General features: G+C 33.0%; 10 protein-coding genes and 9 pseudogenes across 10 annotated transcripts; 7 read left to right on the top strand and 12 right to left on the bottom strand.

Moving 5' to 3' along the window:
- The first annotated feature begins 11,501 nt into the window (after nt 1-11,501).
- Nucleotides 11,502-12,337, top strand: LOC120131374 (annotated as a pseudogene).
- Nucleotides 12,338-14,443: 2,106 nt separating this feature from the next.
- On the bottom strand, nt 14,444-26,866 carry LOC120131375 (heavy metal-associated isoprenylated plant protein 28-like). The gene is made up of 3 exons (XM_039148384.1): nt 26,772-26,866; nt 26,291-26,673; nt 14,444-14,456 (listed from the first exon to the last, which is right to left on the bottom strand). Exons 1-2 carry the CDS (start codon nt 26,836-26,838, stop codon nt 26,312-26,314), a joined length of 429 nt encoding a protein of 142 aa, XP_039004315.1. The 5' UTR covers nt 26,839-26,866; the 3' UTR covers nt 14,444-14,456; nt 26,291-26,311.
- Nucleotides 16,818-20,950, bottom strand: LOC120131373 (14-3-3-like protein D). Its single transcript, XM_039148383.1, has 6 exons — nt 20,829-20,950; nt 17,868-18,174; nt 17,703-17,790; nt 17,408-17,517; nt 17,169-17,317; nt 16,818-17,066 (listed from the first exon to the last, which is right to left on the bottom strand). The coding sequence occupies exons 1-5, from the start codon at nt 20,899-20,901 to the stop codon at nt 17,248-17,250; spliced, it is 648 nt and encodes a 215-aa protein (XP_039004314.1). The 5' UTR covers nt 20,902-20,950; the 3' UTR covers nt 16,818-17,066; nt 17,169-17,247.
- LOC120131376 lies at nt 19,605-20,875 on the bottom strand (annotated as a pseudogene).
- Nucleotides 26,867-30,981: 4,115 nt separating the features above from the next.
- On the bottom strand, nt 30,982-33,983 carry LOC120131566 (annotated as a pseudogene).
- On the bottom strand, nt 31,121-31,573 carry LOC120131810 (senescence-specific cysteine protease SAG12-like). Its single transcript, XM_039148714.1, has one exon. The coding sequence runs from the start codon at nt 31,571-31,573 to the stop codon at nt 31,121-31,123; it is 453 nt and encodes a 150-aa protein (XP_039004645.1).
- Nucleotides 33,984-35,258: 1,275 nt separating the features above from the next.
- LOC120131585 (putative transcription factor bHLH107) lies at nt 35,259-37,276 on the top strand. The gene is made up of 2 exons (XM_039148541.1): nt 35,259-35,585; nt 36,672-37,276. The coding sequence occupies exons 1-2, from the start codon at nt 35,268-35,270 to the stop codon at nt 37,188-37,190; spliced, it is 837 nt and encodes a 278-aa protein (XP_039004472.1). The 5' UTR covers nt 35,259-35,267; the 3' UTR covers nt 37,191-37,276.
- Nucleotides 37,277-38,248: 972 nt separating this feature from the next.
- On the top strand, nt 38,249-44,146 carry LOC120131809 (annotated as a pseudogene).
- A 4,497-nt stretch (nt 44,147-48,643) lies between these two features.
- Nucleotides 48,644-51,628, top strand: LOC120131649 (annotated as a pseudogene).
- An 878-nt stretch (nt 51,629-52,506) lies between these two features.
- LOC120131650 lies at nt 52,507-53,786 on the top strand (annotated as a pseudogene).
- A 4,624-nt stretch (nt 53,787-58,410) lies between these two features.
- Nucleotides 58,411-61,344, bottom strand: LOC120131654 (pyruvate decarboxylase 1). Its single transcript, XM_039148601.1, has 7 exons — nt 60,853-61,344; nt 60,573-60,736; nt 59,839-60,400; nt 59,413-59,501; nt 59,194-59,311; nt 58,883-59,071; nt 58,411-58,723 (listed from the first exon to the last, which is right to left on the bottom strand). The coding sequence occupies exons 1-7, from the start codon at nt 61,327-61,329 to the stop codon at nt 58,553-58,555; spliced, it is 1,770 nt and encodes a 589-aa protein (XP_039004532.1). The 5' UTR covers nt 61,330-61,344; the 3' UTR covers nt 58,411-58,552.
- An 11,168-nt stretch (nt 61,345-72,512) lies between these two features.
- On the bottom strand, nt 72,513-72,973 carry LOC120131653 (signaling peptide TAXIMIN 1-like). Its single transcript, XM_039148600.1, has 2 exons — nt 72,811-72,973; nt 72,513-72,693 (listed from the first exon to the last, which is right to left on the bottom strand). Exons 1-2 carry the CDS (start codon nt 72,927-72,929, stop codon nt 72,570-72,572), a joined length of 243 nt encoding a protein of 80 aa, XP_039004531.1. The 5' UTR covers nt 72,930-72,973; the 3' UTR covers nt 72,513-72,569.
- Nucleotides 72,974-73,888: 915 nt separating this feature from the next.
- On the bottom strand, nt 73,889-75,567 carry LOC120131648 (annotated as a pseudogene).
- Nucleotides 75,568-75,623: 56 nt separating this feature from the next.
- On the bottom strand, nt 75,624-77,788 carry LOC120131652 (annotated as a pseudogene).
- Nucleotides 77,789-80,519: 2,731 nt separating this feature from the next.
- LOC120131651 (GDSL esterase/lipase At5g45960-like) lies at nt 80,520-82,824 on the bottom strand. Its single transcript, XM_039148598.1, has 5 exons — nt 82,512-82,824; nt 82,278-82,408; nt 81,591-81,824; nt 80,866-81,136; nt 80,520-80,763 (listed from the first exon to the last, which is right to left on the bottom strand). Exons 1-5 carry the CDS (start codon nt 82,789-82,791, stop codon nt 80,570-80,572), a joined length of 1,110 nt encoding a protein of 369 aa, XP_039004529.1. The 5' UTR covers nt 82,792-82,824; the 3' UTR covers nt 80,520-80,569.
- A 479-nt stretch (nt 82,825-83,303) lies between these two features.
- LOC120131808 (ethylene-response factor C3-like) lies at nt 83,304-86,865 on the top strand. The gene is made up of 3 exons (XM_039148712.1): nt 83,304-83,365; nt 85,725-85,740; nt 85,984-86,865. Exons 1-3 carry the CDS (start codon nt 83,304-83,306, stop codon nt 86,800-86,802), a joined length of 897 nt encoding a protein of 298 aa, XP_039004643.1. The 3' UTR covers nt 86,803-86,865.
- Nucleotides 86,866-105,469: 18,604 nt separating this feature from the next.
- LOC120131807 lies at nt 105,470-106,500 on the bottom strand (annotated as a pseudogene).
- An 8,021-nt stretch (nt 106,501-114,521) lies between these two features.
- Nucleotides 114,522-115,349, bottom strand: LOC120131806 (LOB domain-containing protein 12-like). The gene has a single exon (XM_039148711.1). The coding sequence runs from the start codon at nt 115,347-115,349 to the stop codon at nt 114,522-114,524; it is 828 nt and encodes a 275-aa protein (XP_039004642.1).
- Nucleotides 115,350-140,675: 25,326 nt separating this feature from the next.
- On the top strand, nt 140,676-142,391 carry LOC120131490 (WUSCHEL-related homeobox 9-like). The gene is made up of 3 exons (XM_039148476.1): nt 140,676-140,902; nt 141,164-141,925; nt 142,140-142,391. The coding sequence occupies exons 1-3, from the start codon at nt 140,773-140,775 to the stop codon at nt 142,382-142,384; spliced, it is 1,137 nt and encodes a 378-aa protein (XP_039004407.1). The 5' UTR covers nt 140,676-140,772; the 3' UTR covers nt 142,385-142,391.
- The last annotated feature ends 1,788 nt before the right edge of the window (nt 142,392-144,179 follow it).

Raw genomic sequence — 144,179 nt, 5'->3', positions numbered from 1 at the left:
GAACTGGTAAGTACTCCTCAATAGCATGCCAAATGTACCTACGACTCTCAATGCAACATACAATGGACTTATATTTATCATCGTAAAATCATTTATTAATCTGTATCTGATAACTGAACATTGATACACAAATGTACCAAAGATGAACTGGTAAGTACTCCTCAATAGCATGCCAAATGTACATACGACTCTCAATGCAACATACAATGGGCTTATATTTATCATCGTAAAATCATTTATTAATTTGTATCTGATAACTGTAAAATATATGATATTTGTAATTATCTAATAACTGTAAATCATATGATAACTGAAAATCATCTGATAACTGTAAATGTTTAGAATTCATCATCATAAATATCATATTTGGGCAGTTCATACCCAAAATCATTCATAAAACTTGATGAAAAATTTTATAGAAATATTTTATACTAAAATTTATAAATCATACTCGAAAATAAAATGAGTTTGACTTATCGCAAGTCGTCATCGACTATAATAATCAAACAAGTAAACTGCACTCACTTTAACACTTTATTATTATTATTATTATTATTATATCAAAATATAAGTCTCACTAAGTTTTAGATTTAAATCCTTTACCTTCCACTACTTTCAATATATAATTTATCAAAATTATATATTCACGCAGTTTGCACTACCTTTAAACAAATATTATTATGTATTAATTAATATTCTAAAAAATTATTTTGTTTATACTAATGGAAACTAGACTCGAATACAAACCTAACCATAAAAAGCACTTCTTCTAGTTCCACTTCTACAATTTATAACGAATTTTCAAAGTTGACTGACTGATATACGAATCTAACGGTATGGAGATATTCCTCTAATAAATTTTGTATAATTTATGGTGAATTTCTTAACTCGCTATTCGAATTCTAATTTCTAGACAACTTCCATAATTAGCATTCTTAGCTTAATTTCGTAATTTTGTAAGCTTAATAAATGAACCTTTAGGCTAGAATCACAATTCACATAACATTAGGAGTCACTTTTTATCGTAGTAACTCCGTCACTGGTTCTTCGCAAGCCAATGTTGTACGATAACACAAACACGAATTAAATGCATTCACCTTTACCTTCCTGTCGAATCTCCTCCTCGATAATCTTATCAATTTTTTGTAGTTTTTCCTTCTTTTCGAGTTACTTGAATCACTAGATTTATTGAGGTCTTGAAGGGGTTCACGGCAGCCGTTGATGGAGGAAGAAGAGTTTTAAAATTTTCTAGACATTTTCTAATACACATGGCAATTTAACCAATTTAATTTAATTTAAAATTCAATTCTTGAGAATTTCTATTTTTGTCATTAATGAATCTTAAAATTTACCAAATACCACTTCCATATTCTCCATTAAAATAATTTTTGGTAAAAGATGAATCAACTTGGCTTTGACTTTCTAATTTGGCCATGCAATTTTCAAAAATTATATTTTACTCACTAAAATTCCACTGTTCGATCAAATCTGAAAAATTACATTGTTATGAGCTAAATTTCGGTGATCTAAAATATGAAAATAATATTTCCAACCATTTTCTAGCATCCTTCGAATTTTCATAAAATTCAGGTTTTATCCGATTATCCGATTTCAATACCGAATTGTATCTCTTTATAGCTTTTAACACAAATCCCGTACAAAAAATATGATTTCCGCAAAATCCTCGTTTTAATTCAAATTATTTATTTACGAGCTAAAATCTACAAGTTTATAAAATTACATTTCCGATCTCTAAACTTTTCAAACTTTATACTTTAACCATTAAACTTTTAAAATTTTTATTTTAGTCACTAGTCAAATTTTGAGGTATTACAAGAACATCGATAATGAATCAAAGTGGTTATGACCTCAACCCCTATCCGTTGAATCCCAGGAAACTGGGGGTATAATTTCAATCTCACGTGCTTAAAATATGTTGAACAACATGGAAATAGATATGATGAAGAATGTGGTAGAAAACCCAATTTATTTGGTCATTTATTTGTAAAGGTGGTCAGGTCAGACAGTGTCCATCCCAACCCTTGTTTTTTCACAAAAGTGATTCGGAGTGTAGGCCATAGTCGTAGTAGAATGATAAAAGCAGCCAAAAGAAGAACATGGCCAATTGAGAGAATTTGGGCAACTATTTTCCATGGCACTTCAACTTTTAGAACAGTGTGGATGACTCGTTTCAGGGTGCATCTGGCGCCTTTGTAAGGTTTAAGGAAAGATACTTGGCCAATTGGGCAAAGGCAATCAATTTCTCAGATGATGAGACCCACTCACTCCCCTTGCCCATTTGCCATTCATCTTACTCATAAATAACCAAAAGCTACCACTCCCTGTTCAAACATCTCCAAATTTAAAGGGATATTCACTAGTAAACATGACAATTAAATTGGGAAAAAAATTATGCTTCAGATTAATTTTTCCCATAACTTTCTACACAATAATCAACAACTGACCCTCCTTAATGAATAGCTGTATATATATAAGTTTTAATTTGACTTTGTTGTATTATGGTAAGTTATCTAGATATATTTTAATTTATAGGTTTGAGTTTAATTAATATAAGTATTATTGATTTTTTATTTTTTATTTTAAATATAAAATTATAATATTTAAATCACCTATAATGCTCTATAAAAAGTACATATAACTTGGAATTTTTTAAATAAAAACAATTACATTTATCACATTCAAACTTATAATCTTATAAATGTTACAATAATAATATCAATTGAGCTAATATTCAATCGATTAAAAAAACAATTAAAATAATGTAACAGGATGAAGTTTATAAATATTGCCTAATGAAAACAACCTTTTTTTCTTCTGTAAAGGAAACATTGAATCTGTTGCTGGAATCATTAGTGCCCTGGATCAATTCTACGAAATGTCTGGTCTAAAACTTAATGTTGCCAAATGTGAATTATATACTGCTGCAATCCCTTTTAGAAATCTTGAGCATATTTTACAATCCACGGGATTCACACATGGTTGCTTGCCAGTGAGATACTTAGGGGTTCCTTTAGTCACAAGGAAACTCACTGAAAAGGACTGTGTAGTTCTTATTGAAAAGATCAAATTAAAGCTTCATCACTGGTCGGGAAAACACCTGAGTTATGTAGGCAGATTAGAACTTATCATAGTTGTCCTCTTCAGTATAGCAAACTATTGGTACATACAGTTAATTCTGCCTCAGACTATTATTAACAGGATTGAACAACTTTGTTATAGATTTTTCTGGAAAGGAACTGATAAAGCCGCCACTGGAGCAAGAGTTAGCTAGAAAAAAATTTTCCATCCCAAATCTGAAGGAGGACTTGGATTAAAAGATATTAAAACATGGAAAAAAACATGTATGATACAACTTATCAGGAATATCCTTGCGGGAGAGGGGTCATTGTGGGTAGCTTGGGTCAAAAGCTGCATTATTAAAGATCAAGACTTTCTGCTCATGGAGCAAATTCTAGTTAGTGTTTCAGGCGATTATTGAAACTCAGGTCAGTTGCTACTACTGTTTTATCTACATGAGCTTCTAAGACAAAAGATTTCTAGAAAGAACTTCGGGTTAAAGGAGATAAAGTCTCATGGCACAAATTGATATGGTTTCCTCTACACATTCCCAAACATAGCATGATTACATGGATGGTGTTTATAGATAGACTCATGTTGAAAATATTTTGATATTTCGATATAACAAATTAAGTTAAATGAATTTTAAGATTTTCCAAAAAGATTTTCTAAGTATATTCGATATAATTATTCGAATATCAAAATATTACTCCAAATCTTTCAAATGTCATTTTTAATCCTTACTCAAGTGTAAAATTAAGTTTTAATCTTAAAATAATTTAAAAAAAAAATTACAAAATATTTCGAACCATTTCAAAGCCAAAAATTCCAGATTGCTCATAGGGAACTGATTCCCCCCCCAAGGGGGTACCGATTCCCCTCTGAATGGTTTGGCTCCGAGAAAAACAGAATGCTCGGAGGGAACCGATTCCCCCTAAGGGGGTACCGATTCCCCCTGTTTAACGGTTGAAATATTTGAATTAAACACTTAGGGAACCGATTCCCCATGAGGGGGTACCGATTCCCCCCACGCTCCAAGTTGTTGTATTAATTGTTTTCACACTTAAACGGCTCCAATAACTTCATTAATGATCCCCAACGTTCATAATCAATTGAGGGAGTATTTAAACAAGTTCTGAAGCCTTTGATCAACAAAAAATTATAGAGAAACAAGAGAGAAAGCATCAAACACCAAGTTTGTGCAAATCAAGCAAATTTTCCTTTCAATATCCATTTTGCTTTCAAGAAAACCATTTGTGCTCATTTGTAATTATTTTTGAGTGTTCTTTTCTTGTTCTAGAATTGTGCAAACATCTTACCTTGTGAGATTTCCTTGTAAGTTTGCAAATTTGTGTATTTCTCTTTGAAAAAGAGTGTGCTCAAGAATTTGAGGTATAATTCTTGAGGGGTTGTAAGGTTACTCTTTGTCCTCAAAAGAAAGAACAAATTAGTGAATTTGTTGGAAAATCCTTAGTGTGGATAGCTAAGGTATTGGACGTAGACTTTGGTTGAGAAAGTCGAACCACTCTAAATCGTTGTGCAAATATTTTCAATTTTCTGCAAAAGCTTCCACCAAAATTTTAATTGCCAATTCACCCTCTTCTTGGCCATTTCCATCAATCGATTAACTCAACAACTCCCAACCAAAGAGAGCCTACTTAGAATGAGAATTGTTACTGATGGCTCATGTATAATCTGCAAGGAGGCTACAGAGACAAGAAACCACCTGTTCAGTGACTATACTCTGGCAATTTCCATATGAAAAAATATTCTTAATCTCTCCGGCTTTGACACTCCATCTTTACCATGGGTGAGCATGTTAGACTGGGTCTGTAGTGCTTGGAAAGGTAAGTCCATTCTCACTAATATCTTGAAACTTGCTTGCGCTTTAATTTATTCCTGGTGGGAGGAAAGAAATAGAAGATTATACTGAGGAAGCACAAGAAGTGAGAAAGAAATTGTAAACTCTATTAAGGAGATTGTAGGTAACTAGGTATTCAATTAAGAGAAATGAATATAAATAGATTAGATAATATTAATATTTATCTTTGTAATCGTTGGGGTGTTTGACCATCCATTTAGTTGTAATTAGACTGTAATTTATCCCAATTACGGGATATTTTTTGTAGTAGAAATATGCATCTTGGGTAATAAAAATTATCCAAAAAAAGCACATAAATGGTAAAAGGAAAATATAAACTTCTATTTTTATATTATGGCTTATATTTAAAGTTTATAATTGCCTCTTAATAATATTTCTAATTTTAAATTTAAATTCTCTTATAAAAAATATAAACTTCTATTTTTATATTATGGCTTATATATATTTTTTTCTTTAAAAATATAACCACAAATAATTTTGATCATAAATAATAAAATTCTAATGGTAATACATTATTTAAAATCTGAAAAAGTTGAAAACAGTATACCATAATGGGGCCTACTTTTGTATGATAATGAATAAAATCCCACATGTGGGCAGTGGGGACATGTGTTTCAAAGATGGCAAGTGGGGAAGTTCTGCTTGGTGGTTAAAAAAGATTAAAAAATGGTGTGATTGTATAAATTAGAGATCGGTTAAAAAAATATCGAATTTTTTGAATGTTGGTAATAATATAAACGGTAAAAAAAATAGACGGTATATATTACATTAAAGTACCTACCGATTTTTTTGAATGTTGCTAATAATGTAAACAGTAAAAAAAAAAAACAGGCGCTACCTATTACATTAAAATACCTACCGATTTTTTTGAAGGTTGTTAATAATGTAAACAAAAAAAATGTGCTACCTATTACAATAAACTACCTACCGATTTTTTGAAGGTTGTTAATAATGTAAACGGTAAAAAAAAATAGCCGCTACTTATTACATTAAAATACGTATCGATTTCATTATTATAATAGTAATAACGCCTATAAAGTATCGATACTTTATAAAAATGTATCGATACATAACAATATAACATGTAAAAATATGACAAAATTGGTTTCATTATGACAAAACCTGTAAAGTTCTACCGGATATGTTGAAAGTATCGATTTCATTTAAATAAATATCGACACTTTTAGAATTTAAAAGAAAAACAGTAATAATTCCTATAAAGTATCGATACTTTAAAAAAAATATATAGATAAATAACAATATAACAGGTAAAAATATGACAAAACCGGTTTCATTATAACAAAACCGGTAAAGCGCTACTGAATATGTTGAAAGTATCGATTCTATTCAAATAAGTATCAATACTTTTGGAATTTAAAAGAAAAGTAGTAATAGCGCTTATAAAATATCGATACTTTATAAAAATGTATCGATATATAACAATATAACATGACAATATTTCTATAAATATCCATATTTTTATAGTAAGTATGAATACATAAGTTATGCAATTTATGTTTATTTTTTTAATTTAATAATAATATATTTTTTGAGTGTTTAAATATTTTATAAAATATTATTTAAAATTTAAATTTAACAATTTTAATCAAGATAATAATAAATATGTAATATCTATGTTTATTTTTTTAATTTAATAATAATATATACCGTAACATAAAAATAAATTATTAAACACGTATAATTACTAAATTAATATCTTAAAACTCACTCAAAAGATAATCATAAATTAATATTTTATACAGTAAAGTAAGTATGAACATTTATATATATGTATCGATACCTATGAGTAACTAAAGTTTACCAATTATCAAAATTTTTAATAATTTTTTATGTTTTATACTTACAACATTATATGTTTGACAACATAATAGATAACGTTTTATCAAATTTATTAATTATCTTATTAAATTTATAATCATACCATTTTTTAACCGTAAACAACCCCTGACAAGTGACTTTGAAGGGCCGCCAATAAAAGGGGAAATGGTTAGCCTGCCGAGGAATCCTACCACCCGTCCTTGTTCACGTTAATACTTTCCTTAATTATTTTATTGAAATATAAATGTGATTAGCATAGCTTGATAAAATTTAAAATTTTCATATATTTTAAATTTTTTATATTTTTTATTAAAAAATTTATTTTTGACTCAGAATTTAAATTTATCCCCCAAACATAAAATTCTATATCCTTATTTGGATGTGATGATATTTGTATTCACTCGTAGATATGAGGTAGCTTAGTGAGTGAAAAGACGAGATTATTTTCCACCTTCATTAGTTTCGCTTTCATCCAAAAGTTGTAGCCTAGATGTCTGTGGAGGGGTAAATCTTAGCTTTCTGGCTTGCAAACATACGGAGATTCTTTTATAAGTGGGCATCAATGGTCCATTCTCTATTTCATGTGAATCTTATATATATATATATATAGTCGAAACTTGTAACATGCTCCTCCACTTTCCAAAATCAAAGTATAAAATTTACAAGATATATTATTGGAGAGAAATATGTGAGGTGATGATGGCAAATGTTCTAAAACAATCTAGAATTTCACAAGTTAATATCATATTAAGCTGGTACACTATTTGAAATCATGCTTAGGATAAACTATTGCATTGGGGTTTTGCAAGAATATCATGTTAACCCTTTTCTTTGTAGGTTAAAAGAAGAAATTTATTCAAACCTAACCGCATTTCACTTTAGCTAAACCTTGTCTGTTTTGATGAATTTATTACCCCATGTAACGAGAGACACGGATTGACATTTGACATGATATTAGCAACTGTTATAAGTTGCACATATTCGACAATGGATGCAATAATGTCCCCGACAAACCTTTTAATTGCCTTAACCTACATTGTGATAAAATTTTCCATTTTCTTTTTTAATTTTGGGAGAGGGTTTTAATTATCTAACGGAAAGAGCAGCCGATCCACGTGATTGGGGTCCATCTCCTTCACCAATCGTCTTTGAGTGGTCGATCGTGGGACCCTGATTACATGCAATCCAAAAGTATTTTACAAGACAACCTTAGAATGACTACTACTTTTTAATATCTCTCATGCTTTCGCCATCAAGTTTTGAGCTCGGGAGTGAAGGTAAAAACTAAAAATGGTGGCAGCTTCACTGGGTTTGCATATGTTATTCCTCCCAATAAGTAGACCCAATTTAATGTTTCAGGCTACCGGCTAACCACCTTGTTTGAATAGTCTGACCATGGGGCTTGGCCAACCAAAAATGTGTCCATTTAGAGTTTTAGAATACCCATCAGGCCCCGTGCTTTATCATTTCCTTGCTAAAAAATTAGTCTTAACCTCGTTTCTGGTCGCTGATTTTGCAGCAGCATCCATGAAGCACTGCAGAAGTTCTTCATATACCTGGATAGATTCTTCAGTAATATTTTCATCAGTTTCTCCTATAAGATTCTTACAAAAACCTATAACCTCCTCAGAACATTCTTAAAAGAGTCCAATCTCACACCATTTGCATCATAAAGACGATTAATTGCTCAAATTTTATTCCTAACGGCATGAAAAATAAAACATGTGTTAATATCCCTTGAGATTTGGCTCCTATAGTATCAAAATAACCTACTCATGTTGTGCCCATCTTGAAACGAATCCTGCAAAATTCATTCACGCAAGTATTAGATCCACGATATCTGAAACTGGGCGTCCCGATTTTTAAACCATATCAAGTCCAAAAACCTTCACACCTCTCAATTCCATTTCCAAATCCCATGTGGTTTGGAGAAATATAAAACTCGCGGGACGAAGTTGCAGTACAAATATTATTTATGAAAGCGATGAGGCTGCATTAAAAAATGTGCACCTTGGACCGCATCTCTGCAGACAAGATAGCTGCATGTTCACTTCCCAACTTAATTGCTAATCCTTCCCTCCTCTATCGCTTCAATACTGTAGGCCCAATCTTCCCCCCCCCCCCCTAAAAGAAACTACACACTCCTAACATTTTGTTTAAAGAATATAATTTTTATTTATTTTTTTTAAATAATAACTAAGGTGAAAATGACATATTGGCAGAATTGGAGAGCTTCTTTGTCTTAATTATGAGGGGAAGAATGTGAGATGCAACGCTACATGCTAAGTAAGATGGGCCATGTTTGTTAGTTTTGCAGGATATTGGCTCCATCCAGGCTACGGCTCCATCATGATGCTTGTAGATCCTTTCATATTCTTTGTTTACAAAATAAATTCACTTGAAATAAAATTAAAATGAAAGTAAAAAGGTATTTTTATTTGAATGTAGTAAAAATATAACTATTTACTTAAAATAATAAATTATTTTTTAATAATCTGATTAAACTATTGAAAAATGTTGAAATGGTCCAAACTTAAAACGTATGTAGTATCATGATATTAATTGGATCGTCCTAGGTTGCATTGATGGAACTCATTTAATTTATGGGCCCGTCTCTATTTGTTGCTCTTTCAAATATAGATGCATTTTTTTAATTATTTCATTAAAATAGGTTTGGATCGAATCTCGATGGACGTGGTATACCGAATTATTTTATTTTGTACGCAAATACTTTTAAGTTTTAATAGTGAATGACTATAGAAGTAACTACATTTGAACAATTCGTCAAATCAGTGTTTTTAAAATTGGACCTTAAACCAGTAAAGGTACCGTAGTTCAACTGGTTTGAATCAGATTATATAAAATAATATTTTCATAAACTTTTACATAATATTCAAAGCAATATTAATATATACAGCACTACAAAAAAGTGTAAAGAGCATAGAAGAGCAAAAATAGGAGAACAAAAAATCCACATGGCTAAGAAACATAGAAGAGCATCCCAAAAGTCTAAGGAGTAAAAATAGGAGAACAAAACAATCCCACATGGCTAAGAAACATAGAAGAGCATCCCAAAAGTCTAAAGAGTAAAAATATGAAAACAAAACAATCACACATGACTAAGAAACAAAGAAGAGCATCCCAATTGACTTCTATAAATAATAGAGGTAATTTGACATTCAAAATTATGGAGCCTTTTGGTGAGCACAAAGCGAACTATTCTTTTGCTTCAATCGAGCTCGAGTTTCAAGCTTTAATTGAGCTTCTATTTTTTTTGAGTTCGAGCCTTTTCGAGTTTGAGTTTCAATATTATATTTCGAGTTCGAGTTGAGCTTGATAATTTGGCATTCAAAATCTCATGATAGATTTGGTATGCTATAAATATTTTTTTTTATTTATATTTTCTTTGATCATAAATTCTAAATCTACTAAAATCACTCCACCTCCTTCCTCTAAAGCCTTTCATTTCATTTCCATTTAAATAGAATTACGATTATATTTAGAATCTAGACTTTAGAGTTAGAGTACACACCTCAACCTAAAACAAGGGGTGGAAATAAAATACAATAGGGTTAATTACACTAGTTGTCATCTTTATTTTTTTTTATTTTAATCACTTATATTATTAATTTACCACATAATCAGTATTTAAAGGTTAACTTTTATTCAAAATATTGATAGTTATCTTTGAACATAAATTATCATGTTCTTATCCCAGATTATTAAAAAAATGATTTAACTTTTATTACATTAATGATGTGATATGTTAATAAAATTTTTAATTTTAGATTCAATTTATAAATTCTAGATAAAATATTAATTTAATATATCTATAATATTTTAATTAAAATTTTATAAAAACTCTAATCACCATCTTTTGGAGTTGCCCTTCCGGATATGGTTATTAATAAAAACTCTAATCACCATCTTTTGGAGTTGCCCTTCCGGATATGGTTATTAATTGCATTAATCAATTTTGTTCTAGGTTTTTTTGGAAGGGGAGGATAAAGCGGCCAAAGGAGCTAGGGTGGGATGGAGTTCGATTTACTATCCCAAGTCTGAAGGGGGTATTGGCTTGAAGAGTTTGAAGTGCTGGAATCTAGCGTGCTTGTATTGCTTATTAGGAAGGAGTTGCTCAAAGAGGGTTTTATTTGGGCGGCTTGGATTCACTCTTACATCATTAAGGATAACTCTTTTTGGAGTATCACTTGTCCCCAGCAGTGTAGCTGGACTTGGCGTACGCTGTTGCATTAGAATTAAAATAATATATATTACAATCGTGGCAAATAATTGTCCAAAAAATTATAAAATAAGAAAATAAACACCCACATTTGCATTGCCAATTTGCCATTAGAACGAAAACTTTTGTCCTTTATTTAATCTCCAATCCTCCATTACTTCGGTTGGACCCACTTTATGGATATTTTCTTCAAAAGTTAGGAATAATGAGTGTATGCAGACACTGGTTGGAATTAATTTGAAATTATTTTATAACTTAAAAAATCAAATTGTGATACAATAAAATATTGATGAGTTTGGAGAAATGATTTGGAGAAAAAGCTCATCATCTTTTCCACGCCACTTGGTAATTGTATGGAGTTGGCGGCTACTTGCATTCCATCACATGCCTTGTTGTTCATTCCTCTCTCGCTCCTACTCATCGTCCTCCTCCACCCCATATATATAATCTTATTTCTCAAACACCCTTTAGCTCCAAACCAAACAGACTCTCAGCTCTTCAGTCGTCTCCTATTTCTGTCTCTCTGTCTCCGTCTGTAAATGGTGATGGCTAGCCAACAGGGACTGGGGATCAAGCTATTTGGGGCAACGATTACGTTGCATGGCAGACAAGTAAAAGAACTCAACCAAGCTGACAATCCAACTGTCCACAAGAGGCCTGACAAGATCATACCTTGCCCTAGATGCAAGAGCATGGAGACCAAATTTTGTTACTTCAATAACTACAACGTCAATCAGCCTAGACATTTCTGTAAAGGTTGCCAGAGGTACTGGACGGCAGGTGGTGCTCTACGGAACGTTCCGATGGGTGCTGGTCGTCGAAAAGCCAAGCCGGTACCCGGTCGTGGTCTTGTTGGGTTTCCTGAGGGGTGCTTGTATGACGGGTCCGGTGTGCACTAGTTTGAGTGGGAAGGGATGGTGTTGGACGAGTGGCACACGACGTCCGAAAATGATGGTTTCCGGCAAGTTTTCCCGATGAAGCGGAGGCGAATAAGTTGCTCAGGTGTCCAACCTTATTGATCTATTCTCTCTTTCTCTTTTATTTTATTTTTATCTTTTGCGTAAAGAAGTTTCAACAAAAGATTAGAAAATTGTATATTATGCTTATAGACTAATATTGTAGATACAGGCTGGACTTCAAAGAATTTTCAAGTCTTCTACCGTTACTAAAGATTATTTTAAAAAGTTTATTAACAAAAGAATCAATAAGAAGATTAAATTAAATGGATGGTAGCGTAGGAAGAATCAATGATTAATAAAATCTTGGACTGAAATATAATTAGAAGAAATGTGGTATTGGGAGATGATGGGGATGCGAGTAGGATACAATCAACCCACCTATGAGGTGTCCATCATCCAATTTCATTAATCCACCCATATGGATGCGAAACCGAAACAGTCACCAGCATCAGCATCTGAATCATAATTGATTAACGCAAAATTGTTCTTGTGTCTTTAAGCTTAAACAAGTGCATTGACTGAGCATGTAACTCGAGAAAGAACAAGAATAATATTCCATAATAGTAAGGCTTTCTACACACTTGTTTTCATTTAAATTTGTTTTCTCAAATGAAGTTCCATCGCGAAAAGATTCCTGCCAAGTAATTGAGAATTTAGATTAGAGTGACCAATGAACTTGTTTTGGAAAAGGCAGAGGAAGAACATATGAAATGTTTCAAGTGTGAATGATCATTCGATAAACTTTATAATTCACATAAAAGAGAACATGAAATGTTAGAAGTGTTAATAGACACTCCATAAACTTTATAATTCAAGAGAGAGATTTTTCCATTCCATAACTTTTTTTTGCTTTTTGTCATATTTAACAACTTTTTAATTCATAATCATTATCTTTTATGGTATTTTTCTTTCCCTTGTAGATCTTTAAATTTTCGTGAGAGGTATTTTAGTATTTTCTGTTTTGTTGCTATCACTGCTGTTGTTGCTTGATGATGTTGATGCGATTGGATTTTATTGAGGACATTAATCCTCATCCTGTTCATCTTGATCGATAAGATTGTTATCATCTTTACCTTTATAAAAAAATAATCCTTTAACTTTCTTTTCTTCTTTGCTCTATCTCTAGTATTTTGTTTCATCGAATATGATATATCTTAAAATTATTGGTAAAAAGATTATATAATCAATAAACTTTGCCTCTTTCATCATAGTCGATAAAAATATAATTTTTTTTAGTGTAGACTAACATCTAAACTAATCAAAATTGGACCCAGCTTCTTCTCTCATGTTTGATTCGTTGCCATAGTTTGCAATCTGACCCCATTGAGTTGATGTGTAATAGATGTCGAAGGCTCCCCTTAATTCATTATTGCATATCGTTATCGGATATTGGTGAGAAAAACTTGATTCGAATTTTTTTTTCAGGTTTGAGTTATTTGAGTCAACTCGGATTATTAATTTGGTTTTTTATTTCGAGTCCAATTTAAAATTTAAAATTTCTTTACACAAAAATCAAAAATTTGAATATGTATTTTGATAGTTTTACGATTTAGTCACTAATTTCAATATTCTTTTAATTCTTTTTTTATTTTAAGTCTATTTTTAACCAAATGTTCCTAAACCATAGAAGAATCCATATGTACTTTAAATTCCTCTTTTCAATAAAATTTTTTCTATTTTTCAGTTTAGTCCCTTAATTTTTCATAATTTCCTTATTTCTTCAATTCATCCTTTATCAAAATTAAACCACATATTCATATACCACTATAGAATACATACGTAACTTCAATTTTTTTTACTAAAAATGTACTATCTTTTTTATTTAGACTCTTAACATTGCATTTTACTCAATTTGATATTTTGACTGCAATTGTTTGCAAATTCTTTCTTCTCATCAATTTATTGACTCTTTGATACTCTCATCAATATTTACTCACAAAATAAAAATATATATAATATTGTGAATATATTTTGTAATTTTAGATTGTATTTGATATATTAAATAACATTATAATGTGAGAAGTATATGAAAAGGTCTATAGCACATATTAGTAATAACACAAAGACATTTAAATTCACCTAGAGTCAACATTCAAATTCACCTAGACTGTACAATGAAATTAACGTTGTAATAATTAAGCATATCTAAACATTTCAAAATTTACTAATAATCAACAAATTTTTATAAGTAAATGGTAATGCCATTATTGACTAATATTGTCATTCATGTGATGTACTTTAGTCTATATATAGACGGGTTTCGTCTTTATTTAACAAATCACATGTCCAAAAATTAAATATGGTTTACAGTTAAAATATGGACATCCCTCATATTATACATCTGAACTCGACACTTAGCTCAAATGATTTAATTAATTCTAGAGGTATACGTGTTAGGGCATATTGATTTTATCATTTAATTAGGAGATTTCATAAGAAATAATTTGTTTACATTTGACTAAATTTGAGAGCAGTAACCCTTCAAACATGCAAACGAAAGTAAAAAGGATCCACACGGTTTAAGCCCCCATTGTAACTTACATCAAGAAAATGAAGTTATAGAATATTCAATCCAATTTTTTTTTTGTCATGTGAGGTCCAGAAATTGTATAAACAATCTTTGACTACAGCACATGCATGAGGATTAAAAGGGATAAAGGTGGGGATATGAGAGTATGGGATAATTATTACATAAGCCTACCGCCTGCTCCACCTTCCCCTTTAAACTCCTTTTCGAATTATGAACACAAACTGACATACAAGAACTAACCCAAATGAAAAAGAAACTGGGAATATGGTAAGAGTTTTCATTTGCATGTTGCCATAATATATGATTTTATAAGATTCAGTTTAAAATATTGTCGGACATATTCTTAATGTTTTTTTTTTTCGCTCGGCAGAAATAAATTTTATTAAGGAAGAAATGAACTACATCCAATTGTAGGAAAAGAGTACATACAATTGATCAAACAAAACAAACACCCAACAGAGCGATATCGATACGAACCACAAAAAACGCAGTAAGATAAACCATGAATCAGCTACTTTCTACAACGACTGACAATCCGACAGACTCAACTCAGAGAGATTCAAGACCCACAACCAGAAACAAAACTTTCAACGAATCAACACAGCGGCAGATCTTGCAAGGCTGAATTTCGATAGCCACTTTCCATCATGACATACCAGTAGGCTAAACAGACTCAACTAGCTCTTCACTGCTAACCGAGAAAACGAATTGCTACAGCTTCCTTAACTCAAATAGATTACATATCCCTTCTCCAACACACGCACAGAACAACAAATGCAACTCCACAAGCTCTATTATGGACAATTAGAATAACTACTCTATCTGAAACTCCACCAAGAAAAGCTCCAACCTTACCTATTCTTCCAAAGAAAGAAGTGTTTAACAATATTCCAAGTTAGAGGCCACAACAAATTATGTTGACCCATATGCATGTGATTAATGTTATACAAATATCATGTTTTCAAGTTTCAACCCATCAATGTGAAAAATCAAAACTGGCTTATTTGGTAAACAAGCGGCAATGGATAGAGCAGAAAGGGTTGAAGAAGATGGAATTTTGCCATTAACTTTTCTATTAACAATTAAAAACCCTCAAAATAAAAAAATAAAATCGACTAAATTTAACAAAGAAACTAGTTTCACAAAACCCCCCAAGATTCACAATTAAAAACATAACCCATGCAAAACAACATGGCCGATTGAAAGTAGGGTGCTATGGACAAGAAAACATATCTGCAGGTGGTTGACAGTTGACGACCGGAAGAGTACGACGGCGGCGAGATGCTACGCTGATGATGGTGGCTGGGCTATGGTGGTTGTGCGGGGTTAGGGCTTGGAGATTTGGGTGAAATAATTGAGAGCTGAATGAACGAGAGAGGCTTGCGTTTTGGGTAATTATATTAAAGTTTGTAAATAAAAAATGCCACTAAAGTATCAAACTATTGCTTTTATTGTGGCGTTTTAAAACAAAACGTACGAATGCGCCTTTCAACAAACGTCACCTTTTAACATTCTATCGCAGCGTTTATTCAAAAACCACACTAAAGTTACATTATTCGTGGCGTTTTTTTAAAGAAACACCGCTACAAAAGCCGTTATATATCAAACTTAGTTTAGTGTTATAAAAAATCAAAAAAAATTGAATCAATCCTTACCAAATACTATAAATAATTATAATAAATTCCCATAGAAACTTCCTGTCCTGAATTTGATAGCCATTATAATGCGGGTTTGAAGAAATAGATAAAGAAATGCGGTTTCTGAAAACCTTTGTATTGTATGCCCAACTTCTTTTTATATGAAAAATTAATGGTCTTATGCATTTAACTCTTCTTGAGGACTTGTATCAGCCGTTGGATTTAACTTCTCATCCAGTACCATATCAACGGCTTCTAAGAAACGATAATATTAAAAGAACTGTTTTAAATATATATTTTAGTATCTAAACTTTATTTTTATTTAATTAGGTAGCTGAACGTGACTTCTTTCTTGATTTAAATTGTTGTTTAGACTTTATTTTTTGATTCAATTTGATACTGAAGGTATTTTTGGTCCAATTAAGTATTTAAACTTTCTTATTAGATCAATTCACTGCATATAATTTTTTAGTCAATTTAATTATTATATTTAAAAAAGACATTTATATTTTATAAAAATCTAAAATTATTTGTATTCGTTTAAAATCGTCACATTCGAATGGATCTAAATTTAATATAATTCAAATTAAACCATGAAATTAAATTTAAGAACTTAATTGGACAACAAACATAAGCTATACAAACGAAGACATTCTGAAAATGGTTCTTATTTGATCAAAGAGGGAAGAAGGTAGAGGAAAAAAAGGACATTGACACTGCACAATCCAAACTAGAAAAAGGTGAAAGCAGCTGAATGTCTTTTCAAAACTGGTTTAACTTCAACTTTTTCAGACGTACGACTTGGTTTCAAGATACAGATCCCAAGCAACTGTAACATAACAACTAAAATACATAAACACACAGCTTCATTCATCTCCGGTACCAAGCTTTGCAACCTCTCCTGTGATGAAACAAACAGGCGACACTGTTAATGAAGACCATACCAGAGACAAGGTGAAACAAATGCATAATGTAATCATAAGTGCATAATCTAGGAAGTTACCTCCGTCCTCTGGGATGTCAGAAGTCCATAAAGTAAGGTTGTCCCTTAAAAGCTGCATAATCAATGTGCTATCTTTGTATCACTCCTCGCTTAAAGTATCCAACTCCGATATAGCTTCATCAAAAGCTTGCTTAGCAAGGTGACACGCCCTGCTTCACAAGTTTCACAATGTAACATGGCTGGCTTTCCAATATTATCCAGCAGCAGCTCAACCAGAACGTTATGACATAGCAGATTACCTTTCAGGAGAGTTCATAATTTCATAATAGAACACAGAGAAGTTCAAGGCCAAACCCAACCGGATTGGATGTGTAGGAGGCAACTCAGCTTCTGATGTATTTGTTGCAGACTGCAAGCAACTAATACCCATAAGCTCCAAAAAAATGTTTGGCATGATGAGCAAAATGACATTCGAAAAGTCTTCAAATTATTGGAATACCATCGCAATTGTCATAATTAAATAATAGCAAACGATGTACATGCTCAACATTTCATAGATCAAATTTAAACCAATTTCAATATAGTTGAACTTGCCTGATATGCTTTCAGGGACTGATCGGCGGCCTCTTTCCTCTCATCATCCGTCTTGAATTCCGCCATATACCTGTAATAATCCCCTTTCCTGCAACCAAATAAACCCCAAAAAAAACAAAAACCAATTACAATCAATCAACAGAAAAAACCCCAAAGAGTACTCACATTTTATAGTAGAACACAGTAGACTCTCCACCGGAGCAAGAAGGGATGAGATGCTCGTTGATCACGCCCATAATATCTTTACAGATATCGGACAACTCCAATTCCACTATCTGTCTGTACCCTTTGATTTTCTTAACATTTTGCTCACTCCCTTTGCTCTCTTCCTTTTGCTCGATCGAAGACAAGATCCTCCACGAGGCCCTTCGAGCACCGATCACGTTTTTGTACCCGACAGAGAGCAGGTTCCGTTCTTCTACGGTCAGTTCCACATCAAGCTCCGCTAGTTTTTTCATAGCAGTCACCATATCTGGAACACAAAAAAAAATCCAATAGTTTAAAATGTTGAAAGAAGAGAAGAACCAAAGTTTGTGACCTTGTTGGTTAGATCGAACCATCAAATCGTTCGGCTTGTTCAGCGAGCTTGGCAACGTAAACGAAGTTTTCACGTTCTTTGGAGAAATCCATTGCCGATTACAAGCTCTCTCTCTCTCTTGTTAGGACAAGACGAAGAGACTCGGATAGCAAGAAGGTAGCCTCTCTTTTAGGTTTTCTTTTGTTTTCTGGGTGTTGGTTGGGGAGGACCAGTCAGGGAGAACTTAGATGGAAAAAGGTTGAGGAAGCGGGGACATGACATCACTGCCCGGCCTCAATTTGGAATGTCTTGACCCACGCGATATTGGTGCTGTGGTACACACGTACACCTCGTTACTATTTTTACGAGGTCGTTTTAAGTAGTTTGGGTCGTAATAGTTTTATTTTTAGAGTGTTGCTACTCAAAACTTTAATATTTGTTACAACTCAAACTTTTCCCAGTGAACGATTTGGGCTTCACTAATCTGAATTAAAGAATTGTGCTTTTATGATTAAATAATAATTATTATTTTTAGAGTTCGTGGATTCGAATACTAATAATTATTAAACCATGAAATTAAATTTAAGAACTTAATCGGACAACAAACATAAGTATTAATTTGTACCAAGAGACTAAGTATTAAACAGAACTTTTAAGCCAAATTCAGACCTCAATTATATTTATCTAGAAAAATTACTTAATGCACTGCTTTCACCCACCGCCTTTGAATTAAATGTAATAACTTGTTAAAAATATATAATAGTTATGTCCGTTTTATATAAAATTTACAAATTATTTATTAATTATTTTTCAAGGTATTTCATAAATTCCATATAAAAAGTTTCTATAGAAAGAAATGAATTTTGAAATATTTCCAAGACTTGGTGGATTCTGAAGTTGTTATTCAGGAATTTGGCATATATTTTCCCTTTGTTTTAGGGTAACTATTGAAGAATTTGCCTTTAAAATGCTTCAAGAAAACATTAACTTAGAAACCGATGCACTTGCTAATCATGCAGAAAAATCGTAGAGTCAAAGGTTACAGCAAGATGCAAAGGAAGAAGATGGCTTTGACGATTGTTTCCATGGTACCTCTTTTCTCTATAGGTTTACTAGTGACTATTTCGATTTGGGAAATATCTTTTTCACGGATTGTTCGAATATAGTTATGTGAATGTGTTGGGAATTTCAATGAACAAAGCTACAACGAAGACATTCTGAAAATGGTTCTTATTTGATCAAAGAGGGAAGAAGGTAGAGGAAAAAAAGGACATTGACACTGCACAATCCAAACTAGAAAAAGGTGAAAGCAGCTGAATGTCTTTTCAAAACTGGTTTAACTTCAACTTTTTCAGACGTACGACTTGGTTTAGCTTCATTCATCTCCTGCACCAAGCTTTGCGACCTCTCCTGTGATGAAACAAACAGGCGACACTGTTAATGAAGACCATACCAGAGACGGGGTGAAACAAATGCATAATGTAAATCATAAGTGCATAATCTAGGAAGTTACCTCCGTCCTCTGGGATGTCAGAAGTCCATAAAGTAAGGTTGTCCCTTAAAAGCTGCATAATCAATGTGCTATCTTTGTATGACTCCTCGCTTAAAGTATCCAACTCCGATATAGCTTCATCAAAAGCCTGCTTAGCAAGGTGACACGCCCTGCTTCACAAGCTTCGCAATGTGACATGGCTGGTTTTCCAATATTATCCAGCAGCAGCTCAACCAGAACGTTGACATAGCAGATTACCTTTCAGGAGAGTTCATAATTTCATAATAGAACACAGAGAAGTTCAAGGCCAAAACCAACCGGATTGGATGTGTAGGAGGCAACTCAGCTTCTGATGTGCTTGTCGCAGACTGCAAGCAACTAATACCCATAAGCTCCAAAAAAATGTTTGGCATGATGAGCAAACTGACATTCGAAAAGTCATCAAATTATTGGGATCAAGCAATACCATCGCAATTGTCATAATTAAATAATAGCAAATGATGTACATGCTCAACATTTCATAGATCAAATTTAAACCAATTTCAATATAGTTGAACTTGCCTGATATGCTTTCAGGGACTGATCGGCGGCCTCTTTCCTCTCATCATCCGTCTTGAATTCCGCCATGTACCTGTAATAACCCCCTTTCCTGCAACCAAATAAACCCCAAAAAAACCAAAAACTAATTACAATCAATCAACAGAGAAAACCCCAAAGAGTACTCACATTTTAATAGTAGAACACAGTAGACTCTCCACCGGAGCAAGAAGGGATGAGATGATCGTTGATCACGCCCATAATATCTTTACAGATATCGGACAACTCCAATTCCACTATCTGTCTGTACCCTTTGATTTTCTTAACATTCTGCTCACTCCCTTTGCTCTCTTCCTTTGCTCGATCGAAGACAAGATCCTCCACGAGGCCCTTCGAGCACCGATCACGTTTTTGTACCCGACAGAGAGCAGGTTCCGTTCTTCTACGGTCAGTTCCACATCAAGCTCCGCTAGTTTTTTCATAGAAGTCACCATATCTAGAACACAAAAAAAATCCAAGATTTTAAAATGTTGAAAGAAGAGAAGAACCAAAGGTTGTGACCTTGTTGGTTAGATCGGACCATCAAATCGTTCGGCTTGTTCAGCGAGCTTGGCAACGTAAACGAAGTTTTCACATTCTTCGGAGAAATCCATGGCCGATTACAAGCTCTCTCTCTCTCTCTTGTTAGGACAAGACGAAGAGACTCGGAGAGGAAGAAGGTAGCCTCTCTTGTAGGTGTTCTTTTGTTTTCTGGGTGTTGGTTGGGGAGGACCAATCAAATCGTTCGGCTTGTTCAGCGAGCTTGGCAACGTAAACGAAGTTTTCACATTCTTCGGAGAAATCCATGGCCGATTACAAGCTCTCTCTCTCTCTCTTGTTAGGACAAGACGAAGAGACTCGGAGAGGAAGAAGGTAGCCTCTCTTGTAGGTGTTCTTTTGTTTTCTGGGTGTTGGTTGGGGAGGACCAATCAGGGAGAACTTACATGGGAAAAAGTGGAGGAAGCGGGGACATGACATCACTGCCCGGCCTCAATTTGGAATGTTTATGACCCACGCGATACTGGTGCTCTGGCATACACGTACACCTCGTTACTGAATTAGGCATCTTTACGAGGTCGTTTTAAGGAGTTTGGGTCGTAATAGTTTTATTTCGACAGTGTTGCTACTCAAAACTTTAATTTTTGTTACAACTCAAACTTTTCCCGGTGAACGATTTGGGCTTCACTAATCTGAATTAAAGAAATGTGCTTTTATCGTTAAAAAAATAATTATTATTTTTAGAGTTAATAGATTCGAACAATTATAAGGTATTTGATTGATTATTGTTAAATAGGTGAAAATCTTTAGAATAAATACTACTACTTAAAATCACTCTAGATTATTAAAAAAATAATTTCATCGTGTAAATTGTTTAATGGGTTCACACATGATATTTATATTAATTTTTATGTAAATAGAATCAGATAATTTTATCGAAAAAAGAAAATATTTAATATTATAATAAAGATTTGTAACCACAAATGTAAATTAAATATATAATTAGGATATATTATTATAATTATTGACACAATAAACTAGTTATTTAAGATTATATAAATATCATACAAGAAAATTTTCAAAAAAAAATCTAAAAAACTCGAACAAAAGATAGATTCGAATAGATTTGATTGTATTGACAAATAAATCTATGTAGAGGATTAAATTATTGAAAGACTATCATCATTCGTAAATCAAAATCGAGCATCGCGAGAAAAGTATCTCTAAATGTAAATCGTGTATCCAAATTCAATCTGAGGGTCTAAAACAAGGGAGATAGATAAGATAACAAATAAACATTATCTTGATCAATCGAAACGATGTCAAATCTAACACTGAGAAAATTAAATGAAAAGAACGATCAAATGATCGATAAAAAAGACTGAGAATGTGACATAAATACAAAAGAAAATGTGTCATAAAAAAATCATAAAAGTAAAGTTATTAGAAACTAAAAAAATAAAAAAAATACGATATAAAAGATAAAAATAAAATAAAAATACTACCAATACCAAAATATATGTCACCGCCAATAAACAAAGAAGAAAAAGAGAGCAAGCGGCACTTGATATTTATAATATAAACTCGCAGTTATATTTTAAAATGATTAATTTTATATTTATTGATAATGCAAAAATTACATTATCAATACATCAAATATAAACTTACCTGTACATACTAGTACAGTATATTATACATGCAACTCAAGGCAAGTTGATAGCCTAAATAATGATAAAAGGAATGTTGCTGCTACAATTGCATTTGATCAACTAAAAATTCAAAATCACATTGTCAGTTTTATTTTAAAAAGTAATACAAAACAAAGTTCTCTATTATTCTTGGGCTCTCCATCCAGAGTTTTTGAACCATGTCCGAGAGTCTTGGACCAGTGTGATACTAATCTGCTCAGGGACATCATTGATTATTCCTCGCCTGATGGAGCTACTGAGGATATTAAGGCTGCAATTTTCCAGCAGGGTGATGTAAAGGCTTGGGGGACTGTTGGGAATGATTTTGTCTCGGCTATTCGTTTTTTTCTTTGAGTCCTCGTCCCTCCTTGCTTTCAATGTCACGATGATGGTTATTGTCCCTAAGACTATTAATGCGAGTAGTATGGAGAAGTTTAGATTAATTTCTTGTTGTAATTTGGTATATCGAGTTATTACAAGAATATTGGTTAATCGACTAGCTGGCTTCTCCTCTGATATGATCGCTCCAAATCAATCGGCTTTTGCTAAGGGATGGAGTATTGTCGATAATACTTTGCTTATCGAAGAATTGGTGAAAGGGTATGCCAGAAAATCTGTGTAACACCCCAAATTTTGGTTAGTGACTAAATTGTAAGTTTTGAAAATTTGGTGGTTAAAGTATAAATTTTGTAAAAGTTTAGGGACTAAAATTATAATTTTATAAAAATATATATTTTAGCATGTAAATGAACAGATTTGCCTAAAACAAAAACTTTCGTGGTAATCAGATTTTTGATACGAGATTTGTATTAAAAGTTATAAAGCGATAAAGTTTGATATAGAAAGCGGGTAATCGGATCGAATCAGAATTTTAAAAAAAATTGAATAATAATAGATAAGGTTTGGAAATATTATTTCCATATTTTAGATAAGATAAAATTAACAGAGATCAATGTAATTTTTTAGATTTGGCCGAACAGTGAAATTTTAGTGACTAAAATATAATTTTTAAAAGTTTTATGGGAAAAGTAAAAAAGTCAAAGCCAAATTTTTTCATCTTTGACTAAAGAATATTTAAATGGAGAATATGACAATGACATTTGGTAATTTTTAATATTCATTAATGGAAAAAAAAAAGAAATTTCTCATTAATTGAATTTTAAGTTCAATTAAATTAGTTTAAATTACCATGTGTATTAGGAAAATTACTAGAAAAATCAAGAGTTCTTCTTCTCCATCAGCTTGCTGCCGTGAAACCCCTACAAGGTGAGAAACAAATTTCATTGTCATTTTTGAACTATTTTAGTAGGATTTTGGATTATGTTATGAAATAGAAAAATGTTCTCCATTAAATTATCTATCATTTGGTATAAGAAATTCATGCTAAACATGCTTGAATGTTGAGATTTGGTGATTAGGGTTTATGGATTTTGAGGATTTGATGAAAGATTTTTTATGTTCTTGATGTTGGAGATTAATTCTAAGGCTTATGTGATGATTAAAATCATGTGTAAAGTCTTATATTAGATTTGGCCAAGTTGAAGTTTATTGAGGTTAGATTAATTTTGATTTCATTTGATGTTGTAAAGGTTAGAATGGCATGAATTTGGTATAAGGAAGTTGAATTCGTGCTTGAAATTGAATGGAAATAAAGTTTTATGGTTCTTGGAATATTCGACCATTCAACGAAAATTAGGGAAAATATTGAAAATTTTCCTATAATCTAGAATTGATATTAGATGTGTTCTATGTGACTTGGAGATCAATTTGGAAGCTTGAATTAGAAAAAGTGCTATTTTACAAGTTGAGAATTGTGGCATATTATTGCATAAATTGGAGGGTTCAATGTTGAATTTTAACATTTGAAATGCTGGAATTTTTAAGTTGGGAAGTTGGTTGGAACCAAATTTTAAGTTTGGTAAATTTTAGTGGTAGAATTCGAAAAGTCCTAAAGTTTAGGTACTTGATTGCAAGTTATTAAATGTGAAAGTATCATTTGATAGCCTTGATTGGCGATTTTTGTTGGATGTTTTGAAAGTTATAGAACTTGATAAATTTTATGGTTGGATTCGGGCTTGCCTCACTTCCCCACGCTTTTCGGTTGCTTTTAATGGTTCTTTGGTGGGCTTTTTTGAAGGTGTCAGAGGAGTTAGGTAGGGGATCCTCTGTCCTTGTATCTCTTTGTACTTGATTTGAACGTTCCCTCCAAGATCTTAGATTTGACAACAAAGAATGATAACTTTTGGTTTCACCTGAAATACAAGAATGTTGCTTTGACTCACCTATGTTTTGCATATGATCTCCTTATTTTCTCTAAGGGATTTGCAAACTCGATGATGGGAATCCAAAGTGTGTCATAGTGCTTTTATACTTGGTAGGGTTTAAGGCTTAATCCAGCCAAGTGTGAGATTTATACTTCGAGGGTGCCTAACGAGGCTCTTGATAACATTGTGGGGAGGTTGGGGCTTAAGAAATGATGTCTTCTGATTCGATATCTTGGAGTCCCCTTGTTACAAGGATGTTCTCGGAGAAAGATTGTCGAAGTCTGATTGTGAATGTGAAGGCTAGATTGGAGCATTAGGCTAATAAAAGACTTTTGGTGTCAACTTTTCTCCCAAAAGATGTGGTGAATTAGGTTAATCAACTTTACATGATATTCTTTGGAGAGAAATGACGAGGCTGGAATGAGGGATAAGGTTGAAGGAATCATATTTGCACCCTTAAGTGAGAAAGAGGCTTGGGGTTGAAAGATTTGGCTTGCTGGAACAAAACGTGCTTTATTCAGTGTTATAGGATCCTTGTGGGTTGCTTGGGTTAGAGCCTATATTATGAAGGATGATGATGCATGGAGTTTCAAGCCCAGAGGAGTGGTCAACTGGAGCTTAAGGAAAATCTTTTCCTTCAAGGGGAGGCTGTCACTGCTTTTAGTGATTTGGATAATCGCCTAGACGATTGTGGTATGCGGTAGATTTGGATTAAGCTCAGGGTTAAGAGGGTGAAGGTCATGGCATCGATTAGTTTTGTTCCCAATGCACATTCTGAGGCATGCTATCATCATGTGAATGGCATAGCTAGACAGATTGCCTACTCACGACAAGCTCCTCTGTATGGGGATGCATGTGGCTGGTGGGTGTGTCCTTTGCAATAATATTGACGAGTCTCGTGCTCATATTTCTTTGGCTACCCCTTTTCGATTTATGTTGGGGACATTATCTTGGCTATGTGTGGTGTTTATCGTCGGGAGTTAGACTGGACGGATGAGGTGAACTGGGTGTGTACTCATCCGCGAGGTAAGTTGGCTCGCCACTCTTTTAGGTTTGTTTAGAAGCTTTTATTTACTTTGTGTGGGCTAAAAGGAATAGAGGATGTTTTGGAAATGTGAAATTTATAGATGTGAGGTTGTGCAAGCTAAATTTTATAGAGGATTTAAGGATAGATTGAGTCCCCAACTGTATATTGATTAGGGCATTGGGAGGTGAATGTCTTGATTTTAATTAGATACTCTAGGGATTGTGATATTCTTTGCTTTGGATATAATATATACATTTTATTAAAAAAAATTCTCAATCATTCACTAAATAAGATATATATACACTCTTTTGTAGTTAAAATGATTGGCTTAGTTAGATACATGATAACATGATGTTCATCGTCATCCATCTCCTAAACCTAAGTTTTCACGTAGCAATGTAGCATCAACTTTGGACATTTCGTTATGTATTTTTATTTTAGATAAAACTAAATGGGTTTATACCGTACAATACATATATATTGAAGCGCAAATTAACCTAACCAAAACAAAATCTAGTTTACAAACAAAAGCACCTATATATGTATATTATATACGTATATCACATAATAGAGCAAGCATGGGGGTTTTCATCGCTGAAGATAGAGCTGGCTGTTCATCAACTAGAGTAGAATAAGGCGGTGGCTGATAGTAACCATGATCATGTCCATCATACCCATGCTTGTAGTAGTTGTAGGACGACGAACGTCCAGTTGCATGGTAAGTGATCACGGGTTGTCTTTCATAATATTCGTAGTAAAACTGGTTCTCAGGTTTGTACGGGTACGGCCACAGCTCAGCTCTCCTTCCAGTTTTTCTCACTTTTTTCAACATCTTCTTCTGGTCTGCCGCAGCCCAACCCATGACCGTTACCTTTTGCATGCCCATATCTACGTCTACACTATCCACTCCTGAAACATATTAAAAACATCCAAATTAAGTCATCAAAATCTACCAAACCATAATCATTATGGACGTGAAGATGATCGAGAAAGAAACACCGATATACCCTTGAGTTTTCCAAGCTCCTTCTTTATCTTGGTGGCGCAGCCATCGCAATCCATACGTACTCTCATCTCTGTAATCTGCAGACAAAGAAGAGCAAATTATACAGTCTTGTTAAGTAATTACGCAATTGTTTGCTGCTAATATGATTTTTTGTTGATAATATGTTATATGAAAACGAAATAAACTGAACTGACCGTCATGTTTAGTATCTATAAGCTTCATGAGTGCGATGAGGACGTACTTATATATAGGGAAGGTCAACACTCAACAGGGATAAGAGATAATATATTAATAGAAAAAATGACAATTAAATGAATATATTATTCCCACTAGGAGCATTTTTATTCTCTCTTTTTCTGCAAGTTGCTTCTTGGGGACAGGCTTTGTATACATAAAGATTCTAGGGAAAAAGCCTCGCAGCTGCTTCGAAATTAAGGAGGCAATCATTTTCCAAACCAAAACGCGTAATTTAACATTATATTTAATAATAGTTATATAGCCTTATATAGCCGACCGACTTTATAAACATTAGTCAACACAGTATCTGGAAAATTCTCAGTTGTAACCTTGCCTCGTGATTTTAAATATCACAAGTAGACATTATACCCAGTTAAGAAATGATTGATTTGTTGGCAAATACAGTAACTCAAACTGTAATACTTTCGTGACTCTCCTGACTTACGCTAATTGTTGCTTAATAATATTTGCATGGAAGTTTTGTTAAATTAACCATTGTTATACGTTAAAAATTAAATGGTTAGACATTAACTATTGTTGCTTAATAATCTTAAGATTATTCGAAATGGCTGCTGGTCTTAGTCTCAATTTGAAGAAATCAAGGCTTGTCGGAATTAATGTAGCGCCGGATATATCAGTAGAATGGGCTTCTCTCATCCATGTTCGCATTATAGATTACCTATGTCCTACCTTGGTCTTCCGTAGGTAATCGAAGGAATTCGAAGGATTTATGGAATCCTATAATTGATAAAGTTCAATCTCGGTTAGCAGGTTGGAAAGGTAAGTTACTTTCGTTTGGGGGGAGGATTACACTTATCCGCTCGGTATTAGTCAGCCTTCCGGTTTACTATCTATCTCTGTTAAAATGTCCTCGTCGGTGGAAGTGAAGTTGAGATCTTTGATTTCAAGTTTCTTATGGGGTTCGCAGGGCGGAAGACCAATTCATTGGGTGAGTTGGGAGCAAGTTTGTAACCTAAGTGCTTAGGGGGCTTGTCTTGGTCAATCTAAGCTTGAAAAATCGATCCCTTCTAAACAATGAGTATGGAGGTACAGGAAAGAACCAAATAATTTGTGAAGAAGGGTTGTGAGTGCTAAAAATGATTATCAACAGAATGCAGTGCTTCCTCTGTAGATCTCGGCAAGGAAGATGTCTTGGGTGTGAAGGAGAATGTTAGATCGGAGGGCGACCTTAACACTCCGTCTGTAAGCAGTTCGGATTACAAGTGGGGGACGGATCAGGGTAGACTTCTGGAATGATTACTGGTAATCCGAATTATTTTATGAATCTGGTTTACCATGTATTCAGCAAATCACATCCTTGATTTTTAGAATAAATTTTAAATAACCGTTCACTGCTTATTTATATGTAGAAAATATATGAAAATTTACCTTAATAACTGAAAATGTGGAGTAATTCACATGACAACGACAATGTCTGTGATTCACCAAATGTCAGCGCCCGCTATATTAGTACTAGGAATTTCCAAGTAGGTGTTGCCTATTTATTTGGAGTAGGTAAGGTCAATATCATCTCCCCCACGTAGTCGGCATGGTTCTAAAAGAATAGGTAACTGATAACTTTTGGGGTTGTTAAAAGAAAAGTGATAAGTAATCATTTTTAACTTTTGATCAAAATTAACATATTTAAATATGCTGATTTTTAACATAACTTATTGTTAATTTAAATTTAATTAATTTGACTTATTGATATTTTATAAATCAATTTAAACTTTTAGCTTTTCATCAAATTAATATTTAAATGTCTTTGACTCAATACATTTATCTTGGATTAAGATTGAGTCTATTGTTTTTCTGTTGTTTTAATATATTAACTATCATCATATATATGAGTTGTATAAATTATTTTTAATAGATCTTTATTATTTTAATCATTTTAACTCTTATATTTTTATTATATATATTTTTATCTTTGATCCTTTATTTTTTTTATTTTATCAAAGTAACCTAAATGTAACAAAACAGTAATAGTATTTTTAAATTGATGTAAATTATTTTATTATTTTACCATATTATAAAAAAATCAGTTAATTTATCTTTTATAAAATATTGATATCATCATCTTCTTCTTCTTCTTTACAAATTTTAATATTCATTTTATATTTTGATGACATGAAAAAAAAGTCATTATACATATTTTTTTTACTTATATAGTATATATCAAACTTTAACCAATGAAGTTATGGTACAGTTAGTGAAAGTTGGATATAGGGTTAGTTTGAAATAAATTAATTGTTAAGTTAATTACAAGGTTGTTGCAATAATTTCTTTTAAATCTATTGTCAATTAATGATAAAATTTAGTTTAAAAAATTCACAGTTATTATCTAAATTAAAACTAAATTTTTCAATATAAAAAATTCAAAGACAATAACTAAAATAAAATATACGGACTAAATCCATAATCTATATATGTATAGTTTCAGTACAAGTACTAATTATAAAATTTAACATTTTTCATCAAATTGTAGCCCTGTTTCCGGGAATTTGCAATGTTCATGAATCTGATATTTGGAGCCTAACGATACTGCTATGTATATTAATAAACAAATTAGTTATGACGCATAAGATATCAATAAAAGGCATCACTCACGAAAATGACATGTAAACTTTAGTCATATTTAGATAAGTATATTTTGTGATGAGTTTTAGGTGGTGTATGCTGACAAATTGTGATGAGTTTCATATATGCAATTGGTTACTGATATTTGGCTTAGAAAAAAATGGTGTATACATCTTGAAGTTGTACCAGACATACATGTGAAGCTCACCACTCAACGTAGTATCCGTTGAAAGACTTTCAACTTTTTAATGATGGCTGCTCGAACACTTCTATAAATGATGTGACTGAACCAAGAACCTCTAGGAATAACAACCATCGTTTTAACTACTAAGGTAGTTTGGTTGGTTATAAGTTGTTGGACGGTTTAAGCAGCGGTGGCTATAGAAGGAATAACACCAATTAATAAAGGGAAGCTGATTTCATTGTCAGAGCAGACTGTGATATCAATGGTGAAGACAAAGGATGTGAAGGTGGACGCCGCTTTTCAGCAATTAAGTGTTTGCATTTATGATCTGTTTACTATTAAAGCTCCACTTGATTATTTTGGTTATAAAACAACTGTTTGTCTGTCATCACCCTGGATGTTACTGTAAGATATAGGAGAGATGAGCTCTAAGTTGTTAAAACCCATGCCATATCAAATAATGAACACTAAGAGTATAAGATTTTGATATTGTGGCCTTTAACAACCTTGATTTAGCATCACAACATAAATAGTCTAATGATTAATCAAATCCCCTTAAACAGGTCGGGAACTAGACAGCAGAGTTGATCAAGAAACAGTTTATGTGGAGATTTTCGTTTCTGCATCATCTTTCAGAGTATGTTTCTTTCGCTGTGCTCTTCTTTGGGGACTAAACTAGTTTATTTCTTTATTTTATCAATTTTTTTTTTTTGCGATTTTTGCATTTCAAATCCTTGAATTGACCCTTTGTTGGAAGAACAGGAAGTATTAACCGACTCCATAGACAGAATTATCCAAATTAAAACTTCATAGCAATAAAATCTCAGTGCTTAACATATAGCATAGACCAAAACAGAGACATTCTGTTTTGGAAACCGCTGCTGACTGCTGAGGGATTTCTAGACCTGCAAACAAAAACTCCCCTGATCTTGCAGTTGTTTTAGTAGAAGTGTTAAACTTATTATGAGGGAATGAAAAATGAGATGGTCTGCAACAATGGCTTACTTTTCTGATACCATTAATGAATCTATATGTCTAATGAACTCTTTCCCCATTAGGAAAGCAACTGTGACCGTTTCTCATTCAGAATGCTGGTAATATATGTACGAGTATAAATTGAAGGAAAGTAAAGGTTTTTCGTTCTGTTTTCAATTTTCAATCTGCTTGTAATAGGCACAGAACACATTTATTAGAGCTATACATAATTACATATGCAACGCTGTTTAATATAATTTAGTATGAATAAGCTGATAAGCACATAAACATTCCCCCCTAAGGGTGGGTAATTAGTCCTCTGAAATACTGAAAGAGGACTATATCTACTGAATAGACAGTATCGTATTTTATCTTCAAGCAGTTGGATAAGAGGCTTCCATTGCAATACCGCAGAGACCTTCTTTGGCATCAATACCCCTTTCCATTCTGATGTATCCATCCTCACCCCAGCTAGTGCCCCATGAATTCTTCACCAGCCAATATTTGGTCCCATCATCATCTTGTCCATAGCCAACTGCTGTAACCCCATGGTCTAGGTAGGTGGTGCATTCGCCGGTGAAGACACCACTTTTGTAGTGTTGGAAGTCAGCCCCACCGGCATCAATGGCAACTGAAACTGGCTGATTGGCCACGGCTTTTAATAGTGCTGACTCACTGTTTGAAGGTACATCCTCGTAACCGGTGATCTTGGCTGCATGGTTGGCTGATTCTTTCTTGTTGCAGCTTCCATCAACTCCTTCGTAGGGATAATTGGTTTCGGTGGTAAGTCCTTTGTTTGAAATGATAAATTCAAATGCATCGTCCATGAGACCACCGTTGCAACCTTGGTCTTCGCCGTTGACATCACAATCAACCAACTCCTGCTCTGATAGTGAGATCAACTCCCGCTAATGATTTCTTTATGAGTTCCCGTTCTATTTTCATAATAGTTTTAAAGATCACCAAACTACATAAATGAGTTGAGTTGGATCATAATTTTTGTAGTCTGGAAATACTACGTAACACCGTTATGTAGAATTCTCTCTTCAAAAAAAATCAGTACTTCAATTTAATTCCTATTTGGCTCTAAATTAAATTAAATATTACATTTTAGTCCCTCTAAAGAATTTATAATTTAAAACATTTTTAATACAGATAATTTTAACTTTCGTGTCTCCAAATTTTTAGTTTATATCAGCCCCAAGCAAAAGCTCCCAGTTTTTTTTTTTTGGGGATAACCAAAGCTCCCAGTTTTCACCCTTGCATAAAATGAGATAAAATTTGCATTATCCAAAAGGAAAAGTAGTAATTACTTTGTTTATCCTTTATTCTCGTATATTAAGATTTAATTAACAAATTGATCCCTGAATTATATTCAAATTCTCGTTTTGATCCTTCAAATTATTTTCTTCAAAAGTGTATAATAAAAACAAATGAGTAGCTTGTTAAAATGTATAATTTAATCTCATGGTCTCTTCAAAGTTGAACTTGGCACTGGACCTTGTATTTCCTTTTTACAATGCCTTGCCCATTTTATTGACCCGCGGGTGTGGGTGATGCTACTTCAATTTACCAGAATTTATCACACTAATAATGATAGCAAGCGTAGTAGTCAAAGTCTAATGCATAATTCTAACTAAACAAGATTTTTTTTTTCACTTAACAAGAATTTGAAACGTGGTTTTGAATTATTTTATATGAATATCATATATTTAATCTTTGGAACTGATTCACGTTATAATTATGCAAAATTTCAGTACGTTATATATTTGTATATTTAGGGTAATTGCTTGGTCATAATTACGTAACTATCATGGCACCAAAACAGAGACATCCCCTGTTTCGGTTTAAAATACTGGTAATATATATACGACTAGAAAAATCCAAGGTAAGTGAAGATTTTTCTGTGTTTCAACTTTCAAGGCGTTTACAATAAGTATAGAACAATAATATCGGAGCTATACGTATGTAGCATTGTTTCATATAGTTTTTCATGAAAAGCTGATGAACACATGCATTTTTCTGAAGGAGGCTAATTAGTCCTCTGAAATACTGAAAGAGGACCATATATGCTGCAATAGTATACAGTGTGTTTATCTTCAAGCAGTTGGATAAGAGGCTTCCATTGCAATACCGCAGAGACCTTCTTTGGCATCAATACCCCTTTCCATTCTGATGTATCCATCCTCACCCCAACTAGTGCCCCATGAATTCTTCACCAGCCAATATTTGGTCCCATCATCATCTTGTCCATAGCCAACTGCTGTAACCCCATGGTCTAGGTAGGTGGTGCATTCGCCGGTGAAGACACCACTTTGTAGTGTTGGAAGTCAGCCCCACCGGCATCAATGGCAACTGAAACTGGCTGATTGGCCACGGCTTTTAATAGTGCTGACTCACTGTTTGAAGGTACATCCTCGTAACCGGTGATCTTGGCTGCATGGTTGGCTGATTCTTTCTTGTTGCAGCTTCCATCAACTCCTTCGTAGGGATAATTGGTTTCGGTGGTAAGTCCTTTGTTTGAAATGATAAATTCAAATGCATCGTCCATGAGACCACCGTTGCAACCTTGGTCTTCGCCGTTGACATCACAATCAACCAGCTCCTGCTCTGATAGTGAGATCAATGTACCGGTTTTGAGCTTGGTAATCCCTTCCATGGCTGCCACGGCTGAGAATGCCCAGCAACATCCTTTATGATCCGAACCACAAGGAAAAATTAGCATTGTGGAATCATAATTATTTCAATTTCTTTACAAATTCCTATGCTCACCACATTGGCCTTGGTCCTTGATGCCGGTCACAGCTCCTTTCTTTCTCCAATCCATGCTAGATGGAACCGCAGTGATATTTTCATACCCGAAAGAAGATGTTTTGGAAGATGGAACAGCTTTGGAAGGTCGCATTTTATAACCATTTCGCATGGTTTTAAACTCTTCATTGGTCAAGTCTGTGAATTCATTAACACCTAACTTGTACTTCTTGCTGGTATCAGCATTGTGGGATTCGATGTACTCCACGTTTTCCATGAATATTTGGACACGTTTATTCTTCTCTGTTTCATCCTGATAAACTCGACTATAGCTAGACAACCATTGTTCAAACCTATCAGACATAGATGCCTCGGGAACAGACCGGGACGAGGCCTGAGAATCCCAGATTCCCAAAACAAAGAGTAAAGCCAGACATTGAGTTGGCGAATCCATTACAAGTAAGAATCAAGAAATGCTATACTGAAGGAATGCCAAACCATGAGATGGTTTGTGGTTTATATAAAGAGGGTTTCCAAAGGCACCACCTCTCCAATATTTGTAACAGACAAAAAACCAGACACCCTCGTTCTACGTGCCCTGAAAATTGTTCCGACAAAGACTCCATGCTAATTTGATTGCTTAATAAGATTCTATTTCGTGTTAAAGTGAAATTCTTTGATTATATAAGTTGTGGCAATAAGATTTCAACCATCTACAGGTTGCATACATAGCACCGAAGAATATGTCGAGAAACAAGTATTGGAATATTATACTGTCAGCAATAGCGCCTGTTAAAGCCGTATTTTCAAAAGAGTTTTGGCGTAGTTTACATAATTCTTCTATAATTTGTATTTTGATGTAACTATTAGTATTTATGTATGTGACAAAACAAGGGTGGGAAACATACATTCGTCGGTATGCATTCAAATATTAAACAGAAGAACCGATGGGGCAAGTTAGCGTGCTGAGGCTGGCTAATTGTGATTGTGTAAACTCTCCAACCTGGGACAACCAGTCTCATTCAAACTCCCATTTTCGCGTGCTAAGCAAAGAGTAGTCTTTTGTCCTCTTCCACTCTATAATTTAACGTGGGATGCGCATGGCGGGCTTTGGTTTATGAGATTGATTTTTTTTTCAGTGAATATTTTTATACTTTAAAAAAAATAAACGAGAGTAGGTTGATGATTTGATATGATTTTTTTTTTTTTAAAAATTAAAAAAGAAAAACACTTTTTTAATTTTTTTATAGTGTGAAAAGTGTTTTAGGGTAAATATAGTTGCTTGTATCCTATTTATATAACCCCAATTAGATGTTGAAGAAATCTCATTCTGTTTCTACTTTCTTAACAAATAGAGTTTCTCTCTTCATCCCTGCTACATAGATAATATATTTGTAACCCCGATTCCTTTGACTTGTTTGTCCTCTCCCTTTTGAATATTCACTGACAGCTTTGTTTTCCGTTTTCCAACGTCTCAAAACGTATCGTACGTACCCCGAGGAAATTCTGGAATTCAAGACGATCAAGAAGAAAATGTGGATGTTTTCTTGTTAGTCATTTCATCAGCTTAATTATCTCCCTAGAACTTGCGTAATGGAAGCTATCATCATAACAGCCATGGCACTGATCAACAGAAACAACAAGAAAGTCGTTAGCTCTCCTTCTGGTTCGCTCCCACCACACAACCTGGTCTTCTCTCTTTCACTTCTGGCTCGTAAAATATAGGCAATAAAAATAAGTTTTCATCCCCCCACCTTTTCGTGCTTTTGTATGGCTGCTTACTCTTTCAACAACTTTTCATCTGGGAATTGTTACTCTAGTATCTTTGATCCATTTTCGCTTGATTTGGGACCATACAATGGAAGCTCCCGTGGTGGGTCTTTGTCAGTGTCGGTGTCACAGTCCTTGGTTTTGGATAGTGAGAAAGAAGAGCTGGTGAAGGATCCGTTGAAAGTAGGGAAGAAAACGGTTCCGGAAGAAAAGATTACAGCGGCTTTGAAGAGTCACAGCGACGCAGAGAGGAGGAGAAGAGAAAGAATCAATGCTCATCTCGATACGCTCCGCACCCTCTTGCCCTGCAAACAAAAGGTACTAATTGATTTGACAACTCTCAGTACAATTTCATGTTAAATTTTGGTTTATCATCGTCATACGATAAATATAATCAGCTCATGAAAATTTTGTTGGGATGAAAGGGATCTGAGTTAGCCTGTTAGCTTGCTGACTGTATCTTGTTTTGATTATCAAGTTTCCTGAAACTGCAACATTTTGAGAACCTAGAGAGGTTGCTTATGAAGTTATGATAACATCATAATTACAGAGTCGTTATAATATTGGCCAGCTTGAATGCCATTTTTGCATTTATAGGAAAACAAAATGAAGTTGTGAAGCCATGAAACGGAGTATTGATATTTAAATGTGAAATCTCTTATTGCAAATCATGTAATGCTTTTATTTGCTTGCATTAGGAAGGCCAACCCTAAAATTTCAGAATCCTAGAGTCAACTAAGGGATGCTTCAGCTGTAAGGTTTATTTATGTATATCCTAGAGTATCGTTCTGGTTCCAATTTCAGACCTTCTGTTACATTTTCTTATAAATTGTTTCAAACAAAATCAATAACTTGGCTGATAAAATTAATCACAGTAAAGTTGCAATGTAGATAAGAGAGTGATTAATTATCATCCGATAAAAACCCTGGTCTCGTTTAATTTTCAATCTCAATAACTTGGCTGATATATTCGTTAATTTACAATTAATATACTCATTAGATAATCTGTTGACATAGCTTTATACAATATTATTTTTGCTGTCAAAGCTTAGAGTTGGTCGGTTGGACAGTATATATAGATTCAAAAGTGATGATGATGATAATAATCGGATATAGGTGGCACAATGCAACAGCTATTCTTCAATATATCAGCACTGTTTATTTATTTGATATAATATATAATAACTACTGTATGTGACATAAGTACTAGCATATTATATTATTTTTTGAACGTAAGCAAGAATTTGACATCTACATTGCATGTGTATTTTGGCTCCTCTTATTTCTCATATTTATTTCAGTAATTAACTGAAGTAATTAAAATGTACATCGAATTAACTTTCTGGATCAAACGAAGTCTATATTTTTTTAGCTGACAGCAATGTTCCGATTCCTCAATTGTAGATGGATAAAGCGACATTACTTGGTGAAGTGATTAAGCAGTTGAAAGAACTGAAGAATAATGAGACTGAAGCCAGCAAAGGGTTATTTGTTCCGATGGACGACGACGAGGTGAGCGTTGAACCATGTAGTATGGACGAAGCCGATGGGATGGTTTGTTTTAAAGCATCGATCTGTTGTGATTATAGACATCAACTTCTGACTGACCTACGACGAGCTCTCGATGCACTTCCCTTTCAAATTAAATTTGTGAAATCAGAAATATCGACGTTGGGAAGTCGATTGAAGAATGATTTTGTTTTCACGACCGGCTGCAGAAGTAGTAGCATTGTTGATGACGATGGTTATAATACCGATGCATGGCGTTTTATTGCATGTTCAATTCGGCAGGCATTGGATTCTGTCCTGGAGAAGGCTTCTACTTCACTGGAGTTCGCCCCATTGTTGGCATTCCCGAACAAGAGGCGAAGTATCTCTTACATTGATTCCTCAAACTCATCTTCATGTTCCAAAAAGGATTAGCCTTCTTTCGTTTTGTGTTAACGGGTGTCAAAACTGTTATTTCTGCTACATATGTTTGTATGATATGTGCAAATGTTGGTTTGAAATAAATATTAGAACTTTAATAAAACATGTAATTTGATCCTAAAGACTAACATTTTTGATGGATTGTAATAAATAGTATTATTCTATGTATGTAAACCCCTTTCATAATAGTAATTTATGAAAGCTTGAATAAACTAAAATTCAAGTGATTTTTTACACCATATATATATATATTCTATATAAAATTTAACTGAATTGGAAAGTGGAGTCAATTGAAGAATAATTAGTATTTTTTTGTTAACCAGTGTTTTAATTATATATATAGGTGCTTAAATATCGTAGGTTAGTTGTATGGACACATGCAATTATAAAATTTTTAGTTCATATTTTTATTTTTTATGTCATATTTTAGAGATAGATTGAATATACATTTTTTTGAAAATTTTAAATTTCAATATAATTTAGGTATTTTATTTGTATTTTATATTATGTTATAATTTTATAATTATGAGATTTTATAATTTCTCACCTACAAAATTTTAATATAACTTTTAAAAATTTAAGCTTTTAACATAAAATTATACTTCAATCCTTACAGGGCTGATAATAAACTTTTTAATTAAAAACCTATATCATAAGAAATGTTTGTTTTATGGCTTAAGGGCTACTTTTGCTCATGTATTAGACCCAATTTATTAATTTTATCCTTGTGGCTTCTTCACATTAATTTATTACTCAAAGTTGTTTAGGGATATCATCCTAGCCATCGAAGTCCGTTTTGACTAATAGAATAGTTAGTCTTTTGCGTTTGTCAACGTCATCAATTTTCATGTCAGCCAATATTACTGAGGTAGCTTGATGATGACGTGATATTTATTAAAAAATAAATAATAAAATATTTACTATATAAAACGATTAGAAACATCTCCAAAATTTTGACATAATCCCCATTGAAATAAATAATAAAATTTTGGGAATTTTTTTTCTTAGCGTTGTGTTTAGCAAATATTTTAACCTAATCCTTTAATCCACAGATGCAGAAGACTCACAGTTCTGTTAGTCAAAATGGTTAACGAATTTTGAGGGCTAAGATGATTTCCTTAAACAACTTCGAAGATTAAATTGATGAAAAAAATCATAAGAACGAAAATGATAAATTGAATCTATTGCAAGAATAAAAGTATGTCCTTAAATCTTGTTTTATTAAGGGAAAAAATCCTTTAACATGTTAAAGGAATACTGGTATATAGTGTTTTAAGTCTAAAATATATGTTGAGTATATATTTTTATTAAAATTTAAACTTAACCTAATATAGCACGAATCAAGTGGTCTTTGTCGTACTGGTAAAGTAACTATTGTTATTCCTTGAGTACATCCGGTTCGAGCACTAAGAATACCAGAGGTATGAACATTCAATGTCAACAGGTTGAGAGTTATCTTCGAACATATACTATCTTGTACTTACCATAGATTAATAATAATAATAACAAACTTAACCTTATATATTTTTAGCAATGGTGAACTAATTTGGCGTGTTTATTTGACTCGTCCATTTTGAAATTAATAATGTAACATGTTTATGTATATTTTATATACTCAATATGTATAATGATTAGTTCAGTTTCATGCATTAATGAAAATCATGATAAGTATCAGTAATTATGACCCTGATATTAGTTTAGTCTCAATTCGAGTTCTTATGTACATAGAAAATTTTTGTTGAGAGATTCACTCACCAATATCAGGTGTGCGGCCCATCTCGTATCAGATTAGTCTAGGTGAAACCTTGGAACTAGAGGGCAACAAAAAAATAATAAACATTAAGTTTTTTTTTATCTCTGTTAAAAATTTACAAATACATTTAAATATTTAGGTATATTTAAAAATTGAAAGCTTATGTTTACTTTCAAAAAAAATTAAATATATTTTCAAAATTAACATTAAATTTTTAAATATATTTTTAAAATTATATCTAATGTTAATTTTTTTTCAAAAGTTCAGTACCTGTTCAAAATTTAATATTAAGTTTTAAAATTTTTTGAAAGTTTAGGACTAAAACGGACTGTGACTGATAGTTTAGATACTAAATGTGTTAAGTTTATCACGACGTATACTAAAATGAAACAAAAACTAAACGTTAGATATACTTTTTTAAAAAAATAAAAGTTTAAGTAGTAAAACAGACTAAAATTGATAGCTTAAGTAATAAATATGTAGTTTACCCTTACATTTAATTCAACATATTTATAAATTATAGGGTAAACTACGTATTTAATACCTAAACAATTAATTTTGGTCTATTTAAGTACCTAACCTTTTAATTTTTTCAAAACCATACCTAACGTTTAGTTTTCATTTCATTTTAGTACTCACCATTAAAAACTTAATGTGTTTAGTATATAAACTACCAATTTTGGTTCATTTTAGTACCTAAACTTTTAATTTTTTTAAAAAACTTAACATTAAATTTTGAACAGGGTACTAAAATAAAACAAAAACTAAAGTTTAGATTTGGTTTTGAAAAAGTGAAAGTTTAAGTACGAAACGTATTAAAACTGATAGTTTAAGTACTAAAGGAATAGTTTACCCTAAATTATAATAATTAAAAAAGCATACCACGCATGTGCAATTGTACACAATTACACCATAATCTATTTCTCAACAAAAGAAGAAGACGAAGAAGAAAGGAAGTATAAGAAAAAAAAATCTTAGGAAGAACAAGCAGAAATAGAGATTGCAAACCGATCTTAGGAAATCATAGGAAAGTAGTACCGGAGAAAAAAAATCGCAGGCACAAATTGGAATATGAAAAGGAGAAGTGAAAGCATGGCAAAAAGAAGGGAGTGAATCCATACTTCAATTCACGCCACTTCAGAGTTCTGTCGACGAAGGAGTTTGGCACCGTTTATCTTTTTTGAAGCTCAACAAGTTTGGCATCGACGATTCACCTATTCCTATCTCCGGTACTACTCCCTCTCAATCCCTACTCATTTTCATTCTTTAAGAAAGAAATAAACTTCTCACTCTTAATTCTCTAAAAAATATGATTTATTTGGCTAAATTTTTGTTTTTGTCTTCTTAAATTCATTACATTGGACTGGGTTTGATCCAAGATTCTGTTGTTAAAGTTAGCAATTAATGCAAAAAGTTTTCAATTTGGAACCCTTGAGTGTAAATTTGGCGTTTTATGGTCCGAATTCGTTATCGTTTTTCCCTTCAGGTTTCTATGCACCGTGCTCCCACCCTCAAGTATCCAATCATTTAACTCTTCTTGCTGAATCCCTGCCGTCTGATGAATCAGTAGTGCCGCCTATTATTAGGAGTAATCGGAATAGGTTCTCCGTTCCGGGTATTCTTTACAATACAAATACAATGGAAAGTTTCCAGGCTTTGGATAAACAAGGCCTTCTCAAGGCAGAAGCGATGAAGGTAAAACAGTTTGAATTGTCTACTAAGGACGGACGGTAGAGTGTGTTATGCAGCTGGTTTAATTCAATTGAAATCTTGGTTGAGAAGTAATTGTTGTATGTCAATTACTCTTAGATTTGGGAGGATATTCATAGTGGGAAAGCTGTGGAGGATTGTGCGGCATTGTCAAGGTTCCTTCTTATCTCATTTGCAGACCTGAAAAAATGGAACTTTCATTATTGGTTTGCTTTCCCTGCTCTCGCACTTGATCCTCCTGCTACCTTGGTTGATTTGAGGTCAGCTTCTCAGTGGTTCACCTTGGAAGAGGTGCTTAGAATGTGGTTAACACTTGCAAATTGTTGGATTATCGCATCTTTTTGAGTGCTCAAAAGGTTTCTATTTGTTACTTCTGTACATGCAGGCAGAATCCGTGTCAGCAGCATGTAATGAATGGAGGAATTCAAGTGCAACAGCTGGTAGCCTTTCTGCTGTTGCAAGTTTTCTACTTCTTTTTATCTTACTGCATTGAAATTCAAATGTTATTATGTTCCTTTTTTTTTTCTTTATCCATAATTTTATTCCCGTCCCAGCCTGACTTACGAGTCTACTGCAGATGTTCCATTCTTTTTGGTTAGTATTGGTTCTGATTCAAGTGCTGCCGCCAGGCATCTTAAGAATTTGGAAGCTTGTCAGCATGATGGTCAAAAGGTATGTCTACCTTGCGCTTCATGAGTTTTTGGAATATGTTTTTGTTTATGATTCCAGAGGAGAGTTTTAATAAAAATTCTATATGATATATGATGTCAATAGGCTAAAAGTGCAAAATCTTGGACATCTTTTTCTCAAAGTTTTCACATGTGTTATTGGCAGTTACTATTTGCACTTTATGACCCATGTCATCTACCGAACAATCCTGGCTGGCCTCTCCGCAACTTCCTTGCACTTATTTCTTCCTGATGGAATCTGAAAACTGTTCGCTTTTTGTGCTATAGAGAGAATCGAGGTTTTGCTGATTTGAATTTGTCACTTGTTGGTGAAGCCTTGGTTTCGGTTCAACCAGGTAGAGTGGCACAAATTTTGGGTAACAGCTTATTTTTGGGATCATTTTTAGCTGTTCTAATAATACGAATTCATTCTACACTATCTTTCTTGACCTACAATGTCTCTTTAGGAGGGAGAGAAAGACAATGTGTGTCGAATGCTGTAGGATGGGAATTCAACAAGGGGAGAAAAATACTGAGGTGTATTAACCTTGCTAAATCTATGGATCCAACTAGGTAATTTGTTTTCTGTTTCTTTTTTGATATTGTCACCTTTTAGGCTTTTTAGTAAATTATCTGCCATTGAGGCATTGGCTTAATGGGAAGGTTGAGTATCTGGAAACCTTGACATCCTAGGTTCAAGTCCTACCATGCTTAAATACTATGGGTTCAGTTCCAAATTTATTATAGAGTTTAAGTCCCACCATCTGTGGGCATTGTCCAGATTTATTCTGGTTTAGGTATGAATATATGTTCCTATCATCAATCCAATTGTACATTTTCATGATTGATTCCTGTTGTAGTTATTACTTGTAATTCAAAAGGAAAAACAGTACTTGTTTTACCAAAAGCATTTTGAGATATTTCCCACTGTTTTCCCAAAGGCTAGCCATATCTGCTGCAGACTTAAACTTGAAACTAATGGGATGGTATGCTTTGCCATCCCTTAACTTAGACATCTTGTTTTCTCTTAAGTGCCTTCTCCTTGGAGCAGGTACCCTTGGATGTCAGGTTGCTAGAATGCTTATGGTATGTATTGAGAAAGCTGAAACCCCAATTTTGGATAATATTCCATATCTCTTGAGACTGAAGACTGTGTGTTGTAGGCTTGGGGTGTCCGCAAGATTACACTACTTGATGGTGGTGATTTTAAAGCCACAGCAGCAGTGAGAAGCCTACAACGAATATTTCCAAGTGATAATTCTTTTTATTTTAGGCCTATAATACAAAGATCAACACAGAAAAATCTATCCGTTTCCTCTCACCATGAATCTTATGATTTGTTTCTTAGGAAGCAGAAGGCGTTGTTATGGCCATTCCTATGCCTGGACATCCAGTATCCAGACAAGAGGAGGAAAGTGTGCTTGAAGATTGTAAACGACTCAATGATTTGATTGATTCTCATGATGTAATTTTCTTGTTGACTGATACTTGAGAGAGTCGATGGCTCCCTACACTTCTTTGTGCCAACACTTACAAGGTTCATCTCTTTTATTCATATATTAATTGCTTTGATATTTGGCACTCTGTTGTGGCATCATGGATTAGGATTTGTAAAGATCTGTTACTGGATTTGAGTCATTTGATGATGGCATAATTTGCTTGTTCTTTCTCATTATGCAGATAGCCATTACTGCAGCTCTCAGATTTGACAGTTTCTTGGTTATGCGCCATGGACCTGATCCTCTTAACCCCACCCCTAACTTGAAAGCTGAAACGGAAAATTCCTTAGCCGCTGGCATAGACAACCTTGCCCTAACAAATACAGATGGATGGCATAGATTGGTTTGCTACTTCTGTAATGATGTGGTTGCCCCAACAGATGTAATCTTCCAGAGTTTCTAGAATGCAATAATGCTATTATAGGAATTTTATGTATGTCCAGCTTAACCATTTATCAATTATTGTTTGTGCAGTCGACTTCAAACCGCACGTTGGATCAGCAGTGCACTGTTACGCGTCCTGGGCTTGCACCTATTGCTTCTGCACTGGCAGTTGAACTTTTAGTGGGCATATTGCATCACCCTAATGGGTAAATCCTTGGAACTATACGAAGAAAGTCTTTTTCACTGTAGTTTCTTTGGAAATTTAACAAGCCTTTAGTTCTAATCATCATGAACTAATCAGAATTCTAGATTGCTTAATTAACCATCCAATTGTATATGCAGGATATTTGCTGAAGCCGAGATTGCCAACTCCAGTAGTGGGGGGAACTTTGAGCTACCACTGGGTATTTTACCCCATCAGGTTCGAGGTTCCCTTCCCCACTTTCAACAGATGACCCTTGTGGGCCACTCCTCAAACAGTTGCACAGCATGTTGCAGCACTGTAAGCTTGGCGTTTTTATAATTATAGTTCTTTAAACTTGATTTATCTTTCGGTTTAGTTGAAAGTTGGGATAAATTTATGTAAGTTACGTCATTTTGTTGTCATAGTTTTGCATTTTGACTATGATGAACAATCCTTTTCAGGTTGTGTCGGAGTACCGCAACAGAGGGATGGAATTCTTACTCCAAGCAATTAACCATCCAACCTATCTGGAGGATCTTACTGGACTAACCGAGTTGATGAGATCGGCAAATGCTTTTCAACTAGACTGGGATGATGAAATCGAGGCCAGCTGATGATGAGTGTGTCGAACTATGAAGTATGAAGAGGTCGGTTGTACTTTTAATGTTTTGTTGCAGTTAGTTCTTTTGTAATACCTTGTTAATTGGATAATAACAAACCGGGGAGAAAATGTCAAATGTATGTCCATTCTCAGTTTCCCATCTTCCACTTAATTTCAAACTGATACTTCTGGAAACCCCTAAAGTTACTTCATCCTCTTTTCCACATAACATTGGGGAATTTGAAGCTTGAAAACACATAAAGTTAACAATTTTATGCTGAACACTTGATACTTATCCGAATGTTGATAACATATTTTGCTGCCGCCATTTTTTGAACAAAATAATTTTATCCAAAAGAATGAAGCTTGTATAGATGAAACCTACCCTTTCTTTAATTGACAAAAACATTGTCAAAACACCCATCACTCCTTTATTTTCTTTGTGGGTATAATCACCCATCTGAATCTTGCATTTCTAACCTTACAAACAGACTCTTTGTTCACAAGCAAAGGTTGAATTCATAGTCTTGGTTGATTGAGTGAGACGCTCACAAGTGTCTTCTTCATACTCTCTTTTTGTGATTGTGCAGTGACTTGATAGACTCGACATTCAAACAAGACAAAGCAAATATTGCAACTTTTTAATGTGGGAAAATGACTGCTGCACTATTTTGATTTGTTTGCTTCGGTTTCTGGTTCTGTGACTGTGCAGTGAATTATTCAAGAACCAAGGACAAAAAAATTTGAAGTAATTTAGTTGAAGACAAAGCTAACCTAATCATACTCATTCATTCATCCTCTAGCGATTGAAGTTACTTTTACATTGCAAAATATAAATATTCATTCGGTGAATTGACAAAGAGCTAACCCCATCAACTTCGGGTAGATATTTAGATTGAAACTCAGCAACCATTTCTTCTTTGGTACCTGGAAAAGTGTGAGCATTTTCTTGTTTCCATACCAAATACACGAGGAAGAGCAGCATATCTTTCCTCTTTGGCTTAATTTGAAATCTACCGGGTCTTGTAAAAACCAGTAATCTGTGCTAAAATAATATGACCAACTTAATATGGCAGAATCGGGCAGTACGTATAATGCTTCACCCACCATCCCATAGACTCTTACCTTTTTTCTTGAAAGATTCATGTAATCTATTTTTCAAGAAATCCCACCATGCGAATAATTAATATTTGATTGTTTCTTGAGAATCTTCAGTTGAAGCCAGAAGAAAAGAAAAGGCAATAGTTACTCAAATAAGATCGGAACTTCTGAAGTTTACAGTTCTTGGTATCTCAAAAGACTTGCGAAAAGGTCTAAGCTTACATGTAGTGACTTTACACTTTTGGTTTGTGTCCAAAAGGGATTTTAATTTAATTCATGATAATATACTCTGCTCCATGTTTGTACATATTGTGGGTGATATAATCTTCCAATAAACTTCTCTACCCTTTACTAATGCCATTGTTGGTTGAGCGCATTAATTTTGAAGCTTATGTTTAATGCATGAGTGGGATATGCCCATTACTCCATTATAGACTTGGATTAAGCTGATTTTGCAATTGCTTCCTGCCATGTGGCACTACTCGAAGACTGACACCTATGTTTTTCAGCTTATGATATTTGTTATCGGTAGTTCAAGTGCACTGAAAAGTTTCAGCAGATATCGTTGGACCTAAAGCATCATTCTTTTTACGAGTTCATAAACATGAAAAGGTCTTTTAGCCTTTCATACAATTTTAAGGGACTTTCTTATGAAACAAGAGCTTTAACAGTAGACAAACCTGTTGAAGACGGAAAGATTTGAACATTTTTCATACATCCACTAACTCATAGCAGCATATGGAGAAATTAAAAACGATCGCTGGCTTTCTTATAAAACATGTTATGTTCGTGTTGCAGTTAAAAACAATTTTGAATTCACTGACTATTTTGAGATTGAATATGAGTTGTGGTACACCTCATAGAAGCACCAGAGCCATACGTTTTCGAGTTAAATTCTAAATGCAACTGCCAAGTGAAAAGCCAATAGGATGGTTGGGGGATAGTGGAATCTGACGTCAAAATTTCTACGCCGTCGGAAGAACCCCATCATGCACATTCACCCAAACATTAAGAGATTAAAAGAAAGTGGTGGCGGCAGAGAGAGAGAGAGAGGTCAACTTTGGTGTTTCTTAGCCTAAAGTGATGCACAAACAAGTCTTTATGCTCCGCACATTCTTTACCAAATTGCTTATAATTTCAGGGTCTATAAATAGTTGAAGTTTAGCTGTGAGAAGTAGATTACTGTTCCATGCATGAAAATCTGTATGTCGAGACAATTCTAGTATATTCAAATAATATAAATCAAATCGGTAATATCAATTCAGAAAGGGGAAGTAAGTTGAGCTGTATGCATAATGAACCTAAAGTCGCACCATGTGATGATTGTGGCCATCGACGGCGAGAAGAAATGAAAACCTAATTAATTATTTGAGGTGAGATTAGGTAAGCTTTAACATGAATTGTTTATGTGCAGCATGCATGTGTTACCCAATATTTTGATTTGCTAAAATTGTGGATTTGGAACTAATGTTCGTACCTTCATAGCCAGCCACTCATTTCTGCTACGAGAGCCACAATGCCACGCATTAATGGATAGAGACAGGAAGAATACGTGATTTAGAGAATCGGGATTGTTAATTTTCTATAGGATCCATCAGGGTTAGATGCATAGTCAAATCCCAAAAACAACCATGCATATGAAACTATCAAATTCATTGATACAGATGAACATATATTCTTTTGCTGCAGTTGAGATTTAAAACCTTTTTTTTTTATTTGAAACCCTGCTTCTTAACATGGGTTCTATACAAAATATAATATGTTAGCCTGCTGTTATGGCCGGGAGCATCTACGCTCATTGTTCCCTGTTCCCACATGCCATATATATTGTCTGGCATCAAAACCCTAGAGTAAGTTATAGGGTAAATTATCTTATTCGTCATCAAACTATCAACATTTTTCTGCTTTATTCATTAATGTATCACCAACGTTATTTTTTTTTCGATGTTATGGTCATTGATCATCAAGTTTCCATTTTTACAAATATATTTACGTGCAGGGACAGAGTCAGGATTCTAGTTTAAGGGGGCAAAATATTATTAACGATAAAAAATGGAAAGGGCAAAATAAAAAATTGAAGGTCTAAATAAGTATTTATCCCTATATATCTTTTAATGGAAAAAAGTTTGCAGCAGTGGCCCCTGAAACTACACATAGTTCCGTTACCGGTTACGTGGCCTTGTACTATAATAATTTTAATCTTCAAAACTCGTTCTATCACTTTAATCCTAGTATAAAAATAAATTTAATAGATTATATCCTCTAAATTTATGAATTCTATTATTGTAGTCCTTGAACACACAATCATCATCCTCTGTTTTGACCACTGCAAATTTACAAAAATTCTAAATGAAGAATGCAATAACCCTAAATTTAGACTGCTATACCGAGATACAATTATCCCTTAATAATTTCAACAAAAATCAATTTCCATCAAAATTCAGTTCTCAAAATGAACGAGGCATCATTGTTCTTGTTGATTGTCTTCTCTCTACTCATTGTCGTCGCCTCCGCAGGATGGCGGTACCTCTAGAGCCCATGTCACATCTTTTTGTTGAGACATATCATCAACATTGGAGGCTTTGGGCCTTAATTCAAAAGGTCAAGAATAAACATGAAAAATGATGTGGAGGAAAAACGTGGGGAAGTTGATGCGATCAGAGCGACGTCTTCAAGATTCGAGCGGTTAAAGGTTCTAACGAAGTGGGTGGGGGGGGGGAGGAATCTTCTTAAATTAGGTTAACCAGACGGTTGAATTTTAATATTGGAAAAATATCAATTGATTTTGAAGACATTATTGAAAAAAAATCTAATATGATAAATAGAAAAGGAAGGCCAAGACGAGATTGCTGATAAAACTTGAAGTTAATAGTCCATCAATGATGACGAAGAGTAACAGTCAATGCGGTGAGATTATTATTATACCAAAACATTTAATTATTTATATTTACTTTTTAACGTTTAATAAATAAAATAAAAAATATAACGATAGTTTTATTAAAATATATTCAATAATTAAAATAATAAATAACACAATGTTTTATAATCCAATAAAGTAGTCAATTTTTTTTATTAAACTAAGATAGTTACGAAGTATTATATGTTTTAAATACTCTCAACCATTTGATAATAAATTTTTAATCAACTTATTACGGTCGGTACTTGAATCCATGATTTCTAATAACAATAATAATTTCTTTAACAGCAAATTAATTTAATAAACTAATCTACTTTTGTTCTTAAAACTCAAAAAGTTAGAATTTAATGTTGGCCCAGAAATCTATGGTTATTTATTTTGAAAGTAGGAGGGAGTTTCTCAGAATGCACCAGATACTGACAAAATCCGTAGGCTTAATTAGATATATCGGCACATTGAACTGTTAATAAAATAAAACACAAATGATGCACTGAAAGCTAGTTGTCATAAAAGTTAAAATACATTTGAGAGGGCTTAGGAAGGTTAAAGGGACAACAACTCTGTTTCGGTTGCATGTGACTTATGCTCCCCTCCCCACCTTTTCTGACAGAGAAACGAGAACCCTCTCTCTCTCGTCCCTTATATATTCCCTTCTCTCCTTTCTAATCTCTAGAAAAGAAAAAGAAAAAATATAATTAAATCCCAAGTTTTAGACTTTCCGCAGTAGTATCTGTCTGTATTACAAAAACAATGAACCCTTAGAACACTTGTTTGAATTCCCCTTCTTGAACCATGTCTCCCTCTCAAACTCAGAGCATGTCTTCTGCTTCATCTATTTGGTTACTTTCTAGTAGGAAGCTTAAGTTCTTTGCTAGAATCAGAAGGTTATTGCAATCCAAATCAGCAGGGAAACGATGTGTGTCATCGTCATCTGATCATTCAAACAAGCTATTAGTTGAAAGCAATACTGATGAAGAGGAAGATCGGGTTGTTATAGAGAAAACCGAGAGTGAGCTCGACGGTTCGATGGCGTTGCAAAAATGGGTCAAGAGACTTCACTTCGGGAGCTGGGAAGAGAGAGAGATGGCTGCTAAGGCCATTGGTAAACTCGCTAAAGAAGACGTTAAGGAAAGGAAGTTGATGGCAGAGCTCGGTGTTATAAATATGCTTGTGTCCATGGTGGCTACTGAGGTGGCTGGCCGCCGTTCAGCCGCCGTCAAGGCCTTGATCGAGCTGGCTGACGGCACCTTTACGTAAGTTTCGCTGTTTTCTCACTATTCATGACATGTTAATTTCTTGTTCTTTTGATATTTCGTGTCAATGGTGGATCCTGTCAGCTTTCAAAGTTTTTAGCTGGTTGAAAACAATTCTTATTGATGGACATTCTAACATAATCATAAACGATTTTTAACATAAGCATAAATAGTTGAATTAGGATAGAGACTTGATAAGGAGAAAGGGCCCCTGTTGTTGTCCTGTAAGTTGTGGTCTATTGATTTTTGCTTCATAAAAGGATGCTGCGATGAAAAAGATAGTTGTTCACGAGGCTGCTCGAAATTCAGCATTTTTCAGCCAAGTTTGAAATAATGGAGCTCTGTTTTTTGGAACTATCCCATGGTACAGTTCGTAAGGACAGGGAAAAGAGGTCCCCAATGGTTGATGAAATAATCTATAAAATTAGTTGTTGGGATTGTACTACGAGCTTCAGTGGATATACTATCACATTTTTCAAAATGTTAGGAAGACAGAAATGTTCTAGGTCCACATGAAAATTAAATATTAGTGCTAATGTTTATGAACTAACTTCCCCAATTGGATTAAACAAAAGTTTTTTTAGTTGGAGCCTCCTGGCTAAAATATTTGACCTTCTAAGGTCACATTAATGATTGATGATAAGGCCTAAATCTCTCTAATCAACTGCCCTACAGGCTGTAACATTTTGAGAATCATAGGCTCTGCATCTGCTGCACTTGCTTCTTAATTTATGGTAATTGATAATAGTCCCTTGGCTTTAAGCACTGTTTTGGTGAGGTGTCAAACCCTTCCATGGATTGGACTTTCACCATCTCAGGAACGTGGAATGGAACTTTTAAACATTAATTGCAATGCAAGTGAAATGAAATTTACAGATTTGGAAGCACTAATACTGTCATTAAGAAAATGATTTTAGTGATCCTGCCTCCGCAAGGTACGGAGGCTGTCCACCGTCCACCGTCCACCTGGCTCCCCTGGTGGTAGGAGTTGGAAGAGCAATAATGATGTTACAAGACAGACAAGGACTGTCTCCAAAATAAATAATTAAGAAAATAATAATGAGTATTTGTTGATCATCACCTTGCCTACCTCATCTTTAAATATCTGATTCTCCTTGACTTTTCTGTTTTATTTTATTTACCAGTTAGTTCATCTCCCACAATTTTTTTTTGACTTGCAGATATTCTTATTCCTATTTTATGCAATAATAGAGAACGCTTGGGTTATCATCTCATCTACCCCATACAATTATTATTCTTCTATTGTTCAACTGCAATTGCGATTTCATTGTTGACTTTAAAAGTTCTGGGTTGATTCTGCTATTGTCAAAGGTAGATCAAAAGTCTTGATCACTTTGTTGTTTTGCTTCAGAAACAAGGCACTAATGCTAGAGGCTGGAATATTATCAAAGTTGCCAAAAGACATTGATGTTGTAGACGACCAAACAAGGCATGAATTTGCACAACTGTTATCATCGTTATCTTCTATATCAAATACCCATTTCTCTCTAGCTAAAACTGAGGTTATCCAGTTTCTTATCGGCATTCTTGAGTCGGCTTCCGGCATGCAAACTAAAGAGATCTGTTTAGGCGTTGTCTGTAACCTGTCTGCTGTGTTAGAAAATGCTGGGCCTTTGGTATCTAATGGAATTGTAGACACTGTTTTGAAGCTATCTTCAATCAAAGAGCTTTCAGAGAAAGGCCTTGCAGCACTAGGTCACTTGGTGCTGACCTTGATGGGAAAAAAGGTAATGGAAGATAGTTCGATGGTACCAGAGAGCTTGATTGAGATTCTAACATGGGAGGACAAACAGAATGTCAAGAATTATCAGCCTACATTCTGATGATTTTAGCTCATCAAAGCTCCACTCAGAGGGATAAAATGTCCAAGGCAGGAATAGTTCCGGTACTTCTGGAAGTGTCGTTATTGGGAAGCCCCTTAGCTCAGAAGAGAGCGATGAAATTGTTGCAATGGTTCAAAGATGAAAGGCAAGCAAAGATGGGGCCTCATTCTGGGCCACAAACAGGAAGGGTTGCCGTGGGTTCGCCTCTGCATCCAAGGGAGGCTCAGGAAGGAAAGAAAATGATGATGAATCTGGTGAAGCAAAGTCTTCATAAGAATATGGAGATGATCACTCGACGAGCCAATGCTGCCGGGGATTCTTCAAATCTCAAGTCATTGGCCCTCAGCACAAGCTCTAAGAGCTTGCCTTACTAAAACATTTTATGTAATTAATAATTACTGCAAATGATGGGAAAGAAAGATAATGACGGTTATTTCCCAGCCCTAACCACCAGGCCTTGCCTTTTCCCGTTCCTCAGCCCATTATTTGAACTAAAATCCATCCCCAAAGATGGCCCTACCTGCAAAATTGAAATTAAACGAAAAGATATTATATCTAAATATAATCATAAAAATTGAGAGAAATAAAATCAAATTAAACTAAAACTATGAGGTGTAAATATTTTTTTCACATATATATATGAATTAGTCACATAACATATCACATGTTACTTAACCATACATGTATAAAAAAGAGAGTGGATATAACGAATATTTAATCATTCAAGTTAATTTATATTAGATAATTCATTAATGATTATTATTTCATATACCGTTAATAGAAGAATAGTTTTACAAGTTGCCTTAAAACGAAGGTAAGTATCATAATTTTTTTTTCACTTCAAAAGATTTCAAAAAATATTATAAAAATACTTGTCATCATCTTAATACTTTTTACAAAATCATTTTTCACTAATCATGTATTATATAATAATCCATTTATTAAATACATATTAATCAGTATATTCAAAGAAACAATATCCGTAGCCAAGGTTGTTCTCTATGTTGCGAGTTTAAGATAACCATAAATTCAAAGTTACAGTACTAATCTTCTCGAACTCTGGCTCGAAAGAGAAGCTAATGCCGTTGAAAGACTGGGTAAAGTATCTAGCTGATGAAGTCGAAACTAATACTTTTCTTCTTCATTGCTCTCGTACTCTCTTTTGGTAACTTCAAAATAAAGTCTTCCTATTTTAAGGTGTTGGTGTTGACAGAAAGATAACAATGCTTCGTAAGAAATATTCGTCTTTTGGCATAAACACTCTCTTTCTAACAGAATTATTTCCTTGTATTTCACTCTACTTGTGAAGTTGCCACCTTTTTTACTTCTATAATATTATTAATATATTTCAGGTTAAGCGATATATATACGCTAACATTATTAAGAATCGGTTCAGTAACAAAAAGAAAGCGATGGCTGGTAGCATAGCGAAAAGATGGAGGCAGTTAAGCGGCAAGAACCATTGGAGAGGGCTTTTGGACCCTTTGGACATTGATCTTCGCCGTTACCTAATTCACTATGGAGAAATAGCTCAGGCTACCTATGACGCCTTCAACACCGAGAAGGCTTCAAGATATGCTGGAAGCAGTTCGTATGGGAAGAAAGATTTCTTCTCTAACGTGGGTTTGGAGAAAGGCAATCAGGTGACCTAATTCTTTTACGCCACATCCCAAATCCAAGTTCCAGAAACATTTATAGTGAAGCCGTTGTCCAAGGAGGCATGGAGCAAAGAATCGAACTGGATCGGTTATGTGGCCGTGGTCACGGATGAAGGGAAACATGTTTTAGTAAGGAGGGATATTGTGATTGCTTGGAGAGGAACAGTGGAGACCCTGGAATGGATCGATGATGTTGAATTTCACTTGGTTTCGCCAGAAAAACTTTTTGGTGTTCCTTGTGATGCTAAAGTGCATGACGGCTGGTACTCCATCTACACCTCGGCACACTCACGATCTCTCTATAACAAAACCAGTGCCAGAGACCAGGTGAGCACTACCGTACAATGTTCCATTTCATTAGTAGTCTAGTATCGATATGATTTGGCTTATGAAATTTTAGGTTCTTAACGAGGTTATGAGACTAGTGGAGCAATACAAGAACGAGGAAATAAGCATCACGGTGACCGGGCACAGCTTAGGTGCAGCCCTCGCTACTCTGAACGCGGTCGCCATAGTTTCCAATGGATAAAACAAGCCCAAAAACCAGGCAGGCCAGGCCTCGCCTGTCACATTCTTTTTATTCGCTAGTCCTCGAGTAGGTGACTCGGGGTTCAAGACGAAGGTTACAGGGTTGAGTGACCTTCGAGCGTTACGCATCAGAAATGCAGTAGATGTTGTCCCCAACTACCCGTTGATAGGGTACTGGGAAGTGGGAGAAGAAGTGACTATTGACAGCCGTAAATCGAAGTACTTGAGGGGATCTGGGAAGTGCTTAAATTGGCATGATTTGGAAGGTTATTTACATGGGGTGGCAGGAACACAAGGGAGTCATGGAGGGTTTGACTTGGTGATTAGTCGTGATATGGCCCTCCTAAACAAATCCATCAATGGATTAAAGGATGGATACTTAGTCCCAGTGTCATGGAAGATTGAGAAAAACAAAGGTATGGTCCAACAGGAGGATGGTTCTTGGAAATTAATGGATCCTGCAAGTCAAGATGATGATTCATACTTCTAACATACTTCTAAGATGATAAACCGTCGAGAATAAAATAAAATTTTGCTTAATGTTAATGGCATGAGTTTAATGGAGTTAAGATTTGTTGAATGATCCAACCGTATTATCACTCCAGCAAATAATGTTTGTAACGGTAGTTTTAGCGGCGTTTGTAGAGGAAATGCTATTAATTTTGTAAATATAGCGGTGTTTCTATAAAAATGCCGCAATAAACCAATATATGGTGTTTTTTGTAAAGTGCCGCTACATACACATACTTCAGTAGCGTTTATATTAAAAACATCACTTAAACTGATATATAGTAGCGTTTTTTCGTAAACGCCGCTACATACCCATACTTTAATGGCGTTTGAATACAATTGAAACGCCGCTATACAAGGAAAAAATGTCACAAGAAACGCCGGCTATACAAGCGCCACAACGGTTATTTTACATTAACGAACGCCACAAAAATCAGGTTATTAGCGGTGTTTTTATTCAAAGACTGCTACTAATTATGTATATAGTGGCATTTTCCCTCAAAAACGCCGTTAATTATATACTTTATTACTGGCGTTTTTCATCCTAAAACGACGCTAATCACAATTGATTTTCAAAATGTTTTTTCCTACTTTATATTACCTAATTTTAACCTATAACAATATCCAATAACAACCTTGAAATGTAATTAAGATTCGAATTAAGTAAAAATATATAAAATATGAATAAATCAAAATTTACAAACATCCAATTGAAACGTAACGTAAATCAACATTATTTACTAGAATAAACAAAGTATGAACCTAATAAATCACTTAAGATACTTCCATGAAACGACAAAATGATAACTCCACCATGCACTTGAGATGCGAGTGCTTCGTGGCAACTGCTGAATAAGATTGTTCACCATGTGCTTTCCTGCTGCCTAGATGCGAACCAACTTTGTACCTGAGACACATTAACGATATCAAAGGCATCAATGTAATAAAGGTTATTTAAAGACTATAGACACAATATCCATCCATATTCATTTATAAAACAAAAGAAGAAACTTCAACTAAAACCTTGTAGCAGTTTTACACCTAAACTAAAGGCCAAAGCAAGTCGAAATATAGACCAAAATGAGCTAGCTTCTTATATTTAGTTAATATTTCCGATTTTATATGATTTTTAAGGTTATTTAAAGATTGAAAGTATATCATTAAAATTATTTTTTTATTTTGATCTTATTATTCTACTTTCATTTAATTATTTAAAGAAGCGTAAAATTAAACAGATTATTTTCATGAAGAGGCAACTTTAATTACCTTTTCAGTAGAGCCAAATTCAAGGACACCATCAAGAAGAGGAATACAAAGCACAGTCTAACAAAAAAAAACAGAAACCAATGGATACCTGTATACAAGCACTCTGTAGCAACCGTAGGGCATTATTTTATGTTGGCAAACAAGAAGATAGGAGCAGAGTTAGTGCACTGAATTGCTGTTATTATACAAGAATAAGTACATGCCTAAAAATATTATATTCTCTCTATTTCTCAGCACATATTGACATTAACTTCTCTATATTTCTCAGCATCCAAACAGGGGTCGAAGCTAATAACTTTAAAGTACACCGATTTCTATATGAATAACTAAATTTCCACGTTCTTTTATGGGGATTAAAAACTTAAGTCGAATTCAATCCATGATTTTTTGCTTTTATTGATTCCAGTTTTCCAATTTGAACAAAAAACAAAACGATGTCGTTTTAGTCTAAAATTTATTTTATTCATGATTTCAAAACAACGTCGTTTTGATGTAAGTTGTCATATCTTAACGTTATTTAATTATTTAGCAACGGCGTGACAAAAAAATCAATCTATAAAGTTCAATGAGTAAATTGAAAAAATTGAAAGTACAATGAGTGAAATAAGAGAGAAAATAGTTTAGGTAGGTAATAACAACATAAAATAACATAGAAGAAAGTTTATACGAAAAGTAAATTAAACTGCAGATATTAAGGTCATTTACATCACCTGAATGCCCCTGGGAAAAGAAACATGTTAACATTCGAGATAAATAATCACATGAAGAAAGGAAAACAAGGGGTCATAAGAAACCTGTTCAGCCATCTTGTGCTTGAGAACCATCTCTTTATCAAGGATCTTAAGTGCAACTGGTTCGCCTGTCTCAGAATTTCTTGCAAACTTCACTTTTGCAAATGTCCCCTCCCCAATAGTCCTTCATACCTCATATTTACCCACACAACGCTTGATTTTCGGTTGGCTCATGCCTCTTAACTATATGGCTTCAATCTTGTACTACTATTGAAACAGATTTCAGCATCTTTGTCATTCAATTTACACAAACATGAATCATAAAAGAAAGACATAGAAACGCCAAAATCTGTAGCAGAAATGTTGGGAAAGTTCAAAGGCAACAAAAGGAAATTGAAAGACAAGGTGAATATTCTATTGGATCATGCCACTTAAGTATATAGCTTCAATCTTCTTCTACTACTGATACAGATTTTAACAACTTTTTCATTCAATTTACACAAACATGAATCATAAAAGAAAGGCATAGAAACACCAAAACCTGTAGCAGAAATGTTGGGAAACTTCTGGGAAAGTTAATTCGAAGCAGCTTACTAAACACAATTGATTTGCTATTAACCTAAAAAATTGCGGAGGCTTCTCCATTTTTTGTTCAAATGGTCGATTCCCTAGCAGCAGGAATTCAAGACTATTCAGCTAAAACAAATCCAATCATTTTATACCAATTCCATGTGTAATAATACTAATAATTACAAAACTGAAATAGACAAATGAATCATATATATATATATATATATATATATATATATCATGAAAAGGGACATTCAAAGCAGTGACAAATCCAGAAAAAATTTATAAGCTGGGCCAAACATAATAAAAAATTTTATGCAAAAGAATCATATATATATATCACTTACCGTTAAAAAATAACAATGATGTTAACATGATATTTTTTTTTATTTTTCAGTCATGACATGGCATTATCTTGTACATCAACATCGCCGCTCATTTTTCAAAGACGAGAGACTAAAACATAACCAAAATGTAGCATTAAGTGTGATTTAAAATAAATAATAGTTGAGTGACCAAAACAGAAACTAAATAATAAATGGATGACTTAATAAGTAATTTACCTAGGCCTAGGCCTAGATACGCCCCTAATTCAAAGAAAAGGTGATCTCGTGATTTAGCAGTCCTATTGCACAACACACATCGATCGCTAATCGCTAGCCCCATCTTCAGCAGCTTGTCTCTCAGTCCCCAACCGATTGAGGATAGCAAGCCAAGCAATCACGGTATGCTTTGAAATATGTAACGGGAATTAAACGAGTCTATGCCAGAGTACCTTATTCCCTCTGTCCTACACCTTTGCCTACATATCCGTCAAAGCCACAGAATCAAGATTTTGAGAAAGAAGGCGGCCTCGCTTATAGGCCAAAAAATCTTTCGTGAAAATAATTTTTTTTAAAATTAGCAAAATTTTATATATAAATAATAATATTTAATGTGAAACAATTTTTGTTCTGCAGATGAAAAAGAAAACATTATGAACATAAAAAACCTCTAATAATCAAATATAGAATAAGATCCCAAATCAAATTATTTCTTTAGTATTTTTTTATTAGTGTTCTCTAGTATTTGAATACACCTCATAATACAAATCTATATAAAAAAGAAACCAGTATTATTTACTCTTCAATTTGAAATTCATACAAGTTATTGTCACCAAATCAATAATTTTTACTTTTCAGTCGAATACTAAAATATGAAGTTTTTCCAAATCTTATTATTAGTTCAATGCTATATTTACCCTATTAATTTTTTATGGACGATTTGGTATGCAGTAGAAACGTGGTATAGTATAGAGGTGTTCATACGGGTAATTCGGTTAACCGACCGAAACGAATTACCCAAATTTCATTAATTAATTTTTTTCACTTTAACCATTAATCGAATCGATTTTTTTTAAAATTTAACCGAACCAAATTAAATCCGGTTAATTGATCAGTTAACCAAAATGTATAAATAATATATATTAAATATTTAATATTTTTTGTTAATTCAGTTAAAACCAAGTTTAAACACCCTAAAGTTAAATAATATATATATATATATAATATTAAATATTTAATAATTTTAATTAATTCGATTAATTAACCGATTTCAAATCAAATTAACCGAAATCAAAGTTTGAAAAAACTCATTAACCGTTAATTGACCGAACTCAAAGTTAACCAACGGAAATTTCGATTTGGTTGGTTAAGTCAATTTTAGCCGAATAATGAACGCCCTACTATATTAGAAAGAGAGAGCTTTATCACAATCGGATCACCAGAAAGATAATTATTACCCAACTTTATACTGATTGATGGGGATTTAGACAAAGCAGAAATAACGTGACAGAGAATTATTGTACTAAACAACTGCGAACAGAACAGAAATGCTTCGAAAAACAATCAAATAAGCAAATATTCAATGCCAAAGGCCTTTGTTAACAACTTAACATGCTCTAAAGTAATGATTAAATTGATGGCAGCTGTTTGGTCTGCTTCTAACAGACGACACAATTAGTCTCCATTTTGTCAGCATTCAGCTCTTTTTGGCTCACAAATCACAATAGTTTATTTACAAAGTAGAAAGAAGTAACAAGATTGACAGAAAATGTCATCCAGGCCAGGCAATTTCTTTTCATCCATCTTTATTCAAGCTTATGGTGATTTCCAATTTGTCTTTCCCTAACCATTTCAGACTACTGAGGATTTGGAGGCCGGCTGTTAGCAGAGGAAACTCTAGATCCCCATTCCAGCAGCTCTTTGCTGGTGTCGTCTTTGTGTGCAAAAACTTCAATGAAACATAGTGAATCTTTCTTTTCTCCAGTTGCTGTAGCTATGGCTTCTTTCAGTTCATCCTCTGTCCTCACCTACATTTAACAATACAAGCTTTAATCTATGCATGCCAATGAGGATCTCAGCATCGACTGTGGATGCATCTAATTATTTTAAAAATGACACTATTATATGCGAAAGGAAACTTCTGATCAACATTAGTTTATGCTAAACATCCTTTAATATTTACTAACCTTGGCTGTCCAGCATTTGCCTTCACCATTGTGGATGGCATCAACAAGGGCAGTGTAATTCCAGTTCTTGATAACGTTATAAGGCCCGTCATGAATCTCAACTTCAATTGTATAACCTCCGTTATTGATGAGAAATATGATGCTTCTTTGTCCCCATCGGATCATTGTTGAAATATCTTGAGCAGTCACCTGAATAATATATTGAAACAAAAGTATTATTTACTTACACCACATTCTTTACCCTGTTCAAATGAGAGAGGGGAAACTTCAAATGTGTCGTTGAAGTTCTAAATGAAAATCACGTGGCTCACCTGGAAACTACCGTCACCAATGCAAGCAATCACACGTTTTTGTTTAGCAGCCTGAGCATATCCAAGTGTGGCACCAACCGACCAACCAATGGATCCATACTGCATCTGGAATTCATAACTTCAAGAAATAAAGATAAACATTTAGACACTGCAAAATGAACATATACGATTCTTGTTCAAAACTCAAAGAAATGTAACATTTGAGATCATCTTGCTTACCCGCAGTTCTCTGGAAGATGGAGCTTCTGACAGTTGAACCACGAGTCTCCAGTTTCAGCAATAACTGCAGAGTCTCCGCTTAGCATCTCCTGTTAAACAAGATCAGCCAATGAATGAGACAAATCAGGTAAATAAAAAAACAAGAATCAGATCAAGTGTCCACATCTGGTTATGCATTTGTAAGTCTAAATGATTCACATTATGCTCTTACAGATATAATTAGAAGTTGAAATTAAAGCAGTAATGTGCACGAGGCATGTCATACACACTGAAGTATGCATGCTAACCATAATAATTATTTCATATTATGGCCTTGCAGGCACCTAAATGGCTGAAAATGTCACATGCTCGTTCCTTCAATAAATCTATATTATAAGCTACAATATTGTAGAGGATAATTGCAAACCATATAACCTCGGTGCCTACCTGAATGTGCTTAAAGAGAACATTGACTCTTAGAGGCTCATCATTCCCATGCTTCAAAGGCATGCCTGGGGGGACAAAGATCCGCCGGTAGTTCTCCACAGCAGTGGTATTTCTCCTCAGTTTCTTTGCCAATGCGCTTAAGAAGTCAGCCATGAAAACCCAGCCAAAAGAAGGACCATTGCCTATCGTCACACGATTAGGTTGCACAATGATTGCTTTCTCCTTCTTGATCAACAAAGAGTAGCCTACAGAGCTATAATCATTGAAGATTGGGCCAACAAAAACATAGGCATCAGCAGATTCCACTATTTCCCCACAAAAGCTGGTGCTAACAGCACCCCAATATGTTCCAATAAAGTGTGGATGGTGTTCGGGCACCAATCCCTTGCCTGAGGGCATTACAGCAATGGGATATCCGGAGGTATCTGCAAGCTCCACAAAGGCTGCTTGTGCCTTTGCAACCCTTAATTTGGGTCCACCCACAATGACAGGCTTCACAGCTTTGTTCAGAAAATTAGCAGTAGCTTCCACAGCTGCTTCTAATCCTAATTGATTGCTTACGCTGCATACAATTGTAAAGAATCAGCAACAAAAGCATGTAACTTGGTTCCATGCATGTATAACAACTCTCACCAAATTATGAAATGAATGAAATGTATAACAAGCAATGTAAGGAAAAATTAATCTTTTACCAATAAAGTTGTAAGAAAAAAGAAGTCAGAGAATAACTTTACACTGGAGCAAGAAAGAAGGGCACTGGCTCTCTAGCAAATGTTGGATGAGGAATTCCAGGCAAATTACAGCTGATACTAATGTAAACGGGCTTGCTTTCCTTCAAAGCTGTCGATATGGCAGTATCAAGAAGCTCATGTGCATCATCCAAGTTGTTCACCACCGCCTGTTATATCAGATCAAAACCAAATTAAACATAAATAATAATAATACAGATAAAAATATGCAAAAAAAAAGATATAATCATTATGAATGTGAAGAAAGGATTTTCTTTTAACTTACTTGGGCACAAGTGACAGCTTGGAAACACCTTAGTTCTTGGGTAAAATCTGGTAATCCAATTGTATGATGCAAGATCCGGTTGGTCCCGTAGTCATTAGTGTTAGGGCCTCCAACTATGCAGATGACGGGTAAATTCTCACTGTAAGCTCCGGCAATAGCGTTAATCACGCTGAGGCCACCAACAGTGAAAGTGACGACGCAGGCTCCGACGCCCGTAGCACGCGCATAGCCATCGGCTGCATATCCGGCGTTAAGCTCGTTGCAGCATCCGACTAAGTTCAACTCAGGTTCTGCTATTAGATGATCCAATAGAGTCAAGTTGAAGTCACCAGGAACTGAGAACACGTCTGTCACACCGATCTCCACGAGCCGCCTTGCCAGGTGGCGCCCCAGGGTGCCACTCGAGGCATCTCCGCGGACCGGGGGGTGTAAGGAACTGGGATGAGCTGTCGAACCGATTTTATTACCGGATTCCATGCAGTAAAATTTTAGAGTTGGGAACTATACAAAAATGAGAGAGATGATCAAAAGCTATTGAAAGTGAATTGATTGGAAGGTTTTGGAGGTCTTAATAAAGGCTTTGTAAATAGAAAGTGGGTTTTCATTAACAATGAGCTAGTTTTCGAGTGCCAGTCATTATTAGAAAAGTCATGATCATTGGTGGGGTTGCAAAGCAGGATAAAGTGAAAACCAGGTTTAGGTTTTCCTGGTGGATAATAATTCGTGGTATAGCTGTCGGTTTAGAAGAGCGGTATTGATTATTTTAGGATTTTGAGAGGGAATACTTTAGGACCTGTGCATGTCTGGAATCAACGGTTGTTTGCGGAGAGTGAAAGGGACCACTAGATTGGAAAGCACCTTCATTAATTTGAATCGAAAACTCCGGTGTTGAGCAGTTGTTGAATGCGTTGGCCTACGAATATTTGACTCAACCTTTTGCCGTTTCAGCCTTCGAAGCTTCCACGAACTAGATGTCTCAATCAATGCGTTATTAACTTGTAAAACCCAAAATCCATTTTCAACGAATTATGCGCCGATAAGTTTATTTATGTTCGTTTATTTATTAAATGAACGAATATAAATAAGATTTTGTGTTTGTTTACTTAAATAATAGAACATGAACAAATAGTTCGTTCATTCATTTACGTTCGTGAACGTTCGATTATATGTTCGTTCATTTATGTTCATTTATGTTCGGACAGAGGGCAAGTTGAATATGTTACGAAGATTATTGAAGTTTGGATTTCAAGAGTATTGTTTTGTTGAACAAATTAACTTTAAGACTTTATTATGTTCATATAGCTTATTTATGATTTATATATGTTTTTGTCGTATTCAAACAAATTAACTCTAAAGTTGCAGGTTATATTAATAATTTTAAGTTGTTATTCTTGTTGTTTACTTTTTTTTACATTCATTTGTTGTGTTCGAATAAGTTTATTTTTTGTGTGTGTTGTTCGTTTATCATTTAAATGAATGAACATAAACGAACATAGATAAGTTATATTCCTTAATGAACGAACATGAACAAAAAAATTATTCGTTTATGTTCGTGTTCGTTTATTTATTAAATAAACGAACATCAACATACATCCGTTCATGTGCGTTCGGTTCGTTTACAGACCTACAAAATCTAACTAAAATTATTTTAGATTCCTCTAAAATAATATACATATATTATTATAATTATCCTTAAATATATAATAGATAATTATAATATTATTTTAGGTCATATTTTTTTCATACTAAACTCGAGTCCATTATGATCTGATTTAATCATAAAACATAATTTAATCAAATCTAATCAAGACCCATCAAATCCATGTCAAATATCCATATCTAACATCAAATGGGTTTTAATTTTTGTATCTAATCAAGTACCTAAATTATGTATTTAATATATAAACTATCTATTTTTTGTGCCTAAATTATTTAAAAAATGGTATTTGAACTTTTAATTTTTTTTAAAATCATATCTAACATTTAGCATTTATTTTATTTTAGTACACTGTCGTTAAAAAATAGCACCAATTTTTATTTTAAAAATAGGGTAAATTATGTATTTAGTACATAAACTATTAGTTTTGGTATGTTTTAGTACCTAAACGTTTATTTTTTTCAAAATCATATCTAACATTTAATTTTTATTTCATTTTAGTACCCTGACTTTAAAAACTTAACGCGTTTAGTACCTAAACTATCATTTTTAGTCCGTTTTAGTATATAAACTTTAAAAAAATTAAAATTTAACGTTAAATTTTGAACAGTGTAGTAAAATGAAACAAAAATTAAACTTTAGGTATAATTTTAAAAAAATTAAAAGTTTAAGTATTAAAGTGAATCAAAATTAATAGTTTAAGTACTAGACGTCTAATTTATCGTAAAAAATAATCCCATAATCAAGTAGATTAGAACTTCTAAACTGATACTTGTATATAAATAGGATTTTTATTAATGTAAATATGATTTTAAAAAATAATTCAAGAAAATAATTTGTTTTTGATAAAAACATGTCATGCTAGTCTTGTTTTTTTATAAGATGTATTTATAAGCCTCTTTTTTTATGATGTGATATATAAAGTTATTTAGAAGATAAAAATAAATAAATATACAAATAAATGATTATAATATAAAAAAAGATTATATGAATTTTATCTAAAAAGAATAGATATACACATATTTGCACGAGTCAAATTAAACGATAACGATATATATATACACATAAATATTGTCTTTAATCACTCAATGAGTATGTTTAAAAGGTATTATCAAAGAAGATATTATCTTTAAAATAATTTTTATTGAATAAATTTGATTTTGATAAAAATTTATTCTATTCTAAATCTTTTGTTTTTAATATAACAGAATGTCATTTTTTTGGAATAATTGCACAATTTCATACTTAAATGAGTGAAATGCTCCTTAAACCATATAAGGATAATTAATCTCTTAAATATAATTTTTAAGAGAATTTGTAAATAATTTCGTTAAAGTTATATACTTTTTCCAATAATAATTAATGCTCGTGTATAAGATTATTGGTATTTAACTGTCTAGCTGTTGTTGTGAGCTAGAGTTCTAGAGTTCCTTCCCCTCTAAGCTCAACGTTTCACTCTTTCTTTGTCCTCTCCCATAAATTTATTTATTAATTAATAAAAATAAAGCAAGAAGCATGTGCACCTGGGGAAGCTACCTGCTCTTAGGACATTATCCCCCCAAAAGACTTACACATCCATATTAAGATATTTTATTTATTATTCATTGTTGTGTATTAATTGGTCAAGGAGTTGTTCAATGTTTGACCAAAGCCATCTGATTGTTTTTTAGATTATGGGCATGAGTCGAGTTAGGTTGGATTGGGTTGATTTTGGGTCCATCCGACTCGACCTGAAAAGAAGGATACCTTCACCTGTAATCCGACCCGATAAAATTTGAGTTTTCATCCGACCTGAATCGATGGACATTTTAAAAATCTAACCTGACCTGATGTAATTTTTTTTTATTTATTAAAACCCACGCTTGGGTATCTGTTTTATAATCGGCAAAAGTTCCCATATAATGCTACAGGGAATTTTTAATTCCCAAATTAAAGTGTTCATCCGATTAATTCCTCAAATGGGGTATTTTCTACAGTAAATTTGGGATATCTCGGCGTCTTCAGGGTTAACCAATTTTTTAGTGGGATCTCCCGGCGTCTTCAGGGTGTTGGATTATTTGTGTTTTCTACGGTATATTTAGGATTTCTCGGCGTCTTCAGGGTGAACCAGATTTTTTTTACTCCTTGCTTGGATAGGCGTCTTTACTTTAAATCCATGAAAAAATTTGGCCTTTTTACACAAATATCACCTTAACATAAATTAATTACTTGTTAGGCACTGTTTAAGAATATTTTACAGATCAAGCAAATTTTTAAATAATTTCTATAAAATTAATCATATTTTGTTAGTATTTTATTTAATTATTGTATTATTTAATTTTTTTATTATTTTATTTAATTATTTTATTTTTTTACAGTTATAAAATAGAAAGTGGTCCTTGAATAATTATATTCGGATTTCTCGGCTTTTAAACTTTTCTCTCGGCTGTAAATACGCTCTCAACCTGTAAACATTCACATCAATCCTCTAAACTAGAAGAATGTCGTTGCTTCAGTATAGATATCCACGTGTTGAGAGCGTATTTATAGCCGAGAGAAAAGTTTAAAAGCCGAGAAATCCGAATATAATTATTCAAGGACCACTTTCTATTTTATAACTGTAAAAAAATAAAATAATTAAATAAAATAATAAAAAAAATTAAATAATACAATAATTAAATAAAATACTAACAAAATATGATTAATTTTATAGAAATTATTTAAAAATTTGCTTGATCTGTAAAATATTCTTAAACAGTGCCTAACAAGTAATTAATTTATGTTAAGGTGATATTTGTGTAAAAAGGCCAAATTTTTTCATGGGTTTAAAGTAAAGACGCCTAGAGATCCAAGCAAGGAGTAAAAAAAATCTGGTTCACCCTGAAGACGCCGAGAAATCCTAAATATATCGTAGAAAACACAAATAATCCAACACCCTGAAGACGCCAGTAGATCCCACTAAAAATTGGTTAACCCTGAAGACGCCGAGATATCCCAAATTTACTGTAGAAAATACCCCATTTGAGAAATTAATCGGATGAACACTTTAATTTGGGAATTAAAAATTCCCTGTAGCATTATATGAGAATTTTTGCCTTTTATAATCACATGCACAGCCTTCACCTCCCTCATAACATTGAAGTTGCAGGAGCACCATTTTTTTAATCAAACACATCCCTGCCTATGCCTTCTAATCAAGTCCCATCATGTGCTCATTCCAAGCCCATCCCACGCTTGGTGAGGACAAAAACCAAGAAATAAAACATAATTCTTTCTCTATAATGGGTTTAAAACCTGAAAGAAAAACAATGTAAAGGGGGTGTCTTCTCTATGGGGTAAAAGAAAATCCAAAGATATTGTACTCCGGTTCAAATTAGAAAACTACTGAGTTAAAGTAAAAAAGTAAAAAAATAATATTTATGCATTAACTATTCGGGTCAGGTCGTGTAGGATTATTTTAACCTTAAATCTGACTTCGACCCAACTCTGAATATTTTAATATAAAATCTAACTCGAACCCGATTTTTTTTAAAAAAATCCAACCTGATCGAGTCGAATCAGATCAGAACTCATTAGATTCAGGTTCCATGCCCATCCCTACAGACTTTGATTATTAATCTCACAATTACATGTTTTGACATAAAGTGTGATAGCCTCATTATTTCTTTTTGCTGTAATTTTCTTTTTCCTTGCGAATATTAATCCCAATTCATTAAGCTCAAATTTTCAAATAATGCGGTAGAGAAAAATAATTATTTAAATAATGTACCCGGGAGATTATTTGTTCGAATGGTGTGAATGCTACAATGTTGAACAGAAACACACTATGGTCGTCGCGTCTCCCCCTGAAGATGCATGGAAATCCATGTGAGCCCCTTGCATGCCCCATGCAACTGCTGCCACCCCATGCGCTACTGCCACCCCATGTGCTGCTGTCATGTTGAGCAAAAACCTCTGGAAGACGCATGAAAATCCATACGACTCCCCCTACACCCGTGAACCATGCATACACCCGTGAACGAACCACGTGAAGGTTGTCATGCATGCAGACTGCGTCTTGTATGGGGCAGTAATAATGGTGTGAGGGAGGGACGGTTAGGGGTTGGGTTGGAGCCATTGGGGTTAGGTTTTAAATCTATATATATATATATATGGGGTGTAGGGAGGGAGGGTTACACCGGGAGTGAAAGAAAGAAGGAGAGAAGAAAGAAGAGAAAAGAGAAAGAAAGAAGAGAAAAGAGAAAGAAACAAGAAGAAGAGAATAAAGTTAAAGTCGGTGTGTGCTACATTATTCGATCAATTTAACCCAATTAGTTTTCTTTTTTAAAATCTATATTATTTATAAAATAATATGAATAAAATAGACGAAAATTTTTAATTTTTTTGATTTATTAAAGTGATTATTTAATTAATTAATATTGTTGAGTTCGAAAGGAATTTAATTTTAAAAAATAAATTATATTGAATTTAGCTTAAAAATATAATGCATATTAGGTTTAAAGGAAAAGATTCAAACAAGGTAATTTTTCGTTGTTATTGTTGTTTTTTACGAATTTTTACTTCTTTAAATTAAATTAGTTACTTAGTAGATTATTTTTAAATTGAATTCGTTATAATATTGCCATTATTAAACATTTAATTTACTAAACCAATTCGTTTAAATTAGATGCATGGATAGATATTACTTTTGTATGTAACTTGTATGTGTTTCTTATTTGTATTGAATACTTAGATGTAGTTAGTAGTATTTGTTTTTTATGCAACATTTCCCTCCAAGCAGTAGCAACTTTATGTGTTATTAAATTATTAATGTTATTAAATTTTTTCTACAGATTCGTTTAAATGACAGAACAAAATCAACTACTTCATCTTGATGCTCAATATATTTATAGTCATTTGGGAGCGATGATGTTATTATTATTTAATAAAATATTATAATTATTTATTAAATGTCATAAATATTGATGTTTATTTTATGATTAATTGATTAATTTCATGATTATTATAATTGTAGGAATACGAACAGCGAGTCCTCTGTAATCGGATCAATATTCCTGCTAAGCCACACCCTTGGATTGAAGATCACCTGGAAGAGGCTGGATTTTATTATGTTACATTTGTTCGAGAGTATAAGTTGGTCCCAGGTTTAATAAGTGCATTGATTGAACGTTGGAGGCAAGAAACACATACATTTCATTTTCTGTGCGGAGAATGCACGATAACCCTAGAAGATGTGACCTTCCAACTCGGGGTTCTAACAAATGGGATGCCAATGGTGATGAGAAATGATTACAATACCGTGGAAACACTTTGCAATGAGTTTATTGGGCAGACGATAGTAAGCTCATATTTAAAAGGGTAGCGTTTGAGGCTGTAGTGGTTGGAGAATCAATTTAAACTCCAAGAAAATAGTACCCAAGAAGAAATTGTATATACAACTCGAGCATATATCTTGGAGTTGATTGGGGGAATTTTGATGCTGGATAAATTCGGTAACGTGGTTCATACGCAGTATCTCCCGTTTTTTAGAAATTTTAAGGATACACGTTAGTACAGTTGGGGATTTGCGATATTGGCGTTATTATACCGTGAGATGTGCAAAGCGCCAGTAATCGTCAATAATATTAATACAACAGAAATTAGTGGATGTATGATGTTGCTGCAATCTTAGGCTTGGCACAAACTTCCATTTTTAACACCGATTAGTCGAACAACGATTGACTTTTCTCTTGCCGGAAGGTAATATTTATTTTCTTTATTTTAATTTAAATTGTTAATTAAAATTTATTTATTGTGATTAAAAAGAAGTAACATATATATTTTTTGATTTACAGATGGTGACATAAAATAGAAAGGACGGGGCTAGTGTATAATAATGTCAAAGAGTTTCGGTTGAATATCGACATTTATAGCAAAAAGAAAGTATATTTTATAATAAATAAATAATATAATATAATAATATTTAATTTAATTTATTTTATTTAAATTAAGTTATTTATTTATATTTATTTCTTTTTTATAATTTTATAATTTTGCGTCTAATTAAGTTTTATAAATGTTAATTTTATAGTTTAATTGGATGCCATACATGGAGCTAGAAGTTTTAGCGTGTGTGCCGCCATAGCTTTTGGAGGGTTGTCAAAATTGGGGTGTTGTTACACCATTGATTCATTTTACTTTTGTTTAGATACTATTTGCGGATCGAGTGTTGTGGCAGTTCGGGTGCCACCAACCTATTTTGCCCATTCCATGAGATCATTACCCCTTGCACAAATTAGATGAACAGGGTAAGCACAACGTGAATTGGGTTGCGAAGCACGCGGACTACATTAATGCTTGGAATAACAGAGCTTCATACGTGCCACCTCTTGATCCAATGTAAGATGATGAATTTAATTTTGAGACTTCGGCTTTCCTTCAGTATTATTGGGATCATGGAAAGTCATACCTGATGGCATTGGAAGAAAGACAACAATTTAAAAATATAAGAAAATTTTGGTACAATCAATAAATTTATACCGAGTGAAAGTGAGAGATCATCTCAACAACATAAAGCGGAAGCATCACAACCGTTTGATGATTCTTCTATTCCGGCATACATACCGGAGTTGATGCATCCTCATGCACCCATCAACTCTCCCATGTTTGAATTGATGTATGACTTTGAGCAAATGACGTTTATGATGTCAAATAAGACTATTTGTTAGTCTATGTTTTCGGATGATATGCCCTCAATGAACGAGGAGGATGAGTATCATACTCCTGAGCAACCGCAACAGCCATAATACATTAGACGTCCATTTCAACATTAGCATTCCACAACACCCTGACATCGACAAAAATTATAAACTCAATTGTTATTTGTATAAAAATATCTAATTTTTAATTTTAATTTTGCCTCGACATTAGACGTCCGCATCGACATCATCATTCCGCCTCGAAAAGTATTATAAAAAAATGATCAAATTGATTAAATTCGAAGATTAAATTAATTTTAATTTAATTTGATAGTAAAATATATTTAATAAGTTAAGATAAAAATAAAATATATTTTGACAAACTTAAAAAAACATAAATTATTATACTAAAAAATACATAAATGATTATAAAATAAAGTTAATTATTATACATAAATTATTATAAAATCAAGTTAATTAAGTTAAATATTATAAAATCAAATATATACATAAATTATTATAAAAGCAAGTTAATTATTATAAAAAAATCAAATATATACATACAAATACATATATGATTACTGATTAGGTCTATATCTTGGTAAATTTGAACATTTATTTTTTGAATGATCACAAACATTGTTGTGGCCATTAATTTAGTACTAAAAGGTACATGTCATCTCCCAATATCGAGTGGGTTCCTCAGTTTCTTCATCTTCGCTGGAATCAACATTGATTTCTCTCCCATCGATTTTCAGCATCAACATCAACAATCAATTCCGAGTTATATATGTTTCTCTCATCGTACTCTGCTGTTGCGGATGTTCCACCGACTTCATTTCCACTTTCCAATAGCGCCATAAAATTATTTATCGATCTGTATGTAGGGTCCTCAAACTCACTTCCGAAAGTCATTTAAGATGAATTTCTAGTCATATTTCTTGATGACCCAGGAACATCAGATATTTTATCAATAATTGAAATATTTGTTGACTCATGTAATCCAATCATGGTTCCAATATCATCATCTTCTTCAACTAGTACTGCAGCATATCTAACTGGGCTGGGACATACTATGAACATGTACTTCAAACCATCAACTGTAGCTTGAATTTTCCTTTCTATTATCTGCTTCATTTCTACAAATGTGATATGCCTTTTGAACATCATATTTATAGATCTTTCAGACTGAAAAACAACTCCGACCTCATTTTACATAATATGTCCATTATAATGGATAATCGTGAAAAAGTTGTTGCTCATTTTCTGTAGAAATTCAAAATTTGTATTTAGAATGAAAACATTATGGTACACTATGATAATAAATAGTAAAAATGATATTATACAATATAAAAATAATATTAACATATATTTATAAAAATAATATTAACATAATAATCAATAGTAAAATACCTCAAATAAAATTTCTTCAAACTTAATTCACCTTCGTTCTGCAAAAAAAAATAACAAACTATTAGACTAATATGAGAAAAAACATAAATTTAAACCAATTTACCATATAATACATACTCAAATTAGAATAACGAAAGAAAAAATACACCAAATTTTTTGAAATGCTCCCTCTGTTAATCTTCTTTGCAATTGATTCTGCTCCCTCTATCAATTTTCTGAATTGCAATTGCCCCGATTTCATTCTTACATATATATAGTTTAGAGAAATGTTTTTTAGTTGTTCAAGTTGTTATTACAAGGTATGGGTTAGGATAGAGGTATGGGTTAAACTTTTATCATTCGAATGCCAGCTACCAACTGTACCTACGTGAATGGCATGCCATGCGACTTTTCCAGCCATGCGAGAGGACCCCGAGGAGACGCATGCGGCCGCTTGCAACCCAGCCCGCCTTAGGAGATGCATGGGTTTAACTTTTATCATTTGAATGCCAGCTACATACTGTACCTACGTGAGTGGCATGCCATGCGACTTTGCCGGCCACACGAGGGGACCCTGAGGAGACGCATGCGGCCACTTGTAACCCAACCCAGGAGAGTGGCCCCCCTTGGGAGACCCATGGCAAGCCATGCGACTTCCTCCCCCTTCGAGCACAATGTGTCTTCGAGGGTCTGGGATGCCGGGACGGCAACACAACTTCGGTACACTATAGCATACACCCTATTTCACGAAATAATTTCGACACAATATTATTCGAGAAATTTTTTTTCACCTCATTATTGGAAAAATTCCCCCAGCTACCTCTTTATTTTTGTTTTATTTTTTCCCTCAAAGGAATCGGCTAAATTTTTAGAATATTGTGTTAGAAAAAATAAATTGCTCAAATAATATACTGATGAGATTATTTGTTGTAATAAGGTAAATGCTACTGACTATAGAAGACGTGTGGTAGCTCGGGCGACCTAGCCTATGTCGCATCGCACTCTAGGCGTGTCCCCTGCCTAAGTCGCATTGTGTTCTCAGCAAGGCATAAAAAATAAGCAAACTAAAACATAATAATTAAAAATGGATTAATAAGAACAAAAATATAAAAATGAATTCTCTTATTAAATAAGGCTCGTGAATGGATTAATTATAAGAATAAAAAAATAAAAATGGATTTGCTTATTAAATATTTTAATGGTGAATTTTATAATATTGATACTTTAATTGAAATAAATATAGGAAACAATGTAAATATAGAAAAAATTAAAAAAAGCAAAAGAATATAAATCTCTTACAGATGAAATTATCATACCCTTTGTAAAATATGCTAAAATGCATTGAAAAGTAAATTGTTTTTTTATGAGTGTCGCATGGTTATCCATGTAAAGAGGGTGTCGCATGGTTCTATGCGACTTAGGTGGGTATTGCATTGTGTTCTATGCGACTTAGGTGGGTATTGCATTGTGTTCCATGCGACTTAAGGTTCACAATGCGATTTAAGTTTGTGTTGTAACAAATATATTTTCTCGAGCAAATAATTCGGGTTGATCATTATTCGAAGAATTTTTTTTTTGTATATCATTATTGCAAAAAATTTGCCAAAAGAATCAAACAAAAGTATACTTTTATTTTTAAATCATATCTCAATTCTCTTTTGGATATTTAAAGTTAACCCATAACAACTCTATACCTAAAAGTCAATTAATAACATGCTATGTATGGATTTATATATATCATAGACACTATGATCTTCTGTCATATGTTGTGTTTTCCGAGTTTTGTTATTTTATAATGAAAAGCATCTTCATGGACTGGCTTTTTGAAGTATAAATACGGTTAAAGAGAAGTATTATCAGAGAGGATAAAAATTGGATTAAACGAAAACAAAAAAACATGATAAATCGGGGATGAACAGAGAATAATTCATGTTCTAGAATCAACACTGATTACCACTGTATAAAAGAACATAAATGGAATGAATATAATGAAGTAGAAACCAAAATAATTTCTAACAAGGGATCTTAGAGGTGAACCACTTCATGACCAGAACTGGAGCCTTGATCAAACCAAGTGCGAACTCTACTAGGATGGTCACGCACAAGCAACACGGGCAGATGCATGTCAACGCCAACCTGCCATCATCACAACAAAAATAACAGCAACCCCATCAAATCAATTTAGCATTCAAGAGTGTATCTAATCAGTAAAAAAAACACAATCTGAAAAGAGAAGACGACGAAGAGACTAACCCTACAATCCAGACGACTATGCCGACTATGGAGATGAGGAGCGATAGAAAAGCAAAGGGCAAACCCAACAGGAAGCCTAAGGGCCTGCACTCGCAGTCATCGCCACAGCAGCAACACATATTCGTTTCTTCTTCCAAATACTCAGACTTCGCTTCTTTTTTTTCTCCAGTTTTCTTGCTTCTGATATAACAATGTTTGACGAAGTAGAACAAGAAATGAGACAAGCTAGGCTATATATTAAATGATTAAGTGCAGACGTATGTGCCGTTTACATTATGCCAATCCACAATTTTTGACAGGGAAGGATGACCAACCAATACCAAATCTCCACCTGATTTGTTTATTATTTATATGACCCTGTGATTAGCCTACCCTCTGTTTCTTCCGGGGTCACGTTATAATCAAAAAGAGCAACGCCAGATTTCCAGTCATATCTTGAATTGTCCGCATACGTGGACTATGTAGTTGTTATTCTTCAGCTGAGAACAAAAATTAGTATTCTCTTGCTGAGAACAGAAACTGGTAATATAATAATTGGATTTGTAGGGATGAATCTGCCAACACACTGTCATGTGGGTTGAATAACTGGAACTAATATAAATAATCCGACAGCGCTTTCGTTTAAACTTTATTTTTTTTTAATAAATAATAGCGGAATTGAAGTATTCATCATAGTTTTTTTTTCATTAAATCTATTGTTTTATGTTGAAAAAATAAAACTAAAAACATATTAGAAAATTTTAACAAAATTGAAATTCAGAGTTTATATCTTATTCAAACACTTGCTTCTTGTAAAAAGGTCAATCAAGTAATGTAAAAAAAAAGTCAATTAAGTCGAAATGACTAGGCGGCTAGGCCTAGGAAATAACTCAAGGCTGCTGTAATATTTGCTTTCAAACAAAACCCGATGGGTTAATCTCTGGTAATATGGGCTTCATCTACCTTCCTCAGTTTGGTCTAGACTACGCGGCCTAGCAAAGACAAAAGAATATCCCACCAGATAGATGTCATCTCAAGGATTGAATTTGATTTCCATGCAGCAGTTTTACAATGTCAGTTGCATATTTCTGAAGATCACTAGTTACTGGTACAAGCAATCAAGGACCATCGTGGCAGTGGGACAAAACCTGAAATAGCTTGAGGAAGATGGAACATTATAAACCACCATCATTACCCACCCAACTGCAGGCAGTATCTTTCGATATCCCTCTTACCTACATCATCTCCCTCAACTCACTCACACCATCCCATTTTCCAGCAGTCGCCCAAGTATTTGACAATGCAACGAATGCCCCTGGCCTGATCTCAGCAATTAGCTTAAAAAGTTCGTTGCCAGCTATGCTAGCTATTTGTACATCACCATGCAGCCTGTATGAGCTAAGCAAAGCTGTCCAAACATCAGAATTGGGCTTCTCGGGCATCCCCATTACAAGTTCCCATGCCAAATCTAAATGCCCTGCGCGTCCCAGATGGTCAACCATGCAATCATAGTGCTCCATCTTTGGTTTTATTGAGTAACTTCTCTCCATACTTTCAAAGAGATCACGGCCTTTGGCAAGTAAGCCGGCATGTCCACAGGCAGAGAGGGCACTAAGTAATGTAACATCATTTGGTTTGACACAACAATCTTGCATCACATAGAACAGCTTGACCGCTTCATTTGGGTTCCCATTCTTCCCATATCCATCAATCATTGAGGTCCATGTGAAAACATTCTTTTCCGGCATGTAGTCAAAAACTCTTCGGGCATCCTCAATTCATCCGCAATTTGCATGCACGTCAACAAGAGCACTCGCAATCTTTATGTCCATAAAGAACTCAGTCTTCATTATTTGACCTTGAACTTGTTGACCTATCTCAACTGCTGATAAAACAGAACAAACCCCAATTACACTTGCAAATGTCGAAATATTAGGCCTCAAATTCAACCGTTGCATATCAACAAAATCTTGATTCCTTTCTTAGCAGTTTCAACTGATTTACTGTAACCTTCAACCATTGCATTGAAAACTACCACATCTTTTTCAACTGTTCTATTAAACACGTTTTCAGCCTCCTCCACCAATCCATTGTTCATATATCCGGTGATCAACGCCGTTGAGCAAACCACATTCATGTCAAACATCATATCAAAAACAGTCCTCGCATATTGAGCCTTCCACTCTTCAAATACGAGTAACCCAGCGCTGTAGAAAGCACTTCATCAGGCTCCACATCCAATTTCATCATCTGGGCATGGGCCATCATTCCTAAAAACCGCGGTAACATCACCCTACTACTCCCACAAACAGAAACATAAGCCTTTAAAATCATAGAAAATGTGAATCCATCAAGCTTTTCACCAGAATAAACCATTCTACGAACCAAACCAAGTGACTCCCGAACATTGCCATGTTTAACGTACCCGCCAATCAAGTAAATGTATGCGGACAAAGTCTGGTGCGGCAATTCATCGAACATTTGGCTGGCATATTTCAAGCACCCAGTTTTCAGATACAATATAAGGAGTTTGATGGAAATATTCGTATTGGGTGAAAACCCATATTTGATAATGTGGGCATGAATCTTATGGCCATGGAAAGGGGTATCTGAGTTAATGAAATGCTGAATAGAAATCGAGAGAGATGTGGTGTTTGGGTTAGAGAGATAGCTTTGGTTATTTGTCGACAAAGTATTATTACGGCGAATCAAGAAGGTCTGATAGTTGGGTAATAAAAAAATGGATGATCTAATTGAGGAGAATCTCCCATTTTTCATTTTTCACATTTGATCTATTACAGCACCAGCTGGTTTATAAGTAAATCATTTATTCACATCAGGTGCCTGCTTTCTTAGTTTCGGCTCACCATGTCATTTATAGTCTCGAACCACAGATTTTAAAATAACTTTCAAGTAGTTTGGATAGGACAGCCTCCTACGCTTCATCTTCATGGTTTCCTTCTCATTGGAAAGATGAGGTTTTGCTGATACTGATGGTTTCAGTTTTGGTAAATTCGAGTTTTTACCAGCCTTGTTTATCTGTCTGTTCTGCGGTTTCTTAGGGGTAATGAACTGAGTAGGGAGGCGGCTTTCCCATGGACGAACAGCGATCCAGCTATCCAGCTATCCACCCAGCTCCAACCCCAATTAGCTTTAGCAAGCTCGTAATTGCCAATCCATTATTGTTAGAGTTGGGAGCTCTCCAGTGCAAATCACGCATATCCCATGGTTAGTTGTAGTTTATACAGCTTTCACCAAAATTACAGAAGTTACAGCTTCAGAGAATGGCATACTTGATGAGAGAAGGCATATGCCATAGTTCGCTCCCGTTAAACGAATGCTTCTTCTCTATGATGTATTTTTGAGATTTGTTTCAGGACCACAAGACCATTCTGCCTGTCATTGATTAAAAAAGCATCAAAATATAGTATGACATAAAGAAATGCTACTTGAATACAGGAGGATCCTGAACCAGGATGAGTCTTGTCGATAATTCCACAGGCAGCTTGCAAAAATAGAACATAGAAGATCCATACATCATCACATAGCAAATCTTAAGGACTATTCATACCATTATTGACTCAATAGCATCAAATGAGTTTGCAATATACAGGAGTTGGAATCTCTATTCAATGAGTTGCTTATAAAGTAAAAATTCATATCAGGAAAGCTGATAATATACGAAATGCCGCTATAATACAGATATGTAAAGATGGCACCAAGAGATATGATCGGAAAAAAATAGAAACAATTTAAACAAGAGAAGTCAAGAAAATAGATTGATCATTGCAGTCAATGTTGTAGGCCATCACAGATTTAAACCTCAATGGTTTGTCTTGTGATTAACATTTAGATTGTTTTGTTGCACTTTAGTATAACAAATTATTAAAAAAAAGATTCGGTCAGAAAATGGATGGGTGACTTGGGCTTAACAGAAACTACTGTAGATGCTGCTACACCACACTATGCATGCCAAATGACCATTCCTACATGTTTCCAGGTGTCAAAACTTCTTTTACTCAAGTCTTGTCAAGCTTGTAACTTTTACTGACCATTATGTGAAAAACATGATACTTAATAAGGTCATGCTAATTGTCCACAGCCATAAGATTCTTACAATTGCATTCCTAGATGAATTCACATGTTTAAGCCTAATGGCCTTAACAAGCATGCTGTCAAGATCTTAGTCCATGCATGGTCTCATGAGCCAGGGCTGTTGATCTAACCTCTATTTTATGTAGTTTAGCCTCGAGCTTTAGTTGATCTAAGACAGCCTTCTGCTACCATAGAGAGCCGCCGTGTTCTTGTCTGAGCCTCTATGTTGCTCCATGAGTGAAGATAATTTAATGTTGTTGTAGCTTGCTTTTTGACCGAATTATTTAGGGTTTGAGCCTGTAACCTCACAGTACCTTTCAATCTTCGTAATTGTTTTCTAGCCTGCATCATGCGAAAAGAAATTATTAAATAATTCTACCAACTCCATGGTGAGCCGTGAGCATATATCTTACCTGCAAGTGGATTAAAAGGAGAAAAAAAAAAACCTAAACTACTTCCATTGTCAACTTATTAACAAATTCAGAAACAGGAGAGGCAGTTGGACACATGTTCATGATGTCAATTAATTATCACATACCATGTGCCGACATTGCTTCTATTCTAGAAAGAGTTTCACATATTCATTTTAAAGAGACTAGAGATTTGATGATTCAATTAACTACGAATTATGCATTAACAAGAAGAATCCAGTTAAATATGTTGGAGCTAGAGGGTTGAAATACAAGAAGTTTCTATCATTGAGGCATGAGCATCATATAAGTTTTCACCAATTATGATCTTATATATAGAACTTCAAAATCAGCATACTCTATTGGCCCTGAATGCAATTTGAATCCGTGTTGCTGCTATCCTCAATTGGCATGCCAAGAGGATTGGAATTTCTGCTAATTAAACTTGTTCTAGTGGATGCCTTTCACTTGTGTTTCTTCCATTTGAAGCCATTGGATTTTGTAGAAGCTGAAGATCCATGTGGGATGAACCTAGGCGGGGGCGGTTGGCCCCACCCTTAAAAATTTAACATTATCATATATTTTAGATTTGTTTTGTGTATATTCTATTGAAAATATATTTTCGCCTCCTAAAATTTCATAAGTTCAAGTTTGACCCCCTAACATGATCTTGTGTCCGTCTCTGCCTGTGCCGAACAGATAGACCAATTAAAAGGTCACCTCAATATAGGGAACAAATGAATGATAAATTGCATATGGCAAATGGTATCAAGGAAGGGAGTAAATGAATAATGAGCAATGACACTCAGTTGTAAAAGCTTTTTAAAAAAGACCATTCTAGTGGGAGAAACAATCTTCCAAAAGGTTTAGATCACGCATAATATAAGCCCTAAGGATTTAAATTGAAAACTAATAATTTATGGAATTGCATTGCTTAGTTTATGATTAAGTAAGCTTTTGGAAGTTGACCTTTACTTGCCTAAAGCAGTCATCTTTCGCTCTATTTATTATTGTCTTCAACAGGTTTCCAAACCCATTGCTGATGGTATGTATCAAAAACCCAGCTTAGCATCAACCTGACAGTATTTTCCAGTGCAAATAGAATCAGAAACAGAGGCAGGAATAAATTGGAACACAAAAAATTCAGTTTCTTAAAAGAACATGAAACGAAATTTTCAAAAAAAAAAAAAAAATTGAATTTCATGCTATGAACCTGATTATATTTGAGAATGGGGACATTTATTCGTGGAAAGCAACCAGTAGTTACTGAACGGCAAGCTTTTCCACAAATGAACATCCTGGCAATTATCGAAGTTAGCCCACCTATCCTCTACCTGAAAATTGCAGCAGCTACATAAACCCAATAATATCATCAACAAAATATTTGATTTTCAGATGATAAGTTAGCTTCTAAATTTTTACTCAACAAGATTCCAGAGTCCCTCTCAATCACGGGGCATCCCCAAACAACCCTTTGCTAAATTTGTAATTTACCCTTCCCTTTATTATAAAGTCAAGCAAACAAAACAAGAAGCAATAAGAAGGGAGATCAAAGGGAAATGTGGTGACAACATACAGTACGAGGTAAAGAAGAAGGAAAGCCTGAAATCAAAGAAAAGTATGATGACAACATACCTTTAAGGTTGGTATGGAATGCACATTATCATGCCCCATTTACCAGCTTTTTCCTCTCTCTTGTTATGTATGTATTCTGTTTATTTCAGTTTTTGGCTCACAGAGAATTAAAAGCTGGTCTAATGGGAAAAAAATTCATATTCAAAATATTATTTTTTATTAATTTCTTTTATTAAAAAAAATTCTTAAAATTTCTGCTTAAAATATGAAAAATTTAAAAACCTTCCTGTTATAAAATAAAAAAGTATAAATATAATAGTAATCCCGAAAAGCTCAAAGTGTCTATTAATTCGTTGAATACAAATAAAAGGTAGTTTGGTATTTACTTTGAAACATCACTCAAAATATAAAACATCATTAGAAGATGGTATGGTTGTATCATGACGTCATGCACCATATCCAAAACGTGCGATATCATATTGCAGACGAATTTATTTTAGGGTAAACTATACAGGTGACCACTCAATTATGGAAAAACTCATTCTGACCACCGATATTTCAATTTGATCAAACAGACCATTAAACTATTTAAATATCTCAATCAAGCCACTGACCGTTAACTTTTAACAGTGGAAGTGACATGACAGTTAAAATTTAACCGAGAGAATGACTTCTCAATTAATTTTTGGTGTAATTATATATTTGGTCCTTGTTACTTACACAAAATGTCAATTAGATCCTGATTTTAATTAAATTGAATAAATTTAATCCTCTAATTAAATTGCAACAAGTGTTAAATATATTTTATTTTCTATCTAAATATATTTAATAAGTTGGATAGAAAATAAAATATATATTTTTAAACTTAAGATATGAATTTAAACTAAGATATATAAAATGTTATAAATTTAGATTAAATTTTAGAAATCTGTATACAATATATATACCATCTGTTGTGAAGTATAAACTATTCAATACCCTAGCCTTAGTGGTCACCTGCCCAACATCCAAACTGCCCCTGGTTTTAATTCCCCCCAACTGTAAAATCTCTTTAATTTGTTTTCTTGTAATCAAAGGGTGACACGTGTCACCCTCTGGTTGGAGGAAACTAAATTTAATGAATTAAATAAATTATAAATAAATTTAACTGTCTAATTAAAGATTGACACGTGTTTCAATTTATTAGAGGATTAAATTCATTAAATGCAATTAAAATTAGGATCAAATTGACATTTTATGTAAGTAATAAGGACAAAATATATAATTACACCAAAATATTAACTGAGACGTCATTCTCTCGGTTAAATTTTAACTGCCATGTCACTTCTACCGTTAAAAGTTAACGACCAGTGGCTTGATTGAAGCATTTAAATAGTTTGACAGTATGTTTTATCAAATTGAAAAATCGGTGGTTAAAATGATTTTTGGCCATAGTTGAGTGGTCAACCGTGTAGTTTACCCTTTATTTTATCATACACAATGTAGTAAATTTACATCAGTGAGAAATGTAATTCAGACACGTATGTGCTCTAATTCTGAATCATTAAATCTATTTTTTACAAAGGATTTCAGTCACATAAAATTCTTAATAATTGCGTTGCATTAAATTTAGATGTGGCCAAGCATTTAATGGACCACTTCACCCACACATGCAAAGAAATATATCATCTTAGTTATATTAAAATTAACAAAATCAAATATCAGTCTTGAATCATTGAATCAACCACAGGACGACTAGCCATAAATAACTTGGTGTATGTTTTTTCAGTTGGGTGAATTGAATCAAAAAATACATATTTGGACGCATCGAAGCACACAAATGATTTCGGGTTGCACAAAAATCCTGCTTCTAAGAAACCACTTCCACAGCATCCATAGCTAACCTCGTCAAAATCTACAGAGAATCAGAGGGAAAAGGAAGGGAAAAAACAGATGAGAAATTATAAGATTGTGCTTACCACTGTTTTTATAAGAAAAACTAGAAGATAATGCTTACCATGTTTTCCAAGGCCTTGAATCATATCAACCAATGGTGTGAAAATGTCGATATAAGCGATCTTTGCACCGAGATGAGCTAATCTACTCTTCATGGAATTGAGCTCATTTTGGAGCATTTGGTTATATTCCATGGCAGCCCGAGAAAACTTTTCAATGCAACCACGATCAAGGATGGCGTTTTTGGAATTGAGGGTGATGACGGCCGGCAAACAGCCCATTGGGGGCAGTCCTGTAACCGTGATTCTCCGAGCTCCTTCATCCCATAAATCCTGCGATAAAACAGATACTAATAAATTAGTCAAAGCTTCAGAGTTCCGTGGCTTGAAGAGTAGTAGTACTGCATGCCGTTCTATATTTAGATGCCTTCTTAAAGATTGTCCCCCAAGTGTGTGCCCAGCAAAGTTGATTGCAATAAGTTTCGACCCTTGGATTCCTTTCGACCCTTTCTATAGGACATGTTGGTTCGGGGTCAAGTCCCGGTAATCGTACAGACTTAACTAGTTTTAAATTATGCAACAAATATATGTACTGATGTAGCGTAATTCATAGTCGAATTGCTAACTTTTGATGCAAAAAGCAGAGTACACATCTTTGTTCTCTGTACTTTACAAAAAAAGATAAAATTATCATCCTTTTTTAATAATTGGAAAAAAACTGTTAATTGTAGTTTAAATCGATGTTACATTTAATCCAAGAGGTAAACCTGCACTACTTAAGCCAAACCTGCAGGACTTGCTTCAAATTTTGCAAGATGAACTGTTGATAAGCTGAAGCAGTATAGTTCTTTCGTCGAATTGGTAAGGTGAAATAGTTTACAACGAAGTCATTAGTGCCACAACTGACGAGAAACACAGCTTCTTTGACAATAGCTTCCATTCTTTTCTGTCCAATGGCAGATTGCAGTCGTTTCTTATACTCTTTAAAATACTCCAGCTGCTTTGGTAATGATATCACGCTCTGAGATTCAACATATTAACAGTTAAACCTAATTCGCTTTTCACGTTATATATGGATACTTATTTGAAAATGAACAATAAAAATTTTAACTTAAAAAGAATTAAGAAACCATCTGTGTCTCTTTATGTGCCTCAAATAATATAAAAATACAAGTACCAGATGGAGACACATGATGGTTTCAACTTTACTCGTGTATTTCAAAAACTATACCGTTAGTGTGTGTATATATACTGTGGTGAATCCAGAAATATTTTTTTAGAGTGTGTACACATGTATTATTTACATAAAATTTTTATACATGTGGGCACAGCTAAAATTTTAGGGTAGGGCTGACACAACTATTAAAAGATGTAACTACGGAAGAAAATTCAAATTTCAGGGTCGGCACAATCTTTAATGGATCCGTCACTATATATATATCAAAGAGAGAAAAGGAAAGGGAGAGATGCCAACAGATATCTGTGCTGTAAGTGGATCAAATCCAGTGCCGGCGGAGGCGAAGCTAACTCCTGTCATCAGCTCCTCAATGCTAAGGTTGGGATCCAAATATGGTGGCAAATATTCCTTTATGCCTATATATGAAACTGCCCATATGCACCAAACCAGAGCAAGCTATAAACGAACTCACATTCATTTGCAACATATAATGTTTTTAGTTTCATTTGAATGAATAATTATACAGCCTACCAACGAGATCGGTGGTGAGCTTCCCGTTAGTGAACCTTCCGGTCGGAGTTTGGCCTTTAAAATCCATTCCATAAGGAGGGAAATCGCTCCTAAAGAGGGTCCCCACATAGTTGTTGTTCCCAGGATCCACCGTCGAATCTCCAAAAACAAAACCAGCCGTGATCTTGTTGTTGAAGGGCCTTGGAAGTATCAAAGCTTCAGCACTAGCACCGAAAAGCAATGACATGCAGACATAGAGAAGAGTAACAAAAGGAAGAGAATATGCATGATAAAATTTCATGTGATCTGCTTGTCTTGATTGTGGGAAGTGAGCAATACGTGGACTGATTTATGGCACTTGAACGTATGGGATCAGCTTATTTTTATAGACTCCCATTAGTGAGTGTCATTCTTTTGACTGTCGTAAAAATGAAAGTGGGTCATGCTCAAACCACCTGTGACGTTTCTCGACAAAAACATCCTAGTTAACGTGAAGTGTGCTTCATCACTGTTTCCATGTTAGTTTGGTAGCTGTAGCTTGGAAACCTAACGTTTCCTAATTAGTCCAGAGCTTCTCAACAACCAAGTTATACAGAGCAAGTATCACCAAAATAAATTTGCCAGAGGCTTTTTCCATTTCGGGAATCAGTATCCTTTGACAAATTTTGCTTTGGTAACTTAGCCGGTGAACGTCGTACTAAACATTAATTGTATTTTACAAACAATTATAATAAAGATGTGGAGTCACTTAGTAGGAGGAAGATGAAAAAAGGTTGATATTTGGTGAGGATGAAGATCCATTAACATAATAAGATGTTTCCTTATGCAGTGAGCTATGGGGAGGGCCATGGCTGGTGCCTCCTGAGCAGATTCCTGTATATTTTAAGCTGTTTCCATAGGCATTCATCCCCAAAAATAACAAAGTTATAAATAATAATATTTGGACAGATTGCTAAGTTTTCAAGCCAATCCGATTGACAACGTATTTACATAATAGCTTGTGGACCACTGTGAAGTGTATCCACCCTGCGGTTGAAGCAAATGCCACTCACATCACATGGGAAGCATAATTTAGTGGGAGAAATTAATGCGGGTGTTGCAACTTTTCTTTCAATATCTATTTTCATAAAAAAATGACAATGTAAACGAGAAACTAAGGCTTAAAAACTTATAATTTTGATTTTAAATATATTATATGGATTCATAATTGAATTGTTAAATTTTAAAAATAAACAAATAAATTATAGTACTGATTTTTAAACCAAAACACCTGTAAATACTTGGGTACAATTCAAAATTGAAAGAGATCTTAATGTCATCATAAAAAGAGTCGGCATGAATTAGTTTTTTTTCGACAAGGTCAAACACCACGGCCCCTTCAAGTCAATCCCAAAACCCATACAAACTGCAAACCGAAACATAGAACAAGATTAAGCAAACACCATAAATAAACTACTATCACTAAGCCTGGGTGAAGTAGTATAATTAAAACTCATGAATTAGTTATTTAATTAAAGTTTATGTACAATCTTATTCTATTTTTAAAATAAATAACAATATTAATATAAAAGAGCTAAGAAAAGTTATAATAATCACCATCTAAGGTTGGCCTCAACCACCAATTTACTTTAAAGCTGACCTAATTCTTAATTAGTAGCCACGAAAACAGATAAGCAAACAATAGAATTTTATTTCTCTATCATTTTATTGATAAAATTGAAGGTTTGAATAATAAATTATATTTTATTTTATGAAAATTTTAAAACAGTATATACTATGCTCAAAATGGTTAAATAATGAATGAAAAATTATTACTCAAAATGAGATACTTAGGAATGTTATTGACAAAAGTTCGAAATGAGAAGCCTATAAGAGTTTGAAAGATGTTTATAAGTAAAACCCAACTTGATAGTTATTGAATGTGTTAAATGACTTTGTATCGTCTAAAGCCCAAAGAGATGTAATTTGGTATGAAAACATCATAACCTCAACTTGGATTAGAGGTGCACTCGCATGATGTGAGTGACACGAAATATTTGGTAGATTGAAAATTTTCTCAATATAATAAATTTTTTCTATATGGTAATGATTTTTTTAAAAGAATTATTATTTTAAAGGATAAACTACACCTCGTATCACTCAATTATTAATTTGATTATAAACATATTTTTTAAAATTTTATAATTTATTCACACAATTAAAATATTATTACAAATGGGTCATAGGATGTTAAATATTATATGAAATAGTAGCATGATATGGTTTTTAATCCCCAAAATTTATACATTCTATTAATTTGATCCTAATTCCAAATAATTCAATAAATTTAATCATTGATATTTAAAATATTATATCAATTTAATATTGGTTTTGATCTTAAATCGCTTGTTCTTCTCCCATAAATGTTCTATTACTTTCTCGTTACTTTCTTGGTATAGTAACAGTTTAATGATAACTTATTATTTTATGATAGAATGCAATTATCCAATAGATGTATTCATTTTGTTTAAAAGTGTTACAAAAAGATTAAATTGATAAAAAAAATTAAATATAAAAGTTTAAGTTTATTGAATCATTTTAAATTAGAATTAAATTAGTAGGATATAGATTTTATGAACTAAAATTTTATTATGCCATATTACGTTAGATGTTTGTTTCAATTTTAATAATTTAGTGGTATATTTGTAAGAATGTTTTAATTAAGTGACAAAATTATAACTTTTCAGAAAAGTGACATTTATATTCGAACTAATGAATAACATGAAACGTATTTTTGTATATTGTAAAAGAGTTGTACCATGGAGCAAAAGTCAAATTGTGTGAATGGCGCCTGAACCCATTAATCAACTCTGTTGATTTATCTATGAAGCTTTCTTCCGAGTTCATTGAATCCTACCCGCCGCATGTCACTCTCCCATCTTTCTTTGGTTTTAATTAACACTTTAATCCTCCCCACAAACTACCTGTCAAGTATATCTTTGAAGAAATATGTTTTTTTAATTAAGCTAAGGTAATAATATTAATTTTGTAGTCGTTGGTGCTTAAACCCGTGACATTTAAGAATAACAACGAATTCCTTTAATTATTGAGATAAGTTGATTCGTGCGTAAAGAAACACGTTAAATAATAATAATGACGGGATAAAATAAAATTGCAAAGTCAATTGTTGAACAGTATAAAAGTCGATTGATTCCTCATCCCCTGCTTTTGTTGGTTCTTGATCACGGATTATAGGAAGGAGAAAGTGCAGGTATCTCTATAACTTAAAGTCGCCAAATGATTAAACCAACCGCATGAGCCTTACAACACACAGCTCCACTTACTTGTTTATTGTTTGATTTCTAAATCCTTCCCATGAATTAAGAGCCTCAGTCGCTTAGAGACCAAGTTTCCAACTGGAATTTGTTAATGGAGTAGGATCAAGGTTGAACTTATGCGTATTTATAGCTTTTATACATTCCTCATTCCTCAAAACCCTATTATTTGTGGATAGCTAACCAAGATAGCTGTAGAAAGCAGTCACCACGCAGCAGCTGATCAGTCATTACTAGAGAATGTGTGGGCCAACTTCATCAGTGGAGACGAAGCCGATAGAGCAACAAAATCATGGGGAAAATTGCCTAGGTTGGATGGGAAAGACGGGTCCATGGAAATTTTACAAAGGCTACCAAGTCTTGGGAGGTGGATATCAATGGGGGCTGACGCCTGGGAGGATCTTCTCCGTGGAATTATTCCTCCAGGGAATACAGACCAATCATGCAACTATGTTACCTGTAAAGAGATAAGCACTCGAGGGCTTAAAGTGAATTCGATGAGAGTAGAGAAACCGACAACGAGACACTACTGGGGAGTGAGAAGGCGACCTTGGTGCAAGTATGCAGCAGAGATAAGGGACTCGTCGAGGAAAGGAGCTCGAGTTTGGCTTGGGACATTTGATACAGCTGAGGAATCAGCTATGGCTTATGACAAGGCTGCTTTGAGAATTAGAGGCCCCAAGGCATATCTTAGCTTCCCAATTGAGACAGTATCTAAGGTTATGGGGATCGACCAAACAAAAACTAACTTCGACTGTTGTTTGCCTGCAACTAATTATCAAGGCAACGACTCTGCTAGCGCAGATCTCGGCGGTGGCAAGAATTTCACTAGACATCGTAAAAGAGAGTCTAGCAATGGGGAGCAAAACAGTGAGCTTGTGATGGTTGAACAACCTAATCTAAGGAGAATTGCAAGTATTGAAGAGGATGGATACGATGTATTTGAGTTTAAGGATCTGGGGAGCGATTATTGGGAGAGTTTGTTGTCATCTTTTTGACATAAGAGAATCTAAAGGGATACGAGATTTGAAAGATTACAGGTGTAAATGGAGATTGGTTGATTCATATGCATAATACTAGCTTAATTGTACACAATTGTTTGTTGTTAGGATTGTGAGTACTGGAAGTATAGATTTTTATCAATATAAACTTATATACCGTTATATATTTGATTACATATATATGGTAGAAATTTCTACTTTATATATTTTATTTTTGTTAAATATTTTGATTGAAAAAGAGAAATAGAGAAATTCTATGTTTTTTTTTTGTTGAGAAAATGAATTAGGGCTACTTTATGGTTGTATAAGAATTGAAAAAGTAAATTTCTAAATGTACACAATATTGAGATGATTATTTGATTTTTTTTAAAAAAATTGGAGTGGAGAAAGGATTGTGAGAATCTATGAAGCATGGAGATGGAAAAGGAACCCCGTTTCAAGTACTCACTACGTTTCCTGCACGAGAACGACTAGTAAGTACTAGGGACGTACTAGGATTGTGAGAATCTATGAAGCATGGGTATGTATTAGGGACATGCCCGATAGTAGAGTATGGTTGAATGAAATCGGGGATATTCGATACTCACCTGGGGATGTTTTAAGGACTATTGTGGCACTGCCAACGGAGACGTTGCGGCGAATAGAGACGACGCAGGGATGAGTAGATGAACGACAACTAAGTTTTGTGTAAAGAAAGAAAAGGAAGAAGAAACAGGAATTGGCCGAGCCCCGGGGGAGAGAAGAGTGAGAATATGATTTAAAGACTTTTTGGTTTAATTGTCGTTGATCCCTGAGCTTTCTAGGGTTTTCTTATCTGGCAACAAGTTTGTAGTATTTTCAAATTGGCCACCAAAATTAATTTAGGGATTTAGAAAAAAATTCCCGAATGTTAGGATTTTTAATTAGATTTAAATTAGGGTGTTACACGAATTTTCTATGAAGTATTGACTTTATTTATGATTTTTTACATCTATTTATAATTTTAAATTCTCTTCTCCTAAAACTTCAATGACAGTAATTCTCTTCTCTAACGACTCTGTTTCTTAACAAAATTAACGCATGAATCTTGATTTCACTTCTTCAAGGTAGTTTTCACTCTTTTTATATTTGCAAAGAGTTTACCCTTTGATACATCCATCGAGCACCAATAAGCTTCCTTGACATTGTTACTTTGAGATTGTATTTGACTTCTCAATCTGTAATTCATGGAAATTAGATGAATTGATAAATAAACGTGAAATATGTGTTGATATAATTTAGGAAACTAGCATCATTTCATTTGTAATAGGATCATAAGAGATGGTTATGATCTTTTACAAAGTTTGAGAAGTATGCATGTCCATGTGGTATCTATATTTTATTATGAGAGAAGATGTGTTGTTGTTAATGAATGTGAAGTTGCACACGTATATAAGCTGAGATTGATGTAATGTATGTGCGGTGTTGATGGATAGTGAACTTTTAGAGGAAGTTAACGTGGAAATTGCGGGTGTGGGATCAGATCCTAGGCTAAGCACAATTGGTGTTAATTTTTTAATTAATAAAAAAAGTGAAAATTGCACTATAAGTTTTAACATGATTTTGGCATGTATTAAAGTTATCTTTATACTATATTTGCCTCACTTTAAATGTTCATTATTTATTTTATTTTTTTTCAATTTTTAACTATAACTCTTTATTATTTAAAAATTTATTATTAATATAATTATAAAAAATATTTAAAAATCTTCAATCAAGTAGTTTTAAATATATATTTTATAAAATTTAATTTTTAATATGTTATAAATAATTATAGTAAAAATTTAAAAAAAATTGACTTTTAAAAAGTCAATAAAAGATAATTTTAATGGGATCGAGGGAATATTTTTTTTATGTTCTCGCATCACAGTTATCTATTTTGAGATCGTGAAAATGATAGTCATTTCCTATTAAAGTGAAAATTTGTTGTAGTGTTTTAACTAAAAATGAGAAATGTGACAAGGGAAAGAAGCTAATTTTATTTGAGAAAAAAATGTTGAGATTTTATACCTATATAAAAGGTTTAAGGCATTGGTTTTTAAAATAAGTGCAAATTATTTTAGTACCATATATAAATACGGCTCGGTCCATTAGGAGTGATAAATTGTTTTGGTGGATGACTTTTATATATTGTTTTTTTACAATAAAACGACTACGTTTTATAGTCTACTATCTTAGAAATTCAATCTTGTTGATATTTATTTGAAGAATAGGAACAAGTTTCTCTGAGGGTTTTTTTTCAGATTGTGCGTCTCCTCACTTCTTTCTAGAGTCAATTTAACCAGTCAGTTAGCACATCAATTTCTTTTTCTCCAAGTATGTTTGATTTCAGTTATCCATCTTTTCTTCTTGATTCTTTCGTAATCTTTTAAGGTAACTTTCTTTTGTAGGCCTTCATCCTTGTTCAGTGCTTCAATTATACATTTAGCGTCCGCTTCGAGGAGCTTAAGTGGGTTGCATGTAATCATTGTTGTTCTTTAGTTCTTTTTCTATGCTTATGTCAAAGAATCAGAAAATTCCACATCCATGACATGAAAGACTACAAACTATTTCTTGTTACTCGGTTGTCTCGTCTGCAAATGCATCACTTTCTATTATTGAAAACAAACATCAGAATCCTTGGACAATCACAAGAATCTTCTCTTCAAATTATTGGACAAGTATTTTAGATTAAGGGTAGACTCTCCATTGATTTTCAAAGCTAAACTTAAAATTAAGGGTAAACTACATAAATGACCACTTAACTATGGGTTGGGTCGTGAAATGACCATTATTTTCCAATTTGCGTCAATATGACCACTTAGCTATTTAACTGGTTTCAATGTAGTCACATGTCGTTATCACTTAACGGAAGTGTCTACGTGGCAATTAACAAAATTGGTATAATTAGGGCACGAGTCCTTGTAAAGTTACGTATTCATGACGATGGAACCCTGCTTTATTTTTTAACACCCCAAAGTTTGGGTTAGTAGTTTCGGGTTTACCCAAGAGGTAAATGAATCCCGTGAAATTTATATTTTAAGCTGTCAGGCCGAATTGGATTTAATTGGGTTGATTTGGGAGCCCAATTAGCCAAAAATGAGATTTTTAATTAGTAGAAAAATGAGAAATGACCAAATGAATTATTTCCCCATTTTCAAAAGACGAGCCTTATATTATTTCACTTTCTTCTCCTTTTCATTTTCTCTCATTTTCCTTCTCATTCTCCCTCTTTAAAAGGCCAAGTTAAAGTTAAAGAAAAAAGTGAGTTTTCACCAAAATCACCAATGAGAGGAGTTTGGCTAAGCAAGGGCCTTCAGTTCGGGTTTCTAAAACCAAGGTAGTGTATTTCTAATCCTTTGGAGTGTTAAGATTATCATAAGTATAAAGGGTTACTATGATTTGTGAATTTAAGCATTTTAGGGTTTATATTTAATATCAATATCAAATGATGTTTTAGGGGTTTAGAAGACATTTTTATGCTACTTTAATACCCTAGTTGTTGAGTTAATCGATTGACAGAATCGGCCAAGAGGGGATGAATTGGCAATTAAAGTTTTGTGGAAGCTTTTGCAAAAAATTGAAAGTAATTGCACAGCGATTTAGAGTGGTTCGACTTTCTCAATCAAAGTCTACGTCCACTACCTTAGCTATCCACACTAAGGATTTTCCAACAAATTCACTAATTTGTTCTTTCTTTTGAGGCCAAAGATATAACCTTACAACACCCTCAAGAATATACCCCAATTCTTGAGAACACTCTTTCCCAAAGAGAAGATTACAAATTTGCAAACTTACAAGGAAATCCTCACAAGGTAGATTGCTTGCACAATTCTAGAACAAAGAAAAGAACACTCAAGAATGAATACAATTGAGTACAAGTAGTGTTCTTGAAAGCAAAATGAACATTGAATGAAAAATAGGCTAAAAATGCACAAACTTGAGGTTTGATGCTTTCTCTTTAATTCTCTCTTGATTCTAGTTGCTTGATGTTTCTTGTTGTTGATCAATGGCTTCTAAGCTTGTTTAAATACACCTTGAATCACTTCTGAACGTTGGAGATCATTAATGAAGTTATTGGAGCCGTTTAAGTGTGAAAATAATTAATATTTCTGCTTGGAGCGTGGGGGGAATCGGTACCCCTCATGGGGAATCGGTTCCCTAAGTGTAAAATTCAAATATTCGACCGTTGAACAGTGGGGGGGAATCGATACCCCCTGGGGGAATCGGTTCCCTCCGAGCACACTGTTATTTCTCGGAGCAAAACCATTCAGGGGGAATCGGTACCCCCTTGGGGGGAATCGGTTCCCTCTAGACAAATTGTAATTTTTGGCTTTGAAACGGTTCGAAATACTTTGTAAAATTGTTTTGAAATTATTTTAAGATTAAAACTTAATTTTACGCTTTAGTAAAGATTTAAAATGAACTTTGAAATACTTTGAGTAATATTTTGATATTCGATTTTAATATATCGAATATGCTTAGAAAAGTCATTTTCAAAATTAAAATTCTTTTAATTTAATTTGTTATATCAAAACATCAAAATGTTTTCAACAATCTCCCCCTTTTTGATATAACAAAACATTTTAAGATTTTCTAATTTGAAAATGAATTTTGATTTTGAAAAATACTACTCCCCCTTACTTTAACACTTTCTCCCCCTTTTTGTTAAATCAAAAAGACCCTATAAAAAACGTTTTAAACAAGAATTTTGAAAAACGTAAGCCAATTGATTTATTAATATAAAGCTTAAGCTGTTAAGATCACAATCAAAAGAGAGGTTAGCCATTAGTTTCATAATCAATATTCATAAACATGCAATGGATAATTGGTCATATATGTCTAAAGTTGCAAAATAAACACGAAATCCAAATCAAATGTATTAAACATAAGTTTGAACAACCAAAAATAAACAATCCAAAAGCATTGAAAATGTTTTAATAATAATGCAAATATCCAAGTTCAATCCAAACAAGCAAAGCAAAGATCAATGTTCAAGCATCCGTAGGAGGATCGGGAGGAGGGAAATGAGCTCGCATAGCTACCATTTCATGAGTGAGTGCATCAATACGAGCGTTGGTTGCTTCATTGTTTGCACGCATCTCCCAGAGAATTTCCAATTGTTGAGCTTCCATAGTCGAGAAGTGAGATTCTATGGAAGTGAAGCAAGAATCCAAGGATGCATAACGGAAATCAAATGTCTCCATAAATTGATTGAAAATATGGAGGCACTTGATCTTCTTGTTGAGCTTGTTCCTCGTGCTGCTCCGACTCATCGTCGGCTTCGTCAATATCTTGTATTACTTGTTCAAGCTCGGGATCGTCGTCAGCTTCTGGTGGAGCTTGTGAAGAACTAGCTCCCGGAGTAATCTCAGAAGATCGAACCCATTCACCAGTTTCTTTATTCTTGGTCCATCCCGATCTCGTTAAGGAAAGAAGATTGATTTGTTTTTTTAAGAGGAAAGGAGGCATCTAGACCAACTCTAAGCTCGGCTTTAGAAAAAAGATTACTCAGAATGCAACCATAAACTAGAGAAGAACAAAGTTTCTTATTTGGAACTAAGTTTACGGTTTCAACAATTTCAGCAAAAATAATCTCGGGAAGATTTATTTTAATATTATTTTCAAAACAATGTAACCACCAAAGATCCAAAGCTCTAAGAGTAGAGTAACGACCTCCAGATGGTCGAAACCACCAAGTGATCATTAAATGAAGAAAACGCTCATGAAGATCTAAGACACTTGCACTATTCCTTCTTTTATATCGAGAACCTAATAACTGTTTTTCATTAGATAAACCATCATTATCTAATCCTAATGCATTGGTTATGTAAGCCGGGTCAAGATAGAAGTATTGTCCTAGAAGGTAGGAACGAACTCCTATGGTTTCAGATTGATTTCGGTTTTTAGTACAAATAGCATTAGAATAAAAGATACGAACAAGCTGATGGTAAACCTTAGGTTCAAGATCACAGAGTTTATCAAATTTCCATTCTCGTAAGATAAAGGAGATATTTAAAATTGATATCAATCATAGCTTGAAGAGATGGGATACGTTATTCTCTAATTTTATACGAGTCAAAATACTGATAATACCAAAAACGATGATTTCTAGGACCAGGTTGATTGAAGCACGAGTTTTGGATAGTTAAATTAGGATCAATGAGATTAGAAATAGGATTTGGAGGGATAGGAGGAGGGTTTGATTGACGGTTTGAACGACTAGACCTAGCTCGTTTTGACATGGTTAAATAAATCGGAATAGAATGGATAACCTGCAATTTAGAAAAACACATGTATGCAATTCAATCAATCCCAAAACTCAATTGAGTCCCTCAATATTTCAAGGTTCTCTAAAACAAATCTAATGGGCAAAGTTTTGAAAAAATATTGAAAATAATGTTTAAAAAACACATGTATAGTTAACATGTAAATAACACAATTAATTCAAAACACAACAATTTAAAAATATTTTTTTAATATTTCAAAAATTCAAAAATTATTTGAAAAGTTGTGAGATTTTGATGAAATTGGTTGTAAAATATAGTTTCTAAACACTAAACAATCAATGCCCAATCATTATTTCAATCTAGAACTAAGTAAATCTAGTCATATGCTCAAAAATTGACAAAATAGAAGTTTTAGAAAAATACCTTGAAGATTTTCGGATTTTGTGAGAATGTGATGAGTTTTGCACTAGTTTGATGATTCCAACAGTAGGAGATGATATTTGAAGAGAATTCCGATTAAAAACGTTGTTTTGAGGCAAAATAGAGATAGAGATAAAGTAGAGTGGAGAACAGCGGCAAGAGGAAAAGAAGAGGTTTTGAGAGAAAAAGGGTATTCTGGCCGTGTTATATCCAGAAACCCCAGGGGGTAGCGATTCCCCTACAGGGGGAATCAGTTCCCCTTCAAAAGGGGAATCGGTTCCCCTTCAAGGGGATATCGATTCCCTCTGCCCTATAATTCAAAAATCTGTATTTTAAACACTCAAAATGCTAAATTAATCTTCTCTAGTGGTATTGGCAACTCATATATCAAAAATTAATTATGTTCAATCAATCAAATTAATCCTTAAACTACATTTGAACATAAAGTTAATTTTTCATCAAGAATCATAAACTCCCCTAACTAATAGCAATGAATGTAATCATAAATTACTATCATAAGCATTTTTCATTTATTCTTTAAAGTGCTAAAATTATTTTAAACACTTAGTGAAGATAGGTCAGTTAAACCTAATTATCTCCTAAGTGTCCAAAAACATTCCTTGTCTAAATGTTTTGTAAAGATATCCGCTAATTGATGCAAAGTATCAACAAATTCTAGAACTACATCTTCCTTAGTGACATGGTCTCTAATGAAGTGATGTCTTATTTCAATGTGCTTAGTTCTAGAGTGTTGAATGGGATTTTTAGTGAGACAAATAGCACTAGTATTGTCACACTTGATATGAATGATACCTACTTCAATTCCATAATCAAAAAGTTGTTGTTTCATTCATAAAACTTGTGCACAACAACTACCAACTGAAATGTATTCGGCTTCAGTGGTAGATAATGCAACACAATTTTATTTCTTTGAAAACCAAGAAATCAACATATTTCCAATGAATTGGTAAGTACCGGAGGTGCTTTTCCTATCTAATTTGCATCCTCCATAATCCGCATCAGAAAAGGCATGCAAGCTAAAGCTAGAGTCTCTAGGATACCAAAGTCCTAAACTAGAAGTGTCCTTAAGGTATCTAAATATTCTCTTAACATCTAGTAAATGTGATTCCTTAGGGCATGATTGAAATCTAGCACATAAGCAAACACTAAACATAATGTCTGGTCTACTTGCAGTTAGATAAAGTAAAGATCCAATCATTGACCTATATAATTTAACATCTACACATTTACCTCCTTCATCTAAGTCAAGCTTTGTTGAAGAGCTCATTGGAGTGTCATGAGGCTTGCCATTTTCCAGTCCAAATTTCTTGAGCATATCTTTGATGTACTTAGCTTGATTGATGAAAATGCCATCTTTTCTTTGCTTGATTTGGAGTCCCAAGAAAAATGAGAGCTCCCCCATCATGCTCATTTCGAATTCGCTTTGCATTAGCTTAGAAAATTCTTGGCAAAGAACATCATTAGTAGAACCAAATATTATATCATCAACATAAATTTGAACTACTAATAAATCTTTACCTTTATGCTTTAAAAACAATGTAGTGTCAATCTTCCCTTTTGAAAAACCTTTTTCAATTAAAAAGTTTGACAATCTTTTATACCAAGCTCTAGGAGCTTGTTTTAAACCATAAAGTGCTTTTGTCAATTTAAGAACATGATCCGGAAATTTTGAATCTTCAAAACCTGGAGGTTGTTCCACATACACTTATTCTTTTATAAAACCATTTAAAAATGCACTTTTAACATCCATTTAATATAATTTAAATGAAAACATGCAAATGCTAATAACATTCTAATTGCTTCCATCCTAGCTACGGGAGCGTATGTTTCATCATAGTCTATGCCTTCTTCTTGAGTATACCCTTGAGCAACAAGTCTAGCCTTGTTTCTCACTATATTACCACTCTCATCAAGCTTATTCCTAAATATTCATCTAGTACCTACAGTAGATTTATTACTAGGCCTTTCAACTAATGTCCATACTTTACTTCTCTCAAATTGATTTAACTCTTCTTGCATAGCCATAATCCAATGTTCATCATTTAATGCTTCTTTAATATTCTTAGGCTCTATGCATGAAATAAATGCAACATAATTACAAATATTTCTAAGAGAAGATCGAGTTGTTACCCCTTTGGATAGATCACCTATAATCTCACCATCCTTGACAGAGTTGTACTCTCTTGGATAAGATACTTCTCTTTCTTTAATGGTTGGATTCTCGAGAGGATCATGAGTTTCCTCATCTTTCGTTTCTTCATTTGATGATGATTCTCCAACGTCATGTCTAACGTCATTTGTATTTATAATACCTACATCATCATTAACACAAGAATCCTTCCTCGGAAGGAGATTATCATCGAAAACAACATGTATAGACTCTTCTACAACTAAATTTCTTTTATTAAATACTCGATAAGCTTTAGAATTTAAGGAATAACCCAGAAAAATTCCTTCATCACTTTTAGCATCAAATTTGCCAAGGTTTTCTTTACCGTTGTTTAAAACAAATCATTTACATCCAAAATGATGAAAATAGCTAATGTTAGGCTTTTATTTTTGAAAATTTCATATGGAGTTTTCTTTAAATTTGGCCTAATCATTACTCGATTTACAATATAACAAGCGATATTTGTGGCTTCCGCCCAAAAATATTTTGGCAAATTATTTTCACAAAGCATGGTTCTAGCCATTTCTTCTAAAGTTCGATTTTTCCTCTCAACAACTCCATTTTGTTGAGGGGTTCTAGGTGCTGAAAAATTATGGCTAATACCATTAGAATTACAAAACTCATTAAATCCAATACTTTCAAATTTAGTGCCATGATCACTTCTAACACTAGTGATAGAGTAACATTTTTCGTTTTGGATTACTTTTGAAAATGTGATGAAATTTTCTAATGCTTCATCTTTAGTACTTAAGTATAGAACCCAAGTATATCTAGAATAGTCATCTACCAAGACAAATGCATATTGTTTTCCACCCTAGCTAGTAATCCTAGTTGGCCCAAAAAGATCTATATGTATCAATTGTAATACTCTACTAGTTGATACATCATTAATGGATTTAAAAGAAACTCGATTTTGTTTTCCTTTAGCACAAGCATCACAAATTTTATCATTATCAAATTTTAGTTTAGGAAGCCCTTGAACCAATTCTCCTTGAACTAACCGTTGCAAAACACTCATGAATATGTTTCTTTATTCTATGACCAACAAGCATAATCCGATTAGATGCAATGTCAATGACTTTACAACCATTAATTTCAAACATGACATTGAATCCCTTACCGCATAGTTGACTAATACTCAATAGATTATGCTTCAATCCATTCACATATAACACATTTTTAATTTGTATGGAAGATGTATTACCTATAGTACCAATACCTTCAATGTGACATTTTGAATTATCACCAAAAGTAACTTCTCCTCCATTTTTGGCGTTAAGCTCTATGAACCGGCTTTTGTCTCCAGTCATGTTTCTCGAGCATCCACTATCAAGGTACCATGAATTTGGATTTGTTTCCCGTGCCTTGTAGCAATGCTCTTTTTCCTACAAACATAGATTAATTTCTAATTTTTGGTACCCAAATTCTTTTGGGTCCATATTCATTAGTTTCTAAAATCCTTGTCCCCCCTTTAGTATCCATTTATAAAAGACATCCTTATCTTTAGTAGTAATGAATTCTTTAGGAACCCATTTACTCCTAACAATTTTACCATTCAAGGTTCGTTGAGGACTTCTATGATTGTAGCTTCTAAAACTTTTCTTAACAAAGTTGGGTTTTGAATTCTCACATTTTTCAAAACTTTTTGTTCCAACCTTATTAGAAGAAGTTTTAAGATCATCAATCTTCTTTTGATGATCATCATGAACTTTTGAAAGTAAGTTATGCAAATCAGTATTTTTCTTTTCAAAATCATTAATTTTGATTTGCAACTCTTTGATCTTACTTTCAAGCTCATTGTTGGTCTTGGATATAAGACTATTTTCGTTTTTCAATTTTGAAATATCATTTTTGTATTTTGAAAATAGAGTCTTATAATCCGAAGCCAACCCATTATAATCCTCTAATAAATCATCATAAGATAATTCATCCAAATCGAATGAGTTAGAGGTTACCTTAGAATCTTCCCCGATAGCCATCAAGCACAAGTTTGCAACTTCTTGTTCCTCTTCATCGGAACCTTCTTCATCGTTCCATGTAGCTACATGAGCCTTGTGTTTCTTTTTGGATTGACCCTTTTTCTTCAATTGTGGGAAATCATATTTAACATGCACCGGCTTTTTGCATTCATAGCAAATGATCGGGTCTTTCTCCTTCGATTCAGTTTTGAAGCCTTCATGACGTTTGAATTTTCTTTCTCGGTTGGGCATCATTAACTTTCTGAATCGTTTGACAAATAATGTCATTTCATCGTCATCATCATCGTCATTCGAATCACTCTCATCTTTTGTGGATTTGAGAGAAACTCCAATGTTTTTCTTCTTCTCCTTCTCCTTTGGTGTGTCATCAATTTTATCGAGGTCCACTTCATCTTTAAGCATCATTTCATGACTGAGAAGTGAACCAATTAGTTCTTCAAGAGTTAAGGACGTTAGGTCTTTAGACTCAATGATTGTCGTCTTCTTTGATTGCCACGATTTTGGAAGGGAGTAGACTAACTTCCTCACAAGCTTTTCATTTGAAATGATCTCTCCATATGATTTGAGACCATTGACAATCGTTGAAAATCTATCCGGCATAGCTTTGATATCTTCATTTGGTTTCATCTTGAAATTTTCATAGCTATGCGTTAGAATACTAATTTTAGATTTCTTTACCTCATCGGTACCTTCATGAGTGACTTGAAGTTTGTCCCATATTTCTTTGGCGGTTGTACAAGATGAAACTCTTCCATATTCATCTGGTCCAAGAGCACAAAATATGATATGAATGGCTTTGGAGTTGAGCTGGAACATTATTGTCTCTCATTTACTCCACGATCTTGGATGAGTGAGAGGCTTGATGTATCCTTCTTCTACGGCATTTCATGCTCCCATGTCACTTGTTTGAATGAAGTACATCATCCTATTTTTTCAATAGGCATAGTTAGCCTCATTGAAGAAAGGAGGCTTGTTGACGGGCATCGAATCGAGACCGGAGTCAAAGTTTGAAGTAGAGGCCAATGATGACTTTGATTATCGATGTAACTCTTCCCGAATCGACTCAAGAGGCGATTAAACCTTCAAATGAGTTAGGCTCTGATACCAATTGTTGAGTTAATCGATTGACAGAATCGGCCAAGAGGGGGGTGAATTGGCAATTAAAGTTTTGTGGAAGCTTTTGCAGAAAATTAAAAGTAATTGCACATCGATTTAGAGTGGTTCGACTTTCTCAATCAAAGTCTACGTCCAATACCTTAGCTATCCACACTAAGGAATTTCCAAAAAATTCACTAATTTGTTCTTTCTTTTTAGGCCAAAGAGATAACCTTATAACACCCTCAAGAATATACCCCAATTCTTAAGAACACTATTTCCCAAAGAGAAGATTACAAATTTGCAAACTTACAAGGAAATCCTCACAAGGTAGATTGTTTGCACAGTTCTAGAACAAAGAAAAGAACACTCAAGAATGAATACAATTGAGTACAAGTAGTGTTCTTGAAAGCAAAATGAATATTAAATGAAAAATAGGCTTGAAATGCACAAACTTGAGGTTTGATGCTTTCTCTTTAATTATCTCTTGATTCTAATTGCTTAATATTTCTTGTTGTTAATCAATGGCTTCTAAGCTTATTTAAATACACCTTGAATCACTTCTTAACGTTGGAGATCATTAATGAAGTTATTGGAGTCATTTAAGTGCGAAAACAATTAATATTTCTGCTTGTATCGGTACCCCCTCATGGGGAATCGGTTCCCTAAGTGTAAAATTCAAATATTCAACTGTTGAACAGTGGGGGGAATCGATACCCCCTGGGGGGAATCGGTTCCCTCCGAGCACACTGTTATTTCTCGGAGCAAAACCATTCAGGGGGGAATCGGTAGCCCCTTGGGGGGAAATCGGTTCCCTCTGGACAAACTGTAATTTTTGGCTTTGAAACGGTTCGAAATACTTTGTAAAATTGTTTTGAAATTATTTTAAGATTAAAACTTAATTTTACACTTTAGTAAGGATTTAAAATGAACTTTGAAATACTTTGAGTAATATTTTGATATTCGATTTAATATATCGAATATGCTTAGAAAAGTCATTTTCAAAATTAAAATTCTTTTAATTTAATTTGTTATCGAAACATCAAAATGTTTTCATACTAGTTAACTTCTTAAAGCTTTAGCACTTGATTATAAACCAAACTATGGCCTTTAGGATGATTTTTGGGTGATTTCTCGAGCTTAAATAACTATTTCAGGGTTTAAGTATCAATACTGGGATAACAGTATCGATACTGGATGAATTGGGGCAAAAATTAAGGATTTGAGCTAGGAGTATCAGTACTGCCAGGGAGAGTATCGATACTGCAGGATGACAATATCAATACTAAAGCCCCTTTTTCGTAACATAATGCATTTTTATAACGATACTCATGGGGTTAATGATACTTGACTATAGGGTATCAATACTACAAGTAAAGTATTGATACTACTCACTTTGGATGGTCAAATTTAACTCAGTTAAGGCCCGTAAGGCTAAGAACGATCCGTAATAGTAAGAATAAGTTCGTGAGTGACCTGAATGCCCAAACATACTTAGAAACACTTATGGGAATGAGTTACATCATAGGTAACCATTCTAAGTATATGTCGAAGTATATTCATTCGAACACAATACAGATTGTGGAGAATGAGGATCATTGCAGAGGATGTACCGACTAACGGTACAATGAGCAAGTAAGTTTTTGGAAAGTGTGGCCTTCAAAATGTCAGTGAACCTAGGAGATGTAAGCCATCCTTTCAATTTTAGAAGTATTGAAAGAAAGTTTAATAAGAGCTATCTAAGTGTCGCTATTCAGAGTGAACCCGAGTCAGGTATCGGGCTAGCAATTAGTACCGCCAATGAACAACAATTACAAAAATCATCGTAAAATCCCAAGAACACATTGAGGTTTCGCTAGAGGCAAAGAATGACTAAAACGCCCTTAAGTATCGAGCGACTAAAATAACATGACTTAATAAATAATAAATAACAACAATAACAGACTAATGAACCCTCGTGCCACATTCTAGATGAGAAAACGAGCAAGATATAAGCTAGGAAGATAATAAACGATAATATAAATAACTAAAGAGATAAGTATCATAAACTAGTCTTTGTGTGATACTCGAGAAACAACCAAGACACTGATATAGTAATATGGATGGGTATACATTTCTGATGTAGTTTTGGATCTCCCCAATTTACATACAGGCATAGTTAAGCTAGAGGGGTGTGTAAGTTCCGAGATGTAACCCTCAGCCACATCATGATGCTTACCTCAGCTCGTGTATCTCAAAGTAGTGTAGGTAACCTAGAGGGTGTGTGAGCTCCAAGATGTAGCCCCTCAACAGCACCATGATGCCTACCTCAGTTTGTGTGTGCTGCATAGTAGTATGGGTAGGCTAGATGGGTGTGTAAGCTCAGAGATGTAGCCCCTCAGCCGTGCCATGATGCCTACCTCAGCTTGTATGTTACATATTAGTATCAATATTGCATTTAGATAATGCATAGTAGAGTTAGTGTTACATTTAGATAATGCACAAGAACGTTATCATCACATTTAGATAATGTGCAATAGGTACAATCATTAGGGTTAGAGATCCTTTTAGAGGTTCACTCATGGTTAAGTCTTAAGTAGGTAGTACTTTATCTAGATCATACATGTACCCACTTCTTAGTACCTTATCTTTAACACGCTTATGTTTATGAAACTCTTAATATTGCTCTAGATTAGAGATTATGTTGATGGGCTTTGTAAGCTCATCCTGGATATTTTTCGTGGGCATGTTAGCAGCTTGAGCAGTTCACAGAGCACTGTCCCAGCAGGACTTTCAACATCTCCTTCAAAGTATTGTATTGTAGCTTTAGTGGGCATGTGTATTCAAAGAACCTTACTTATGTATTTGTTTTAAAACATCGAGATGTATTATTTGGTTTTAAATTATGTGTCAAAGAGCTCCAGTTTATAAGTGTTTTAATAACTGTTTGTATGTTGTATGATACCATACCGTTTTAAAAGAAAACTAATATATTTTGAAATTTTAAGGGTTGCCTCGGTAGCTCAATATGGCACTTTAGGCCCATCAGGTTTAGGGTGTTACAATTTTCTTCCATTTTGTCATTTGTATATGATTTGTTTTCTTGGATTTTCATTTAATCCAATTTGATCTTAATTCTGTTTTTAATTTGTGTAATGCCTTAATTTGATAATTAAATTTAAAATATTTTATTCTAGTCATGTATTAAATCTGTAGATTAAATCCCATAGATTTTAGAGTTAATCAAATTGATCACTGAGATTAACTTTAATTCTTAATTTTTTTAATTAGATCCTAATTTCAATTTAATTTAATAAATTTATTTCCCTAACCAAATTGTGACACATGTCAAAATCTTATGATTATAAATATTAACTATAATATATAAAATATATTTTTATCGTTAACTATATATAATATATTATAATTTGAATATTAAATTATTTTTAATGATTTATATTCAACAACAACAACAAACCCTATTCCCATACCAATGAGTAAAGGGGGGTAGTAGGATGCCCCCAACGCCAGGTTGAGACATTTCCGTGGAGACCTCTAGCAGTCAGAAATAAAAAATAAAGATAAAATGCAATGCATGTATAATAATAAATACATAGTTGAACAATCTTCATATGCGTCTGTATAATGGGAAGTAATCCTGCAGATAAATCTCTGCGTAAAAATCTCTGCATAGACAGAAACGTGAGACGCACCTAAATTTAAAAGAGAAACATGAAGAGAATGATACAGAAGTCACGTTATCAAGCTACGAGAAGGAATAAGTCAAATGGTTAAAACCTAAACTAAGGCAACACTACTCCGCTACCCTTTCTAAGCCTTATAATTCCAATGACAGAAATAAAAAATAGAAGTCATGGAAATTACTACAAGGCATTAAAAGAAGACAGAGGTCTGTGACCCGCACTACTCGACTACCCTGGTCTTAAGTCTCCATACTTTCCTATCAGAGGTCATGTCTTCGGTAAGGGCTAAATCCTTCAAATCAGATCTCAAGCAGTCTTCCCACTTCGCCTTGGTCGTCCTCTCCTTCTGGCACCGTCGATTGTAATCGACTACCCTCCTGACCACATCCGACTTATCGCCGAAGGACATACTCAAACATCGTAGTCTTCCCTCCTCATTTTTGGATACATGCACCCCCAATGACATCCTAATAGCAGAGTTTGGTGTCATGTCCCACAGAGTCCTACCACATGCCATCGAAGCATTCTCATTTCTGCGGCCTCCATCCTCCTTACGTGATCCTTCTTAATTGCCTAACATTCTATCTATAGCACGCTGGTCTTATTGCCATTCTATAAAATTTTCCCTTAAGTTTAGAGGCACTTCTTCCCACAAAACTCCAGTAGCAGCCCTCACTTTAGCCATCCCGCCTTTATACGGTGTGTCATCATCTACACCCCCATCTTTATGTATCATAGACCTAGGTACTTGAAATAATCCTTTGAGGGGAGAACTTGTCCTTCTATGCCTACTTCTACATCTTCATATATATCATTAAAAAATAAATGAAAATAATAAATTTAAATCTTAAATCAATTATAATAACTATTAGATTATTTTAGTGATTAAGTGTTGTCATATTCTCAATCAGCCAAGATGTAATTTCTAATTTATCCATTTTTATCATTAACTATAATATAATATTATAATTGATTCTTAAATATTAGGTTTAGCTTATTGGTTAAGGGCTTGATTACTAATTCTTTTGGGTTCAAATCTAATTAAGTTATTTTAATTTTTTTTGCCTAAACTTGAACAAGTTATATAATATGTATTATCTTAACAACAATCGTAAAAATTAGCTCAATGGTTAGGGCATGCACTGGTTATCCTTAGGACCAAGTTGGTTCCCTTGGGTGCTGCTAAAACTCATCTTATTTATTTCACTTCAATTCAAAGGTGACACGTGTCACCTTTGATTGGATTGAAATTTAGTAAATTAATTAAATTAAAAAAAACCCTCTAATCAGATTGTGGCATGTTTCACAATATGTGGGAAAAATTTATTAATAAATTGAAAGCAGAACTAATTAAATTAATAATTAAAGTTAATCTTGGTGATCCAATTGTTAAGACATTAGACAAAATAAAACAAAATCATAATCAAATTTTAAATGAAAATACAAGAAACAAATCATACACAAGTAGACCAAAATGGAAGAAAACAATGCGGAGTTCTAACACCACGAATATGTAACTTTACAAGACTCGTGCCTAATTATACCAATTTTGTTAGCTACCACATATACTCTTCATTAAATGTTAGGACAGTGACTATATTAAAACTATTTAAATAGTTCAATGGTATATTGGCTCAAATTTAAATTGATTATTTCACGATCCAACCATAGTTATGTGATCATTTATGTCATTACCCTAAAATTAATTTTAGTACTAAAAGTAATAAATAAGGCTGTTGAAAAGTAGTTTTGTAATCAAATATGATTTCTAAACCATTTAAAAAATATTTTTTTAGGTTTTGATTTTTTATAAAACTTGTTTAAATATTATCTGATTTATTTCTAATTATTTCATGTTTAATGAATATTTTAACTTTTACAATTTTTATAATATATTAAACATTTAATTAGTATATCACAATTTTCATAACACGTTTTCTTATTAATTTTAAAAATATTATTTTAAATGTATTTTCTAAAGTTTAATAAACATTTTAAAGTATAATGTTTAATTCAACGACAAAAAGCAAACCCCTAAAAATAACGTGACGCGTGTTTTTTTAACAGGTTCAGAAAATAGACAACTTTGTACGTACATAGGATAAACGTCACATGGGAAAGCACGAGGATTGCGCCAAACACGGATGGATCAGAAGGTTGGTGGGGGAGTCGCGCCTAATTTTTTTATTATTAAAAATAGTATTTATTTTAACTATTTAAAAATGAACTCTCAATTCATGTTTAGCCGTGAGTATCAATCTCTAACATCTAAAAATAATAACGATTCCTTTAATCGTAAAGTAAATTGGTTCGTGAGCCTAAGATTTTAAAATTACCTTATATTTTATATTTTATATATATTTTTTATTAAAATTTGTTTTGTCTCTAAAATTTTATAAGTTTAAATCCGTTTCCCTAAAATTTTATAATTTAAAATTCATCATCTAATATAAAATCTTGCATCTTCTCTCACGACTAAGGATGAGTTCTGAACAAAACTTTGGGTTTTACATGCTACATTTAAAAGCAATTTCCACTTGAAAAATAAGCTGTATTCTAGACCTAACATTTCTTCCAGAATTGACCTTTAAATAATGGATTAGGAGAGTTGTATGATTTAATTTTGGTACATATAGTGTTCGATAGCCTGATCAAAAATATGTAATCTGACCAACCGAACATTCTCTTGGACCCTTTGACAAAAAAGTAGGTTTAATTTGGGTAAACTGTCACTTGCTGATTTTAATATTAATAAAAATTAAGTCTGTTGTTACAAATTGGAACGGACCTAGCTGATTGTTCTTGTCTTACTTTATTTATGGTGAAAAAAGGTAAAATGAGTGCGCCAGTACAAAACAAAAAAAATCAAATTGTTTACTATTCAACGTATTCGAATACAATGGATCCAGTAAAAGTAGACTTTGGTCATTTCGTCGTCCACGATTCAGACATGTTAGTGAGATATTTAAAACATGGCCTAATTTGGTTAAATAGAAAAGCATTCATTTTCATTAAAACTAGTAGCTAGTATTATAGTTTTGGCACCAATTTTAAATAATTTCTGTTTTGTATGGCTCTTAAGGAGCATTTATGCACTAGTTTCCATGCTTTGGTAAATTCAAGAAGCTAAGAACATCATTAAGAAAACAAACTATGAAATGGCAAAGTGTAACCCTAACAAAGGAAAATTGAATTTTCACGCATCTGAATTCTAGTATTGTTTTGTGGGGGTTGGGGTTGATAGTACTCCAATTCCCGAGTATCTGCTTTAGAGAACTTTCAAGATATTGTTCAAGTGATCAGGTTCCGATGCTTTCGTTGACTTCCCAGTCGTGCAGCTCTCTGTTCCTGATCTTGATGTCACGATCGGAACGGTGCTGGAACTACGTACTACTACCTGAATCCAGATTAGCTTTTCCCAAGCTTTTTGAGGTTGAATTTGGCCTTAATAATCTTTGGACCGACGATGCAGCCACAACTTCGGCTGGAAAATTCAGTAAAGCCTTGGAGCCACGCATCTTGAAAGCGGCCTTGTCATAAGCCAAAGCAGCTTCTTCAGCTGTTTCGAACGTGCCGAGCCACCCGCGCACCGTGCTGGGCGGAGTCACGTATCTCCGCGGCGTATTTTCCCCGGGCGACGCCTGACCCCTGTAGTGCTTCTTGGCGATGGTCCTGGCTGGTTCGAGCATGGTTGCAGCAGTTTTGTTCCTTTGAGATACATGAAACTGAGAGGGTTATTGATTCCAGGGCCGTGAGCGTTTGCTTCGTTCAACACTTGGTAGATGAACATGTCTTGAGAATCTCGTTAAACGGCAGCTGATGATCACTCTGGGACTGGGAAACTTGAAATTTGGATTCCTCCCAGTTCGAGGCCTTTTCTTCTCTATGGGATGGCTTCGTGCGTGCTCGACGAGGCCTCAAGTTTGTACAAAAGTAGCTCTAGACTTGTATCTAATAAAGAAGAACCGTGGGGTCCATGTGGGGTACAAGTCTTTGCTTTGAAATTTATTATTAGGCACAAGGTAGATGGGAGGAACCAGAGACAGGACATGATTTTGAAACCTCGTTTGTCTCTTCTGAACAATGAACTTTGCCCCCATAGTTTTCCAGTTATTACCGTAAAGATATTTGTTTGTACAGTTAGGGTGCTCTTCTTCCAAAGAAATTTTGCTTTTGGAACTGATGTGGTACTTGGGTTGTAATTATTGGTGATTTTAGATAATATATTGGGTGAGGTGGATTTTGAAAGGGTGAAAACTATTGGGGGGATTATATAAAACCAGAGAGGGACATGTTCCCCTTTGGGAAATTTGGATTCCTTATGTGAAATTTCATCAATTACCACGAAAACCAGAACAAAAGTCAAAGTTTGGTTTCATGTCAATTCTAAACACGTTGTTGATTTGATTGCCAAGGGCTAGGTATCATTGTAATAATATTACAATCGATCGTCATGTACAAAATTAACACTTAAATTACACATTTTTACCACCTTGTGTTTTTACCCGAATGAATATTTAAATTATATTTTTTTTATAAATTGAGTTATCTTCATAATAAATAAATTGTTGTTATTTTTTGAAGATTAGAATTCAAGCATTAAGAATATTAGTGTGTGAGTGTTAAACATTAAGAGATGGATAATTATATTTGAATAAATATTATTTTATATTTATTCTAAATTAATAAAAATTTATTATTTTTATGGATTTACTTTTTAAAATTATGTTGAGATATTTGTTCCCAGTACAGCAGTTCCCATCTGCTACTAATAATGGGAAACGGAATAAAGAGGGTGAGCTTTTAGTCTAATTTGTTGGTATTGGAAATGAAATGGAGTGTTCGACATGCTCCTCCTATATGGATGTAATGAATGACGCAATGAGTTTTGGCATTTACTCCAAAGGATTGAGCTCGTCAGGACACAGAATTCCAAATCAATTTCTATCTTTGAATTTATTTCTACCATTAAGGCGGGTTACGTGTGCATAGGGACGTGGAATCAAGTAATAGTTTAGGTTTTAGTCCAATCTGGTTAGTTCAGGTTAAATTTGATATAAGTCGTGTCAGGTTAATTTGATGATTCAACTCGAATTAGATCGGATCCGGATTATTTTTAGGTTGATTTGATATCAGATTTAGTCCGTATTCAGATCGGGTTAATTTCAGGTCGAATCGATATCAGTTCAGGTCAAAATGGTTCAGGTCTGAAGTAATTAAATACTAGGTTAATTCATGTTCAGATGGATTTCAGTCGGATCTCATTCAGATCGGATCACATCATTGACAAACAAAATTTAGGTCGAATCTTACCGGGTACATATTGAATTCAGGTAGGATCATTTTTGAGTTAATTATTTTTTGTCTTTCATGAACGACAAATTGTAATTTGTAATTATAAATTATTTGGAGTAAATTACAAAAAATATAAATAATTATGGGTCAATTTTAATAAAAATATAATTTTAAGGTCTAAATTGAATAAGCATGAAATTACAAACATTAATTTAAATAAATGAACCAACACGCAAAGATGAGGAATCAAATCGAAATAATTATAAAATGTTGAGTTGAAATTAATATAAAAATGGAGAAAATTGAATCCATTTAAAAAGATGATGAAAAAAGTTTAAAGGGTTTGGAGATTATGATATAATTAATAGAGTTTGAAATGAAGTTTATGATCTGATTTCTTGGGTAGGAAGTAAATTATAAAAATATAAATAAGTATGGACCAATTTAATATACAAATATAATTTTAAGGATTAAATTAAACAAATTAAAATTAAAATTTAAGATTTAAATAAATTAAACATATAGGTATCAAATCAAAATAATTGTAACTTGTGAAGATGAAATTAATATAAAAATAGACTGAATTGCATTCATTTCAAAAGTTGAGGAACAAAGGTTTATAAGGTTTTAGAATGATTAAACATGAAATTACAAACTATAATTTAAATAAATTAAACAACATTAAAGGATCAAATTAAAATAACTATAATGTATATGTGTGTGTGCATGTATGATGAATGTTATGATACATGTATATAGAATGTACATTACACTTATGCATCCGTTATACTTATAATAAATTTATATATTTGAAATAAATACAAGCTCATTTTATTAATATAAGCCTACTTGTATTACAAAACACATAACCCAATATACTTATGCATAATATATATTGATTAATGATATATGTACATATATATTTATGTATGATGTATGATGTATGTACATAAGTATGAATATAAATTTAATATATATATAAGCACTTATCATTAATCAATGATGCATGTACATATATATATATATATATATATTGATTAATGATATATGTACATATATATTTATGTATGATGTATGTACATAAGTATGAATATAGATTTAATATATATAAGCACTTATCATTAATCAATGATGCATGTACATACATACATATATATACTTATATGTTGTCACACCCCAATTTAGGGGTCAAATTATAAATTTTCAAAATTTATAGTCAGTTTTAGAAATGCAGGAAAAATTTAGGGTCTTGAACTCGCATCGGTCTGTGGGGGTTACATTTAGTAGTATCAGAACTTAGGTTGAGTCAAGTTTTTCTTGTTAGACCGACCAATCGACAGTTAAAAGATGTATGGTTTGTATATGCCCCTAAATTATGATCGTACTCTCTAAGCTGAAAACTCTAAGGTTGAGTAACTCTCTGTAACGAGCTAACCTAAGTTTTCTATCCGTCAGGGCTCGACCTATGCATATAGGAATACCAATAATGTTTGTATAAATTCTGTAAAGTATCTCACGAGTAATGTGAGAGTTACTTATCCGAGAAATTCTGACTCGACTCTAGAAATAAAATTGGGAGATGTTACCACTCTATGAACCTAACCTCGTAGCCAAGGTTGAATTGATTCCTTAAGTATAATTTCGTTCTGATTCTTTCATTGGAATGAGGGAGATTTCTAACGAGAATGTATACTCAACTGATTAAGGATTAGTAAATGACATGTACTTCTGTAAAAGCTACTACAATATATTGAAGAACTTATAGTCAGTTTTAGAAGTGCAGGAAAAATTCATGACCTTGAACCCACATCGGTCTGTGGGGGTTACATTACTGACAATAAGTTTTGGAAACTTATAATTTGGCCCCTAAATTAGGATGTGACAATTATACCCTCCTAATTTCATCCTCGAAGTTCATTCAAGTCACAAAAATGCAGAAATGAAGCTTTCATCAATTCTTCAATATCTTCTAATAGCTTTTACAGAAGTACGAATCATCTACTAATCCTTAACCAACTAAGTATACATTCTCGTCAGAACTCTCCCTCATTCCAATAAAAGAATCAGAACGAAATTATCCCTAAGGAATCAATTCAACCTTGGCTACGAGGTTAGGTTCATAAAGCGGTAACATCTCCCAATTTCATTTCTGGAGTCGAACCAAAATTTCTCGAATAAGTAACTCTCACATTACTCATGAGGTACTTTACAGAATTTAGACAAACGTTACTGGTATTCCTATATGCATAGATTGAGCCCTAACGGATAGAAAACTTAGGTTAGCTCATTACAGAGAGGGACTCGACCTTGGAGTTTCCGACTTAGAGAGTACGATCAAAATTTAGGGGCATGTACAAACCAAACATCTTTTGAATGTCAACCGGTCGGTCTAATTAGAAAAACTCGACTCAACTTAAGCTCTGATACCACTAAATGTAACTCCCATAGACCGATACGAGTTAAAGTCCCTGAATTTTTCCTACACTTCTAAAACTGACTATAAGTTTTGAAAACTTATAATTTGACCCCTAAATTAGGGTGTGACATATGTACTTATATATATATATATATATATATATATATATATAAGTATATATGTGTGTGTGTATTTATAAGTATATGTATATATTTAAATAAATACAAGTCCATTTTATTAATATAAGCTCATTTGTATTATAAAATGTATAACTCAATACTTATAAACCTATTTGTAAGCCCAATATACAATTAAGTATATATACAAGTCTATTTTATTAATATAGGCCCGTTTATACTACAAAATACATAACACAATCTACTCTTATATATATAGTTATCATTGATCAATGATGTATGTATATGTATGATATGTAATTTGAGCTATTTTACATCTTTTGCAGTCATGCTTTTTCTATGAGAATCCTAAAGTTTTTCTCTTTCTTGAGTTCTTCTTCTCTGTGATGTGAAAATTTGTTGCTTTGGTCCATTTCTTTGTGATAGCTTTTAACAATGCTACGGTGATACATAAAAAAGGGTATTTGTTGAAATTACTTGTACTTGGAAGGAAGAAAAGAAGAACAAGACAAGGTGCCAAAGCAATCCCTTTTTCAGAATCTAACCACAAAAGAATCAACATTTTCTTTGATAAATGAGGGGTTTTGTCGTTCCTTTGCTTGATGGGTCTTAAGTTGAGAGTGAATGAACAAATAAGGACCAAAAGGGTTTGGTTGCCCAAATTTTTGTTGCTTCGGGTAATGGTGATTTCAGCTATGGAAATTACTCTTGAGCTTTAGGTTTTCTCTCAGTTACAGAGAAGGGGGTGAGTTTTGTGTTTAAAAGAAAATGGTTTAACTGCAGCTTAGTCACTGAAGTTTGTAGAGTTCTTGAATTTGAAAACTTTTAGAGTTTAATGACCAAAATAGAATAGAAGAAAATAGTTGAGTGATGAATGGTGTAATTTACCCAATTTATAACAGCAGAAAGTAACGGTTTCATTAGTCAACGACGGAAAACATTGGTCAAAATGCTTCATTGAGTTTCTTTCGGAGTTGGAGGGTCACATTAATCCAAAAAAAAGGATGAGGGTCATATTGGTTTTTTTAAAATTCGAGTACCTTACCTTGTTGCCTTAAAAAATAAAACAAAAGAGATGAACTATGTAGTTTACCCCTTTTATATATAATATAATTAAAATTATAGGATTTTTTATTTTTATATTATTAAAATATATTCTTTAATTATTAAAAATATAAAAATTATTATAAAATATATTATTTTAATAATTTAAAATATAATAAATAATTATAAATATATTATTATAAAATATATTATTTTAATTATTTTAAAATATGAATATATTCATATCGAATCGGGATTTTAATCTAAAATACGCAAGGCAAAACGAAATCTAAAATTTATCAACTCGAAATGGATCAAATTTAGGAAATATATTTTCATATCAAGATTAGAGCAACCAAAAAATCTGCCTGGCCCGTCCCGTGCACATCACTGGTGTTAGAGGTTCTTTGGAAGTCTAACTGAATAACAAAGAGAAAAATAAATAGAATCCTGGCGCCAGAATTAAGGATAAAAGAATTATCCACACACACAGAAATGGACGGCATAAAGATGATCGTATTTGAGATTCTTTCAAAGTCTTAAGTATAAGGGTTGGAAAAATAGATTCAATCCCAGCACTGCAATAACAAGAAAAACCTCTTTCGAAAACACAACTACAATAACTATCCACAGCCCAAAATCAAACGGCTAACATTAATTTAGTGATCATCTGCTTTAGACTTTTTTTTTATTTCTTAATTTTTTATTTTTTATTTATTTCACATTTTTAATTCTCTTTTGACTTTTTTTTTGTCTTTTTTTTCCCAATTCAGAGCCAATTTCAACTTCACAGCGAAGAATATTGGACTCGAGACAACACATGTTCAACTTCACAACAAAGGGACGGCTGGTTGTCAACAAATAATTTCCGGTTTCAGAGCCAATTTCAACTTCACGACAGAGGATATTGGACTCGGAACAATGCTACTTACTTGGAGGGATATCCAATTTCAGGCTCAACTTCACGACGAAGGGGCCCTATACGATTCCAAATTCACAAACAGATTGACCCAACTTCACGACGAAGGGGTCATCTGTAACGTCACAACACCAAAGTCTTCAGGTCAAGTTCCACCTCACAACGAAGTATCTGAGCCAGGAAGACGACTCAGAGGCCACTTGTCAAAAGCTTTGAGCTCGTTTTCAACTTCACAACGAAGGATTTCGTGCTCAGAGTTTTCCATTTTTGACTTAACCTCACAATGATGGAGTCATTTGTGATTGACAAACCAGTCTTAATATCGGACTTCAACTCTACGACAGATGATATTCGATATGGCCGAAATTTGTATATTTTAATCTTGCTCTATTTTCATACACGATAAACGAGCAAAGAGGGGCAGCTGAAGATACCAAATTTCGCCCAGAAACATAAAACACGTGAAGCCCAAAGACTTCTATCGCCTCTCACCAGCGCAGCAACCCTCATATGTGAGGACTCTTAACAGCCGCCGTGCGCACGCAACTATCTCGAGAATCTCGACCATTATCAACCACCAGCGTTAGTATTTTACTAGGATTAAATACCCAAAAATAGGAGTACATGAACACTATAAATACATTGTAATCCCTTCTGTAAGGAACACAGAGATTTCATACGAAATGCAAGCTTTTTCTACCCCATACATACGAATACTCGAGCAAAAAAACAGTGAAAACACAGAAGCTTTCCAGCAAAATCAACGATTTACACTAGAAATTGCACAAAAAATACGAAGGAATACCAAGGAGATCGCAGCTTTGTACCAATCTCGAAGCTAAATAAAAAAGACGAAAAAGGTTCTTAACGAGGCGACGCGGGCTAGGAGCCTTTGGGAGTCGGCCACTGCGAGATTTGTGAAAGGTTAGGGATCTGTTTCCATCGCACGAAATAAAAAGGAAAGGGATATTTGTGGTTCACGTGATCTGGAGTTAAGATAGAAAGATGAGTGCTTTTAATTTGGTTGTTTGGGTAATATGACATAGGGTGCGATATTTGTAGTTATCTTTTACTTTGGTCGCTTAAAGTATTGGTTATTCACATTCAAGTCCCCTCAATTCCTACGTGTTTTGCATAATGACCCCAAAATATATGCGTAAAAATTGCGTTAAACCCCCTTAAATGTCACGTTTTTTACATTCTGGTCCCTAAAATTCTACATTTATTTATTTCACTTTTTGGCATTTTAATTCATTATTTTTAATTTAGCCACTACATGTTTCTGGCTTTGTTTATTTCTAATTTTGACACTTTATTTTTGTCTATTTTATTTTAGTAACTGTTTATTCCCAATTTGGTATTGCTTTTCTTATTTTTGCATTTTATCTTTGTTTATTTTTAGCTATTATTTTATGTTTCTTACATTGGATTTCTTTCATTCCTTTTATTTATTTATTATTTTTAAAAATACTAACTTTTTTAATCTTTTTAGGATAATTTTAATTGATCAAGAGGGTAAATAATTATAATCTAATTCATAAATTCTAATTTAAATTTTTAATTTTCGCAATTAAGACAACCGGTAAATAATTGGTATCGAAAGGGCAGTTCAAGGGTGTTAATCCTCCTTGACCGTAAACGACTCCCGAAACCCAACACATTTCTGGTTAAAACGCAGATCAGGTAAGACATAGGGTATTCGATCAACCCTTATATTTAAAAAATGATCGGTGGCGACTCCAATCCACATTTTTCAAGTCGAAGCCCAATTCCGGGGCCCGACCGAAAGACGGTTCCGACACCCTAAACAAAAAATTAAAAGATAAGCAATCATTTAAAAAATTAACATCATTACAAAGAGATTCAATACAAAGTGAAAAACGTAAGGCACCTATAATCATTCATTCAACAAAACATATTCATTACAAAAAGCTTGACCAATACAATCAGTTTACCATATGCTATTGATGCAAAACAGGCCGAAAGGTGTGTAGGTTCATTACCATATGCGATGATTGTTCCAATAATAAAATTTTCAATACACGATTTGAATTAATCGATCAATAAATCAAATATCGATAATTATAGTAAAAAATATTCCATTACAATGTATGATAAGTATTAATACAATAATTATGAAAATAAAAAATGCAATTATCAAGATAAGTGAAAATTTAACATGCTAGTATACAATACTTTTTAATTATATAATAAAAAAGTATATGTGTGTTAATGAAAATAAAAAAAAAAGTTGATAATTTAATCGTCCAAGGAAAATAGAAGAGAAATCTAATTTGTGTGCACTACTTTTTAATGAAAACCTCTTCCTTGAGATTGAGAAGCAGGTCCCGGGAGATGTCCGAAAACTCTTCTTCGTCGGCTTTCTCTTTGTTGATCATTGTGCTGACCAAAAGAATTCGTCGGTGGCCCCATTGAAAAACTACCCAACATTTGGTTATTGTGCGGCATCTGTTGTTTGTGTGAAGTAGGAAACGGTTGAACAACAATATCAGCTCCGAGTCTTTTTCGCAACGCTGATCCTTGCTCTTGCTGGATTCTATAGTAAGAAGAATCCATCGGAATACCATTATTTACCATTACTTGATGATTTTCGATTTCACCTCCTCTAATTTGCGGCAATCCAGCATAGCTATTGAAGGGTTGCTCCATTCCTATATTTGGGTTAATACCATAAGCAGAATTTGCAGCATTGATGTTGGGATTATGTGCAAAATCACCAAGCGCGGCATTGTGGTTCAATGCGAACACACCATGGTTAGTCTGGTAATTAGAGTAGGGCACAATAATACCATTCTGTTGTTGTTGATTTTTTAACTGTTGAAGCTCTCTCTTGAGATGCTTGAACAACCCTAGAGGCCCTTCAACTGGATCACTCTTCCATGCAAAGGCTTCCCATTCAAGGGACTCCACGGCTCTTTCTCTCTCATGAGGACTAAGACTGGACAGGATCGCCGTCACGTTTTTCACGCCAAAAATCTTGTGAACTTCTCGGAAAATATTTGCTTTGTCTGCAGGGAAGTAGAGAGCGAATAAACAGTTGGCTTCGCACTTTCTCCTTTGATACTTGCATGCCGCGCAGGCGTGCCGATAATTTGAGGCTTCTTCAGGGTTTGACATTCTTCTTTCTATGGACAAAATGAAACATAAAACGACTTAGGAGGCCGAATATAGGGTTTGTGCGATAGAATTTAGCTTCTTTATCACCAAGGTAATCTAGGTTTTCATAAATTCTATTTATTTATTTATTTATGTTAAATATCTATTATTACTTAAAGTAATAGTTGGTTTTACTTCTAACTTTATCACGAGTTATTAAAATATTAACATTAGATTTATCGATTTACTGAGAGCCGCTTTCGAGTTTTACTAAAGTTAAATTAGTGATTGATTAATATGATAAATTAGTCAGATACAACTCAGTTATAAAAAGTTAAATATGTCAATTCAAAAAGTAATACAAATAAATAAAATAAAATAATTTAATAAAAAGTATTTTTATAAAAATTTGTTCACCCACGCACCAACATTGTTAATATTACGATGGAAATTATCAATTTAAATTAAACTAATTCTTATTAATTAGACCAAAAAACAAATTTAATAAATAATTCCAAAAAGTCCTTCAACTTTCACATTATAAATAACCACTAATTTTGCAACCTCACACGTTTTACAACGATGGAACTACTACACTCCTCTCTTTAATAATATTAATTTAAAAACAATTTTAATTTTTTATGTTTTAATGTAACTTTCTTTCACGATATTCCTAATTTTAATAAATAATATTCTTTGCATAGGGTTGGGTTAACATAAATTGTAATTTATATATGTTGAAAGCTTCGACCAGCCCAATTCACCTACTATAAAGGACCTATGATATATCACTAACACTACACAAGCTTTTTGACGTTTGTTAGCCTTTTACCTTATAAATTATTCTAGAGAATTCTTAATATATATACATAAACACACGAAATAACACTTATATATTTCTTTAGGATTTTCATCACCTTCTAACGATATCTATATTCATATTTGAATACAAATTTTAACTAAGAGTAATATTAGAAATTAATTAGTACCAACTCAATGAATAAAATATTTTGAAAGTTAAAATATAATAGATTAAGTGTATTTTATTTTATTTTTTTCTTTTTATATAATATCGTTAAATAATATTGTTTAAATCTAAACTCATCAAATGATCTCAGTGATAAAAGAGAGTGTTGTTTTCACTAGATGTCTCGCGTTCAAATAATTGCATTTGCAGGATGTCTACGTTCTTTTTTTATTAAATGTCTACATTTTTAATGATTAAGAAAAATTATAAACATATAATATATTGTAATCATCTTAGCCTAAATCTCTCGTAAAAATATACCACCTCTGTGAAGAAAAATATACACTTAAAAATACTACCAATACTTCTTAAAAACTACCATTCTTGGTAATGAATTCAAGTGATATATCAAACTAGTTAAGAATGAGAAGAGAAAATGAGCAATACGTTCCTTTTTTGTTTAATGATGGGCCATGGAATATTTCATAGATGTAGGGGATTTGATCATTCTGATTCGAGAGAAAAGAAAAAAAATTCATTGTACTGCAGCGGGATCTTGCATAGGCTAATCGGCAAATTTAGTGCCAATGAGAGGTAGATGACAGCGCTGTAAACCTTAGGCTATGGAGATCCATCTTCTCTTTATTCCCTTTAATCTTTTAAAATTTGTTGACAAAAATCTGAAATTATTTTAAGATCCAATTGTTCATATCAATGAGCCCACGATAAGCTTCCTCGTCGATTATATTTTCAATGTTAGATAAATTGATTGTATTATTTGACCCTAATTTGTAGGTTATGAGCTAATGAATTGTGATAAAAAATAAAATACATGTCTAGTACTTCAAGTATCACTTTTGTTTATGTTTTGATCACCTAATTATTTTTTGTTCAAAAGTCATTTTAATGTTACGTTTTAATTTCAATTTAATCACATACCGTTAAAAATTTAACAACAGTATTGATATGCCACCATAAATTTTTTAAAAAGATGTTGTATCAGCAATTCAATTATTTTTTTAAAAAAGGATGACCGTAATGAAATCAATATGATCTAAACAATAATCACTTAATGATCAAAACGAAACAAAAAATAATAATTAGGGTACTAAACATATACTTTACCCTAAAAATCCAATATCTTGGTGATTTGATAGACGATTGAGTATGAAATTGTTTAAATTGATAAAGAAATGAAAATTTTGATTGGAAGGGTGTGTTCAGAGAAAGGAAGACGATGAGAAAGTTGAAGAAAATACTAGAGATCCGAAATTAGGGTTTGGAGAGATTCAGCATTTTATGAATGATTAGATTAAGTTTCTATTTCTATAATTTTTGTTGTCTCATTTCACTGAAAGCGACAACGAAAGGGAAAACAATTTAAGAAATATTTTTATCATATAATGAAAAAATAACTACAATTATGTGTAGAATATAGTACTTTTTTCTATTTTAAATAATATAAAATTAATTTATCTTCAAAAAATATAAAATTAATTAATTTAGTAAATAAAATTCATTTTTAATTGATATATAAATTTGAAACTTATTTTTAATAGATTATTATAATTCATAGGTATTTTAAAAAAATGTATATTTATTTGAATTTTCAAATTAAAATTTTATACAAACTGTTAATAATTTTAAGATGATTGAAAGTTTTTATATAATTATAATCAAATTTTATAAAAATATTAAATTCATATTTTGATTAAATTTTATGAGTTGAATAAAAAATGACTTTTTTTATTAACATATCATCAATATTGATGGAGTTAATTAAAACTATATATTTTTTATTTCTTAAAGAATTTTGTAATTAAAAGGATAGATATCACTGTAAATGAATAATGACACCACATTTAAAATAGTTGTCACCCCTTAAAAGAATTTGACACCTAAAATTAATCTCTACCTCCTTAAAAATATTTTCTCACAAACTTAAAAACCTTTTTTATATACTTTGAAAATTTAATATAATATTCAATTGTATTATTCTGTACTTTTTTCTCTTGCTAAGATTAGGGAGGTTTTTAATAAGACATATGTTAATACCTTTTTCACCCAAAAAAGTATTTAATACAGTAATTACTTTTTTTTTTGCTTTGCTCTTATCATTAATGTAACAATAATTAATATTGAAGTGATTATTTTATAATTTATAGATATATAATTATGATATTATTATTCATTAAAAATATAAGTGATCACTTTATAACTTTTTAAAATCAATTGATTAAAATAAAAAAGATGAAACGAAAGAGACTGAAACATAGCTTACCTAAACTTTTCCCGATTGAATGAATGGTGAACGCCGGTTGGCACTCAAATTTAGGCATGACCGTGCTTGTATTTACTACAACCACGTTTGCATTAAGTAACTGTTCTTTTGACCGCCTTGCCCATTTATTGTAATCATGTGCTCCCATCATCTATTTTTTTATGGATAAAATGTACCATTTTCATGCTGCGTTTGGTTGATTAATTGTTCTTTAGGAACAGTACCGTTTTCATGCTCGTTTTGTTGATTAAATAATTGTTCTTTAGGAACAGTTTTAACCTCTGGACAGAGAAAAAGGGGTAGAATAAGTTAGTTTATTAAATGTCAACTTTTAACGGAGATGATGTGGTTATTAAAAAGATTAATATAATTATATATTTAATCTTTAATATTATATATTTATTATTTTAGTCTTTATTTTAATTTAATTAATAAATTTAATCTTTAATTAGATAATGACGTGCGTCACTATTTGATTAAAGAATACTTTCTTAATTTTTAATTTTTTTAATACAATAAATTTCCTCTCTGATTAAGTGGTGAAATGTGTCACCGCCTTAATAGCGGGGAAATTAATCAAAGGGCATAAATAATTAAATACTACAATGGGAGGATCGACCTTGTTTCAAAGGACGAGATTTCAAACGCTTGAGTCACTAGGAAGGCTCTATATATGATAAAATTGTGCAACGTTTATTATACATTCTATTGTGGTTAACAAAAGGAAAAACTAATGCCAAAATGTTATCAGGAGGATTGATATAATATATATATTATAAATTCAAGATATATATATATATATATATTATTTTTATAATTATTTTTAATAATTATATATGAAATTATATTTTAAATAGTTAAAATTATATTTCAAAATTTCATTTAGCAAACTCAAAATCATAAACACAATCCAAATCAAAAGATGAATTTATAATTCAAATATTAACTTTTTTTCATCAAAAAATTCTTTAGAATTATTTTTTATTTACGTACGACCAATTTTAATCATATTAATGTCATAATTTAAATTACACATATCAAATTACATATTCAATAAAAATTAAAATATAAACGAGTTGTATATTTTTTAATAAAAATTATTAATGATGTTAAAAATAATTAATTTAAAGATTACATATATAAAATATAAAAATATTTTTAAAAAATTAAAAATTAAAAATTCATTTTTATTTCACATCTTATATTTAGTTATTTATTTCATTAATAAGTTTTAAGAATATGTAAGCAAATATTATTATTTTTGTAACACCCTAACCCGTACCCGACCCGAATATGAGTTCGAGATGTCACATTGACTTTTTAAAACAATATTCTTACAAAATAACAAAACATTTGGACTTTTATTAGAAAAATACGATCATATATTGTTGAATTATATTTTATTATAACAAATTTGAAAAAAATACGCCTTTATGAACAGTGTCGTGAATAGTATCGAATGCTAAAATTTTCCAAAATGCTACAGGGGTACCGATACCCTGCTATAGTGTACTGATACCCTTGCTACAGTAATTTCATCCAATTATATAAAAACTCATAAAATTTAAACTTTCATCACTATACATTTACCATTTACATAAATACGTTTAAAACATTCCAAAACTCAATCAGAGCATATCGTATTCAAATCTTTATTTACATGCCAACCCATATCAGTATTACAAAAATATTCTGATCTGATCTTTGGAAAGGAGAAACTGACATGTCTTGCTTAACTTTTATCAATCTTTCTTTTCTCGGAACCTACGTGTAAAACAATCACACGCTAAGTCATTGACTTAGTGAGGCATATAAAGCATATAATAAAGAATTTCTATAATTATAAACAATTCATACTTTAATATCATACAAAAACATATATCCTTTCATATAACTAATACACACATATACATATATCGTTAACATGTTTATCAGTACTTATATTAGTATCACTAATTCTCTTTTTATCATGTAAGCATATACTGAACCTTTCTATACTCGTCATCGGGCATCCATGTCATTTCACAATAGATCACACATAGTATCATATCAAGTTATTTATTATCTTTAAAGCCCATGTATACTATTGAGAACTTAATGTATGTGAGTACTTTAAGGTTGTGCACACATATGATGTAACCACAACTAGTATAATAATCTGTCCATATGTCCCGAAGAACATAGGTAAACTATCCATATGTCTTGAAGAACATAGGTAATCATGTTCATATGTCCCGAAAGACATAGGTAATCCTGTCCATATGTCCCGAAAGACATAGGTAATCCTGTCCATATATCCCGAAAGACATAAGTAATACTGTCCATATATCCCGAAAGGCATAGGTAATCCCTTGACTCTTGGCATGCCAACTATACCTATAGCTCTAATATCACATAACATGGGCATTCTCTTTCATATCATTTCACATATTCACATGCACATTTCACTATTCATATGATTTCATAATCATATGTCACTTAGCTTATAACACTTCTCTTGTGTTCATATGACATGTAAATCATTGTCATCTCTTGTTCTCCATACATCACATATATCACATATTCATATAGACTCACGGTTTTTATCACCTATTATGACATTCACATATACATTTTTATATCACATAAACCCATATCTTCTTATCACATAGCTTCTTATTATATCATTCACATCATATAACTTATTGTCACATAATCTCATATTACATATACTCATTTCCATGCATTCATACACACATAAGAATCACCTATTGTATCTCATAGACATATCATTTCCATACCTTTATGACATAGCTCATATAACTTTTCCTGCATATTCATGTCACATAATGTATATGGTATGAACTCATATCATGTTTCATAATATGAAATGAATCATATATCAAAGTATTAAATCTAGACTTATCACAAGTCTAGAACTAAATATACTACTATAATCATGCTATGCATAGGCACTCACCTTAGTCTTGCTTGCTTTGATTCGATCATAATTCTTCAATTGTTTCGGAACGAGATTACGTTCTATGTCTACGTAACAATACATATATCCATATCAATATTCAAATTGATATACTCTAATATTCCCTTTTCTAAACTAAAGGAAAAGATCAATTTTCGTTTTCCCTTTGAAGTGTATCGATGTTTCTTCATTTAAGAGTGTATCGGTACATATTGAATGTGTATCGATGCACCTTGCCCAAAAATTGTATTTTAAGCCCGAAAATTCATCATTTTCAGTTTAAATTCTTCATGTTTCATTCCCTTTTCTATTTTTAACTCAAGTACATATATTTAAACTAATTTCTACTCATTAAATACATCCTTAACCTCAAAATTCCATCTTTCATATGGAAATCAATAATCATACCAAATTTTCAAGATGCTCTAAATCCAATTCTATCACTTCATATCTCTTAATTAAGTTGATGACAAGTCAAATTTAGTTTCAAATTCAACTTATCAACTATTTTCCAGAAATTCACTTAAAACCCCATTCTCTTTAATCTTCCCTAACTCCTTTATCTTTTGATTTTAAGATAGCTTAAGCTTTCCTTAAGCTTAGTTATCATCTAATGATCAAAACCCAAACTTTAAATCAATAAATAATCAACTAATTAAGAAACTCACCTTCGCTTGTATGCTTCACGGTTGGAGAAGAAGAAGATGAGAGAATTGTGTGGAATCAAAATGGATTCCACGTGTTTCCCTTATCTTATAAGGGAAATAAAAATCTTTCGTGTCAAATGACCATTTTGCCCTTTAATTCATTTAATAATTACTAACAACCTTTTAGAAAATAATTTCAAATAAGTCACTAAACTATTCAACTTTTCTACTTTAATCACCAAATTCTGAAATTTTACAATTTAGTCACTAACACGTAGTTTGGGATGTTACAATTTTTATTAAAAAATATGGTATTTGGCCTAGTGGTTAAGGTTTTTCCGCTGGCGCTTGGATTCATTGATTCAAATCTTCCCAATAACATTTTGACATATTTTTTTTCTGTTATTAATAATAATAGAATATATATACAATGTTGCACATTCTAACGAAAAATATTGTTTGGTTGGGTGTTTGAGGTGTGCGTGAATACATTCAAGTCCCATGTTCAATCCCACGCAGTATCGCTTTTTGTCTACAAAATTTCTCTTAAGGTGGTGGTATTGGATGAAAAAAATATCTAATTAAATAAATTAATAATAAAAATGATCCAATAGTGACACATATCACTATAAAATTGGAGATTAAATTTATTTAATTAAATTAAAATAAATAGTAAATTAATAGAACCTTTAAATATTAAAGATCAAATAATTATACCAATCTTTTTAACATTCATGTTATCTCATCCATTAAAAGTTAAGGTTGGTGGTTTCATCGCAACACTTAAATAATTAAATGATATGATTGATAAAATTTTAAGAATGATGGTCATAGTGAAAAGGTGGTCAACGATATAAGTTTACCCTTCTTTTATACTTGTACATTCAATTAATTTGGTTTTTCTAATCTTAATTTTATATGATAAATTAGCCGACTTATCAAGACGTAACATATGCCAACATATGATCATGACATGCGTTATATATGACATTAGGGGGTTTGAATTTGGGTCACTTGGCTCAAAGAAGAACACTTAAGCCTCTGGGCCAAATGCTTCATTTGTTAAGTATTGCAGCAAACTATATTTTTCTTTTTTATTGTTAATGATATAAAATTAAAATCATTCAAATGAGATTCAAACCTGGACCAATTATAAAATATAAGAGCACCAAAATCAGTTAAATAAACATAATATTTTATAATTAAATAAATTATATGTATTATAAATCGTATTTAATATAATGTTTAAAATTTAAAATAAATTTATTATTTTTACATTTTTAAACTAAATTAAATATTTTTATGCTTATTTTTATAATTTTATATTTATTTTTAGAAATATAAATATAAAAATTACAGAATTTAATTTATAAATATAAAATAATAAGTCTAATTTGAAAATTATTGAATTTAATTTAAATATGTAAAAATAACAAATTCATTTTAAAATTTAAAATCTTGTATTAAACACGATTTATAATAATTTATTTAATTATAAAAATTTTATATTTGTTTAATTGATTTAGGCGTTCTTATATTTTCAAATTTATGTTAATATGACCACTAAATTATTTATGTAGTTTCAATATAACCATTTGTCGTTAATATTTAACGGAAGTGTCTACGTGATAGTCAATGAAATTAGTATAATTAGGGCACGGGTCCTTGCAAAGTTACATATTCGTGGTGCTGTAACCCTTTTTTTTTCTTTCATTTTGGTCACTACTCTTGTATGATTTGTTTCCTTGGATTTTCATTTTATGCAATTTGATCATGATTCTATTTTTAATTTGTCTAATGAATTAATTTGAGCATTAACTTTAAAATCTTTTATTATAGTCATGTATTAAATTTATAGATTAAATCCCTTAGATTTTAGAATTAATCAATTTGATCACCAATATTAACTTTAATTCTAAATTTTTAATTAGGTCCTAATTCAATTCAATTTAATAAATTTATTTCTCCAATCAAATTGTGACACATGTCACAATATAATTAGAGGGTTTTTAATTTTAATTTAATAAATTTTTAATCAAAACAAAAGGTGACACTTGTCACTTTTTGAATTAAAGTGAAAATAAATAAAGTTGAGTTTTAACACCCAAGGGAATCAAACTTGGGTCTCAAGGGTAACCTGCACATGCCTTAACTGTAACACCCCAACCCGTATCCGACCTGGATCCGAGTCCGAGGTGTCACATCAACTTTTAAAACATTTGCTTGTTCAAAATAATGAAAATTTCCCGTTAAAGAAAACTTCATATTATTTCAAAAAGTTTACAAACTTATTAGAACATATTCAACTCAATCTATTAATATATGCCAACTATGTTCAAAATAACAAAATACATCTAAAACATCTCTTTTCTGATCTGAACTTTGTAAGGGAGATGCTAACCTGCCATGCTTATCTTTGACCCATTTTTCCTCTTCTCGAAACCTACGTGTGAAACATTCACACGCTAAGTCTATGACTTAGTGAGGCATTAAAATTATAAAAGACCTCTAACTATTTACGCATGCATGAACATATCATCTTATGATGCCACATCAAAACAATATAACATTATATATAACGTACTATACACATATACATATCACACATTATTTCCATCTCTAACCTTATTCCACTATCAATATTCTTATCATTTATATCTTATAATTATATCCTCTTATATTATCTTTTAATCAACATATGATTCAATTAACCAAGCAATACAAACATCATCATATAAATCATATCAGATTATCTAATAAGAAATACATGCATACATATAAATCATCATTAGTCACTTATCATTTAATCACATAGCACATATACTTAACCTTCTTAATCATATACTATACTCATACCTCATCATGTCCTTTCTATAACATTTATCATATCACAACATATATTTGTTATTATCTCTTGATTAGCCCATGTACATATGTGAGAAATATAGATATGCGAGTCTCTAGAGGTTGTGCACTAATGCTGTCACCACAGCTTGTATAAATGCACCGAAGTGCCACGTAGAATTGCACCGAAGTGCCATAGAAAATGTCCCGAATGACCACATAGAAATTCCTTAAGAATCATATACATATTCTAAGGACCAAGTATGTGTCTCAAAGGACCTCATAAATGTTCCAAAGGATACATATATGTCCCGAAGGACCGCGTAGACCCTCGACTCTTGGCATGCCAACTATACCTCTAGCTCTCATGTCAAATAACATGGGCATTAATATATATGTTATTATACATTCACATATACACATAGTCTCATAGTTCTTTCACAAAGCTCATTGTCATATAAATCGCATATCACATATACATATAGACACATGGTTCACTTACACGTAGAACATTTTCATATGATTCACATATCACAGAGCTTATCACACATATAATTGTATTCTTTTTCATATAATCACATAGTCATATAATATTTCATATGATCTCATAGGTCATATCACATAGATACGTATTCAATACTCATAGTCACATATCTTATCTCTTGTTCTAATAAGTTCATATTTATCATTTAACACATAGATTCTTATTGCATATTTTATATCATATTATTATACCACTAATTCATAATATAGTTTATGTCAATGTCGCTTAACCTATTTTACTCTTTCACTTATTCATATAATTTCATTACACCAATTTCTGTAATTTATACAACATCATGTACTCCTTTTCCTATAATTGATACATTAATGCCATATACTTTATATTTCTAATTCTTATAACATCCTCATATTATTTCAAGTACTTTGGTACTATAATTCATATCATACAAAACATCTAACAGTTTTAGATCATAGTTTCATTTAACATATCGACCTTCCTATATTACTTATCTAACATATTCATATACTCATATCACATAATAATTTCACCTGACTATATCTTATGTTCATTTCATGCTTAAATCATATAATATATAAGTCTCCCTTATATAGTTTACGCTACATATTCATATAATCTTATTTGAATCTTATAGGTAATTACTACTTATCTTATCTCATTTCCCTTTATCAGTTTACATGATTTATTACACTAACCTTTACAATAACATATGACTTATATCACTTATCTCACCATATTTAAATACCAATTTACTCTATTTATTTAATTCAGTTTCATATAACACATATAATCCTTCTCATAGGGATTTTATAGTTCTTCATTTTATAACTCATATATCATAGTTTCTATAGTGCTTATCCTATAGGTTCGTATCACCCATTATATAGTCATGCACACATACAAATCATGTAATACATATAATCACAAATATCACATATACTCATCATACACCCATGATCATGCTCACGATTTCATGCATACTTCCATAGGAAATAGACTCATTGTGAGTTTTGTTTCCATTCATCATACATCACTAATATGCACTCACCTGGCCTCACTAGTCAATATCGATCTCTTATCTTTTCCCATGATCGATCTTACTTGTCAATGGTTCTGGAACTCGTTTAGGCTCTGTATCTACATAATTACACATTTTAAGGCAATTATTATATGCCTACACCTTGAAATTCGATACTAACAACTTAAACAAACTTAATAAACCAATATTCACCTTGTTCCTTTAGGGGGTATCGATACCCTCCTTAGAGTATCGGTACCCTCATTGCATTCTGGATTTTTTCGTTTGAGAGGGTATCGGTACTTGTTGAATGGGTACCGATACTCCTAGCCCAGAAATCACATTTTCAACATGAAAATTTCTTTATTTCATCTCAAACGCTTCATATAGCATTCCCTTTTATATTCTTAACTTACATACACATACTTAAACTTACTTATACTCCTTTATCACATCTTTAACCTCAAAATCCTATCCTCCATATGAAATTCAAGAATTACACTCGATTTTCAACATGTTCCAAATTCAATTCTCTTGCTTCTAACTTCTTAATTAAACCCTTGACAAGTCTAATTCAACCTCAAAATCTATTAACTCATTTTATTTCAATAATTCACTTAAAAACTCCTTTTATTTAATCTCTCCTAACACTGTCATCTTTTGATTTAAATTTGACTTAAGCTTTCTTTAAGCTTAAGTATACTCTAATGATCATAACCAACTCAAAAATTCAACAAGAAATTAACTATCTGAAAAACTCACCTTTGTTTGGAGCTCATGGCCACGATGGTGAAGAATAGAACCCACTCTCAAGACTCATCTTTCCTTTTTCCTCATTTCCCAAGTTTATCATCCTATATAAAGGGAAAATAAAAAAAATCTTATCAAATTACCATTATACCCATTCAAACTTTCCATAATTACCATCTAATCTAATACTGAAATATTCCTATTTAAGTCATTAAACTTTTAACTTGTTTCAAAATCAAGCACATAATTTTCAAAATTTGCAATTTAGTCAGTGATTTTGGGATATTACATAACCATTGAGCTAATTCTCATGATTTTTATTGAGATAGTACATATGTTACATAACTAGTTTAAGTTTAGGCAAAAAAAATTAAAATAACTTAATTAGATTTGAACCCAAAATTAATTATTAATCAAGCAAGCCTTAACCAATAAGCTAAATATAATATATAGGAATCAATTATAATATTATATATATTATATATTATAGTTAATGATAAAAAAAATAAAAAGGAATAATTGATTACTTACATCTAGGCCAATTGAGAATATGACAACACTTAAATCACTAAAATATATCTAATAGTTTATTTATAATTGATTTAAGATTTAAATATTTTTAAACTAAATTTATTGTTTCATATTGTTGAAAACATTTTGATATTTCGATATAACAAATTAAGTTAAATGAATTTTAAGATTTTTCCAAATGATTTTCTAAGTATATTCGATATAACTATTCGAATATCAAAACATTACTTCAAATCTTTCAAAGATCATTTTTAATCATTAGTCAAGTGTGAAATTAAGTTTTAATCTTAAAACAATCTCAAAATAATTTTACAAAGTATTTCGAACCATTTCAAAGCAAAAAATTCCAGATTGCTCAGAGGGAACCGATTCCCCCCCAAGGGGGTACCGATTCCCCCCTGAATGGTTTGGCTCCGAGAATTCCAGTATGCTCGGAGGGAACCGATTTACCCCCCCAAGGGGTACCGATTCCCCCCTTGTATAACGGTCGAAATATTTGAATTTTACACTTAGAGAACCGATTCCCCATAGGGGGTACCGATTCCCCCCACGCTCCAAACTGTTTTATTAATTGTTTTCACACTATAACAGCTATATTATTTTCTCTAATCATCCTCAACGTTCAGAAGTGATTCAAGGTGTATTTAAGCAAGCTTAGAAGCCATTGATCAACAACAAGAAACATCAAGCAATTAGAATCAAGAGAGAATCAAAGAGAAAGCATCAAACCTCAAGTTTGAGCATTTTAAGCCTATTTTTCATTCAATATTCATTTTGCTTTCAAGAACACTTATTGCGCTCAATTGTATTTATTCTTGAATGTTCTTTCTTTGTTCTAGAATTGTGCAAACATATTTACCTTGTGAGGTTTTTCTTGTAAGTTTACAAATTTGTATTTCTCTTTGAGAAAAGAGTGTTCTCAAGAACTGGGGTATATTCTTGAGGGAGTTGTAAGGTTATCTCTTTGGCCTCAAAAGAAAGAAAAAATTAGTGAATTTGTTGAAAAATCCTTAGTGTGGATAGCTAAGGTAGTGGACGTAGACTTTGGTTGATAAAGTCGAACCACTCTAAATCGATGTGCAATTTCTTTCAATTTTCTGCAAAAGCTTCCACCAAAATTTTATTGCCAATTCACCCCCCTCTTGGCCGATTCAGTCAATCGATTAACTCAACAATTGGCATTAGAGCCTAACTCATTTGAAGTTTTAATCGCCTCTTGAGTCGATTCGGGAAGAGTTATATCGATAATCAAAGTCATCAATGGCCTCCGCTTCAAACTTCGACTCTAGTCTCGATTCGATGCCCGTCAACAAGCCTCATTTCTTCAATGGAGCTAACTATGCCTATTGGAAGAATAGAATGATGCACTTCATTCAAGCAAGTGACATGGGAGCATGGAATGTCGTAGAAGAGGGATACATCAAATCTCTCACTCATCCAAGGTTGTGGAGTGAAGGAGAGACAAGAATGTTCCAGCTCAACTCCAAAGCCATCCATATCATTTTTTGTGCTCTTGGACCAGATAAATACGGAAGAGTTTCATCGTGTACAACCGCCAAAGAAATATGGGACAAACTTCAAGTCACTCATGAAGGTACCGATGAGGTAAAGAAATCTAAAATTAGTATTCTAACGCATAGCTATGAAAATTTCAGGATGAAACCAAATGAAGATATCAAAGCTATGACGGATAGATTTTCAACGATTATCAATGGTCTCAAATCATATGGAGAGATCATTTCAAATGAAAACCTTGTGAGGAAGTTAGTCTACTCCCTCCCAAAATTGTGGCAATCAAAGAAGACGACAATCATCGAGTCTAAGGACTTAACGTCCTTAACTCTTGAAGAGCTAATTGGGTTACTCCTCACTCATGAAATGATGCTCGAAGATGAGGTGGACCTCGACAAGATTGACGAGACACCAAAGGAGAAGGAGAACAAGAAAAACATTGGAGTTGCTCTCAAATCCACAAAAGATGAGAGTGATTCGAATGACGATGACGAGGAAATGACATTGTTTGCCAAACGGTTCAGAAAAATGATGAGACCTTATCGAGGAAGAAAATTCAAATGAAATGAAGGCCTCAAAAATGAACCGAAAGAGAATGACCCAATCATTTGCTATGAATGCAAAAAGCCAGGGCATGTCAAATATGATTGCCCATAATTGAAGAAAAAGGGTCAATCAAAGAATAAGCACAGGGCTCATGTGGCTATATGGAGCGATGAAGAAAGTTCCGATGAAGAGGAACAAGAAGTAGCTAACTTTGTGCTTGATGGCATTCAGGGAAGATTCTAAGGTAACCTCTAACTCATCCAATTTTGATGATTTATCCTATGATGAGTTATTAGAGGAATATAATGGGTTGGCTTCGGATTATGAGAAATTATTTTTAAAATATAAAAATGATGTTTCAAAATTGAAAAATGAAAACAAACTCATATCCAAAACCAACAACGATCTTGAAAGTAAAATCAAAGATTTGCAAATCAAACTAGAAGAGTTTGAAAAGAAAAATTTAGATTTGCAAAATTTACTTTCAAAGATCATGATGATCATCAAAAGAAAATTGATGATCTTAAAACTTCTTTTGATAAAGTTGGAACAAAATATTTTGAAAAAGGTGGAAATTCAAAATCCAACTTTGTTAGAAAAAGTTTTAAAAACTACAATCATAGAGGTCCCCAAAGAACCTCTAATGTAAAAATCGTTAGAAGTATGTGGGTTCCTAAAGAACTCATTACTACTAAAGATAAAAATATCCTACACAAATGGATACCTAAGGGGACTAGTATTTTGGAAACTAATGAATATGGACCCAAAAGAATTTGGGTACCAAAAATCAAAAATTAATCTATGTTTGTAGGGAAAGGAGCATTGCTACAAGGCACGAGAAACAAATTCAAATTCATGGTACCTTGATAGTGGATGCTCAAGATACATGACCGGAGACAAAAGTCGGTTCATTGAGCTTAATGCCAAAAATGGAGGAGAAGTGACTTTTGGAGACAATTCAAAATGTCACATTGAAGGTATTGGTACAATAGGTAATACCTCTTCCATACAAATTAAAAATGTTTTATATGTGAATGAATTAAAGCATAATCTATTGAGTATTAGTCAATTATGCGATAAAGGATTCAATGTCTTATTTGAAATTAATGGTTGTAAAGTCATTGACATTGCATCTAATCGAATTATGCTTGTTGGTCATAGAATAGGAAACATATACATGGTGCATTTAGATTTTTTTGATATGACTAATTTATGCCTAGTTGCTAAGGATGAGCATGATAGTTGGTTATGACATAGGAGACTAGGACATGCTAGTATGAGTGTTTTGCAACGGTTAATTCAAGGAGACCTAGTAAGAGGGTGCCTAAGCTTAAATTTGATAATGATAAAATCTGTGATGCTTGTGCTAAAGGAAAACAAAAGCGAGTTTCTTTTAAATCCATTAATGATGTATCAACTAGTAGAGTTTTACAATTGATCCATTTAGATCTTTTTGGGCCAACTAGAACTACTAGCTTGGGTGGAAAACAATATGCATTTGTCTTGGTAGATGACTATTCTAGATATACTTGGGTTCTATTTTTAAGTACTAAAGATGAAGCATTAGAACAATTTATCACGTTTTCAAAAGTAATCCAAAATGAAAAAGGTTACTCTATAACTAGTGTTAGGAGTGATCATGGAATTGAATTTGAAAATCTTAGATTTATTGGATTTTGTAACTCTAACGGTATTAGCCATAATTTTTCAGCACCTAGAACCCCTCAACAAAATGGAGTTGTTGAGAGGAAAATCGAACTTTAGAAGAAATGGCTAGAACCATGCTTTGTGAAAATAATTTGCCAAAATATTTTTGGGCGAAAACCACAAATACCGCTTGTTATGTTGTAAATCGAGTAATGATTAGGTCAATTTTAAAGAAAACTCCATATGAAATTTTCAAAAATAAAAAGCCTAACATTAGTTATTTTCATCCTTTTGGATGTAAATGTTTTGTTTTAAACAACGGTAAAGAAAACCTTGGCAAATTTGATGCTAAAAGTGATGAAGGAATTTTTTTGGGTTATTCCTTAAATTCTAAAGCTTATCGTGTATTTAATAAAAGAAATTTAGTTGTAGAAGAGTCTATACATGTTGTTTTCGATGATAATCCCCTTCCGAGGAAGGATTCTTGTGTGAATGATGATGTAGGTGTTATAAATAAAAATGATGTTAGACATGACGTTGGAGAACCATCATCAAAGGAAGAAACGAAAAATGAGGAAACTCATGATCCTCTTGAGAATCCAACTATTGAAGAAATGGAAGTATCTTATCCAAGAAAGTACAACTATGTCAAGGATGGTGAAATTATAGGTGATCCATCCAAAGGGGTAACAACTCGATCTTCTCTTAGAAATATTTGTAATTATGTTGCATTTATCTCATGCATAGAGCCTAAGAATATTAAAGAAACATTAAATGATGAACATTGGATTATGGCTATGCAAGAAGAGTTAAATCAATTTGAGAGAAGTAAAGTATGAACATTAGTTGAAAGGCCTAGTAATAAATCTACTGTAGGTACTAGATGGGTATTTAGGAATAAGCTTGAAGGGAGTGGTAATATAGTGAGAAACAAGGCTAGACTTGTTGCTCAAGGGTATACTCAAGAAGAGGGCATAGACTATGATGAAACATACGCTCCCGTAGCTAGGATGGAAGCAATTAGAATGTTACTAGCATTTACATGTTTTCATGAATTTAAATTATATCAAATGGATGTTAAAAGTGCATTTTTAAATGGTTTTATTAAGGAAGAAGTGTATGTGGAACAACCTCCAGGTTTTGAAGATTCAAAATTTCCAGACCATGTTCTTAAATTGACAAAAGCTCTTTATGGCTTAAAACAAGCTCCTAGAGCTTGGTATGAAAGATTGTGAAATTTTTTAATTGAAAAAGGTTTTTCAAAAGGGAAGGTTGACACTACATTGTTTCTAAAGCATAAAGGTAAAGATTTATTAGTAGTTCAAATTTATGTTGATGATATAATATTTGGTTCTACTAATGATGTTCTTTGCCAAGAATTTTCTAAGCTAATGCAAAGTGAATTCGAAATGAGCATGATGGGGGGAGCTCTCATTTTTCTTGGGACTCCAAATCAAGCAAAGAAAAGATGACATCTTCTTCAATCAAGCTAAGTACGTCAAAGATATGCTCAAGAAGTTTGGACTGGAAAATGGGAAACCTCATGACACTCCAATGAGCTCTTCAACAAAGCTTGACTTAGATGAAGGAGGTAAATGTGTAGATGTCAAATTATATAGGTCAATGGTTGGCTCTTTGCTTTATCTAACTGCAAGTAGATCGGACATTATGTTTAGTGTTTGCTTATGTGCTAGATTTCAATCATGTCCTAAGGAATCACATTTACTAGCTGTTAAGAGAATCTTTAGATACCTTAAGGACACTCCTAGTTTAGGACTTTGGTATCCTAGAGACTCTAGCTTTAGCTTGCATGCTTTTTCTGATGCTGATTATGGATGATGCAAATTAGATAGGAAAAGCACCTTCGGTACTTGCCAATTCCTTGGAAATGTGCTAATTTCTTGGTTTTCAAAAAAACAAAATTGTGTTGCATTATCTACCACTGAAGCCGAATACATTTCAGCTGGTAGTTGTTGTGCACAAGTTTTATGAATGAAACAATAACTTTTTGATTATGGAATTGAAGTAGGTACCATTCCTATCAAGTGTGACAATACTAGTGCTATTTGTCTCACTAAAAATCCCATCCAACACTCTAGAACTAAGCACATTGAAATAAGACATCACTTCATTAGAGACCATGTCACTAAGGAAGATGTAGTTCTAGAATTTGTTGATACTTTGCACCAATTAGCGGATATCTTTACAAAACCCTTAGACAAGGAAAGATTTTGGACACTTAGGAGAGAATTAGGTTTGACCAACCTATCTTCACTTAGTGTTTAAAATAATTTTGGCACTTTTAAGAATAAATGAAAAAATGCTTATAATAGTAATTTTTGATTGCATTCATTGATATTAGTTAGGGGGAGTTTATGACTCTTGATGAAAAATTAATTTTATATTCAAATATTGTTTAAAGATTAATTTAATTGTTTGAACATGATTAATTTTCAATATATGAGTTGCCAATACCACTAGAGGAAATTAATTTAGCATTTTGGGTGTTTAAAATCGGATTTTAGCATTTTGGTACAGAGGGAATCGATCCCCCCTTGAGGGAACCGATTCCCCCTTTGAAGGGGAACCGATTCCCCCCACAGGGGAATCGATACCCCCTGGGGTTCTGGTTATACACGGCAGAACCCTTCAAAATCCTCAAAAATTCTCTCATTTCTCTTCCGCTGTTCCCTCTCAACTCTCTCCCTATCTCCATTCTTGCCTCAAATCAACGTTCGTAATCGGAATTCACTTCAAATATCATCTTCTAAACCTGTTGGAATCATCAAAAACGTGCAAACTTCATCTAATCTTACTCAAATCCAAAATCCTTCAAGGTATTTTTCCAAAACTTCTATTTCATCAATTTATAAACATAGAACTAGTTTTAATTAGTTCTAGGATGAACTTTAGATCGGGCATTAATTGTGTTTTGATTGAATTATGTTGTTGTTATGAAAACTATATTGTTTCTCAAAACCGTATTTTTCAAAAGTTTTCAAAAACTTTGCCCATTAAGATTGATTTAGATAACCTTGAAATATTGAGGACTCAATTGAGTTTTGGGATTGATTGAATTGCATACATGTGTTTTTTAAATTTGCAGGTTACATATTCTATTCCGATTCTTAAACCATGTCAAATCCTAAACGACCTAGGACATTGTCTAGTCGCTCAAGTCAAAACCGACCTCTTATTCCTCCACCCAATCCAAATAACCCAAATATTACCATTATGAACTCTTGTTTCAACATACCTGGTTATGGACAAGATCTATACCATATGTACCATACTTGTTTTGAGTCATATAAAATCTGGGAAGAGTGTATCCCTTCGATCCAAGCTATAGAAGATATGGACTTTCAATGTCTTCCTACTCTTAAATCCTATAAGTTTGATAAACTCTTTAAACTCAAACCTTTGGTTTATCATCAATTAGTCTGCATTTTTCTATTCCAATGTGGTATGTGTCCAAAACGAGCTCCGATCTGAAACTATAGGAATTTGATCCTATCTTTTAGGACAATTCATTTTTATTGACTCCGGCACAATCGCTACCCATTTTGGACTAGTTAACTCAGGTTTAATGAAAAAGAGACTGTGGATTCACCCTATAAGTCTAAGGATAATGAGAGTACCCTAAGAACTCATCGTGATAGATTCCTTCATTATTTGATCTCTTGGTGGTTTAGACCATCCGGAGGTAGGTACTCCTCCCTTAGGAACATAGATATATGGTGGATATATTGTATCCAACATAAAAAGAAGATTTATCTGCCACAGATCATTTTTAGTGAGTTTCCATAAACATTGTTCCTTCCAAGAATATAGAAACCTTGGTTTATGGTTGTCTCCTTAGTAATTTGTTTATCAAACTCGGTCTTTGGGTCAATGGGTTTATCGTCCCGAACTCAGAACTTATAATTGTGAAACATTTTGATGTTCATGGATTGTTTTATTTTGGGCGTTTGAATTTGTTGGATAATTGGATATTTGAACTTATATGCTTATATATTTGGCTTGATTTTCACTTTCATTTTGAGCTTAATGTTTATTTTCGCATCATTTACATATTAGTTGCATTATGACCAATTTTTGTCATTTCACATTGTTTATGAATATTGATTATGAAACTAATGGCTAAAGTTTCTCTTGCTTGTGATCTTAGCAGCTTAAACTATATATAATCAATTGGCTAAATGATTTCAAAACCTTGTTTAGATTCTTTAAAATGTCTTTTTGATTTAACAAAAAGGGGGAGAAGTGTTAAATGTGTTTTAAATGATAAATGGGAGAAGTGTTAAAGTAAGGGGGAGTAATTTCAAAATCTCAAAATCTTAAAATTACTAAAATGTTTTGTTATATCAAAAATGGGGAGATTGTTGAAAACATTTTGATGTTTCGATATAACAAATTAAGTTAAATGAATTTTAAGATTTTTCCAAATGATTTTCTAAGTATATTCGATATAACTATTCGAATATCAAAACATTACTCCAAATCTTTCAAAGATCATTTTTAATCCTTACTCAAGTGTAAAATTAAGTTTTAATCTTAAAACAATCTCAAAATAATTTTACAAAGTATTTCGAACCATTTCAAAGCCAAAAATTCCAGATTGCTCAGAGGGAACCGATTCCCCCCCAAGGGGTACAGATTCCCCCCTGAATGGTTTGGCTCCGAGAATTCTAGTATGCTCGAAGGGAACCGATTCCCCCCCAGGGGGTACCGATTCCCCCTTGTATAACGGTCGAAATATTTGAATTTTACACTTAGGGAACCGATTCCCCATAGGGGGTACCGATTCCCCCCACGCTCCAAACTATTTTATTAATTGTTTTCACACTAAAACGGCTATATTATTTTCTCTAATCATCCCCAACGTTCAGAAGTGATTCAAGGTGTATTTAAGCAAGCTTAGAAGCCATTGATCAACAACAAGAAACATCAAGCAATTAGAATCAAGAGAGAATCAAAGAGAAAGCATCAAACCCCAAGTTTGAGCATTTCAAGCCTATTTTTCATTCAATATTCATTTTGCTTTCAAGAACACTTATTGTGCTCAATTGTATTTATTCTTGACTGTTCTTTCTTTGTTCTAGAATTGTGCAAACATATTTGCCTTGTGAGGTTTTCTTGTAAGTTTACAAATTTGTATTTCTCTTTGAGAAAAGAGTGTTCTCAAGAATTGGGGTATATTCTTGATGGAGTTGTAAGGTTATCTCTTTGGCCTCAAAAGAAAGAACAAATTAGTGAATTTGTTGGAAAATCCTTAGTGTGGATAGCTAAGGTAGTGGACGTAGACTTTGGTTGATAAAGTCGAACCACTCTAAATCGCTGTGCAATTTCTTTCAATTTTCTGCAAAAGCTTCCACCAAAAATTTTATTGTCAATTCACCCCCCTCTTGGCCGATTCAGTCAATCGATTAACTCAACACATATTTATTTTTTAATGATCATATATATCAAATCATTGCAAATAAATATAATATTCAAATTATAATATATATATTATAGTTAATGATAAAAAATATATATTATATATTATAGTTAATATTCAAATTATAATCATAAGATTGTGACTTATAATATATATATATATATTATAGTTAATGATAAAAAATATATATTATATATTATAGTTAATATTCAAATTATAATCATAAGATTATGACATGTGTCACATTTTAATTGGAGAAATAAATTTATTAAATTAAATTGAAATCAGGACCTAATTAAAAATTAATAATTAAAGTTAATATTAGTGATCGAATTGATTAATTTAAAAACCTTGGGGATCTAATCTCCAAATTTAATACAAGACTATAATAAAAGATTTAAAAGTTAATGCTCAATTAAGGCATCGACAAATTAAAAATAGAATCAGGATCAAATTGCTTTAAATGAAAATCGAAGGAAATAAATCATACACAAGTAGTGGCCAAAATGGAATAAAATAAAGCAGAGTTCCAGTGCTACTAATAGGTAACTTTATAAGGACACATGCCCTAATTATACCAATTTTGTTAACTGCCACATAGATAGTTTAGTGTTAACGTAGGTGGATATATTACAACCGTTTAAATAGTTCAGTGATCTTATTGACATAAATTTGAAAATGATGGTCATTTCACAACCTAGCCCATAGTTATGTGGTCATTTATGTAGTTTACCCTATATTTAATAATTGGCCCAAGTTCAAATCCTAATTTGAATGATTTTATTTCTTATTTTTTTCTATCATTAATAATATTATAAGATAAATATAGTTTGTTGCGATAGTTAAACCTTGTGCGTTTTTCTTCTAGCCAAGTGATCTAGGTTCAAACCCCCTAATGCAAACCATATTGACACCAATCTCATAACCAGGTAATCATTCATATAGTTTACTAAAAAAAACCTTTTAACTCTTATTTTTCTTTCCCCCTAATATACATAACTTAAAGTAAATATAAAATTCTATTATAGTTATTATGACAATAAATAAAAACATTTTATATAAAATATTAATATTTATAAAATTAAAATAGATTGATAAAAATATAATGAAATTTAACATTCATGTGTGTGATAATCTTTAATTATTTTATTAAAATACCAAATAAAATATGAAAAACAAAAAAATGGGGCAAGAGTGAATTCATTTCAAAATTTGTCAGTGACAAACGGGTAGAAGCAGAGAAGACAAAAAAGAGGAGCAGAAAGCGGAAAACGACGTTGCAAATACAAAGTTTTGTCGTGAAAAACAAAAACGCAAGTAAAGCAATGTACGGAATTGCGGCAGAGATCCCATCCCTATAACCACAGTCATGCAAAGATAATGGCCTTATGTATAAGTGATGGGTATGATTTCGGTCAATAACTAAGGATGTAGGTGCCAGAACTACAACTTATGTTTCAGTTTGGTACATACCATCAAAAGATGGGATCGTTAAAGCTTCCCTGCAGTAGCAGTAGCAGTGCATGGAAAAAGAAACACAAAACTATAAAGGGACCGACACCCAAATTTACTCACCAAACAATCAATCCTTATTCTTTGCATGAGCGGTCTCAACGCTCATCTTTTCACGTGTCACTCTTACAGATAAAAAAAATCAAGTTTAATTTTTAGGATAAACTACATATTTAGTACCTAAACTCTCAGTTTTATTTCTTTTTAGTACCTAAATTTTCATTTAATTCAAAACCATATATATCATTTATGTTTCTTTTATTTTAGTACATCATTGTTAAAAATTTAGCGGGTCAATTGCACAAATCAACTTTTATAGGATAAATTGCATCATTCATCACTCCTATTTTGATCACTAAAGTTTAATTTTTAATTTAATTATTTAACTTTCAAATTACTCCTAATTTAATCACCCTAGCTTTCAAATTTAATTTTTCTAATTATATATTAAAAAAGTTGACAAGTCATAAAATTATTAATAAAATAAATTATTATTATTTATTAATCTAGGGTAAATATAAGGGGCAATATCTATTCAAAGATAACTCTCAATCATTTAACATTGAATCTTCACACCCCAAGCATTCCTGGTGCTCGAACCCAGGACCTCAAGAAATAAAAATAATTCCTTTACCACCAAGGTTGCTTGGTTCGTGTTAATAAAATAAATTAGAATGATTAAAATAGGAACAATTTTTAAAGTTGAGTATTTAAATTGAATATTTTTAAATTTTAGTGACTAAAATAGGAGCGAGAAGATAGTTAAGTGATGAATGATGTAATTTACCCATAAAAATACAATTCTATTAAGTTTTTAACATCGATTACTAAAATGAAATAAAAAGTAAACGTTAGGCATGCTTTTGAAACAAATGAAAGTTTGAGTACTAAAATAAAATAAAATTGACAATTTAGATACTAAAAGTGTAGTTTACCCTTAACTTTAAAAGTAAACATATATTTTGGGAAACACTTTAAAACAATCACAGTAACCCGAACCCGATAGGGAAACCCGAAACCAGTTCAGGTCGGATTCAGGGACGGGGCAAAAAAAATCCCCGACGGGCGCCCCGATAAAAAACCCATCGGGGATCGGGTCGGGGACGGAGATTCATTTTGGGTTTGGGGACGGGGCGAGCAAAACCCGACCTGTTGCCATTCCTACATAGCACGAGTATGAAAAGAAATTGAAAAACAAGAGAATTTGAAGGATAAACATTGACCTCCATGATAATCAGCAGCTAATGCATACCAACAATTCAACTGAAGGCCGCACATTTTCCCCATAATATTCTTTCAGTACCATATGTTTTCGACATATTCAACACTATTACATAATTATAGAACTAGTCAATTTAATTGGCTATGAATAAGAGGAAGAAAGTCCATAGATGCAAAAAGGAAAACAATTACTGAAGGCCCTCTACTTTGCCTAAAATAAGGCCACTACTTGCAGTTAACCCTCCCATCACTCTCTTACCATTCAATAACCCTACAATCTATACATCCCCATTCTTGACTTTCAAACACCCCTATTTATTCTTCAGCAACCTTTTCCATTAGAATAATCCAATGCTGCCCCTTCCATTAATACACTGCAACCACAAACCCAAGAGAACTCCAAACATAAAATAAGTGAGACATGTTGCTGACCAGTATAACCCATTTCTCTAAAGCAAAAAGCAAAAAGAAGGCCCCATTTTTTATCCTCTCTCCCCCCTCTACTCTTTGGAGTCTTCAAACCTTACTGCACTTTCTCTGTCGCCATTGATGGAAGATCCGAATTAAACACCAAGCAAGTATTGATATATTTGTTTCCTTTTGCTTCTTGTTTGGGTGGAATTGGCTCCTACTTTGAGTTGAAAAGAACTTTTTTCTTTGTTTTAACATTTAAAATTGCAAGGAACGATATGGGGGAGTACTTTCAATCTTCCTCCTTTCATTTATTTTGATTTCCTTTTTTGTTTATCTTCTTCAAGGGGATTCCTGTTGTCGGTTTTGCCAGTTACGTGGTTTGTTTATCAAGAAATAAAATTTATTAAATGTTCTTTTTTTTCTTTGGGATTTGGGAATGGCTCTGGCTCATGACTTTTTATTTAAGTGGAAGAACAAATATCACGAGTAGGTGAGGAGGCTTATAAGAAGAGATGTTAAATATGTTGGCCTAGAACAACAAAAGGGCAATTGTATTTTTGTCTTTCTCTTTCGGTTGGCTACTTTGGATTAGATATCTGACTTAGATTTTGGCCATTATCATCATCATCGTCATGTCTTCATCAAATAGACACTGGCCTAGCATGTTCAAATCCAAGCCCTGCAACACACACCATCAATTGCAGCACGACATCAACCCGTCTCTCATTTCTACTGGTTGCCAAAAAGCTCCTTACACCTCCGGTAAGTGAGAACCTTAATCCAGGGTTTCTTCTGCTCTTGTTCTTGAACAATTCTCTGTCACCTGAAACCTTTCCTAGCTACGTTAGACATCATGGATTTGTCTTTACCTACATAAATAAATCGCCGGTTATCTCATTAATTTGCTCCTTTTAAACTGATGTTCATAATTTTATGTCGAATAACCCTAGTTAGGAAAAATGTTTATTTTTTTTAATTCTTCACAAGTTGTATACTATTGTATGCTAATGTTTTCTGCAACAGTCGTAGGGTACGAAGAGCGTAGTCCGGAGCCGAAACCGAGATGGAATCCGAAACCCGAACAAATTCGCATACTGGAAGCAATATTCAACTCCGGGATGGTTAACCCACCTAGGGATGAGATAAGGAAAATCAGAGCTCAACTGCAAGAGTATGGCCAAGTAGGCGATGCCAATGTCTTTTACTGGTTCCAGAACAGAAAATCAAGAAGCAAACACAAGCTGCGCAATCTCCAAAACTCTAAACAACTGTCTCAGCCTCAGCAGAACCAACAAATCCCTCCCAGCACTGCACCTTCCTCTTCATCCTTCTCATCCGAGAAATCCTCACCGAAAGGAGCTAACAACAACAACAGTACTCTCTCTTTGAGTTCTGCAAATATCATTGAAGTTTCCAACTCTCCAAGTGCTCCTGTGAACCAGACCTACTTTCATCAGCCTCAGAACGAGTTCTTGAACGAACCTTTTTTCTTTCCTATGCAACAGGCTTCTGCCGGAACCGGATTTACACAAGGGTTTGGCTTCTCTGAGCTAACCAATGTGATTCAAATCCCCGAAGAACCAGTTGAACCTTGTACAAGTCTATTGTTGAGTGAGATACTAAACCATGGGGATTCAAGGAAAGAACAAGAAGAAAAGACGAATATGCAACTCCAGCTTAGTTACAGTACTGTGACCACTGCACCTAGTACTCACTCTATTGCTCCTCATACTGCGTCCGCCAGTAATACAATTACTGTTCCATCTAATATCCAACTCACTCATGGTATTTTTCTTTTCATAAATTTGGGTATTATCAATACGAGATTTATATTTTTTTGTAGAAAAGGCTAGTACAGGAATATATATAGATGTTCAAGGAAGAGGATAAAAGCATCATTTAGGACCAGGATTTGGGATCGTTGGTCTCTGGACGAACGTGTGCATGGCCTGTTTCTCTCTGGAAATTGACTATTTGTTGAGTGATTCCCTATTGGCAGGTGCCGGGGAATCGGCTGCAGTGGACCCTGGTAATCTGGGTAGATGGACGGTGTTTATCAATGATGTAGCGTTTGAGGTGACGGTGGGTCCGTTCAACGTGAGGGGGGCTTTTGGTGATGATGCAATCTTGATCAATTCCTCTGGTCAACCTGTTCTCACGAACGAGTGGGGGTTAACCCTTCAGTCCCTTCAACATGGTGGATGTTACTATCTGTTTCGCTCATTAAGGCCCTTCTCCATCTAAGGAAGGTGACTAACTTTGAAAAATCTTCCCTTTAACTTCTTCTTTTCTGCATGTAATCAAATTTGTATGTTTAGAAAATTTATCTCGACTTCTGCAATGGGGTATAACGGATATGCACTATTTTTATGTCAGATACTGTGTGAAAGCTTGTTTATTCATAAAAGATATCACTTAGGACTTTTTCCCCGTGTAAACGCTGGAAGCGTTTGCTTGCCGACTAAGCTCGTTGATCATTGTGTTGTTTTCTTGAATTGCAGGTGTAGAGATGTAAAAATGGAAGCTTTTTTCTCGCTCTGATCGTACCCTCATTTCTCTTTAAGTCTAATCTCTAGGTTGAAATTAGGTTTAACTAGTCCTTAAGCCTCTCTCTCTCTCTATATATATATATATGTGTGTGTGTGTGTGTGATGGTATGTAGTATGGACTATAGACACTTTCTGGACAAATGTATTATCAAGTTTCTTTGTTAAGCAATGCGTAAGGAATTACTATATGCTATTTAGCTTTTGTTGTTCATGAAATAATCATAGAAGTTGCAAAGTATTCCAACTTTTAATATACTTCACATTTTACTTTGCAACTTCACTTCGGAAAGTAAGGCTAAAACTCAGTTTTTCATATTGTATATACTTCAATCTCACAAATGCAGCCCTCTCTCAGTGTCAACGAATTGCAGATAAAAAAGTTGGAGTGAAGATTTAATTGATAACTTTTCCTATATTTAGGGTTTAGAGTACTTCTCCAAGTTAAAATATGTCTATTTGTTTTCTTTTCTTTTTTTAAAGCTACGCCTTCATGCTTTCAAAAATTCTATAGCTATACTTCATTAAAAAAATTTACTAGGTTTTCAAAATATAACACTACAATGTGCGCATATGAAACTGTTGATATGAACCACTTAATTGTTTTGCATGGAAGTAATAATAATATCATCACTCAGCATTTAAAATTGGTACCTACCCAGCAACAAATACATGGAGTGATTAATTACCTCATCGATGGTCATGAAGAAAATTTGAAAGCTGCTTTGACTTCCTTAATTGCTACACCATTCAGCAAGCTAAAAAAGCTATTGAGATTTGAGAATCTAATACATGAATGCAAGGCAGCTGTACTTCATGCATGCAAGACTCGGTTCAAATGTTCAATATTATGATTCGAAATATTATCGAGATTTTAAATGATTAATTACTGACCAATCGGGACATGGGTCATGGAGATTTAATTTATGAGGGTAGTGTAAATATATATATTTGCGATAATGTTATTGTCAACCCTTTGATTTTTTTTCCTAAAAGAAGAAATGTAAAGAGACAAATGAAATATATGAGAGATTTATCCAAAAAAAAAACATGAGAGAAAAGGATCATGATACCTAATGTACAACTGCGTATGTCATGTAGGCTTCTAAATTTGTCTATAGAATAAATTTTGCACTCAGATATAGGGTTTTACTTGGGATTCATCCAAAAATATCAAACGACCTAGAACTTGTTTCAACTTTTAAAAACTTCATTGCATCACGCGAATCTTAAAGACTGAAAACTCTGGCTGCCCCCAAAAATGTTGGCCGGTCTGAACCTGAGGACTGGATTAAAGAAGGAGAGTGAGTGGTACAGATATTTGACGTGCACTTTGATTAGAGCAGTTTGGATTTGACGAAGCAAGTGTCGGGGTGTTTCAGAAAAAGAAAAAGATCGAATCATTTCCCTAGTTTGCGTCACAATATGCAAAAGTAACTGGTTTTTGCATGAACCATCAGCGTTGATAATCATGAGTGAGGGTGATGACAACT

This window comes from Hibiscus syriacus, unplaced genomic scaffold (assembly GCF_006381635.1).
Source record: "Hibiscus syriacus cultivar Baekdansim isolate YM2019G1 unplaced genomic scaffold, ASM638163v2 tig00110556_pilon, whole genome shotgun sequence".
Classification (NCBI taxonomy): Eukaryota; Viridiplantae; Streptophyta; class Magnoliopsida; order Malvales; family Malvaceae; genus Hibiscus; species Hibiscus syriacus.
Note: the sequence above shows the minus strand (reverse complement) of the source record. Positions and strands in the feature narration are given on the sequence as shown.

What these genes read in the sequence shown, in the direction of transcription:
- LOC120131490 (XM_039148476.1), top strand. Translation starts at nt 140,773, where the DNA reads ATGTCTTCATCAAATAGACACTGGCCTAGCATGTTCAAATCCAAGCCC. An exon ending in AAAAGCTCCTTACACCTCCG is followed by an intron (nt 140,903 to 141,163) that starts GTAAGTGAGAAC and finishes TTTCTGCAACAG; the next exon opens with TCGTAGGGTACGAAGAGCGT. An exon ending in TAATATCCAACTCACTCATG is followed by an intron (nt 141,926 to 142,139) that starts GTATTTTTCTTT and finishes CCCTATTGGCAG; the next exon opens with GTGCCGGGGAATCGGCTGCA.
- LOC120131810 (XM_039148714.1), bottom strand. Translation starts at nt 31,573, where the DNA reads ATGGACGATGCATTTGAATTTATCATTTCAAACAAAGGACTTACCACC.
- LOC120131806 (XM_039148711.1), bottom strand. Translation starts at nt 115,349, where the DNA reads ATGTCAAACCCTGAAGAAGCCTCAAATTATCGGCACGCCTGCGCGGCA.
- LOC120131373 (XM_039148383.1), bottom strand. Translation starts at nt 20,901, where the DNA reads ATGGATTTCTCCGAAGAATGTGAAAACTTCGTTTACGTTGCCAAGCTC. An exon ending in AGTCCCTGAAAGCATATCAG is followed by an intron (nt 17,518 to 17,702) that starts GCAAGTTCAACT and finishes AGTTGCTTGCAG; the next exon opens with TCTGCAACAAATACATCAGA. An exon ending in ATTATGAACTCTCCTGAAAG is followed by an intron (nt 17,318 to 17,407) that starts GTAATCTGCTAT and finishes CTTGTGAAGCAG; the next exon opens with GGCGTGTCACCTTGCTAAGC.
- LOC120131375 (XM_039148384.1), bottom strand. Translation starts at nt 26,838, where the DNA reads ATGAGAGTACGTATGGATTGCGATGGCTGCGCCACCAAGATAAAGAAG. An exon ending in GGAGCTTGGAAAACTCAAGG is followed by an intron (nt 26,674 to 26,771) that starts GTATATCGGTGT and finishes AATATGTTTCAG; the next exon opens with GAGTGGATAGTGTAGACGTA.
- LOC120131808 (XM_039148712.1), top strand. Translation starts at nt 83,304, where the DNA reads ATGTTTCCTTATGCAGTGAGCTATGGGGAGGGCCATGGCTGGTGCCTC.
- LOC120131654 (XM_039148601.1), bottom strand. Translation starts at nt 61,329, where the DNA reads ATGGAATCCGGTAATAAAATCGGTTCGACAGCTCATCCCAGTTCCTTA. An exon ending in CCCTTCTTTCTTGCTCCAGT is followed by an intron (nt 60,401 to 60,572) that starts GTAAAGTTATTC and finishes AATTGTATGCAG; the next exon opens with CGTAAGCAATCAATTAGGAT. An exon ending in GCAAATGCTGGACAGCCAAG is followed by an intron (nt 58,724 to 58,882) that starts GTTAGTAAATAT and finishes TGTTAAATGTAG; the next exon opens with GTGAGGACAGAGGATGAACT.
- LOC120131653 (XM_039148600.1), bottom strand. Translation starts at nt 72,929, where the DNA reads ATGTGTTGCTGCTGTGGCGATGACTGCGAGTGCAGGCCCTTAGGCTTC. An exon ending in ATAGTCGTCTGGATTGTAGG is followed by an intron (nt 72,694 to 72,810) that starts GTTAGTCTCTTC and finishes TGATGATGGCAG; the next exon opens with GTTGGCGTTGACATGCATCT.
- LOC120131585 (XM_039148541.1), top strand. Translation starts at nt 35,268, where the DNA reads ATGGCTGCTTACTCTTTCAACAACTTTTCATCTGGGAATTGTTACTCT. An exon ending in TCTTGCCCTGCAAACAAAAG is followed by an intron (nt 35,586 to 36,671) that starts GTACTAATTGAT and finishes CCTCAATTGTAG; the next exon opens with ATGGATAAAGCGACATTACT.
- LOC120131651 (XM_039148598.1), bottom strand. Translation starts at nt 82,791, where the DNA reads ATGAAATTTTATCATGCATATTCTCTTCCTTTTGTTACTCTTCTCTAT. An exon ending in GCTCACCACCGATCTCGTTG is followed by an intron (nt 82,409 to 82,511) that starts GTAGGCTGTATA and finishes GCATATGGGCAG; the next exon opens with TTTCATATATAGGCATAAAG. An exon ending in TCAAGGCCTTGGAAAACATG is followed by an intron (nt 80,764 to 80,865) that starts GTAAGCATTATC and finishes GATTCTCTGTAG; the next exon opens with ATTTTGACGAGGTTAGCTAT.